Source organism: Nerophis lumbriciformis, linkage group LG20 (assembly GCF_033978685.3).
Source record: "Nerophis lumbriciformis linkage group LG20, RoL_Nlum_v2.1, whole genome shotgun sequence".
Classification (NCBI taxonomy): domain Eukaryota; kingdom Metazoa; phylum Chordata; class Actinopteri; order Syngnathiformes; family Syngnathidae; genus Nerophis; species Nerophis lumbriciformis.
In genome coordinates, this window is record NC_084567.2 from 12,180,377 (window position 1) to 12,324,555 (window position 144,179).

General features: G+C 39.8%; 8 protein-coding genes across 14 annotated transcripts in view; 3 read left to right on the forward strand and 5 right to left on the reverse strand.

Moving 5' to 3' along the window:
- Positions 1-8,274: 8,274 nt before the first annotated feature.
- ptgesl (prostaglandin E synthase 2-like) lies at positions 8,275-18,382 on the forward strand. Its single transcript, XM_061980429.1, has 7 exons — positions 8,275-8,559; positions 13,720-13,908; positions 13,986-14,041; positions 17,099-17,251; positions 17,417-17,617; positions 17,697-17,814; positions 17,899-18,382. Exons 1-7 carry the CDS (start codon positions 8,275-8,277, stop codon positions 18,025-18,027), a joined length of 1,131 nt encoding a protein of 376 aa, XP_061836413.1. The 3' UTR covers positions 18,028-18,382.
- Positions 18,383-24,890: 6,508 nt separating this feature from the next.
- Positions 24,891-42,702, reverse strand: LOC133619425 (outer dense fiber protein 2-like). The gene is made up of 15 exons (XM_061980430.1): positions 42,429-42,702; positions 42,262-42,360; positions 42,076-42,194; positions 35,230-35,353; positions 35,038-35,169; positions 31,736-31,813; positions 31,480-31,668; positions 31,226-31,351; positions 30,932-31,041; positions 29,327-29,462; positions 27,790-27,900; positions 27,138-27,389; positions 26,978-27,078; positions 25,198-25,486; positions 24,891-25,134 (listed from the first exon to the last, which is right to left on the reverse strand). The coding sequence occupies exons 1-15, from the start codon at positions 42,525-42,527 to the stop codon at positions 24,985-24,987; spliced, it is 2,115 nt and encodes a 704-aa protein (XP_061836414.1). The 5' UTR covers positions 42,528-42,702; the 3' UTR covers positions 24,891-24,984.
- A 3,785-nt stretch (positions 42,703-46,487) lies between these two features.
- LOC133619427 (uncharacterized) lies at positions 46,488-47,384 on the forward strand. The gene is made up of 2 exons (XM_061980433.1): positions 46,488-46,893; positions 46,948-47,384. Exons 1-2 carry the CDS (start codon positions 46,524-46,526, stop codon positions 47,085-47,087), a joined length of 510 nt encoding a protein of 169 aa, XP_061836417.1. The 5' UTR covers positions 46,488-46,523; the 3' UTR covers positions 47,088-47,384.
- Positions 47,385-47,889: 505 nt separating this feature from the next.
- LOC133619426 (protein SET) lies at positions 47,890-57,541 on the reverse strand. 2 transcript variants are annotated; one of them, XM_061980431.2, is made up of 8 exons: positions 57,026-57,541; positions 56,109-56,166; positions 54,291-54,433; positions 51,645-51,748; positions 51,464-51,577; positions 51,230-51,400; positions 51,021-51,152; positions 47,890-48,654 (listed from the first exon to the last, which is right to left on the reverse strand). In XM_061980431.2, the coding sequence occupies exons 1-8, from the start codon at positions 57,096-57,098 to the stop codon at positions 48,631-48,633; spliced, it is 819 nt and encodes a 272-aa protein (XP_061836415.1). In that variant the 5' UTR covers positions 57,099-57,541; the 3' UTR covers positions 47,890-48,630. The 2 variants fall into 2 exon arrangements, with proteins under 2 accessions (XP_061836415.1, XP_061836416.1); XM_061980432.1 differs by lacking the exon at positions 57,026-57,541 and adding an exon at positions 56,319-56,554.
- Positions 57,542-66,093: 8,552 nt separating this feature from the next.
- LOC133619428 (serine/threonine-protein kinase N2-like) lies at positions 66,094-88,597 on the forward strand. Of its 5 annotated transcripts, XM_061980439.2 has the most exons (19): positions 66,094-66,240; positions 66,325-66,452; positions 73,917-74,059; positions 74,121-74,262; positions 74,322-74,423; positions 74,489-74,598; positions 76,940-77,086; positions 77,155-77,230; positions 77,298-77,445; positions 77,517-77,601; positions 82,464-82,504; positions 82,584-82,641; positions 82,741-83,009; positions 83,064-83,126; positions 83,190-83,266; positions 83,329-83,471; positions 83,532-83,639; positions 83,706-83,786; positions 87,906-88,597. In XM_061980439.2, the coding sequence occupies exons 2-19, from the start codon at positions 66,326-66,328 to the stop codon at positions 88,107-88,109; spliced, it is 2,124 nt and encodes a 707-aa protein (XP_061836423.1). In that variant the 5' UTR covers positions 66,094-66,240; position 66,325; the 3' UTR covers positions 88,110-88,597. The 5 variants fall into 5 exon arrangements, with proteins under 5 accessions (XP_061836423.1, XP_061836421.1, XP_061836422.1 ...); XM_061980437.2 differs by having other exon boundaries at positions 82,584-83,009; XM_061980438.2 differs by having other exon boundaries at positions 83,532-83,786.
- LOC133619429 (palmitoyltransferase ZDHHC12-B-like) lies at positions 83,596-104,745 on the reverse strand. Of its 2 annotated transcripts, none has more exons than XM_061980441.1 (6): positions 104,278-104,745; positions 100,681-100,814; positions 97,378-97,458; positions 91,436-91,602; positions 91,059-91,375; positions 83,596-83,739 (listed from the first exon to the last, which is right to left on the reverse strand). In XM_061980441.1, exons 1-5 carry the CDS (start codon positions 104,372-104,374, stop codon positions 91,060-91,062), a joined length of 795 nt encoding a protein of 264 aa, XP_061836425.1. In that variant the 5' UTR covers positions 104,375-104,745; the 3' UTR covers positions 83,596-83,739; position 91,059. The 2 variants fall into 2 exon arrangements, with proteins under 2 accessions (XP_061836425.1, XP_061836424.1); XM_061980440.1 differs by lacking the exon at positions 83,596-83,739 and adding an exon at positions 87,903-88,202.
- A 3,409-nt stretch (positions 104,746-108,154) lies between these two features.
- Positions 108,155-118,568, reverse strand: slc25a25a (solute carrier family 25 member 25a). Its single transcript, XM_061980449.2, has 10 exons — positions 118,105-118,568; positions 116,400-116,526; positions 115,039-115,126; positions 114,859-114,970; positions 113,589-113,747; positions 111,941-112,093; positions 111,761-111,868; positions 111,506-111,673; positions 108,991-109,135; positions 108,155-108,922 (listed from the first exon to the last, which is right to left on the reverse strand). The coding sequence occupies exons 1-10, from the start codon at positions 118,264-118,266 to the stop codon at positions 108,738-108,740; spliced, it is 1,407 nt and encodes a 468-aa protein (XP_061836433.1). The 5' UTR covers positions 118,267-118,568; the 3' UTR covers positions 108,155-108,737.
- Positions 118,569-129,965: 11,397 nt separating this feature from the next.
- The window catches only part of LOC133619435 (spermatid perinuclear RNA-binding protein-like), a 58,253-nt gene continuing 44,039 nt past the window's right edge, over positions 129,966-144,179 (reverse strand). Inside the window, exons 12-18 of the mRNA XM_061980451.1 lie at positions 142,188-142,396; positions 142,003-142,125; positions 140,290-140,424; positions 140,079-140,219; positions 136,856-136,979; positions 136,746-136,796; positions 129,966-132,675 (exon numbers count right to left, since the gene is read on the reverse strand). Coding sequence (XP_061836435.1) covers positions 132,587-132,675; positions 136,746-136,796; positions 136,856-136,979; positions 140,079-140,219; positions 140,290-140,424; positions 142,003-142,125; positions 142,188-142,396 — 872 coding nt within the window. The 3' untranslated portion in view covers positions 129,966-132,586. The remainder of the gene's footprint in view (positions 132,676-136,745; positions 136,797-136,855; positions 136,980-140,078; positions 140,220-140,289; positions 140,425-142,002; positions 142,126-142,187; positions 142,397-144,179) is intronic.

The window sequence follows — 144,179 nt, forward strand, 5'->3', positions numbered from 1 at the left end:
GCTTTTTGTATTATTAGGTCCATCAGTGCTAAATATTATAAACTTATCACTCTCCTCTGGCACTGTTCCACTAGCATTCAAAAAAGCGGTTATTCATCCTTTGCTCAAAAGACCTAACCTCGATCCTGACCTCATGGTAAACTACCGGCCGGTGTCCCACCTTCCGTTTATCTCGAAAATCCTCGAAAAAATTGTCGCACAGCAGCTAAATGAACACTTGGTGTCTAACAATCTCTGTGAACCTTTTCAATCCGGTTTCAGGGCAAATCACTCTACGGAGACAGCCCTCGCAAAAATGACTAATGATCTACTGCTAACGATGGATTCTGATGCGTCATCTATGTTGCTGCTTCTTGATCTTAGCGCTGCTTTCGATACCGTCGATCATAATATTTTATTAGAGCGTATCAAAACACGTATTGGCATGTCAGACTTAGCCTTGTCGTGGTTTAACTCCTATCTTACTGACAGGATGCAATGCGTCTCCCATAACAATGTGACCTCGGACTATGTTAAGGTAACGTGCGGAGTCCCCCAAGGTTCGGTTCTTGGCCCTGCACTCTTTAGTATTTACATGCTGCCGCTAGGCGACATCATACGCAAATACGGTGTTAGCTTTCATTGCTATGCTGATGACACCCAACTCTACATGCCCCTAAAGCTGACCAACACGCCGGATTGTAGTCAGCTGGAGGCGTGTCTTAATGAAATTAAACAATGGATGTCTGCTAACTTCTTGCAACTCAACACTAAGAAAACGGAAATGCTGATTATCGGTCCTGCTAAACACCGACATTTATTTGATAATACCACCTTAACATTTGACAACCAAACAATTACACAAAGCGACTCAGTAAAGAATCTGGGTATTATCTTCGACCCAACTCTCTCCTTTGAGTCACACATTAAGAGTGTTACTAAAACGGCCTTCTTTCATCTCCGTAATATCGCTAAAATTCGTTCCATTTTGTCCACTAGCGACGCTGAGATCATTATTCATGCGTTCGTTACGTCTCGTCTCGATTACTGTAACGTATTATTTTCGGGTCTCCCTATGTCTAGCATTAAAAAATTACAGTTGGTACAAAATGCGGCTGCTAGACTTTTGACAAGAACAAGAAAGTTTGATCATATTACGCCTATACTGGCTCACCTGCACTGGCTTCCTGTGCACTTAAGATGCGACTTTAAGGTTTTACTACTTACGTATAAAATACTACACGGTCTAGCTCCAGCCTATCTTACCGATTGTATTGTACCATATGTCCCGGCAAGAAATCTACGTTCAAAGAACTCCGGCTTATTAGTGATTCCCAGAGCCCAAAAAAAGTCTGCGGGCTGTAGAGCGTTTTCTATTCGGGCTCCAGCACTATGGAATGCCCTCCCGGTAACAATTAGAGATGCTACCTCAGTAGAAACATTTAAGTCCCATCTTAAAACTCATTTGTATACTCTAGCCTTTGAATAGCCCCCCCTTTTTTAGACCAGTTGATCTGCCGTTTCTTTTCTTTTCTCCTCTGCTGCCCCCTATCCCTTGTGGAGGGGAAGACACACAGATCCGGTGGCCATGGATGGGGTGCTGGCTGTCCGGGGTCGGGACCCGGGGTGGACCGCTCGCCTGTATATTGGTTGGGAACATCTCTGCGCTGCTGACCCGTCTCCGCTCGGGATGGTTTCCTGCTGACCCCACTGTGGACTGGACTCTTACTGTTATGCTGGATCCACTATGGACTGGACTCTCACAATATTATGTTAGACCCACTCGACATCCATTGCATTCGGTCTCCCTAGAGGGGGGGGGTTACCCACATATGCGGTCCTCTCCAAGGTTTCTCATAGTCATTCACATCGACGTCCCACTGGGGTGAGTTTTTCCTTGCCCTTATGTGGGCTATACCGAGGATGTCGTTGTGGCTTGTGCAGCCCTTTGAGACACTTGTGATTTAGGGCTATATAAATAAACATTGATTGATTGATTGATTGATTTTTGAGTGGGGGGAAAAAGGGTATTTAACAAGAAAAAACACTGGTTTATTTGAATTTCATTTTGAAATACCAAACATAGAAATTAAAAATACATTATTTTAATATATAATATTCAATAATAATAATATTTAAGAATAGTAATATTTGATCATGCATACTATTTTCTTTAGCTTTGTTTTAAATATTTATACTGTCATGCTTACATTTTTTTTTAAATAAAAAGTTGATTTCTGTATATATGTAACTAATATGTGAGCTATATTAATTGCAGTAAGGAAAATGGAAACTTTAGATTACTCTTATTTCAAGATGTATAACCTGGATTTTAGGACATCATATAGGCAAACAGATAGTGCTTGGTTAGAACAAATGTATTAAAAAAATGTCTTTATGTAATCTGTCATAATTGAATTGTTTGCATTTTTCTATGAAAAATTTGTTTTGTGGGTATTTTTTAAATTATAACTAATATGTGAGCTGAATTAATTACAAGGAAAATAACCTGCCAAAAAGAGAACACATTTTAGTTTATTGTTATTTCAATAGGTATGTTTAGCACATAATATGTATAACAAGCACGCAGAAAGTGTTTGGTAAAGGAAAAAGTAAAATACAAAACCCAAAACCAGTGAAGTTGTCACGTTGTGTAAATGGTAAATAAAAAGAGAATACAATGATTTGCAAATCCTTTTCAACTTATATTCAGTTGAATAGACTGCAAAGACAAGATATTTAATGTTCACACTGAGAAACTTTTTTTTTTTTGCAAATAATCATTAACTTAGAATTTAATGGCAGCAAAACATTGCAAAAAAAGTTGTCACAGGAGGATTTTTACGACTATGTTACATGGCCTCAGTAAACGTTTGGGAACTGAGGAGACACATTTTTGAAGTGGTATTATTTCCCATTCTTGCTTGATGTACAGCTTAAGTTGTTCAACCCTTCTGCTATTTTAGGCTTCATATTGCACCACACATTTTCAATGGGAGACAGGTCTGGACTACAGGCAGGCCAGTCTAGTACCCGCACTCTTTTACTATTAAGCCACGCTGTTCTAACATGTGACCTGGCATTGTCTTGCTGAAATAAGCAGGGGCGTCTATAACATTGCTTGGATGGCAACATATGATGCTCCAAAACCTGTATGTACCTTTCAGCATTAATGGTGCCTTCACAGATGTGTAAGTTACCCATGTCTTGGGCACTAATACACCCCCATACCATCACAGATGCTGACTTTTCAACTTTGCGCCTATAACAGTCCGGATGGTTCTTTTCCTCTTTGTTCCGGAGGACACGACGTCCACAGTTTCCAAAAACTATTTGAAATGTGGACTTTTTGTGAACACTTTTCCACTTTGCATCAGTCCATCTTAGATGAGCTCGGGCCCAGCGAAGCGTTTCTGGGTGTTGTTGATAAATGGCTTTGGCTTTGCATAGTAGAGTTTTAACTTGCACTTACAGATGTGGCGACCAACTGTAGTTACTGACAATGGTTTTCTGAAGTGTTCCTGAGCCCATGTGGTGATATCCTTCACACACTGATGTCGCTTTTTGATGCAGTACCGCCTGAAGGATCCAAGGTCACGGGCATTCAATGTTATGTGCAGTAATTTCTCCAGATTCTCTGAACCTTTTGATGATATTACAGACCGTAGATGGTGAAATCCCTAAATTCCTTGCAATAGCTGGTTGAGAAATGTTGTTCTTAAACTGTTGGACAATTTGCTCAGGCATTTGTTGACAAAGTGGTGACCCTCGTCCCATCCTTGGTTTGTGAATGACTGAGCATTTCATGGAAGCTGCTTTTACACCCAATCATGGCACCCACCTGTTCCCAATTAGCCTGCTCACCTGTGGGATGTTCCAAATAAGTGTTTGATGAGCATTCCTCAGCTTTCTCAGTCTTTTTTGCCACTTGTGCCAGCTTTTTTGAAACATGTTGCAGGCATCAAATTCCAAATGAGCTAATATTTGTAAAAATAATAATAACAAAGTTTATCAGTGCAAACGTTAAATATCTTGTCTTTGCAGTCTATTCAGTTGAATATAAGTTGAAAATGATTTGCAAATCATTGTATTCTGTTTTTATTTACCATTTACACAACGTGACAACTTCACTGCTTTTGGGGTTTCTATAATAAAATAATAATAAACATGTATATGTATGTATAGGGTTGACCTGGTACCAAATGTGTTTCAAATCTTTATTTGTTGTTACTATATAATATATTTAAAATAACTTATATTTAATATACTATATATAATGATATACATTATTATATATGTTCTGCCCTCACTATGTGTGTTGAGGTTATACAGTTTGGCAGACAGCTAACAAACAATCCAAGATGTTCTAATAAAGTTCCAAAGCAGATTAATCCATTTCGGCTCTTTATTGTTGTTGATCTTGCTTTGTCTTTTTTGTATCTTTACTTTTGTCTTGCACTGGACTTTTATGTAAAACTGAAATACACACAATGACAAATGTATAAGCTATGTGATTCAAATAACACACTGAAATGTAATACAAAATATGTAAATATTAGCTTTACACAAGCACTCTAATCAAACAAATACTGCTGAGTGTTGAAACTATTTCGATGGTGGAAATATACGACTGGCAGCCATTTTAAGTCCTCAAAACATCCATTAAAACAGTGCACAAAAATCGTTTTTCAATAAACATCTATCTTAGTATCAAATTGAACCACTTTCCACTTTAATAGTTAAACAACGCCAGCTCTTTTAAATCTTTTCAGCGGATTGTGTTACCTCTGCTTCATAAAGAGATGGAATGCTCCCATGGCTGTCATAGCTTCTTGTCAACAAACGGGGTATTGCTTGGATGGCAAGTTTGCCACTTCAATCATTGATTTGTTGTTCAGTATTCCCATCGTGTATGTGTCACAGTGTGATGGTGCCTCTTCCTGTTTGATATCAAGTTAAACAGTTTACTTAAAGACTTATCTTTTCCAAGGCTTGTAAGAGCTAACACAACTTGTCTACTTCTCAATTGTCTCATGAACTGAACTGACATCGTCAACCCGGAAGTGCCCAAACAAATGAAGTGTAGTATTTTCCTATCGCCACAAGGTGTCAGTATGAGTCTACAATCAAATGGGCATAACAATATATGATACAAAATTATAATATATAGTATATATATACACATCTATATCCAGGGTATCTGGTTGGGTGGCTGCAGGATTAGGTCTCTGATTTTTGCAGATGATGTGGTCCTGATGGCTTCATCTGGCCAAGATCTTCAGCTCTCACTGGATCGGTTCGCAGCTGAGTGTGAAGCGACTGGGATGGGAATCAGCACCTCCAAGTCAGAGTCCATGTTTCTCGCCCGGAAAAGGGTGGAGTGTCATCTCCGGGTTGGGGAGGAGAGCCTGCCCCAAGTGCAGGAGTTCAAGTACCTCGGAGTCTTGTTCACGAGTAAGGGAAGAGTGGATCGTGAGATCGACAAGCGGATCAGGAATGCGGACCCTGTATCGATCCGTTGTGGTGAAAAAGGAGCTCAGCCGGAAGGCAAAGCTCTCAATTTACCGGTCGAGCTACGTTCCCATTCTCACCTATGGTCATGAGCTTTGGGTTATGACCGAAAGGACAAGATCGCGGGTACAAGCGGCCGAAATGAGTTTCCTCCGCCGGGTGGCTGGTCTCTCCCTTAGAGATAGGGTGAGAAGCTCTGTCATCCGGAAGGAGCTCAAACTAAAGCCGCCGCTGCTCCTCCACATGGAGAGGAGCCAGATGAGGTGGTTCGGGCATCTGGTCAGGATGCCACCCGAACGCCTCCCTAGGGAGGTGTTTCGGGCACGTCCGACCAGTAGGAGGCCACGGGGAAGACCCAGGGAAGACTAATAATGGATTAGATTTTATATTGCGCTTTTCTATTATTAGATACTCAAAGCGCTCACAGAGAAGTGGGAACCCATTATTCATTCACACCTGGTGGTGGTAAGCTACATCTGTAGCCACAGCTGCCCTGGGTTAGACTGACGGAAGCGAGGCTGCCAGTTTGCGCCTACGGCCCCTCCGACCACCACCTATCATTCATTCATCATTCATTCACCAGTGTGAGCGGCACCGGGGGCAAGGGTGAAGTGTCCTGCCCAAGGACACAACGGCAGTGATTTGGATGTCAAGAGGCGGGGAGCGAACCTGCAACCCTCAGGTTTCTGGCACAGCCGCTCTACCCACTACGCCATACTTCCCCCGGACTATGTCTCCCGGCTGGCCTGGGAACGCCTCAGGATCCTCCGAGAAGAGCTGGACGAAGTGGATGGGGAGAGGAATGTCTGGGCTTTCCTGCTTAGGCTGCTTCCTTCTATAAAATTCGCTACACCTCCCTGATACCGAAGTACATGTCAAACTACTTCCTTAAATGACCGCCATAACCACAACACCAGGGGGAGCTCCACTAACCACGTTAAACCCAGATTCCGATCTAACAAAGGTCTCATTCTCTTTCTATGCCACATCAATGTGGAATTCACTCCCAACAGGTGTAAAAGAAAGGGCATCTCTATCCTCCTTCAAAACCACACTAAAAGAACACCTCCAGGCAACTTCAACCCTAAACTAGCACCCTCCCTCCCTCATCATACCTCCTCGGATTGTAAATAATCAAATGTAAACAATCAAATGTAGTCACTTTTTCTTATAATTTCTGATCTCTCTCTCCGTGTCCAATACTTGCAGTACATATCCTACCAAGTCAGACCTACACTGTTCCAATGTCCATTTCTCTGATGATGCAATTGTTGATGACTGAAGTGTTGATTCCAACCAAACTTAACACCCCCCCCCCCCCCCTCCATATCCCACACCCCGGATTGTAAATAATGTAAATAATTCAATTGATATACTGTGATGATAATCTTGTGTGATGACTGTGTTATGAAAATAGTATATATCTGTATCATGAATCAATTTAAGTGGACCCCGACTTAAACAAGTTGGAAAACTTATTCGGGTGTTACCATTTAGTGGTCAATTGTACGGAATATGTACTTCACTGTGCAATCTACAAATAAAAGTTTCAATCAAAAAATTCAATCAATCAAAAATTCCCCCGCGACCCGACCTCGAATAAGCGGAAGAAGATGGATGGATGGATGGAATGATACATCTATATTATTATTATGTTTAATTTTAGTACATAATTTTTATTACAAGCAAATTAGGGTAACGGAAAGTTATTTGCTTTTGCTTTGACTTGACAATATTATTAAAACATACTTGCCAACCCTCCCGAATTTTTCGGGAGACTCCCGAATTTCAGCGCTTCTCCCGAAAACCTCCCGGAACAAATATTCTCCCGAAAATCGCCCGATTTTCAGCAGGAGCAGGAGGGGGCGTGGCCTCCAGCTCCGGCATGCGGACCTGAGTGAGGACAGCCTTTTTTCACGACGGGAGGACAACAGGGTGACAAGAACTAAATCATCCAGACTAGAGATAAATTGTATAATTATGTTTGTCTTACCTAAAAATAAATATATTTATTAATTTAAAAAAAAGAAAAACTAAATATATTTTTACTATATTTTGCTAAAAACATCAAAATTAATTGTATTTTTATTTGTATTTTTTCTGACTCCTTATTACACCCAGGCATTAGAATTATACATTCAAATAAACATATTTGAAGTAATTAATTTTAAATTATCATAATAATTCATTTAAAATGACCATATTTAATTATTAAAATAATTGCTTGTTTATCAACAACTTTAGCATTTTATTCATCACATTTTGAAGCTCTCAGAAGCCAAGTTATGTTATATTCCTTAAGATTTATTTATGCAAGTTTGAAGTATCAATTATCTAAACACAGTTTTGTTTGCATATTTTCAGGATGTAGGTATATATATATATATATACATATATATATATATATATATATATATATATATATATATATATATATATATATATATATGTATATATATATATATATATATATATATATATATATATATATATATATATATATATATATATATATATAATTCCAACAAATAATATTTTCAGCTGCCTAACTTAAAATATTTTGTTTCACTTCTGATTAAACGCTAAATCAATAAACTGTGCTGTTTTCTTTCTATCTAAAATGTTCATCCATCCATCCATCCATTTCCTACCGAAAAATGTTCATGTTCACCTTAAACACAACCATTGAACATAAATGCGTAGCCCGTGACGTCATGAGTGGGCGGTGCTTATCCTGGCAGACCGCAGGCAGGGTGAAGTGTGCCGCGCGCAGACTCTTACGCAATGCATTGTGGGAATTTACGTAAAACCAAGATGGCGGCGGCCTGCGGCAGGTCTCTCCTTAAGGTCGGCCGGACAGTGCTGGACAGTCAGCCCGGCACCGTCACCTCCCTCTACCGGAGAGCCTATGGCACCGGGTGTCCCGGCGGGACGGGGGCCCGGTTCGGACTGCGCGTAGGCGGCAGCAGGGCTCTGGGCTGCGCCTTCCTGCTCGGCGGCGGCCTGGGTCTCTACCACACCGCCAAGTTCTACTGGGTCCAACAGCACCTGGCCCAGGACCACTGCAAAGTGAGCGGGAATGAAATATTAATGTCAACATTTATTATGTTTTGTGACTGTCTCAACTGGCACACTTCCATACTTACACACTTAAGTGCGCTTCACTTATGCTAACTAGGCAAGCTAATTAGCTTCCATGCTAACAGGAAATTATCCCCGAAAACGGCAATTAAATATGACTAAGGTGTATCTTACTAAATTAGACTAAAAAAAGCTAGCATGCTTCAAGTACTAAAATATGAGCAAACATTAGCATACATCAAGCACTAAAATATGACAGGTGCGTACTTGCCAACCTTGAGACCTCCGATTTCGGGAGGTGGTCGGGGGTTGGGGGCGTGGTTAAGAGGGGAGGAGTATATTTACAGCTAGAATTCACCAAGTCAAGTCAATTTCAGTGTTCATTTATTTACACATATACACACACATAATACTCATCTACTCATTGTTGAGTTAAGGGTTGAATTGTCCATCCTTGTTCTATTCTCTGTCACTATTTTTCTAACCATGCTGAACACCCTCTCTGATGATGCATTGCTGTGTGGCATGCACAAAAGTGCTTTCATCAAATGCACTAGAGTCTGGAATAGGGATGTCCCGATCCGATATTTGGATCGGATCGGCTGCCGATATTTGCCAAAAATTGCGTATCGGCAAGGCATGGGAAAATGCCGATCCAGATCCAGTTTAAAAAAAAACTCCGGTCCGCGTTTTCTAACGCACCGATTTAAATAATACATTCCACTTTTCTGCTGCTCCGTAATTTCCGTTCCGCATTTTCCAGCACACCTTCAACACATCCACAATTCTCACGCAGTTGCTTTTAGCTGCTGGCATTACACGACAGGCTCTTCTCACTCTTTTCTGTGTCTGTGCTTTTCACAGACAGCAGCGCACCTTCTTACACACGTCACATACTGTCACGTCATACGTCACATACTGTCACGTCATACGTCACATACTGTCACGTCGTACGTCACATACGTATACGTCCTCCCCGAGCAGAGAGGTAGCAGCATGGCTAACGTTAGCTGTGATGCTAGCGCAGCCGTGTGACCAACGTTCTCTCTAAGGTGCGCGCTTGTGCAATTGCGCACTGTTTAAGCGTCCTCTGCGCATAGCAAATCTATGCCACGCACAAAATCAAATAAAAAAATAAACGCATAACAATTTTCGACACACGGACACGACAGAGACAACAGTTTTCGTCATCATTGTTCAAATATTGTGACGTCTGTCGAGACGCTTATCTCCGTTCGGTGCCACACGCCCACACCATCAAAATGCAGAGGCAAAAAAATTCCACATCACCTTATGAAAAAATTAGTGATTTTTTTTAGTTGTGATTTCCTTCTCTGCATGAAAGTTTAAAAGTAGCATATATTAATGCAGTATGAAGAATATTTTTTTAATGTAGACATGCAAGCCTTGAAAGAACATTTTGAAAATCAAGACTACATTTCCTGCAAATGGGTGCATTTCTACCCTATATTTTAACTTTAGATTTATTCTCATATCAAACTCTTTTGGCTGTCTTTTTGACACTTACATCCGGCGCCCCCCTCCACACCCTGGATTATAAATAATGTAAATAATTCAATGTGATTATCTTGTGTGATGACTGTATTATGATGATAGTATATATGTGATAGTATATATCTGTATCATGAATCAATTTAAGTGGACCCCAACTTAAACAAGTTGATAAACTTATTGGGGTGTTACCATTTAGTGGTCAATTATACGGAATATGTACTTCACTGTGCAACCTACTAATAAAAGTCTCAATCAATCAATCAAAACACATAGAATCATCATACTGCTGTGATTATATGCATCAAGTGTTCATTCAAGGCTAAGGCAAAATATCGAGATATATATTGTGTATCGCAATATGGCCTTAAAATATCGCAATATTAAAAAAAGGCCATATCGCCCAGCCCTAGTTCAATGATGCCATTTCTGTTTGTCATGTATAATTTTGTCTATTTTGTGTTTATCCTTGAATAAACAGGTCAGTTTCTTGTTACCAACCATTGTGTATTATTCAAACTCCCCTAATTCAGCTGGCTAGTTGTTATCAAGAGTACTAAAACCCTTTTCAACTTGATTCTGACAACTAAGTAGGCTAAATAACTTTAAACTTTAATACATGCTCGGATAGGCCAGTATCGGTCAGTATCGGTATCGGATCGGAAATGCAAAAACAATATCGGTATCGGATCGGAAGTGCAAAAACCTGGATCGGGACATCCCTAGTCTGGAATCTTCCATCTCTCCCTAGCATGGCCCAAAACCGGTCAATCTTTGCTTCCTGAGGAAGATCTTCACTGCCAAGCACTTGGTAGTCCACTACTTCTTCCCGGAGGCTATCCAGGCAGGTCCAATCACAGCTGCGGTTTGGAACTTACAAGCGTATTTCTTCATTTTACGCCATGGCTGTATCTTCTTTGTTCTTCTGCTTCGTCTCCTTGTTGTGTGCGCAGTTGTGCACTCTTTAAAAGCCGTAGATGTTATTGTCACATATGCATGTACAGTAGATGGCAGTATTGTCCTATTTAAGAGTGTCACAACATTGCTGTTTACGTCAGACAAACAGACGAAACACATGTTGTTGTGTGTTGTTACCGCGCTGGGAGGACGTTAATGAAACTGCCCAACAATAAACCCACATAAGAAACCAAGAACTCGCCCTCGATCATTCTACAGTTATAACGTGATTGGGCAGGTACCCTGTTTATATTGTGGGAAAGCGGACGTGAAAACAGGCTGTCGACACATCACTCAGGTCCGCCTGAATTTCGGGAGATTTTCAGGAGAAATTTTGTCCCAGGAGGTTTTCGGGAGAGGCGCTGAATTTCGTGAGTCTCCCGGAAAATCCGGGAGAGTTGGCAAGTATGCTGAGGTGTATACTCATAGACTGCTTCTAAGGGTACGCAGCATCGAGCGCTACTGGCGCTGACGAGATGCGAGGCCGCCATCTTGGAGTGGTGATCCGCTCCACTCAGTGCAATTAATTTGGCAGGAGCAATGAACTGTCAGCGATCTTACCTCACTGAATACCACTGATTTTCACACTTTTTTTTGTCATACGCGTAGCTATGATAAAGGACACATGTTTTGGTGTGTTTTATTATTCATAGTTTGCTTAACAGTAATAGAATATTCTTTTATGCTATAAGTGACCAGACGTCCAAGATCAAAACTGGGAATATAATCCCAGAGAAGGGGGGGAAAAAACGGTCAGCTATTTTTAAATTGAAGAAACAATATGATTCAGTTATATATACATGCGTATATCCTACATAAACAATGTATGAATACATTAGATATCTATATATCTTAGGAACTGTATCTCTGTTGCTGCAGCAGCAGAGAGTTTATTCTGTCTTGACACTTTGTATTGATATATTGTACAACATGATAATGTTTACAGTGATTGTTTTATATGTATTTTTTTATGTATGTCGCTTTGGATAAAAGCGTCTGCCAAATACTTAAACATAAACATATATAAACACCTGAAAGTCTTTATATCAGCTAAAACCACCAATCTGTTTCGCTGGATTCAGAATAAAACCAAATTCTGTCTTACCCAACATTGTTAGTATTTGAATATTGTTACTTGAAGACTTATTCCTGGTTACAATTATACTGTTAAAGTATTGTCTTATACTTTGCCTAAAATGAGCATGCATCATAATCAGTGGCGGCTGGTGAATTTTGTTTTACATTTAGACTTGTATAACACTGTATAGCCACTGTCCATCTGATTGTCTAGTTAGCTAACATATATTACTTATTATTCTTTTCACAAAATACAACCAATAGTACGTTAATGTTAAATCTTACTTGTGAAAAGTAATCCCCCGATTCCTATTTTCAACAGTCCGCTCATTTGAGCAGGAAAATGCTGAACACCAGCCCGGCATCTTTGTTTTCTACCTGTCAACTGTCAGTTTAGCATCTTTGTTTTCTACCTGTCAACTGTCAGTTTAGCATCTTAGTTTTCTAACTGTCAGTTTAGCATCTTTGTTTTCTACCTGTCAACTGTCTTCACCACTTCAAGATGGCGGCCGAATTTCTCGCGTCACAGCAGCCAATGCTGCATCTATAAGATGTCTATGTGTATACTTACAAAATTAGCCTAAAAAAGCTAACATACCAACATTAGCATGCATCAAGCACCAAAATGTGACTGAGGTGTATACTTACAAAGTTAGCCTAAAAAAGCTAACATGCTAATGTTAGCATGCATCAAGTACAAAAATATGATGTGTATACTTATAAAGTTAGCCTTAAAAAGCTAGTATGCTTCAAGTACTAAAATATGAGCAAGGTGTATACTTAAAAAAAAAAAAAGCTTTAAAAAGCAAGCATGCTAGCGCTAAAATGCTTCAAGTGCTAAAAAAGACAGAGGGGTATACTTAGAAAAAATAGCTTTAAAAAGTTAGCATGCTAACTTTAGCATGCATCAAGTACCAAAATGACTGAGGTGCAAACTTACAAAGTTAGCCTAAAAAAGCTAGCATACTAATGTTAGCATTCATCAAGTACAAAAATATGACTGAGGTGTATACTTACAAAGTTAGCCTAAAAAAGCTAACATGCTAACGTTAGCATGCATCAAGTACAAAAATATGATGTGTATACTTACAAAGTTAGCCTAAAAAGGCTAGCATGGTTCAAGTACTAAAATATGAGCAAGGTGTATACTTAAAAAAAATAGCTTTAAAAAAAGCAAGCATGCTAACGCTAAAATGCTTCAAGTGCTAAAATAGGACAGAGGGGTATACTTAGAAAAAATTGCTTTAAAAAGTTAGCATGCTAACATTAGCATGCATCAAGTACCAAAATGACTGAGGTGCAAACTTACAAGTTAGCATAAAAAAGCTAGCATACTAATGTTAGCATGCATCAAGTACAAAAATATGACTGAGGTGTATACTTACAAAGTTAGCCTGAAAAAGCTAACATGCTAACGTTAGCATGCATTAAGTACAAAAATATGACGGAGGTGTATACTTACAAAATGAGCTTTAAAAAGCTAGCATGCATCAAGTACTAAAATATGAGTGAGGTGTATACTTACAAAATGCAATATTTCCTTGTAGGATTGTTACTGGTGGAGGTGCTGGTATTCTAATACAAACCTGGTTCCTGTTCCAGGTGTCAGACCGAGGCTTGAGGCTGACCCTGTACCAGTACAAGACCTGCCCCTTCTGCAGCAAAGTGCGAGCCTTCCTGGACTACCAAGGTCTGGCCTACGACATCGTGGAGGTCAACCCTGTCATGCGCCAGGAGATCAAGTGGTCCGCCTACAGAAAAGTGCCCATCCTGATGGTGGACGAGGACCTGGTAGGACGCCCGGAAGTCTTTCTTACAGTTCTGAGGACTTGACCTCGTGTTTTCTTTTCTTTCTTTTTAATCGGCAGCAACTGAACGATTCGACCGTCATCATCAGCTCCCTCAAGTCCTACTTAGTCAGCAAGTAAGTCAGCAAAAATAGCTCAAGAAAAACTAGCATGCTAAATAGCATGCTTACAGTTAATCAGTGAAATATCAACATTTATGAAACTGGGGTGTATACCTGTTAAATTAGCTTAAAAATCTAACATACTAATGTTAGCATGTTGATGGTAACATGTGTCAAGTACCAACATATATTACTCTGAGGTGTCTACTTGAAGATTTGGTTTAAAATTTTAGCATGCTAACTTAGTATGCATTAAGTACGAATATGTATACCTTTAAATTTGCCTTTAAAAAAAAAAAGAAAAGCTAGCATACCAATGTTGCAAGTACCAAAATATGACTGAGGTATATACTCACAAAATTAGCTTTAAAAAAGCTAGCATGCTAACGCTAACATGCATCAAGTATTAAAATGGGACTGAGGTGTATACTTAAATAAATAGCTTTACAAAGCTAGCATGCTAACATTAGCATGCATTAAGTACCAATGTGCGGCTGTGGTGTATACCTTTAAATTTGTATTTAAAAAAAAAAAAGGTAGCATACCAAGGGTCAAAATATGACTGAGGTGTATACTTACAAAGTTAGCTTTAAAAAAGCTAGCATGCTAACGCTAACATGCATCAAGTACTAAAATTATGACTGATGTATATATTTTTTAAAAAGTAGCATACTAACATTAGCATTTATCAAGTACCAAAATATGACTAAGGTGCATCTTTAAGAAACTAGCATGCTAACATTAGCATGCATTTAGTACCAATATATGACTGAGGTGTATACCTTTAAATTTGTCTTTAAAAAAAGCTAGCATACTAATGTTACACGTACCAAAATATGACTGAGGTATATACTTATAAAATTAGCTTTAAAAAAAAAAAGAAGCTTGCATGCTAACGCTAACATGCATAGAGTACTAAAATATGACTGAGGTGTATATTAAAAAAAAAAAAAAGTAGCATACTAACATTAGCATTTATCAAGTACCAAAATATGATTAAGGTGCATCTTTAAAAAACTAGCATGCTAACATTAGCATGCATTTAGTACCAATATACGGCTGAGGTGTATACCTTTAAATTTGTCTTTAAAAAAAGCTAGCATACTAATGTTACAAGTACCAAAATATGACTGAGGTATATACTTATAAAATTAGTTTTAAAAAAGCTTGCATGCTAACGCTAACATGCATCAAGTACTAAAATATGACTGATGTGTATATTTAAAAAAAAAAAAAAATTAGCATACTAACATTAGCATTTATCAAGTACCAAAATATGACTAAGGTGCATCTTTAATTAACTAGCATGCTAACATTAGCATGCATTTAGTACCAATATATGACTGAGGTGTATACCTTTTAAATTTGTCTTTAAAAAAGCTAGCATACTAATGTTACAAGTACCAAAATATGACTAAGGTGTATACTTATAAAATTAGCTTTAAAAAAAAAAAAAGCTTGCATGCTAACGCTAACATGCATCAAGTTTTAAAATATGACTGAGGTGTATATTTAAAAAAAGTAGCATACTAACATTAGCATTTATCAAGTACCAAAATATGACTAAGGTGCATCTAGCTATTTTACTTAATTGAAATTGCCTTTATGCTTCCAGTGCTTAGTGATACCTTTGTAAGTGCTAGCATGTTAACTGTTAGCATGTTAGAATTTTAGATATTTTACCCATGTCAAAATGCCTTGATTCTTCCAGTGCTTAGTGTTAACATGCCAGCACATACAAAGGTAGCACTAAGCACTGGAAGGTAGCACTAAGCACTGGAAGCATCAAGGCATTTTGACATGGGTAAAATATCTACAATTCTAGCATGCTAACAGTTAACATGCCAGCACTTACAAAGGTAACTGTTAGCATGCTAGAATTTTAGATATTTTACCCATGTCAAAATGCCTTGATGCTTCCAGTGCTTAGTGCTACCTTTGTATGTGCTGGCATGTTAACACTAAGCACTGGAAGCATCAAGGCATTTTGACATGGGTAAAATATCTAAAATTCTAACATGCTAACTGTTAACATGCTAGCACTTACAAAGGTATCACTAAGCACTGGAAGCATAAAGGCAATTTCAATTAAGTAAAATAGCTAAAATTCCAGCATGCTAACAAGTACCTTTTGTAAAATTCTAACAGTTAACATGCTAACTAGGGATGTCCGATAATGGCTTTTTGCAGATATTCCGATATTGTCCAACTCTTTAATTACAGATATCGATATCAACCAATATATACAGTCGTGGAATTAACACATTATTATGCCTGATCTGGACAACCAGGTATGGTGAAGAAAAGGTCCTTTTTTTTTTTTTAAATAAAATAAAATAAGATAAATAAATTACAAACATTTTCTTGAATAAAAAAGAAAGTAAAACAATATAAAAATGGTTACATAGAAACTAGTAATTAATGATAATGAGTAAAATTAACTGTTAGGTTAGTACTGTTAGTGGACCAGCAGCACGCACAATCATGTGTGCTTACGGACTGTATCCCTTGCAGACTGTATTGATATATAATGAGGGAGGGAGTTTTTTTGGGTTGGTGCACTAATTGTAAGTGTATCTTGTGTTTTTTATGTTGATTTAATAAAAAAAACAAAATAAAAAAACAAAAAACGATACCGATAATTTTCCGATATTACATTTTTAAAGCATTTATTGGCCGATAATATCGGCAGGTCGATATTATCGGACATCTCTAATGCTAACACATACAAAAGTAGCACTAAGCACTGGAAGCATCAAGATATTTTCACATAATAAAATAGCTAAAATCTTAACATGCTAGCACATTCGAAGGTAACACTAAGTACAGGAATGATCAATACATTTTCACATGCGTAAAATAGCTAAAATGCTAACAGTTAACATGCTAACACTGGCAGCAATGAGGGGCTGCATTGCTCCGTAATAAAGAGCCGTGTTCCGGACTAAAGGTGTGTTAGCAACATGGCTGCCATAGCGAGCTGCTTGCGTTTGCATTAGTAGCGCCATTTGCTACGTGGCAGAAAATGTTAGCCGCAAAAGGTTGTCTTTCAAAAACAATGCTAACTCGCAGGGAGAAGAAGATGTCCGACATCGTCGGCTGTTACCCCGAGATGAAGTCGGTGAACGAGCGCGGCAAGGCGGTGACGGAGTACAACAACAAGTACTGGCTCATGCTGAGCGAGGCCGACACCACGCTGGTCTACCCTGAGAAAGACATGCAGAAGTAAGTTTGCATCATCGAGGCCAGGGTTGTCAGTCAAGTTGCAGAGTAACACTCCCATCTAGTGGCCGGTTGTGTAACTGCACCACATTCAGCCAGAAATGAAATAAAGCTAGGCGTGTTAGCTGGCTAGCGTTGTGACCGCTGGTCCTGGTTGGGTGTGGTCAGGGAAGAGATGAAGTGGCGTCAGTGGGCCGACGACTGGCTGGTGCACCTCATCTCACCCAACGTGTACCGGACCACCGGCGAGGCGCTGGCGTCCTTCGACTACATCGTGCGCGAGGGCAAGTTCGGCTCCTTCGAAGGCTTCTTCGCCAAGTACGTGGGTGCGGCGGCCATGTTTGTCATCGCTAAGAGGCTGAAAAGTCGGTGAGTGCGCGCGAACGGTAGAAACGTCTCGGGTTCTGGCGGGTGTTTGGTCTCACGCCTTGTCGGCCGCGACGCACAGGCACAACCTGCAGGACGACGTGCGGCAGGACCTCTACAAGGCCGTCAACGACTGGGTGGCGGCCATCGGCAAGAAGAGGAAGTTCATGGGCGGCGATTGTCCCAACCTGGCCGACCTGGTGCGGAAACACCGCCACGCTAACGTTTGCGCTATACGCGGATATAAACCCAACACGTCTTCTCCGTCTCCCCCCCCCCGGCAGGCGGTGTTTGGCGTTCTCCGGGTGATGGAGGGCCTCCAGGCCTTTGACGACATGATGTCTAACACCAAGGTGAAGAACTGGTACCAGCGCATGGTGACGGCCACACGGGACCACCAAGGACCTCACTGAGGACAGAAGCAATCTGCTTCCGATAACGAACCATCTGCACTTTGAGGACATTAGGACTCAATACCGACCTCTACTGGCCTAAGGAGGAACTGCAGTGGCATGAAAGAATATTGTGACTTATTAGTGATGCGATTCTACTGCAATATTTAGCTTTGACGTTTCGGTACTGTAAAAAAAAAAAAAATTCAATTTCCGAGAACAAGTCCAGGAAACGTGTTGACTTGTCCGTGCTGAGCTGGTAAAGACGATACGTGTGATTACTTCCATTTTACATCGCACTGCCATCACCAGTACAAATGGACTCGGAATGCAAAGTGACTCTTGTGCACAGTTGTAAATAAAAATAAAGACAAGATCCTGTTTTGAGTTGTCATTTTTTTCTATATTGTGAAAATAAAACATCCATTTAAGTGCTCTTAAGAGTATTTGATCAAGTATTTAAAGGGGAACATTATCACAATTTCAGAAGGGTTAAAACCATTGAAAATCAGTTCCCAGTGGCTTATTTTATTTTTCAAAGTTTTTTTCAAAATTTTACCCATCACGCAATATCCCTAAAAAAAGCTTCAAAGTGCCTGATTTTAACCATCGTTATATACACCCGTCCATTTTCCTGGGACGTCACACAGCGATACCAACACAAACAAACATGGCGCATAGAACAGCAAGCTATAGCGACATTGGCTCGGAATCAGACTCGGATTTCAGCGGCTTAACCGATTCAACAGATTACGCATGTATTGAGACGGATGGTTGTAGTGTGGAGGCAGGTAGCGAAAACGAAATTGAAGAAGAAACTGAAGTTATTGAGCCATATCGGTTTGAACCGTATGCAAGCGAAACCGACGAAAACGACACGACAGCCAGCGACACGGGAGAAAGCGAGGACGAATTTGGCGATCGCCTTCTAACCAACGATTGGTATGTGTTTGTTTGGCATTAAAGGAAACTAACAACTATGAACTAGGTTTACAGCATATGAAATACATTTGGCAACAACATGCACTTTGAGAGTGCAGACAGCCCAGTTTTCATCAATTAATATATTCTGGAGACATACCCTCATCCGCTCTCTTTTCCTGAAAGCTGATCTGTCCAGTCCAGTTGGAAATGCATCTGCTTTGAGTGTCGCAGGATATCCACACATTCTTGCCATCTCTGTCGTAGCATAGCTTTCGTCGGTAAAGTGTGCGGAACAAACGTCCAATTTCTTGCCACTTTCGCATCTTTGGGCCACTGGTGCAACTTGAATCCGTCCCTGTTCGTGTTGTTACACCCTCCGACAACACACCGACGAGGCATGATGTCTCCAAGGTTTGGAAAACAGTCGAAAAAACGGAAAATAACAGAGCTGATTTGACTGGGTGTTTGTAATGTGTTTGAGAAAATGGCGGATTGCTTCCCGATGTGACATCACGTTTAATTCGCCAAAATTCACCCATTTAGAGTTCGGAAATCGGTTAAAAAAAAAAAAAAGGTATTTTTTCTGCAACATCAAGGTATATATTGATGCTTACATAGGTCTGGTGATAATGTTCCCCTTTAAGGCAGATATTTAACATGCTTTACAGGGAAATCATTTATTTTTAATGCTAGCGTACACTAGTCTTTCCATCATATTTTGCATGTAGCAATTATATAACTAAATAGTCTATTTTATTTATGAGCGGAAACCACTGCATTCAAATCAACGGGAGAGTCGTTGCTGTGGGAACCTAAGTCAACCTGAATTTTCTTGAGTGTATTTTTAACTCTTGAGTTTTAAAGTCCCACAATACAGCTGAGGACACTTGGGTGGGAGATGTTTATGAGCGGCAACCCCCACAATCTAACAAACATCAGGGTTGCCATGGAAACCTGAGTCAAATGGGACAAATGACAAACCCTCTTCTTCGGGAGATTATTGTTTAACTCTTGAGTTTTGGACTCCCACAATACAGCCTAGGACATTAGGGTGCAAAATGTTGAGCGGCAACCCCCACAATCTAAACATCAGAGGAGCCGTTGCCATGGAAATCTGAGTCAAACGGGAAAAATGAAAACCCTCCTCTTTTTGAGGAGGATACTTTTAACTCTTGAAGAGTTTTAGAATCCCACAATACAGCATAGGACACTAGGGTGTGTGGTGTTTATGAGCGGCAACCCCGCAATCTAATCAACAGAGGACTTGTTACTGTGGAAACTGAGTCAACCTTCCTCTTCTTGCGTGTATTTTTGAACTCAAAGAGTTTTAGAGTCCCACAACACAGCCTCGGACACTAGGGTGCGTGGTGTTTATGATCATCATCAGAGGAGTTGTTGCCGTAGTATACCTGAGTCAAACTGGACAAATGACAAACCCTTTTTTAACTCTCGAGGCGTTTTAGACTCCCACAATTCAGCCTAGGACACTAGGGTGCAAAATGTTTATGAGCGGCAACCCCCACAATCTAACCAACAGAAGAGTTGTTGCCGTGGAAACCTGAGTCAACCTTCCTCTTCTTGAGTGTATTTTTAACCCTCGAGGAGTTTTAGACTCCCAAAATACAGCCTAGGACACGAGGGTGCAAAATGTTGATGAGCGGCAACCCCCACAATCCATATATCAGAGATGCCGTTGCCATGGAGACCTGAGTCAAACGAGACAAATGAAAACCCTCCTCTTTTTGGGGAGGATACTTTTAACTCTTGAGAAGTTTTAGAATCCAACAATACAGCATAGGACACTTAGGTGTGAGATGTTTATGAGCGGCAACCCCCACAAGCTAATCAACAAAAGAGTTGTTGCCGTGGAAACCTGAGTCAACCTTCCTTATCTTGAGTGTATTTTTAACTCTTGGGGAGTTTTAGACTCCCACAATACAGCCTAGGACACGAGGGTGCAAAATGTTGATGAGCGGCAACCCCCACAATCCATACATAAGAGATGCCGTTGCCATGGAAACCTGAGTCAAACTGGACAAATGAAAACCCTCCTCTTTTTGAGGAGGATACTTTTAACTCTTGAGAAGTTTTAGAATCCAACAATACAGCATAGGACACTTAGGTGTGAGATGTTTATGAGCGGCAACCCCCACAATTTAACCAACATCAGAGGAGCTGTTGCCATGGAAACCCGAGTCAAATGGGACAAATGACAAACCCTCTTCCTCAGGACCTTATTTTTTAACTCTCGAGGAGTTTTAGAGTACCACAATACAGCCTAGGACATTAGGGTGCAAAATGTTGATGAGCGGCAAACCCCACAATCTAAATGTCAGAGGAGCCGTTGCCATAGAAACCTGAGTCAAACGGGACAAATAAAAACCCTCTTTTTGAGGAGGGTACTTTTAACTCTTGAGGGGTTTTAGAATCCCACAATACAGCCTAGGACACTTGGGTGTGAGATGTTTATGAGCGGCAACACCCACAATCTAATCAACATCATTGCTCAAAAAATAATAATGAATCAAAATCAATGTTGTTATGAATTATTGACATATTCAAGGCCACAATTACTTCACACCATACTTTGAAATATTTTTTGGGGAAAATATTGCATATTTTGTAGTTTTGCCATTAATAACAGGAGTTTCTTAAATAAAAAGGGCGTAAAACAACATCAAAAATGTTCATTGACCTGTAGATCTGCAATTGATCTACAGATTTCCATATTGAAAGCAAATATACATAAAAAAAATCTGTATGACTTTTTTTTTTAACACTTTAATAAGTGGAACCCTTTTGGATCCCTGATCATTTTAGTGTTTTTTTTTTTTTTTAAACTGTCATTGCTTGAAAAGATAATAATAAATTATTGACATAGTTAAGCTCCAATCATTGCACATCAAATATTACACTTTGAAATATGTTTTGGGGTGGGGGAATATTTTTGCCGTATTATCAGGGTTTTCTTTAACAAAAAAAACAATCAAAAATCTAAAATGATCATTGACAGATAGATCTGAAGTTGATCTACAAATTTCAGTGTTGAAAGTAAAAAAAAAAAAAAAATCTGAATGAACTATTTTTAACACTTTAATGAGTGGGACCCTTTTGGGTCCCTGAGAATTTTAGTGGGATTTTTTTTTAAACTCATTGTTAAAAAAATAATAATGAATGTTGTTATTAATTATTGACATATTTAAGGCTCCAATTACTTCACATCTAATATTCCACTTTAAACATTTTTTAGGGTGGAAATATTGCATATTCTGTATTTTTGCCATTAAAACAGGGTTTCTTTAACAAAAAGGGTTTAAAACAAACAATTTTTTTTTAAACTCATTGTTCAAAAAATAATAATGAATTAAATCAATGTTATGAATTATTGACATATTTAAGGCTCCAATCTAATCTCCACATCTAATATTCCACTTTGAACATTTTTTGGGGGGTAAATATTGCATATTTTGTATTTATGCCATTAAAAACAGGGGTTTCTTTAACAAAAAGGGTTTAAAACAAACAAAAAAAATATTTAAATTAACATTGACCAGTAGATCTGAAGTTAATCTACAGAGTTCAGTGTTGAAAGTAAAAAAAAAAAAAAATCTGAATGAACTAGTTTTAACACTTTAATGAGTCCCTGAGAATTGTAGTGAGATTTTTTTTAAACTGTTAGACTGTCATTGTTCAAAAAATAATAATGAATTAAAATCAATGTTGTTATGAATTATTGACATATTTAAGGCTCCAATTATTTCACATCTAACATTCCACTTTAAACATTTTTAGGGTGGAAATATTGCATATTCTGTATTTTTGCCATTAAAAACAGGAGTTTCCTTAACAAAAAGGGTTTAAAACAAACAATTTTTTTTTTAAACTCATTGTTCAAAAAATAATAATGAATTAAATCAATGTTATGAATTATTGACATATTTAAGGCTCCAAACTAATCTCCACATCTAATATTCCACTTTGAACATTTTTTGGGGGGGAAATATTGCATATTTTGTATTTATGCCATTAAAAACAGGGGTTTCTTTAACAAAAAGGGTTTAAAACAAACAAACAAAAATATTTAAATTACCATTGACCGGTAGATCTGAAGTTAATCTACAGAGTTCAGTGTTGAAAGTAAAAAAAAAAAAATCTGAATGAACTAGTTTTAACACTTTAATGAGTGGGACCCTTTTGGGTCCCTGAGAATTGTAGTGAGATTTTTTTTTAAACTGTTAGACTGTCATTGTTCAAAAAAAAAAAAAAGAATTAAAATCAATGTTGTTATGAATTATTGACATATTTAAGGCTCCAATTACTTCACATCTAATATTCCACTTTGAACATTTTTAGGGTGGAAATATTGCATATTTTGTGGTTTTCCCATAAAAAAAACAGGGTTTTCTTTAATAAAACGGGCAAAAAAAACCTTATAATCGATAGATAGCTCTAAAGTTGATCTAAAGATTTAAGCGTTGAAAGTAAATAATATTAATATATGACTTTTTTTTAACACTTTAATGAGTGGGACCCTTTTGGATCCCTGATCATTTTAGTGTTTATTTTTTTAACAGTCATTGCTTAAAAAGGTAATGAATCAAAATCAATGTTGTTACATATTTAAGGCTCCAATTACTTCACATCAAATATTCCGCTTTGAACATTTTTGGGGGGTGAGGAAATTTTGCATATTTTGTATTTTTGCCATAATATCAGGGTTTTCTTGAACAAAAAAACAATCATCTAAAATGATCATTGACAGATAGATCTGAAGTTGATCGACAGATTTCAGTGTTGAAAGTAAAAAAAAACAAAAAACTGAATGAGCTATTTTTAACACCTTATAATCAACAGATAGCTCTAAAGTTGATCTAGAGATTTAAGCGTTGAAAGTAAATAAAATTAAAATATATTTGTAACATTTTTATGACCCCGGGACCCTAAAGGTTAAAAAAAAAACTTTATAATGTATTGGTTTTAATTAATGACAAATATCAAAATGGCCGCCGCATACTATGAATAAATGTCGAGATGGGAATAAAACTCAATGTAATTAAGTAAAAGTACTAAAAGTATGTTGGTGTGTTCTTAACTATTTACTCTTATGCGCCCCCCCCCCCCCCCCCCCCCCCACCCATTCTCTTGGGTCCCTGAGAATTTTAGTGGGATTAAAAAAAAAAAACCTGTTAAACTGTCATTTTCTAAAAATCACTAATTAATTAAAATCAATGTTATTACTTCACATCTAATATTCCACTTTGAATATTTTTTGGGGTGGAAATAATGCATATTTTGTGTTTGCCATAAAAAAACAGGGTTTTCTTTAACAAAAAAACAATAAAAAATTACCATTGACGGACAGATCTGACGTTTATCTACACATTTCAGTGTGGAAAGTTTTAAAAAAATCTGAATGAAATATTTTTAACATTCTCACCCTTTTGGGTCCCTGAGAATTTTAGTGTTGTTTTTTTTTTTAAACTGTCATTGCTTAAAATGATAACGAAAAGGACAAAAAACCCTTATAATCGACAGCTAGCTCTAAAGTTAATCTAGAGATTTAAGTGTTGAAAGTAAATAATATTAATATTAATGGTTTTAAATAATGACAAATATAAAAAATGGCCGCCGCATGCTATGAATAAATGTCGAGATGGGAATAAAACTCAATGTAATTAAGTAAAAGTTATTTAATTATTTACTCTTACGCCCCCCCGGAAAAAAAAAATGTTGCGCCTACAAATAGTACAATTTGTCTATAAAATTGCTCTAAGTACACCTCTGCATAGTATCTGTTTTAAGGTTAAAGACAAGAACACAGCAGTTTTTCCTCATCATATTTTATAGCGGCATGTCCCCCGAGGGGGGCCCACCCCCACCCCACCCCACTATTTGAAAAGCCTTGTTACTCCGCCAAATGATCACCATCACTAATATTCATGCAACTTGTCAATAAAGCGTCAGGTTGAAATAGTTTTAGTGACTTTGAACACCTTGATGAGATCCATGATCATGACAAATATATGTGTGTTTTACTTTGAAGGAGGGTGCCTGTCAGCTGGACGACAGCAAGGACTCTCCAAAGACGTTCCCGTAGGAGGTCTTCAGGAAGTGCACGTAGTTCTGCAGACTGCGGTTGGTGGAGTCGGACTGTTCCAGGCGCTCCTTCAGGTTCTTCAGCTGGTTCTGGAAGCGTCGTTCCATCTGAAGGGCAAAGCAGGAAGTCAGGCGGTGACGTGACCCTCCCGCCCCCGGAGAAGACGCTACCTCCTCCTTGCTGCGATGAAGCTGACTCAGCTCCGCCTCGGCTCGGCCCAGCTGGCCCTGCAGGTCCAGAGCCTTGGACTGGGACAGCCTCTCCTTGACTAGGACTCTGTGCACGCTGTCGTCCGCCTGCTGCCGGGCGTCGTCCAGGGCCTGCTGGAGCTGCCGGCTCAGGATGCCGCACTCGCGCACCTTGACCTCCAGCTGCTGCTCCACGCCCAGCAGGCTGGCCTCCTTCAGGCTGAGGGCCTGACGCACCTGCTGGCTCTCCTGCTGCACCTCCTCCAGCTTCCTGCATGTCACATGACACCAGGAAGTACAGGTAGGTGACACCATTAGCAGTCATGTGACCTCAAGAGGGGAGGTAGTAGACAGTCACATGACCTACAGGTGAGGAAGGAAGGAGACAGTCACATGACCTACAGGTGAGGAAGGAAGGAAGGAAGGAGACAGTCACATGACCTACAGGTGAGGAAGGAAGGAAGGAAGGAGATAGTCACATGACCTACAGGTGAGGAAGGAAGGAAGGAAGGAGACAGTCACATGACCTACAGGTGAGGAAGGAAGGAATGAGACAGTCACTTGACCTACAGGTGAAGAAGGAAGGAGACAGTCACATGACCTACAGGTGAGGAAGGAAGGAAGGAAGGAGACAGTCACATGACCTACAGGTGAGGAAGGAAGGAGACAGTCACATGACCTACAAGTGAAGAAGGAAGGAGACAGTCACATGACCTACAAGTGAAGAAGGAAGGAGACAGTCACATGATCTACAGGTGAGGGAGGGAGGAAGGAAGGAGACAGTCACATGACCTACAGGTGAGGAAGGAAGGAAGGAAGGAGACAGTCACATGACCTACAGGTGAGGAAGGAAGGAATGAGACAGTCACATGACCTACAGGTGAAGAAGGAAGGAGACAGTCACATGACCTACAGGTGAGGAAGGAAGGAGACAGTCACATGACCTACAGGTGAGGAAGGAAGGAGACAGTCACATGACCTACAAGTGAAGAAGGAAGGAGACAGTCACATGACCTACAAGTGAAGAAGGAAGGAGACAGTCACATGATCTACAGGTGAGGGAGGGAGGAAGGAAGGAGACAGTCACATGACCTACAGGTGAGGAAGAAAGGAAAGAAGGAGACAGTCACATGACCTACAGGTGAGGAAGTAAGGAAGGAGACAGTCACATGACCTACAGGTGAAGAAGGAAGGAGACAGTCACATGACCTACAGGTGAGGAAGGAAGGAGACAGTCACATGACCTACAAGTGAAGAAGGAAGGAGACAGTCACATGACCTACAAGTGAAGAAGGAAGGAGACAGTCACATGATCTACAGGTGAGGGATGGAGGAAGGAAGGAGACAGTCACATGACCTACAGGTGAGGAAGAAAGGAAAGAAGGAGACAGTCACATGACCTACAGGTGAGGAAGTAAGGAAGGAGACAGTCACATGACCTACAGGTGAGGGAGGGAGGAAGGAAGGAGACAGTCACATGACCTACAGGTGAGGAAGGAAGGAGACAGTCACATGACCTACAGGTGAGGAAGTAAGGAGACAGTCACATAACCTACAGGTGAGGAAGGAAGTAAGGAGACAGTCACATGACCTACAGGTGAGGGAGGGAGGAAGGAAGGAGACAGTCACATGACCTACAGGTGAGGAAGGAAGGAGACAGTCACATGACCTACAGGTGAGGAAGGAAGGAGACAGTCACATGACCTACAGGTGAGGAAGGAAGGCATGAGATCAGGTGACAGGAAGTCAGGTGAGGTGTTACCTGTCCAAGGTGTGTATCTTGTCGTTGAGAAGGTTGTTGTCCTGCTGCAGAAGAAGGTTCCTACGCTGGAAGTTCTCCAGCTGACATCCTTGATGTTCCACCTGCCCAAAAACATCCAGTCAGCTAAAAAAAAAGACATCTCCTGGTCGGGAAGACGTACCTTGCTTCGCACTTCAGCAAGGGCGGAGTTATGCTCCTGGCTCCTCCTCTGGTGGGCGTCGGCCTCCTCCCGAGCTTCTCTCAGCTGCTGCTCGCTCCTCTTCAACCTTTCTGGAAACTTCTCCAGTTCTCTGAGACGAAGCATCATCTGCTGCTTGTCCTCTTCATGACACTTGATGTTCTCACACACCTCCTGCTGCACCTCATGTACCTTCACACACATCTCCTCTCTCTCTCTCTCTGCATGCTGCGCCTGACACACACACACACACACACAGGCGCACATACACACACAACCATGTATGTAACATCTGCTACTTTTTAAGTGTATACACATGTAAGTACAGTGTACTACATGTATACTAAGTGTGTGTGTGTACCACTTTTATATTATGTTAAAGTACCAATGATTGTCACACACAAACTAGGTGGGGCGAAATGTTTCTCTGTATTTGACCCATCACCCTTGATCACCCCCTGGGAGGTGAGGGGAGCAGTGGGCAGCAGCGGTGGCCGCACCCGGGAATCATTTTTGGTGATTTAACCAATGTGCGTGTACTACATGTATACTAAGTGTGTGTGTGTACTAAGTACACTATATAGTATACATGTGTGTGTGCGTGTACTAAGTACACACAGGTAGTAGTGTGTACCTTCTTCTTGTATTTGTCCAACATGGCTTCTTGTTTCCGTAGCAACGTCTTCACTTGAAAGTTTTCATCTTGAAACTTTTTGACTTTTTCCTCACAAGAAATAATCTCAGCCTGAAGGAGAACATTCATTGCAATCATTCTGGAATTAATACATGAGCAAAAATATAATATAATTATACTTATTACACACAATTAATAAATGATCAAAATATTATACAAAATTGATTGATTTTCAGAAATGTTATACAAAATTAATATAAGATATTAAATAGTACACAAAATTAATATACTATCATAAATATTATACAACATTAATATATTATCATATATATATACAAAATTAATATATTATCATAAATATACAAAATTAATATAATATACACAATTAACATATAAATATTATACAAAATTGATATATTATAAATATTACACACAATATAATACATATTACACAAAAGTAATATATTATCATAAGTATTATACAAAATTAATATATCATCATAAATATTATACACAATATATTATCATAAATATTAAACAAAATGTATATAATGTTATACAAAATTAATATATTATCATAAATATTATACACAATATATTATCATAAATATTATACACAATATATTATCATAAATATTAAACAAAATGTATATAATGTTATACAAAATGTATATAATATACAAAACTAATACATTATCATAAATATGATACAAAATTAAAGATTATTATGAATATACAGAATTAAAATGTTATAAATACATATAATTAATATATTGTCAGAAATAATTTTCAAAATTAATATATTATGTTATACAAAATATAATATAAATATGATATATAATTAATAATATTACCATAGATAGTAAATATAATTAATATATTATAATTAATATTATATGTAATTAATATATTATACCAAAACATATATAATTAATATATTATAAATATTATATAGAATAATATATTATCATAAATATACAGAATTAATTATTAAAAATGGTATACAGAACTAATATATCATAATTATAATACATAATTTTAAATTAATACAAATTATATATAGAATCAATATAATATTGTAAATATTATATAAAAAATAATTTATTATCATAAATAATATACAGAATTACTAAATCATCAAAAAATACTATATAGAATTAATATAATATAATTATACAGAATGAATAAAGGATCATAAATATTACTGAGAATTAATATATTATTATTATATGTAATGAAAATATATAATCATAAATATTGTACATAATTAGAAAATTATCATAAATAATATTATTGTAAAAAATAAATTAAAATATTTAAAATATTTATAATTCTTATATTATCATAAATATGATATGGAATGAATAATATATTACTACATAGTTCTATTATTCTATGGTCTTCTAAGACTTTGTGTCAGTGTGTGACATGTACAAGTACAAGCACAAGTACACAGTAGTAGTAACAAGTACAAGTACACAGTAGTAGTAAAAAGTACAAGTACACAGTAATAGTAACAAGTACACAGTAGTTGTACCTGCAGAGTCTGCTTGTCCAGCAGGATGGACGTCTTCTCGGCGCTCAGAGCATGAAGTTGATCCAGTAGCTCCTCCCTCTCTGCTCGACTTCTCTGGTCAGCGACGTGCAGCTGACTGCGACACTCACTCACCTGGCTGACAGGTGACACAGACACTCACTCACCTGGCTGACAGGTGACACAGACACTCACTCACCCGTCTGACAGGTGACACAGACACTCACTCACCCGGCTGACAGGTGACACAGACACTCACTCACCTGGCTGACAGGTGACACAGACACTCACTCACCTGGCTGACAGGTGACACAGACACTCACTCACCCGTCTGACAGGTGACACAGACACTCACTCACCCGGCTGACAGGTGACACAGACACTCACTCACCTGGCTGACAGGTGACACAGACACTCACTCACCTGGCTGACAGGTGACACAGACACTCACTCACCCGGCTGACAGGTGACACAGACACTCACTCACCCGGCTGACAGGTGACACAGACACTCACTCACCTGGCTGAGAGGTGACACAGACACTCACTCACCTGGCTGAAAGTCTAAAAGTCATATTTTGTTACATGGCGCTGTCTTTTTAGCATGCTATGTTGTTAGCATGCCAACAACATGTTGTTAGCATGCTACCATTTTAGCTAATTTTATAGCTGTACAACCAAAAAGTCATATATTTTGTCACATGATGCTATCTTTTTACCAGTTAACTTGTTAGCATGCAACCATTTTAGACAATTTTGTAGCTGAACAACAAAAAGTCATATCTTGTTACACGACGCTATCTTTTTAGCACGCTAACTTGTTAGCATGCTACCATTACAGCCAATTTTATAGCTATACAACTAAAAGTTATATATTTTGTCACATGATGCTATCATTTTACCAGCTAACTTTTTAACATGCTACCATTTTTGCCAATTTTTTTAGCTTTACAACTAAAAGTCATGTATTTTGTCACATGATGCTATCTTTTTACCAACTAACTTGTTAGCATGCAACCATTTAGACAATTTTGTAGCTGAACAACAAAAAGTAATATTTTGTTAACGCTATTTTTTTTAGCACGCTAACTTGTTAGCATGCTACCATTTCAGCCAATTTTATAGCTATACAACTATAAGTCATATAATGCTATCTTTTTACCAGCTAACTTTTTAGCATGCTACCATTTCCGCCAATTTGTTTTAGATATACAACTAAAAGTCATATATTTTGTTACATGATGCTATCTTTTTACCATGCTAACTTGTTAGCATGCTACCATTTCAGCCGATTTTATAGCTATACTACTAAAAGTCATATATTTTTTCACATGATGCTATCTCTTTAGCACGCTAACTTTTTAGCATTCTACCATTTTAGCCAATTTTTTAGCTACATACCTAAAAGCCATATGTTCTGTTACATGACGCTATCTTTTTAGCACGCTAACAAATTAGCATGCTACCATTTTAGCCCATTTTGTAAGTACACAACTGAAAGTCATACGTAACACGCTATCTGTTAGCATTTTACCATGCTAACGTCACCAGGCTCGCATATTTCAATCCCAACATTCATTCTACGAATTTCTCCCGATTGTCGACTCACGTCTTTAAGGCGGCGACCTCGTCATCGAGTTGGCTCCTCGCCGACGCCTCCTTGGCGTTTCGCAAACGCAGCTCGCTGCACGTGGACAGAGCCTGAGCCAGCTGGGATTCCTTCAAAATAAAAGACAGCGTGTTTGCGTGTGTGCTGGCTCGCTACCTTTTACCGAAAATATGCTATAAGCGGCTGAATATATGCTAAGCTAACATCTTGGCGTTACGGCTGCCAAAGCTAATTAGCATAACATCTGGTAAAAACATCAATTCATTTGGTTTTTGCCGTACTCTGGACTCTGACCTTGTCCTGCAGTCTGTCACTAAGCTGCCGGGACGCGTCCTCGGCCCGCTCGGCCCTCTGAGTCAGCAGAGTTAGCGCCGCCTGCTCCTCGTTTCCCCGCAGCTGCTGGAAGTTCTGCTGCATGCGCTGCTCCAGGAAAGGAGGAGTCAGCCTTTGCAAACATTGCCTAGACCAGAGACTCTCAAACCCACATGGACTCCCTCCAGTGGTGCGCCAAAGACTCAAACACAGTGTTACTGTTCAACCTCTGTCACCTGAAGCTGAGCGGCCAGGTGAGCTTTGTCCGCCTCACTGCGACTCAGCTGTGACTCCAAGTGGTCCCGAGTGGAGCCCAGGATCCTGGCCAGCTCCTCCGAGGTCCTGGCGTGCTCCTTCTCGAAGGCCAGCGAGTCGGCCAGCTGCGAGGCTTCTTGGTCTCTGCTGGCCATCTTGGACACCAGTCTCTGGCGGGGACAAAGACGCCGCGTGATGGCGCCCGTCAGACCTTGGACCGGGTCTCCAAAGACTCACCATGTTGTCGGCCTCGCAGTCGGCGAGTCTCGTCTTCAAGGCGCGGTTCTCCTCGAAAAGTCTCGTCGATTGTCGCTGCTGAAAAACCCCAAAACGCTATCTTGTTAGCTTGTTACCATGCTAACATTAGCGTGCTAACATTTTAGCCAATTTCGTAGCTATAAACCTAAAAGTCATATTTTCTTACATGCCGCTATCTTTTTACAATTCTAACTTATTAGCATGTTACTGTGCGAATGTTAGCTTGCTAACATTTTAGCCAATTTCGTAGCTATACGACAGTCATATATTGTTACATGTCGTGTGATACTACTTTTAGCACGCTAACATGTTAGCATGCGATCATTTTAGCCAATGTTGTAGCTAAACAACGAAAAGTCATCTTTTCTTACATGACGCTATCTTTTTAGAATGCTGACTTGTTAGCATTTTACCATGCTGACAGCTTGCTACCATTTTAGCCAATTTTGTAACTAAACATCTAAAAGTAATATTTTCTTACATGGCGCTAGCTTTTTAGAATGCTAACTTGTTAGCATGTTAACATAATAATGTTAACATGCTACCATATTAGCCAATTTTGTAACAATACAACTAAAAGTCATATTATGTTGCACAATACTATTTTTTAGCACGCTAACTTTCTAGCATGCTACCATTTTAACCAATTTTGTAGCTAAACAGCAGTCATATATTTTCCTAAATGACACTGTCTCTTTAGAATGCTAACTTCATTCTAACGTTAGCATGCTACCATTTTAGTCAATTTTGTAGCTGTACAACAAAGTCATATATTACGCTACACGATACTATTTATGGCACGCTAACATGTTAGCATGCTATCATTTTAGCCAATTTTGTAACTAAACATCTAAAAGTCATATTTTCTTATATGACGCTATCTTTTTAGAATGCTAACTTGTTAGCATGTTAACATGCTACCATATTAGCCAATTTTGTAACTAAACAACTAAAAGTCATATTTTGTTACATAATACTATTTTTAGCAAGCTAACTTAACATGCTAACATAAGCATGCTACCATTTTAACCAATTTTGTAGCCAAACAGCAGTCATATATTTTCCTAAATGACGCTGTCTCTTTAGAATGCTTACTTGTTAGCATGTTAACATTCTAACGTTAGCATGCTACCATTTTAGTCAATTTTGTAGCTGTACAACAAAGTCATATATTACGCTACACGATACTATTTTTTGGCACGTTAACATGTTAGCATGCGATCATTTTAGCCAATTTTGTAGCTAAACAACTAAAAGTCATATTTTCTTACATGACGCTATCTTTTTAGAATGCTGACGTTAGCTTGCTACCATTTTAGCCAATTTTTGTAACTAAACATCTAAAAGTCTTATATTCTTACATGACGCTATCTTTTTAGAATGCTAACTTGTTAGCATGTTAACATTATAATGTTAACATGCAACCATATTAGCCAATTTTGTAGAAATACAACTAAAAGTCATATCATGTTACACAATACTATATTTTAGCACGCTAACTTTCTAGCATGCTACCATTTTAACCAATTTTGTAGCTAAACAGCAGTCATATATTTTCCTAAATGACGCTGTCTCTTTAGAATGTTAACTTCATTCTAACATTAGCATGCTACCATTTTCGTCAATTTTGTAGCTGTACAACAAAGTAATATATTACGCTACACGATACTATTTTTTGGCACGCTAACATGTTAGCATGCTATCATTTTAGCCAATTTTGTAACTAAACAACTAAAAGTCATATTTTGTTACATAATACTATTTTTAGCAAGCTAACTTAACATGCTAACATAAGCATGCTACCAATTTAGCCAATCTGTAGCTATACAACTCATATTCATATATTATTCTTACATGACGCTAACTGTTTAGCATGCGACTATTTTAGCCAATTTTGTAGCTATAGAACTAAAAGTCAAGTATTTTGTTACATGGCGCTATATTTTTAGCACACTAACATGTTAACATTAGCATGCTATCATTTTAGCCGTTGTTGTAGCTATACAACTGAAAGTCATATATTTTGTTACATGACGCTATCTTTTTAGCATGCTACCATACAGAGGTGGGTAGAGTAGCCAGAATTTGTACTCAAGTAAGAGTACTGTTACTTTAGAGATTTAATACTCAAGTAAAAGTAAGGAGTAGTCACCCAAATATTTACTTGAGTAAAAGTAAAAAGTATGTTGTGAAAAAACTACTCAAGTACTGAGTAACTAATGAGTAACATACACACACATATCATATATATATATATATATACATACATTGATATATACAGTATATAATTTATATTTATTTATTTTACCGTTTTTGTTTACATGTTAAAGGTGTTTTAATGAATATACATGCATGTTTAACACATAGATTCCTTTCTTTCATGAAGACAAGAATATAAGTTGGTGTATTACCTGATTCTGATGACTTGCATTGATTGGAATCAGACAGTAGTGATGATAACGTCCACATTTTCGAATGGAAGAGAAAAAAAAATTCCTTTCTGTCCAATACCACATGAAAGTGGTTGATTTTTGGCATCTTATTTGTCCAGCTTCCATATTCGTTTTTATACACTTTACAAGAAATACATTGGCGGCAAACTCCGTAGCTTGCTAGCTTGTTTGCGCTGGCTTTCGGAGACTCTTATTTTGAAAGCGCAGGCGCGATGGAGCGGCACTTTTATTGTGAAGACAGGAACTGTGCAGTCAGTCTTTAGGCTTTTGACGGGAAGTACGGTTGAAATAAAAAAAAGGGTATTTTTTCCTTCACATTTTTGATTGATTGATTGGAACTTGTATTAGTAGATTGCACAGTACAGTACATATTCCGTACAATTGACCACTAAATGGTAAGACCCGAATAAGTTTTTCAACTTGTTTAAGTCAGGTCATGTGACCCCTGGCTCTGTTTGATTGGTCCAACGTCACCAGTGACTGCATCTGATTGGTGGAACGGAGTGAACGTCACCAGTGACTGTATTTGTTGAAACGCAGGCACTATGAAGGTCTGTCTGACAAACCAAAACAAACAAAGCGTGCATTAACAGATCGATAAAAATTAGTAGCGAGTAGCGAGCTGAATGTAGATAAAAGTAGCGCAGTAAAAGTAGCGTTTCTTCTCTATAAATATACTCAAGTAAAAGTAAAAGTATGTTGCATTAAAACTACTCTTAGAAGTACAATTTATCCCAAAAGTTACTCAAGTAGATGTAACGGAGTAAATGTAGCGCGTTACTACCCACCTCTGCTACCATACCACAAAAGCAAAAAATGGCGTCACACCTCAGTTTCTGTCCAATCCCGTATCAGTTCTCTCAGGCTGTGGTTGGTGTTGTCGAAGATCTCCATCTTCTCCAGCAGGAGGCGACGCTGGCGTCCCAGCGAGGTCATCTGCAGTCTGGACGGACGCTTGTCCTGCAACGCCAAGTGCTCTGAGTCCGGGTCCACATCGTCCCGGCGCAGCGAGAACCTTACCTGACCCAGGCGCTCCAGCGTCTCCTGCAGGGTGCGCAGCTGGTTGGCCACCGCCACGCCGTCCACCTCCGCCTCCACCAGCGCCCTCAGCAGGACGTCCGTGGAATGACCCGCCGTGTCCCCTCTGAAAGACCAGGACACCATCAGTCCTCAGGACGTCATGGGGACAGAAACGGTCTGTTCCAGGACCACTTTGGAACTCACATTTTATGTCCACACAAGCAGATTTTTTTAGTTATTCAAAATGACCACTTTGGGTCTCTTTGGGACCACTTTGGGACCCTAAATGTCAACTAAAATTGACGATTTTTTTCTAACAAGAAGAAGATAGTGGACCAGGAGTTGATGAGTTGATCCTTACAGACAAATGTCAACATAAACAGATTTTTTTTTAAATCAAAACGACCACTTTGGGTCTCTTTGGAACTACTTTGGGACCCTGAATGTCAACTAAAACTGTCACTTTTTAGTACCAAGAAGAACATGGTGGACCAAGAGTTGATGAGTCGCTCCTCACAGTCAAATGTTGACATGAACACATTTTTTAAATCAAAACAACCACTTTGGGTCTCTTTGGGACCACTTTGGGTCTCTTTAGGACCACTTTGGGACCCTGAATGTCAAGTAAAACTGACACTTTTTTAGTACCAAGAAGAACATGGTGGACCAGGAGTTGATGAGTTGGTCCTTACAGACAAATGTCGACACAAACAGATTTTTTAAATCAAAACGACCACTTTGGGTCTCTTTGGGACCACTTTGGGTCTCTTTGGAACCACTTTGGGTCTCTTTGGAACCACTTTGGGTCTCCTTGGGACCACTTTGGGTCTCTTTGGGACCACTTTGAGTCTCTTTGGGACCACTTTGGGACCCTAAATGTCAACTAAAATTGAAGATTTTTTTCTAACAAGAAGAAGATAGTGGACCAGGAGTTGATGAGTCGATCCTTACAGACAAATGTCGACATAAACAGATTTTTTTTTAAATCAAAACGACCACTTTGGGACCCTGAATGTCAACTAAAACTGATACTTTTTAGTACCAAGAAGAACATGGTGGACCAAGAGTTGATGAGTCGGTCCTCACAGACAAATGTTGACATATGCAGATTTTTTTTTGTTATTCAAAACAACCACTTTTGGGTCTCTTTAGGACCACTTTGGGTCTCTTTGGTACCACTTTGGGTCTCTTTGGGACCACTTTGGGACCCTGAATGTCAACTAAAACTGACACTTTTTAGTAACAAGAAGGACATGGTGGACCAGGAGTCGATGAGTTGGTCCTTACAGACAAATGTCGACACAAACAGATTTTTTAAATCAAAACGACCACTTTGGGTCTCTTTGGGACCACTTTGGGTCTCTTTGGAACCACTTTGGGTCTCTTTGGGACCACTTTGGGTCTCTTTGGGACCACTTTGGGTCTCTTTGGGACCACTTTGGGACCCTAAATGTCAACTAAAATTGACGATTTTTTTCTAACAAGAAGAAGATAGTGGACCAGGAGTTGATGAGTCGATCCTTACAGACAAATGTCGACATAAACAGATTTTTTTTTAAATCAAAACGACCACTTTGGGTCTCTTTAGAACCACTCTGGGATCCTGAATGTCAACTAAAACTGATACTTTTTAGTACCAAGAAGAACATGGTGGACCAAGAGTTGATGAGTCACTCCTCACAGACAAATGTTGACATATGCAGATTTTTTAAATCAAAACGACCACTTTTGGGTCTCTTTAGGACCACTTTGAGACCCTGAATGTCAACTAAAACTGACACTTTTTTTAGTACCAAGAAGAACATGGTGGACCAGGAGTTGATGAGTTGGTCCTTACAGACAAATGTCGACACAAACAGATTTTTTAAATCAAAACGACCACTTTGGGTCTCTTTGGGACCACTTTGGGTCTCTTTGGAACCACTTTGGGTCTCTTTGGGACCACTTTGGGTCTCTTTGGGACCACTTTGGGACCCTAAATATCAACTAAAATTGATTATTTTTTTCTAACAAGAAGAAGATAGTGGACCAGGAGTTGATGAGTTGATCCTTACAGACAAATGTCAACATAAACAGATTTTTTTTTAAATCAAAACGACCACTTTGTGTCTCTTTGGAACTACTTTGGGACCCTGAATGTCAACTAAAACTGACACTTTTTAGTACCAAGAAGAACATGGTGGACCAGGAGTTGATGAGTCGGTCCTCAGTCAAATGTTGACATGAACACATTTTTTAAATCAAAACGACCACTATGGGTCTCTTTCGGACCACTTTGGGTCTCTTTAGGACCACTTTGGGACCCTGAATGTCAACTAAATTTGACACTTTTTAGTAACAAGAAGAACATGGTGGACCAGGAGTTGATCCTTACAGACAAATGTCGACACAAACAGATTTTTTAAATTAAAACGACCACTTTGGGTCTCTTTAGAACCACTTTGGGACCCTGAATGTCAACTAAAACTGATACGTTTTAGTACCAAGAAGAACATGGTGGACCAAGAGTTGATGAGTCGGTCCTCACAGACAAATGTTGACATATGCAGATTTTTTTTTGTTATTCAAAACAACCACTTTTGGGTCTCTTTGGGACCACTTTGGGACCCTGAATGTCAACTAAAACTGGCGATTTTTAGTACCAAGAAGAACATGGTGGACCAGGAGTTGATGAGTCGGTCCTCACAAACAAATGTCGACATAAGCAGATTTTTTTTAGTTCTACAAAACGACCACTTTTGGGTCTCTTTGGGATCACTTTGGGACCCTGAATGTCAACTAAAACTGACACTTTGTAGTACCAAGAAGAACATGGTGGACCAGGAGTTGATATAAACATTTTTTTTTTTAATCAAAACGACCACTTTGGGTCTCTTTGGGACCACTTTGGGTCTCTTTGGGACCAATTTGGGTCTCTTTGGGACCACTAAAACTGACACTTTTCTAGTAACAAGAACGTGGTGGACCAAAAGCTGATGAGTCGCTCCTCAGACAAATGTCGACATAAGCAGATTTTTTTTTAGTTATTCAAAACCACCACTTTGGGGTCTCTTTAGAACCACTTTGGGTCTCTTTGGTACCACTTTGGGTCTCTTTGGGACCACTTTGGAACCCTGAATGTCAACTAAAACTGCCGATTTTTAGTAACAAGAAGAACATGGTGGACCAGGAGTTGATGAGTTGGTCCTTACAGACAAATGTCGACACAAACAGATTTTTTAAATCAAAACGACCACTTTGGGTCTCTTTGGGACCACTTTGGGTCTCTTTGGAACCACTTTGGGTCTCTTTAGGACCCCTTTGGGTCTCTTTGGGACCCCTTTGGGTCTCTTTGGGACCCCTTTGGGTCTCTTAGGGACCACTTTGGAACCCTGAATGTCAACTAAAACTGCCGATTTTTAGTAACAAGAAGAACATGGTGGACCAGGAGTTGATGAGTTGGTCCTTACAGACAAATGTCGACACAAACAGATTTTTTAAATCATAACGACCACTTTGGGTCTCTTTGGGACCACTTTGGGTCTCTTTGGAACCACTTTGGGTCTCTTTGGGACTACTTTGGGTCTCTTTGGGACCCCTTTGGGTCTCTTGGAGACCACTTTGGAACCCTGAATGTCAACTAAAACTGCCGATTTTTAGTAACAAGAAGAACATGGTGGACCAGGAGTTGATGAGTTGGTCCTTACAGACAAATGTCGACACAAACAGATTTTTTAAATCATAACGACCACTTTGGGTCTCTTTGGGACCACTTTGGGTCTCTTTGGAACCACTTTGAGTCTCTTTGGAACCACTTTGGGTCTCTTTGGGACCACTTTGGGTCTCTTTGGCACCACTTTGGGACCCTAAATGTCAACTAAAACTGACACTTTTTAGTAACAAGAAGAACATGGTGGACCAGGAGTTGATGAGTTGGTCCTTACAGACAATTGTCGACATAAGCAGATTTTTTTTAGTTATTCAAAACAACTACTTTTGGTCTCTTTGGGACCACTTTGGGACCCTGAATGTCAACTTAAACTGACACTTTATAGTAACAAGAAGAACATGGTGGACCACGAGTTGATCAGTCAATCCTTACAGACAAATGTCGACATAAATAGTATGGTTTTAATCAAAACAGGCCCTTTTGGTGTATTTGGGACCACTTTGGGTCTCTTTGGGACCCTGAATGTCAACTAAAACTGACACTTTTTAGTAACAAAAAGAAAATGGTGGACCAGGAGTTGATGAGTCGGTCCTTACAGACAAATGTTGACATATGCAGATTTTTTTAGCTCTACAAAACAACCACTTTTGGGTTTCTTTAGGACCACTTTGGGACCCTGAATGTCAACTAAAACTGACCATTTTTCAGTATCAAAAAGACATGGTGGACGAGGAGTTGATGAGTTGGTCCTTACAGACAAATATTGACACAAACATGTTTTTGAAATCAAAACGACCACTTTGGGTCTCTTTGGGACCACTTTGGGACCCTGACTGTCAACTTAAACTGACACTTTCTAGTAACAAGAAGAACATGGTGGACCAGGAGTTGATGAGTCGGTTCTCACAGACAAATGTTGACATAAGCAGGTTTTTTGTAGTTATTCAAAACAACCACTTTTGGGCTCTTTGGGACCACTTTGGGACCCTGAATGTCAACTGAAACAGACACTTTTTTAATAACAAGAACATGTTGGACCAGAAGTTGATGAGTCGGTCCTCACAGACAAATGTCGACATAAGCAGATTTTTTTTTTAGTTACCGTATTCAAAACAACCACTTTTGGGTCTCTTTAGGACCACTTTGGGTCTCTTTGGGACCACTTTGGGACCCTGAATGTCAACTAAAATTGGCGATTTTTTTCTAACAACAAGAAGAAGATAGTGGACCAGTAGTTGATGAGTCGATCCTTACAGACAAATGTCAACATAAACAGATTTTTTTTTAAATCAAAACGACCACTTTGGGTCTCTTTAGGACCACTTTGGGGTCTTTTTAGGACCACTTTGGGTCTCTTTGGAACCACTTTGGGACCCTGAATGTCAACTAAAATTGCCGATTTTTTTCTAACAAGAAGAAAATGGTGGACCAGGAGTTGATGAGTTGATCCTTACAGACAAATGTCGACATAAACAGATTTTTTTTTTTGTTCTACAAAACGACCACTTTTGGGTCTCTTTGGAACCCTGAATGTCAACTAAAACTGACACTTTTTAGTACCAAGAAGGACATGGTGGACTGGGAGTGGATGAGTCGATCCTCACAGACAAATGTTGACATGAACAGATTTTTTAAAAATCAAAACGACCACTTTGGTTCTCTTTAGGACCACTTTGGGTCTCTTTGGAACCACTTTGGGACCCTGAATGTCAACTAAAATTGGCGATTTTTTTCTAACAAGAAGAAAATGGTGGACCAGGAGTTGATGAGTTGATCCTTACAGACAAATGTCGACATAAACAGATTTTTTTTGTTCTACAAAACGACCACTTTTGGGTCTCTTTGGAACCCTGAATGTCAACTAAAACTGACATTTTTTAGTACCAAGAAGAACATGGTGGACCAGAAGATGATGAGTCGGTCCTCACAGACAAATGTCGACAGAAGCAGATTTTTTTTTAGTTATTCAAAACAACCACTTTTGGGTCTCTTTAGGACCACTTTGGGTCTCTTTAGGACCACTTTGGGTCTCTTTGGGACCACTTTGGGACCCTGAATGTCAACCAAAATTGGCGATTTTTTTCTAACAAGAAGAAGATAGTGGACCAGTAGTTGATGAGTCGATCCTTACAGACAAATGTCAACATAAACAGATTTTTTTTTAAATCAAAACAACCACTTTGGGTCTCTTTAGGACCACTTTGGGTCTCTTTGGAACCACTCTGGGACCCTGAATGTCAACTAAAATTGGCGATTTTTTTCTAACAAGAAGAAAATGGTGGACCAGGAGTTGATGAGTTGATCCTTACAGACAAATGTCAACATAAACAGATTTTTTTTAAATCAAAACGACCACTTTGGGTCTCTTTAGGACCACTTTGGGTCTCTTTGGAACCACTTTGGGACCCTGAATGTCAACTAAAATTGGCGATTTTTTTCTAACAAGAAGAAAATGGTGGACCAGGAGTTGATGAGTTGATCCTTACAGACAAATGTCGACATAAACAGATTTTTTTTGTTCTACAAAACGACCACTTTTGGGTCTCTTTGGAACCCTGAATGTCAACTAAAACTGACACTTTTTAGTACCAAGAAGAACATGGTGGACTGGGAGTGGATGAGTCGATCCTCACAGACAAATGTTGACATGAACAGATTTTTTTTTATCTAAACGACCACTTTGGGTCTTTTTAGGACCACTTTGGGTCTCTTTAGGACCACTTAGGGTCTCTTTTGGGACCCTAAATGTAAACTAAAACTGGCGCTGTTTTAGTAACAAGAAGAACATGGTGGACCAGGAGCTGGTGAGTTGGTCCTTACTGACAAATGTCGACACAGATTTTTTAAATCAAAACGACCACTTTGGGTCTTTTTAGGACCACTTTGGGTCTCTTTAGGACCACTTAGGGTCTCTTTTGGGACCCTAAATGTAAACTAAAACTGGCGCTGTTTTAGTAACAAGAAGAACATGGTGGACCAGGAGCTGGTGAGTTGGTCCTTACTGACAAATGTCGACACAGATTTTTTAAATCAAAACGACCACTTTGGGTCTCTTTAGGACCACTTTGGGTCTCTTTGGGACCCTGAATGTCAACTTAACCTGACACTTTTTAGTAACAAGAACATGAACACGATAGTTGTCATAAAAGTGCAAAAGGAAGCGAAGCAGAGATGTTAATAAGAGTAATGTTTCTGACCTTGTGAAACGCTGACCTTCCTGCTCCTTGAGAAGGTCGCTGAGGTTGACAGCGTCGGTCCGCTCCTCCTGATGCTCGCCGCCATGGCGGACGCCGTCAGACGTCCCTCGGCTGCTCCTCTGCACGCGACAAACACAAGTCAGCTTCGGGGGACAAGAGGACACGAAGGCGTTGTCGTCGGGACACCTGGTCTGGTCGCCATGACGATATTCCAGGAGGGATCCAAGGAGCGCGACCTCTTGACCTTCCGCGCTCGCCTTTCACCTGAGCATCTCTTGTCCTGTCCTACAATGTTGAGTACAAACTATTCATCATGCATATTTAGTCCACATGAAGGCAAAGATGAGACGTACCTGAGGGGTCCTGGACGGACTCCTCCTCACGTGGACATGGACCGGACTTGTCTCAGGGACGTGGACGTGAACAGGAGGAGGCGAGTGTCTCGTTATCATTCTTCCCCGACGTCAAACTGCACCTCATCGCGTGTTCAACATCAATCAAAAACCTCACAGGTGCTTTAAGAAAAAAGAAGAAAAAAAGTTTTCTGCGAGTTAAATCCTCGTTTTAAGCAAGAAGTGGAACAACTAAAAAAGAAACTCTTCCATTGACGGGGCGGGCGTTTGGAAATGACAATGGCGCCTTCTGATTGGTCGAGTGCCATGACATACGCGTGCTGTGATTGGTTAATTTCAAGACTGGAGCTCTGTGATTGGTGGAAGTACGTTTGGGCTCTGCGTTGCCAGTAGTTACAACAGTTGGGAAGGGATGAGGTTTAAGGAGACAATCGAGTCATTTAATGACAAGAAAAAACGCAATTACTTCCCTAATACTCGTTTTCTATTCCTATGCTGGGATATAAAAAAAAGTATTTTTTACATGTTACTTAACCAGTTGTATTTGTTGTTTCAAATATGGTCAAATAAAGCTTGAGTGATAATGTAAACACAACAATTATGTCATGTTTTGTGCGCGATTATAAACAAGGGGAAATAGTCGCAATGAAGCAACTTCCTGTTTTTAAACATCGCACTTCCGGGCAGTTAGCCGCCACAAGAAGACCCCATAAAGTTTACAGCCCCCTTGGCGCTGTTTTGTACTTATTTTGATTATTATTATTTCTCGATTGTTTGTAAATGTTGCAGTTTATAAAATAAAAAAATAAAATAAAAAAGAAGACCACATAAGTCCACTAATAATGACATGTGATAGTGTTCATACGAAAATTAAACTCTCAAACACGTTGGCTCAAGCGGTCAAATGTGTGATTAGTTGGAGAATATTTGCTACAACAAAAAATGTTTTGAAAGCCCAGTAAAAGAGGGGGGAATGGTCACGGTGGCACTACTTCCGATTATTAATTATAGCACTTCCGGGCTTGAGTTAGCATAACTAGCCTAGTTAGCCGCCAGAAAATGTCCACATAAGTCCACTAATAACGACACATGGGCATGTCCATACGACAATGAAACTCCGTTCAAATATGTGATTAGTTGGTGAATATTTGCTACAACAATTATGTTTTGTGTGCGCAGTATAAAAAAGGGGAAATGGTCGCGATGAAGCTACTTCCTTTTTTTAAACATCGCACTTCCGGGTAGTTAGCCGCCACAAGAAGACCACGTAGGTCCACTAATAAATGACAAGTGTGGATGTTCATACGAAAATAAAACTACCCACTCCCAAACACGTTGGCTCAAGTGGTCATATGTGTGATTAGTTGGTGAATATTTGCTACAACAATTATGTCATCTTATGTTTTGAATAGAGGGGGGAATAGTCACGGTGGTGCTACTTCCGGTTTTTAAATACAGCACTTCCGGTATATATTTTTTTCCATATTTTTTGGTATTGTTACGCTGTCTGTGTTTGCTTTTTTTTCTTTCCTTGATGTTGGAAGTGCCTTGACTTTTGTGTGAATTGTAGATACATGTTTGTTCAATAAAAAAAATACAAAATTCACATGCTACAGTATAAAAATTTAATAAAATTAAAATCAGTTCACAAAATTCAAATGCAAAAAATTCAGTTACAATAAATTCAGTGTAAAAAAAAAAGGTTTTGTGATAAAGACACAAATAAAATAAAACAAATGTTTAAATACAGCACTTCCGGTCTTGAGTTAGCCGCCAGAAAATGCCCACATAAGTCCACTAATAACGACACATGGGGATGTCCATGCGACAATGAAACTCCCCATTGTCAAACACGTTGGCTCAAGCGTTCAAATATGTGATTAGTTGGTGAATATTTGCTACAACAATTATGTCATGTTGTGTGCGCAGTAAAAGATGGCACGGTCACTTTGACGCCACTTCCGGTTGTGAGTTAGCATAGCTAGCCTCGTTAGCCATTGATTGATTGATTTAAACTTTTATTAGTAGATTGCACAGTACAGTACATATTCCGTATAATTGACCACTAAATGATAACACCCGAATAAGTTTTTCAACTTGTTTAAGTTGGGGTCCACGTTAATCAATTCATGGTAAAAACAAACAATTACATCCATCCATCCATCCATTTTCTACCGCTTATTCCCTTCGGGGTCGCGGGGGGCGCTGGAGCCTATCTCAGCTACAATCGGGCGGAAGGCGGGGTACACCCTGGACAAGTCGCCACCTCATCGCAGGGCCAATTACAGTAAAAATAAAATAAAATAAAAAGCAGTTCACAAAATTCAAACGCAAAACATTCAGTTACATAAATTGGTTTTGTAATAAAGACACAAATAATTGTTTTATTTTTTTAATACAGTACTTCCGGTCTTGAGTTAGCCGCCAGAAAATGCCCACATAAGTCCACTAATAACGACACATGGGGATGTCCATACGACAATGAAACTCCCCAAACACGTTGGCTCAAGCGTTCAAATATGTGATTAGTTGGTGAATATTTGTTTATGGATTATGTTGTGTGCGCAGTAAAAGAAGGAATGGTCACGGTGACGCCACTTTTGGTCCTGAGTTAGCATACATAGCCTAGATAGCCGCCAAAATAAGCCCACATAAATCCACCAATAACAATACGTGGAAATGTTTATGCGAAAATAAGTTCCCATTCCCAAACCGATTTCGGGAGGTGGGGTTAAGAGTTCAGTACTAAAAAAAAAAAAAAGAATGTGGCTTAAGTACAGTTTTTTAATTGAGCTGCTGCATTTTTTGGTTGGGTTATTTATTTATTTTGAGTAACTTCTATACATTTCTAAAAGGGTAGGAATGTAATAGAGTGATCTATGTTTGTCTGTTGCCATCTCCTGGTGAATGTTGGCTATAGCGTACTGGGGTTACTTTTTGGTTGGCCAACGATTTACGTGGTGTTGCGCACCTGAAGTCAAGTGTGTGAGTCTGTTCTGAAGTCTACAGTAAAGAGACGTACTTCATTCCCTCGCCTGTTTATTACCTCCAACTCAATATATTACAACAACATTGCTGGAGGGGGCGTGGCCTCCAGGTACGCCTGAATTTCGGGAGATTTTCGGGAGAAAATTTGTCCCGGGAGGTTTTCGGGAGAGGCGCTGAATTTCGGGAGTCTCCCGGAAAATCCGGGAGGGTTGTCAAGTATGAATTATGTCATCTTATATTTTGAATTGAGGGGGAATGGTGGCGCTACGTCCGGTTTTTAAATACAGCACTTCCGGTATATACAGTATATTTGTTCATATTATTTGCAATTGTTACTCCGTCTGTTTGCTTTTGTTTTATTTCCTTGATGTTGGAAGTGCCCTGACTTTTGTGTGAATTGTAGATGTATCTTTGTTGCTCAATTAAAAAATTAAAAAAATTCACATGCTACAGTAAAACAATTAAATTAAATAAAAATCAGTTCACAAAATTAAAACGCAAAACATTAATTTACATAAATTCAGCTTTTGTAATAAAGACACAAATGAAAAAGATATGTGATTAGTTGGTGAATATTCGCTACAACAATTATGTCATGTTGTGTGTGCGCAGTAAAAAAATGGAACGGTCACGGTGACGCCACTTCCGGTCTTGATTTTGCATAACTAGCCTAGTTAGCCGCCAGAAAATGCCCACTAATAACGACACATGGGGATGTCCATACGACAATGAAACTCCCCATTGTAAAACACGTTGGCTCAAGCGTTCAAATATGTGATTAGTTGGTGAATATTTGTTTATATATAAAAGGAACGGTCACTGTGACGCCACTTCCGGTCTTGAGTTAGCATAGGTAGCCTAGTTAGCCGCCAAAATAAGCCCACATAAATCCACCAATAATAACACGTGGAAATGTTTATGCGAAATCAAAAGTCCCTGTTGCCAAACACCTTGGTTCCAGTGTTCAAATAAGCGATTAGTTGGGGAATATTTGAAATAAATCGATGGTCGCGTTTGGCTAAATACAAAGATGCTAACCGCTAATACTAACAGCCAGGTGTGTGACGTCACTGAGGCCTCCGTACTCGCTAACACGCTAAAGGAGGAATGAAAGTCTTATGTTCGCTGCTGCTCCTCCATGCGCTCTACCGGGCGACCTGGGCGTGTGCGGCCGAGGCGGAGGGCACCAGCTCGGACACGCTGGTCCTGTGCAGGGCGTGCGGACACCAACTGGCGTCCGGCTCGGACATGGGCTCGGTGCCCAGCCGCCTGGCCCTGTCCGCCAGCAACCACACGCTGCCCGGGGGACGCAGCGTCCACGTGCAGGTGTTCCAGAACCCGCAGGGCCGCCGCTTCCACGTAGTCGTCTTCAAGAAGGCGGACGTGGTCAAGCGTGGGCCGGCGGACGAACGCTTCTCTTGGTTCCCGGGCTTCTCGTGGACGGTGGTCACGTGTCCCCAGTGTTCCACACACCTAGGTGGGTCATCACCGTTAATTAACTACGGTCAGGTTTCATTGTTTCTCCTTAAAGGTTGGGCCTTCCAGCCCACTTCCTGGCCCCAAACGACCTCGGCGTCGGAGCAGACCTTCCTGGCTCTGATAGTCCATCGCCTGCTGAGAGAAGACTTCGCCTCCAGCCTGCTGGTGACCCCCAAGTCCTTCACCGGCTGACATGTGCAGCAGTCCACGTCCACATATGTGTACACCTTACCTTTTATTATTGAAACTAAGCTTTGGGACCCTGAATGTCAACTAAAACTGGCACTTTTTTAGTAACAAGAACATGGTGGACTAGGAGTTGATGAGTCGGTCCTCACAAATGCCGACAGATTTTTTTAGTGTTTCAAAACAACCCGTTTGGGACCCTGAATGTCAACTAAAACTGGCACTTCTTTTTAGTAACAAGAACAACATGGTGGACCAGGACTTGATCAGTCGGTCTTCACAGACAAATGTCGACAGACTTTTTTTAAAAATCAAAACGACCAATTTGGGTCTCTTTAGGACCCCGAATGTCAACTAAAACTGGCGCTTTTCTAGTAACAAGAACATGGTGGACCAGGAGTTGAGTCAGTCCTCAGACTAAAGTTGACATAAGCAAATGTCTTTAGTTATTCAAAACAATCACTTTTGGGTCTCTTTGGGACCCCGAATGTCTAAAACTGGCACTTTTCTAGTAACAAGAACATGGTAGACCAGTTGAGTCAGTTCTCACAAATGTCAACATACGCAGATTTTTTGGGGTTATTCAAAACCACTTTTGGGTCTCTTTGGGACCCTGAATGTCAACTAAAACTGGTTTTTTTTTAGTAACAAGTACAACATAAGGGACCAGGACTTGAGTCAGTCCTCAGACAAATGTCGACATAAGCAGATTTTTTTTTAGTTATTCAAAACCACTGTCGGGTCTCTTTGGGACCACTTTGGGTCCTTCACCAGCTGACACGTGCAACATTCCACGTCCACACGCGTGTACACGTTACCTTTTATTATTGAAACAAAGCAAGTTTACACCTCAAACTTTAAACACTTTCTTTCCCCCCAGGAGAAAAAGGAAGGTGATTTAAATGACAAACTTTTCATGAAGCGAGTGGGGGCCAAAATTTACAAGCTTGGTTGTGGTTTTAGTTTTTTTTTTTTTTTTTTTACCCTTTTTGTTCTTTATTAAAAATGTCATTTCAAATTCAATGGATCTGTAAAACAATACAATGAAAACAAAAAAGTCCCACAGAAATGGCGTCAAAATAACCCCCAGGAGGAGCCCTACATGACAAAGGAATGAGCCGACACTTGTTAACCACGTGGGGGGAAAAGTTCTCTTCTTTTCACGGCATCCACGCCCCAAGTGAAAGAAAACTGGTGAGGTCTGCTAGTGCTAGGTCACTACAACATGGCTTTAGTCAACCAGGAGGATTTATTTGGGTGTCGCGCGTCTTCAAATTCTAGTTTTATTATCACTCATCAGGTGACCCTGGGATGGACTCACAATTGAGGGCTGAGTGCCGTGGGCCTTTAGACCAGTCAAAGAAAAAACAGATGTGGCACCCGCAAGTGAAGAAGGGGCTTCAGAGTGTCGGATGAAGCACGCATGGACTTAAAAAACAAAAAAAAAACAAAAAAGCTAAACCAAAAATAAAAATAAACCTTTGCTCCCGAACATGAGTTAACCAAATAGGGAATAGAAAGGTGAGGAGGGCGGGCTTCTTCATCGCTTTCAGTCGTCTTCTCCCTCGTCGTCCTGGAACACAAATTATTATTTTTAAGTACTTACTAAAAAGATGGATATATGTATAAAATATTTACAATTATTTACTGAAAAATGTGTGTGTATATGTAAGATATAAAATTATTTACTAAAAAATGTGTATAGGTGTGAAATATTTAAAAATATTTACTAAAAAAATGTCTGTACGTATGAATGAAATATTTAAACATTTACAAAAAAAATTTGTGTATATATGTAATATTTAAAAGTATTTACTACAAAAGTTGGAGAGAGGTATGAAATATGTTTTACTAAGAAATGTGTCTATATGTATGAAATTAAAGTTAGATAGATGTATGATATATTTTTAAGTATTTACCAAGAAATGTGTGTATATGTATGAAATATTTCAAAGCATTTACTAAAAAAGTTGGATAGAGGTATGAAATATTTAAGAAATGTGTTATGTATCAAATATTTAAAAGTATTTACTAAAAAAGTTGGATAGAGGTATGAAATATTAAAAAAAAATTACCAAAAAAATGTGCCTAAATGAAATATATATATATATAAAAAATACTAACAAAGTTGGATAGAGGTATGAAATTAAAAATATTTACTGAAAAATGTGTATATGTATCAAATATTTAAAAGTATTTACTAAAAAAAGTTGAATAGAGGTATGAAATACTTAAAAATATTTACTAAAAAAATGTGTGTAGATGTATGAATATTTAAAAATATTTACAAAAAAAGTGTATATGTATGAAATATTTAAAAATATTTACTAAAAAATGGTGTATATATGTATGAAGTGTTTAAAAATATTTACTATACAAGTTGGATGTATGTATGTAATATTTAAAAGTATTTGCTAAAAAATGTGCGTATATGTATGAAATATTAAAAAATATTTCGTAAGTGTATGTGTATGAAATATTTAGAAGTGCTTACTAAAAAATGTGCGTATATGTATGAAATATTTACAAAAAAAGTTGGCTAGAGGTATGAAATTAAAAGTATTTACTACAAAATGTGTGTATATGAAATATTTAAAAATATTTACTAAAAAAGTTGGATAGAGGTATGAAATTAAAAGTATTTACTACAAAATGTGTGTATATGAAATATTTAAAAATATTTACTAAAAAAGTTGGATAGAGGTATGAAATTAAAATAATTTACTAAAAAGTGTGTATATGTATCAAATATTTTAAAGTATTTACTAAAAAAAAGTTGGATAAGAGGTATGAAATTAAAAGTATTTACTACAAAATGTGCGTTTATAAAATATTTAAAAATATTTACTAAAAAAGTTGGATAGTGGTATGAAATGTGTGTATATGTACGAAGTATTTTAAGTATTTTGGAGCATTTAGTAAAAAAGGTGGATATATTTTTTTAATATTTAAAAGTAATGTGGGGTTTACTAAAAATATGGATATATGTATGAAATATTTAAAAGTATTTTGGGTCATTTACTAAAAAAGGTGGATATATTTTTTAAATATTTAAAAGTAATTTGGGGTTTACTAAAAAGATAGGATATATGCATGAAATATTAAAAAGTAGTTTGGGGTATTTACTAAAACGTGGATATACTGTAGTTAAAAATACAAGTTATTTGGTAAAAAGGTGGTCGTATGTAGTAAATATTGACAAGTATCTAATAAAGGATTTATCACCAAATGTAATGCAACTGCTCACATCCTACTGCATCTACAATTACAATTGTCTGCATAAACAACATTGTAGATCATCTCCAATAGTTGACATTTACTCTAGTGAGTTAGAATTTGGCTCACAGGACCGTTAAGTCTGAGAAGGTATATTTCTGTATTGGTAGCAGCAGCTGTCAGTTTTGGTGACGTCAGCAGAAGTTGCTTTGTTGAGCTGCCTTCAATGGCAGGGACAGCACGTGAAATTTCACCACATTCTTTTCTAAGGCCTCTAGACATCAAACGTATGCTTTTTAATTCTTTTTACAGCCATCATTTTTTTATAAAACCCTTTGATGGTGATACATGTTGGGCAGTAGTACTAAGCCTGTAGTAGAAAGGTGATACATGTTGGGCAGTAGTACTAAGACTGTAGTAGAAAGGTGATACATGTTGGGCAGTAGTACTAAGACTGTAGTAGAAAGGTGATACATGTTGGGCAGTAGTATAAGACTGTAGAAGAAAGGTGATACATGTTGGACAGTAGTACAAAGTCTGTAGTAGAAATGTGATACATGTTGCATAGTAGTACTAAGACTGTAGTAGAAAGGTGATACATGTTGGACAGTAGTACTAAGTCTGTAGTAGAAAGGTGATACATGTTGGGCAGTAGTACTAAGACTTCACCAACAGGCACCACCCCTGGTTGGAGATGAGTACTGCATTTCAATTATTCACTACCTCTCCATCTTCCCCGTCATCCTCTTCATCGTCCTCTCCATCCTCATCACCCTCCTCGTCGATGTCCTCCAGACCCTCCTCATCCTCTTCGTCCTCCTCGCCTTCGCCCTCTTCGTCGTCCATGTCGGGAACCTGCGGACGCCGTTCGGCTCGTTAGTACAGTCTCCCCACATGAAGGGTGAGGTGTACGGGAGAGAGGGAGGGCGTACCAGGTAGTACTGCAGGGGGTTGGGCCAGATGTCGTCCTTGATGACCTCGCCCAGCTCGTCGGCGCCGGCGTCAGCGTGGTCGGTGAACCAGGTGAAGAAGCTGTCGGGCTCTTCGTGTTGCCGCTTCCTCCCCGCTTTGTTCTGTGTCTGGCTGGAGCGCTTGGTCAGGTCCTGGGTGGCGAGGACACAAGCGTCAGAGCCCGTCTTAGGGCGGCAAAACAAGGCTGGACTTACCTTTCCTGACTTCCATTTGATTTCTGTCGACTTTGAAGACGGGTCTCCGCTCTCATTCAGGTGGAACTCTTTGGAAAGTACTTTGTTTTCGAAGTACGGGTTTTCATCAAAATACTGCAAGGACAGAAGGGCCATGAAGACTTGGTTTGGCGTGCGGACAAAACGGAGGAGGAATACTTACAAAATCTATTCTGTAACCCGACTTTATGTCTTCAAACTCTGTCACCTCCACTCGGCTCAGGTAGTGAAGCGCTTCTTCATCTTCCTCCCCCAGTAGGGCGGATACTGCACCAGGAACACACCTTCACTTTTCTAACTAATAGTCATATTTTCTTACATGACACCATCTTTTTAGAATGCTAACTTGTGAGCATGTTAACATGCTAAAGTTGGCATGCTACCATATTAGCCAATTGTGTAGCAATACAACTAAGTCATAAAAATATGTTACCGTATTTTCCGCACTATAAGCCGCACCTAAAAACCACAAATTTTCACAAAAGCTGACAGTGCGGCTTATAACCCGGTGCGCCTTATATATGGATTAATATAAATATTTATTTTCATAAAGTTTTGGTCTCGCAACTACGATAAACAGCCGCCATCTTTTTTCCCCGTAGAAGAGGAAGCGCTTCTTCTATGGTAAGCAACTGCCAAGGTAAGCACCCGCCCCCGTAGAAGAGGAAGCGCTTCTTCTACGGTAAGCAACCACCCGCCCCCGTAGAAGAAGCAGCGTGCGGGTATTACGTTTCATTTCCTTTGTGTGTTTACATCTGTAAAGACCACAAAATGGCTCCTACTAAGCGACACGCGTATAACGCAGAATTTAAACTTAAGGCAATAAGTCATGCCGAAGAACACGGAAATAACAAGTCAAGCACACAAATACAACACTCGCCGTCATTCCGGGTGGATTAACCAAAGAACTCCAACCGCTCGATATTGGTGTCAACAGGGCATTTAAAGCACGACTGCGAACGGCGTGGGAACAATGGATGACCGAAGGCGAACACACCTTCACTAAGACAGGGAGACAGCGCCGGACGACATACGCCAACATCTGCCAGTGGATCGTAAATGCCTGGGCGGATATTTCGGTCACAACTGTGGTCCGAGCTTTCCGGAAGGCAGGATTCACAGAAATGCTGGACAACAACAGCGACACTGACTCCGATGAGACGGAGCCGGCCATTTTGGATCCCGTATTCGCCCAACTTTTTAATTCGGACACCGAAGGAGAAGAATTCGAGGGATTTATGAATGAAGAATAACTTCAGAAAGTGAGTGTTATGTTTATTTTGTGTGTTGTGACATTAACGTTCGAGCAACATTAAGTTATTGATGTTGCTATTGCTCGGCACTATTTTGAATTTTACTATGTTTGTGATTGCACATTTGCACATTACCGTACATTTTGGGAGTGAACAGAGTTGTTAGAACGCTGGTTTTTAATATATTATTAAAGTTTGACTGACCTATCTGACTGTTTTTTTGACATTCCCTTTAGCGCAGTTAGATGCGGCTTATAACACGGGGCGGTTTATAGGTGGACAAAGTTTTGAAATATGCCGTTCATTGAAGGCGCGGCTTATAACCCAGGGCGGCTTATGGTGCGGAAAATACGGTACATACCATTTTTTAGCATGCTAACTTTCTAGCATGCTAATTTTGTAGCTAAACAGCAAAGTCATACATTTTCTTACATGACGCTGTCTCTTTAAAATGCTAACATTAGCGTGCTAACATTTTAGCCAATTTCCTAGCTATACATCAAAGTCACATTTGCTTACACCACGCTAACATGTTACCATGCCAACATTAGCTTGCAACAATTTTGTAGCTATACAACTGAGTCATACATTGTTACATGTCGTGTGATATTATTTTTAGCACGCTAACATGTTAGCATGCTATTATTTTAGCCAATTTTGTCATACATTGTTACTAAGTCGCTACCATTCTAACGTGAGCATGCTACCATATTAGCCAATTTTGTAGCAATTCAACGAAAAGCCACATTTTGTTTCATAATATTTTTTAGCACGCTAACTTTCTAGCATGCTACCATTTTAACCAATTTTGTAGCTAAACAGCAAAGTCATATTCTCTTACACGTCACTGTCCCTTTAAAATACTAACAAGTTAGCATGCTACCATTTTCGCCAATTTTGTAGCTATACAATTGAGTCATATTTTGTAACTAATCAGCAGTCATATTTTCTTACATGGACGCTGTCTCTTTATACTGCTAACTTTTTAGCCAATTTTGTAGCTACACATCTAAAAATATTTTTCTTACATGACTATCTTTTTAGAATGCTAACAAGTTAGCATGCTACCATTTTCGCCAATTTTGTAGCTATACAATTGAGTCATAGTTTGTAACTAATCAGCAGTCATATTTTCTTACATGGACGCTGTCTCTTTATACTGCTAACTTTTTAGCCAATTTCGTAGCTATACATCTAAAAGTCACATTTTCTTAAAGGACGCTATCCTTTTAGAATTGCTACAATCTTAGCCAATTTTGTAGCTATACAACAGTCATGTTACACGCCGTGTGATACTATTTTTAGCACGCTAACATGTTAGCATGCTATAATTTTAGCCAATTTTGCAACTAAACTATAAGTCATATTTACTTACACATCTTTTTAGAATGCTAATTTGTTAGCATGTTAACATTAGCATGCTACCATATTTAGCCAATTTTGTAGCTTAACAGCAAAGTCATATATTTTCTTATATGATGCTGTCTCTTTAGAATGCTAACTTGTTAGCAGATACCACTCTAAAACGTCACGCGCCCACACGACCCGGTCCTTACCTTGCGGATGGTTGACAAATGTGGTGACCCAAAAGTTGGGGATTTTGGCGATCAGTTCTGATCGCTTCTGAAAGAACGGCTGACGAAGTTTGTTGTATTTCTGTTCTACTTTCAGGATCTCCTCGCTGGCCTGCTCGTTCAACCTGAACACAAGATCGCACACCATGAGTCCTGCTCGCTCACCTTCAGTCTGAAAAACTCAAATGATCTCAAAACAAAATGGTCTTGCATTAATCCTGGTTGAAATTACATGATTTGTGCAAAATTAAGACTGAAATTCCATTAGAGAAATGGTACTAATAATGATATACTTTCTGTACAAAAAGAGTGCACTACTTGGTTGTGACCAGCAGAGGCACTGTTGATCCCATCTGTGGTGGTCATACTGGTCTTTCCATTGTATATGTTGTTCAAAAATATTTGAAAATGTACATAAACTATTGGCAGAGGGTTTAAATGGGAGCCAAAAGTAGTTTTTGTTGACATATTTTACACTCTTGAATTTATTTTGCTCAACAATTGTATGCAAATAAGGGGAAGGGGAAAACTAACTATTAAATATTAAACAATAGTACAAAAAACACTCACACCCCTGTACTCTAAAAACTTTGTCCGTCAAGCAGCGAATACTGAAAAGTCACCATTTTGGGAAGAAATGCCAGAAAAAGATGCACATCTAAAGACAAAACTTTAATATTGGCGACATATTATAAGTAATCAGTTTGAAGATGTCGGCTGTTTCTCATGACTCTGGTTTGTGCCATTTTCTAACATATGCACTGTCCCTTACAGTATGAAATAAAATTCGGCTTTGAACACCCCTACTCTAAAAAAAACTATTATATGTATATTTTTAATTCTGCATTTATATAAAACATATATATGTATGTATATATATATATATTGTCAATTACTTTGCTGTTTACAGTGTTGCTGGGATGGGATTGGTTTGGAATTGTTCCCTGAGACCCCCCCGCCACCCCGAAAGGGACAAGCGGTAGAAAATGGATGGATGGACACTACAGTATTATGTTTTTTGTGAGTAAAACACACACACACACACATATATATACAAACATACATATATATACACATACATACATATACATACACACACACACACACACACATATAAATATATATATACATACACTCACACATATATATATATACACACACACACATATATATATACACACACACATTTTTATATACACACACACACACACATATATATACATACACACACATATATATACATACATATATACATATATATATATATATATATATATATGGATACATATATATACACACACATACATATATATATACACACACACACACACACACACACACACACACACACATTAGACTACCATGAGTTTATGTAACGATATTTCGTTCTTATCTGTGCTGTAAAGTTCAAATTTGAATGACAATAAAAAGTCTATATATATATAAACCCATATATATAAAAACACATACATATATTAATATTTATATATACACACACAACGAATGTGATATTCACTGTATTTTATTTTATAAAAAGGGGTCCTGTTTAAGGACAAGATATTTTCTTAATTTGTGAAACCATTGAAATTAATAAAAAAAACTAATTGTTATGTCGATTCAGATTATAGTATTTGCTTAAAATATATTTCACATGTTTTATTTGGGTTTAAAAGAATAGGTAAAAACAATAATTGGTACTAAAGTGGATTACGACCCACCTCTACTATACAAAATGAGCGTCGATATATGCATCCTATCACATCAAATATAGTCACGTGTTTCTCAATAAAACAAAATTACCTGTCAATTTCATTTTGAACCTCATCAATGTGTTCGATTGCTTCTTGTTGCTCTTTCTCTGTGGGGGCAGAACAAAACAGTTGGATTTAATTCCCATTATTTCATCTTCTGGATGACAATAGAACGCTCCAGAATGAATGGAGGAGCGCTTGTTTTGCCCACAGTCTCCTCTCCAACGGATCTATAGTTAGTAAACGATGGGACATTTACGGTTAAAAGCGGCAGCTAGCAACATTTGTGTGGCGGTGATGGATGCTGCGGTGCTCCGAGCGGCCAATGGCAGCACTTGTGGCGGCTTAGGCTCCTTGTTTCCTGCCGAGGCCGCGTGGTTCAAATGTGGGGCAAAGCAGCGTGAGAAGCTCCGAAGCGAACCTGAATGGACTCCAAGTGCTCGCTAGACGCGTTATATAAGCACATAAACCGACTATTACTGCCCTGCCAGTGAGGGGGGATGAAAAAATATTTTTGCTTTAAAACACAACAAAAAAACGTCGTCAATGGCGTCGGGGAACGTTACAACAACAACACGGCCGGGCTACGCGCGAAAGCCTTTTGGTGTCTCTAAAACGTCACAAAGGGCCGCGGTGATGTTTTTGTAAGTTTGTGGGACTTTTGCGAGCCGAGCCGCACACAAAAAATGATGCTAATAACGCCAAGCTAACGGCGTGCAGATAAATGATGCTAATAACGCCAAGCTAACATGGCCGCCCGGCTAACAACTAGCTAACAAAGCTAGCTCGGCGTAAAACGCTCGAAGGTCGAACACAAAGCAAAGAAAGCGTCGCTAAAAGCGGAACAAAAACGAGCCGCGCGAGTATTGTGGAGAAAAGGGCACGTTCCGTTCCCGCCACTTTGTGTTGGAGAAGAACGTGAAAATGGCGCTGGACAGGACACGGGAGGGCCGCCATTCGCCTTACCGGAGGTCTCGTCCGCGCCGTCGTGGTTCGAGTTGAGCTCCTTTTTACTGACTTTCGCCGCCGAGGCCGACATGTTGTCTCGAAGCTGGGTGGACTTTCGGAGGCGTTCGCAGAGAGAAGCGAAGGAGCGTGTCTTGTTCTCCCGGTTGCAGGAGCGACGTCAAGTAGCAACGTGCTGCTGGAGGCTGGCTAGCTTGCTTGCTACTGCTGCTTCCGCCGCCGGAGGAGGAAGCGAAGGCGGCGATGGAGAGCTCCGCCTCTAGAAGTAGGTCTCCTCGCTCGACGCCAAAGTTGCCGCTTTCACCGCGTCTCTTCGCCCCAATGTCACCCGCGTTGACGCCGAAGCACACTGGGCATAAACCAGCGTCACCGGGCGAAGGCTGCGGGGCTTTTTAACGGCAAAAACGCCTTTTTTAGTTTTTTTTTCCCGTCGCGGAGCGGCGCCGACGAGCACTTGCGCACTTACAAAAAAAGATGCGGAACGTCAGACATTCTAATGCGGGACGACGCCACAAACTACAAATATCTATCATTATATCATCATGTTCGACATTTTAGTCCTTTATGGCGTCGCCATCTTTGATATGCTTATGGCGGGAAAAACGCGCCGAGCTTTCATGACAAGAGTGCGGTTTAAAAGACGCCATTGTTTGCGTCAATTTGACACAAATAATGATCATAACCACATTATAATTACATGTTTAAGTTTTTTAATTAATTTTCATTTGGCGGTGGCAGCGGCAGACATGACGTCTCCTCAAAGAGACACTTCATTAGGTACACCGGCACACTACAATACAACAGGGCCACACTGAAAAAATCAAGCATACGGGGCCATTTTTTCATATTATCTCTAAAACCAATAAAATATAAAGATTATATTCCCCTTTAGGGCTCCCTTCAGGAAATACCAACATGCTCTTTTTGTGGCTGTAAAGATAAAACATTAGCTGTAAAGCTAGCATAACACTTTAGCATGCTAATATAAAAGACGTTAGCATACTTCCAAGATGGCGCCAAGTATCAAAAATCATGATTTTTAGGTTTAAACATACAAAATTAGCTAAAAAAGCTAGCACTAAATGTTAGCATGCTACAAATATCTATCATTTGATCATCATGTTCAACATTTTGGTCCTTTATGGCGTCGCCATCGTCTCCCCGCTTTGATACGCTTTTGGCGGGAAACACGCGCCGACAAGACTCTTTCATGACAAGAGTGCGGTTTAAAAGACGCCATTGTTGGCGTCCATTTGACACAAATAATGATCATAACCACATTATAATAATATTTTTAAGTTTTTTAATTCATTTTCATTTGGCGGTGGCAGCGGCAGACATGACGTCTCCTCAAAGAGACACTTCATTAGGTACACCGGCACACTACAATACAACAGGGCCACACTGAAAAAAATCAAGCATGCGGGGGACATTTTTTCATATTATCGTTAAAACCAATAAAAAAATATATATATTATATTTCCCTTCAATTTGAGTCCCGTGACCGGATAAGAGGAAATACCAACATACTCTATTTGTGGGTGTAAAGATAAAACATTAGCTGTAAAGCGAGCATAACACAGTATATTTCCAAGATGGCGCCAAGTATCAAAAATCACGATTTTTAGGTTTAAACATACAAAATTAGCTAAAAAAGCTAGCATAAAACGTTAGCATGCTACATATATGTATCATTATATCATCATGTTTAACATTTTTGTCCTTTATGGCGTCGCCATCGTCTCCCCGCTTTGATACGCTTATGGCGGGAAACGCGCCGAGCTTTCATGACAAGAGTGCGGTTTAAAAGACGCCATTGTTGGCGTCCATTTGACACAAATAATGATCATAACCACATTATAATGACATTTTTAAGTTTTTTAATTAATTTTCATTTGGCGGTGGCAGCGGCAGACATGACGTCTCCTCAAAGAGACACTTCATTAGGTACACCGGCACACTACAATACAACAGGGCCACACTGAAAAAAATCAAGCATGCAGGGGCCATTTTTTCATATTATCTCTAAAACCAATAAAAAAAAAATATATTATATTTCCCTTCAATTTGAGTCCCGTGACCGGATAAGAGGAAATACCAACATACTCTATTTGTGGGTGTAAAGATAAAACATTAGCTGTAAAGCGAGCATAACACAGTATATTTCCAAGATGGCGCCAAGTATCAAAAATCACGATTTTTAGGTTTAAACATACTAAATTAGCTAAAAAAACTAGCATAAAACGTTAGCATGCTACATATATGTATCATTATATCATCATGTTTAACATTTTTGTCCTTTATGGCGTCGCCATCGTCTCCCCGCTTTGATACGCTTATGGCGGGAAACACGCGCCGAGTTTTCATGACAAGAGTGCAGTTTAAAAGACGCCATTGTTGGCGTCCATTTGACACAAATAATGATCACAACCACATTATAATGACATTTTTAAGTTTTTTAATTCATTTTCATTTGGCGGTGGCAACTGCAGACATGACGTCTGCTCAAAGAGACACTTCATTAGGTACACTGGCACAGTACAATATAGCAGGGGAGGGCCACACTGAACAAAACCAAACATGCGGGGGCCATTTTTTCAAATTATCTCTAAAACCAATCAAATATAAAGATTATGCGGGCTTATTCTAAAAATAGCGACAAAAACTTGACTATTTTTTAAAGAGCTTTATGTTATAGTTGCAGTACATGTTGTATCTGCTTTGTATACACAAAAAACAAACATACGTTTTGATACGTTCAGGGACAAATTCCATTCCCTGAGAATGTTGCCGGCGAGGGAGGGTGTGTGAACGTGTGGTCCTCGACAGCACCGAGTACAACAAACCACGTTTAGGGTTAAAGATACAAAATTAGCTATAAAACGTTAGCGTGCTAGCACGTGACCGGATAAGAGGAAATACCAAAATGCTCTATTTGTGGGTGTACAGATAAAACATTAGCTGTAAGGCTAGCATAAAACTTGAGCATGCTAATATAAAAGACATGAGCATACTTCCAAGATCGCACCAAGTATCAAAAATCATGACTTTTAGGTTTAAACATACAAAATTGGCTAAAATGCTATCATAATGTTAGCATGCTAGCAGGTGACCGGATAAAAGGAAATAGTAAATTGCACTATTTTCAAAGTTAAAAGTTAAAGTACCAATGATTGTCACACACACACTAGGTGTGGTGAAATTAACCTCTGCATTTGACCCATCCCCTGGTTCAGATGCGGAAAGTCAGACATTCTAATGCGGGACAACGCCACAAACTACAAATATGTAACATTATATCATCATGTTCAACATTTTTGTCCTTTATGGCGTCGCCATCGTCTCTCTCCGCTTTGATATGGCGGGAAAAACACGGCAAGCTTTCATGACAAGAGTGCGGTTTAAAAACGCCAATGGCGTACATTTGACACAAATAATTACCATAACAACATTATAATGACATTTTTAATGTCTTGCTCGGGTTTTTTAAATTAATTTTCATTTGGCGGTGGCAGCGGCAGACACTTCATTAGGTACACCGGCACAGTACAATACAGCAGGGGAGGGCCACATGTTTTATATCTCTAAAACAGTAGTTCTTAACCTTGTTGGAGGTACCGAACCCCACCAGATTCATATGCGCATTCACCGAACCCTTCTTTAGTGAAAAATAAAATGTTTTGGGTTTTTTTTCAAATTCAAGACAAAGTTATATGTTTTTGGTAACATTTAGTATGGGGAACATATTCTAAGTATCAAAGACTTAATTTAGAGTTTTTTGGACACTAGGGGAACATATTCTAAGTAACAAAGACTTAATTTAGAGTTATTTGGTTAGGGTTAGGCTTATAATAAGCCCATGCAGAATAGGGCATTAATAAGTACTTAATAATGACTAGTTAAGAGCCAATATGTTCCTAATTTGCATGCTAATAAGCAACTAATTAATGGTGAATATGTTCCCCATACTAAAGTGTTACCATGTTTTTTTTACTGGTGCATAAAATGAACCGTGTATGAACATCACCTTGTTCAAAGAACAAAACCAACACAGTGCATAAACTCACAACAAATTACACACCTGCAAATCAGTGTGACTTCTACTGTTGCCGTTTCTGTAATACGTCGATAGGGAGAAGTTTTTATTTACACGATGAGTCGGGTGTGTCTTGACCTTCGCCGAACCCCTGAGCCCGACTCACCGAACCCCTAGGGTTCCATCGAACCCCGGTTAAGAACCACTGCTCTAAAACCAATAAAATATAAAGATTATTTTCCCCTTTAGGGCTTCCTTCAACTTGGTTCCCGTGACCGCATAAGTGGAAATACCAAAATGCTCTATTTGTGGGTGTTAAGATAAAAGCATAACACTTTAGCATAGATAGAGAGTACTTTATTGATTTCTTTAGGCGAGTTCCCTCAGGAAAATTAAAATTCCAGCAGCAGAGTACAGAATTGAGATCAAATTTAAAAAGTAAATGTTGGTGGTATAAATGGAAACAAAATAGAAAAATATTACAATAACAATAAAAATAAAAAACAACAATGAGAATAAAAATATAACAATAAAATAAGAATATAACAAGAGAAACTAGGCAGTAGTGACCATGCTAATATAAGAGACGGTAGCATACTTCCAAGTTGGCGCCAATCATCAAAAATCCAGATTTTATTTTGGTTTAAACATACAAAATTAGCTAAAAAAGAAAAGCTAGCATAAACGTTAGCATGCTAGCTGGTGACCGGATAAGAGGAAATACCTAAATGCACTATTTGTAGGTGTAAAGATACAACATTAGCTTAACAGTTAGCATAAATGTCAGCATGCTAATCAATATATGAGACGTTAGAACATTTCCAACATGGCGCCAAGTATCAAAAATCATGATTTTTAGGTTTAAAAATGTAACAAATTAGTCTTATATTAATTAAAAAATATCAATTCAAATATCTGGATCAAATTGTCCATATTAGGTTTACTGTTTTATGCCCTTTTTGTTAAAACCCTTGTTTTTTTCTGGTTAAAAACACAAACTATGCAATACATCCCCTACAAAATATTTAAAGAGGGAACTTAAGTAGATCAATAATTCATAACAACGTTGATTTGATTTTAACTATTTTTTGGGAACTGACTGTCTTAAAAACATCTCACTAAAATTCCAAGGCACCCAAAAGGGCCACACTAATAAAAGTGTTCAAAAGAGGTTATACTTTTTATTTTATTTACATGCTTAAATTTCTAAATCAACTCCAAATCCATCCATTGATAATAAGTTTTTATTATTTGATTTTGTTTTTATTGTCAACAAATGCTGCCTTTATGGCAAAAACACAAAATATGCTATATTTCCCCCCTAAAAAAATTCCAAAAGTTGAATATTTGAATGTAAAGTATTTGGAGTCTTGAATACGTCAATAATTCATAACAACTTTGATTTTGAGCTATGACAGTTAAAAAAAAAAATCCACTAAAATTATTGGGGACCTAAAAGGGTGCCACTTATAAAAGTTTAATTCATACTTTTTTTTTTTCTTTCAACACCTCAAACTCAAAATGTATTAATTCATAACAACATTGATTTTAATTTAATTATTATTTTTTGAGCAATGACAGCTTTAAAATAAAATCTCAGTAAAATTCTTAGGGATCCAAAAGGGCCACGCTAATAAAAATGTTCAAAAAAGTTCATGCATTTTACTTCTTTTTATAAACTTTCAACGCTTAATTCTCAATCAACTTCAGATCTATTTGTCGATTTTAAGTTTGTTTTTTTATATTTTTTTGTGTTTAATACCCCTTTTTGTTAAAAGCTTTGTTTTTGATAGCTAAAAACACAAAATATGCAATATTTCCCTCCACAAATTATTCAAAGAGGAATATTTGATGTGAGACTCGGCGGGAACTTAAATAGATCAATAATTCATAACATTGATTTTATTTGGAATATTTTTTGAGAAATGACATGAAATAAAAAACATCTCACTAAAATCTAAGGGAACCAAAAAGGGCCACACTAATAAAAGTGTTCAAAAGAGGTCATACATTTGTTTTATTTACATGCTTAAATTTCTAGATCAACTCAAAATCCATCCATTGATTATAAGTTTTTATTATTTGTTTTTGTTATTCTTGTCAAAAATTGTTGCCTTGATGGCAAAAACACAAAATATGCTAATGTTCCCCCCTAAAAAAAAATCAAAAAATAGAATATATGAATGTGAAGTATTTGGAGCCTTGAATAGGTCAATAAATCATAACAACTTTGATTTTGAGCTTTGGCAGTTTAAAAAAAAAAAATCCACTAAAATTCTTGGGGACCCAAAAGGGTCTCACTTATAAAAGTGTTCAAAAGAGGTCATACATTTTTTTTAATTTACATGCTTAAATTTCTAGATCAACTTCAAATCCATCCATTGATTATACGTTTTTATTAGTCAAAAACGCTGCCTTGATGGCAAAAACGCAAAATATGCTATATTTCCCCCCTGAAAAAATTCCAAAAGTATTTATTAATATTTGAATGTGAAGTATTTGGAGCCTTGAATATGTCAATAATCCATAACAATTTTGATTTTGAGCTATGACAGTTAAAACCAAAAGGGTCCCACTTATAAAAGTTAAATTCATACAATTGTTTTACTTTCAACACCTCAATCTCAAAATTAATTAATCCATAATAACATTGATTTGAATATAATTATTATTTTTTGAGCAATGACAGCTTTAAAAAAAAAAAAATTCCACTAACATTCTTAGGGACCGAAAAGGGCCACACTAATAAAAATGTTCAAAAAAGGTCATACATTGTACTTCTTTTTTTTTTTAAACTTTCAACCCTTGAATCTCAATGAACTTCAGATCTATTTGTCGATTTTAAGTTTTGTTTTTTCTTAACGGGTTTTTGTGTATTATGCCATTTTTGTGATTGAAAAATTTATTTTTATAAGGCAAAACACAAAATATGCAATATTTTGCTCCCAAAAGATTACAGTGTGATATTTAATGTGAAGGTGTACACTTAAAATGATGTACAACATTAGCATGCTAACATTGATTTTGATTAATTATTATTTTTTGAGTAATGACAGTTTTAAAGAAAAAAACACTTTGTGTTAGTAGAGTCAACATTGCAACTTTTTATTGTTACATTTCACCTGTATGTCCACTTTTTATGTTTTGTAATAATATCTTTAGAATAAGATGCAGGCTTATTCTAAAAAATAGCGACAAAAACGTGACTATGTTTAATGAGCATTGTTATTTTACTATTTGAAAGATGATGCAAAATAACGTACACAAATATTACATAAAAATAGGTAACGATATTGACCATAACACACTTTTTTGTTTGCTATCGAAGTGAAAAAGGTACAAAAAAGCATATTTTGTAACGTGACCGATTAAGAGGAAATACCAAAATGTTCTATTTGTGGGTGTAAAGATAAACATTAGCTGTAAAGCTAGCATACAACTTTAGGATGCTAATATAAGAGACGTTAGCATACTTCCAAGATGGCGCCATTTATCAAAAATCATCGTTATTAGGTTTAAACAAACAAAATTAGCTAAAAAGCTAGCATAAGACGTTAGCATGCTAGCAGGTTACCGGATAAGAGGAAATACCTAAATGCACTATTTGTAGGTGTAAAGATACTACATTTGCCTAACAGTTAGCATAACATGTCAGCATGCTAATCAATATATGAGACGTTAGCATACTTCCAGCATGGCGCCAAGTATCAAATATCATGATTTTCAGGTTTAAACATACAAAATTAGCTAAAAAGCTACCAGAAAACGTTATCATACTAATGTTAGCATGCTAATATAAGAAAAGTCAAGATGGAGTCAAGTATGAAAATCCACTATTTGTAGGTGTAAAAATACAAAATTAGCGGAACAGCTAGCATAAAACGTTAGCATTATAACATAAGCCACGTCAAGATGGCGGCAAGTATGAAAATGCACTATTTGTAGGGGTAAAGATACAAAATTAGCTGAAAAAGCTCAATAAAACTTTAGCATACTAATATAAAAGACGTTAACATACTTCCAAGATGGCGCCAAGTATCAAAAATCATGATTTTTAGGTTTAAATATACACAATTAGCTAAAAAGCTAGCATAAAACATTAGCATGCTAGTAGGTGACCGGATAAAAGGAAATACCGAAATGCACTATTTGTAGGTGTAAAGATACAAAATTAGCTTCAAAGCTAGCATGAAATGCATGCAATTATTATATGAGACGCTAGCATACTTCCAAGATCGCGCAAAGTATCAAAAATCATGACTTTTAGGTTTAAACATACAAAATTAGCTAAGAAGCTATCATAAAATGTTAGCATGCTAGCAAGGTGACCGGATAAAAGGAAATAGTAAATTGCACTATTTTTAGGTGTAAAGATAGAAAACTAACTGAACAGCTAGCATAAAACTTTAGCATGCTAACATGAGAGACGTCAAGATGGCGCCAAGTATCAAAATTCATGATTTTTAGGTTCAAACATGCAAAATTTGCTAAAAAGCTAGTATAAAACATTAGCATGCTAATAGAAGAAACGTCAAAAAGTATTAAAATGCACTATCTGTATACCTAAAACATTAGCATGCTAACATAAAATACGTCAAGAAGTACATATCCAATAAATGCACTATGTGAAGGTGTACACGTAAAATGATGTACAACATTAGCATGCTAACATCCATCCATCCATCCATTTTCTACCACTTGTCCCTTTTGGGGTCGCGGGGGGTGCTGGAGCCTATCTCAGCTGCATTCGGGCGGAAGGCGGGGTACACCCTGGACAAGTTGCTACCTCAGAAGTACAAACGTTTGTACATATACAATAAATGCACTATGTGAGGGTGTACACGTAAAATGATGTCAAAGCAGCAGTAATGAAAACATCTTTTTACAGGTGTGTTGCGTGGTCTGGTGTACCTAATCAAGTGGCCAGTGAAGAGGATGAGGGAGGGCGTGTGAACATGTGCTCCTGCAGCGTCCAATGGCTGGGACTTGCATCTTCTTCATCATCATCATCATCATCTCCCCCCCCCCCCCTGCGGTGAAGGAGATTGGCTGGGAGTGTTGTGGTGTGGGACCAGGACGCGGCAGGCGGGAGGACACGCTGCGTGATGCTGTCCAGGATGTAGGAGGAGAGCGTCATCTTCAAGGACACACGTGGAGGAAGAAGAAGAAGAAAAAGAAGGTAGGACGTGTCCTTCTCACTTTGTCCACTTGGGAGTAGAAGAGGTGATGAAGATGAGGATGACGAAGGTGTCTCCGCGTGCAGGATGTTGTCCACGGCTCAGCAGATGCTGCAGGACAGTCGCTCCAAGATGGAGAACATCCGACTGCAGATCATCAAAGTGGCCCAGGCGGGGGGCGGCCAGGACCACGCCCACCGCGACCACGGTGGAGGTCAGTGACCACACACACATGTCCAACAGTGTCCTCACCGTAACGCCATGTGAAGATAAGAAATATTACAACTGAAGTCGGTACTTTTAAAATGTAAGATATCTACCAAGTTTCAAGCGCTAACAGTATCCTTCCAGCCTCGCGTGTTAGCATGCAAAGCAGCGTTTCATTAGTACATTAGAACTGGTATGACTTGTAATATCTACTTACAGTACTTAATTTTGTATCTATCTGTGACCTATTTAGCTCAAGATGCTAACAGTACAATTTTAGCATAGCGTATTAGCATGCAAAACAGCATATAGTTAGTACAACTAAAAGGTCCTGACTTGTTTGTATTGTTTGCCTACTTAGCTGTGTATATGTATATCTGTGACCTATTTAGCTCAAGATGCTAACAGTACTATTTTAGCATAACATGTTAGCATGCAAAACAGCATATAGTTAGTACAACTAAAAGGTCCTGACTTGTTTGTATTGTTTTCCTACTTAGCTGTGTATATATATATCTGTGACCTATTTAGCTCAAGATGCTAACAGTATCCTTCTAGCCTAGCGTGTTAGCATGCAAAGCAGTGTTTATTTAGTACATTTGAAATGGTATAACTTGTAATATCTACTTACAGTACTTAGTTTTGTATCTGTCTGTGACCTATTTCGCTCAAGATGCTAATCGTATCCTTTTAGCCAAGTGTGTTAGCATGCAAAACAGCATATAGTTAGTACAACTAAAAGGTCCTGACTTGTTTGCATAGTTTACCTACTTAGCTGTGTATATATCTGTCGGCTACCTAGCTCAAGGTGCTAACAGTATCTCAATAGCCTAGCGTGTTAGCATGTAAAGCAACGTTAGTATATTTGAAATGGTATGACTTGTAATATCTACCTACAGTACGCAGCTTTGTATCTGTCTGTGACCTATTTAGCTCAAGATGCTAACAGTATCCTTCTAGCCTAGCGTGTTAGCATGCAAAATGGCGTTTAATTAGAACATTTGAAATGTTATGACTTGTAATATCTACCAACAGTACATAGTTTTGTATCTATCTGTGACCTATTTATTTATTTATTTATTTTTTATCGTGCTCTGTGTTGTGTTGTGTTGTGTTTGCTCGTTTTTCTTGTGTTATCTTTTAACCTGCCTATTGTACAGCACTTTGGCTACCCCTTTGGTAAATTTTAAATGTGCTTTATAAATAAAGTTGATTTGATTTGATTTGATTTACTTAGCTCAAGATGCTAACAGTATCCTTCTAGCCTAGTGTGTTAGAATGCAAAGCAGCGTTTAATTACTACATTTTAACTGTTATGACTTGTAATATCTACCTACAGTACTTAGTTTTGTATCTATCTGTAAAGTGGCAGTGTTCATGGAGTCCAAGGGTATACTCATGGACATGGAAAATGTAGAAGCTTGCCACCCACTCCATAAGAAGAAGGATGGATCGGCACCAGTAATAATAATGAGGTTCGTCAATAGGAAATATAAAACTGCACTACTAAAACAAGGGAGGACTAACAGTGTTAAAGTTGTTTATACGGCCACCCTCAGTGTAACGTGTATCGCTGTTGATCAAGTATGCGTTGCATTCACGTGTCTGTGCGTACAGAAGCCGCACTTATCTTGTGTCTGGGCCGGCACGTTGTTAGAATGGATGAAAAGCGGACGTGACGACAGCTTGTAGAGGACGTTAAAGGCAGTTCCTTTAAGGCACGCCCACAAGACTGTGGTCCGGGTGGAATATGAGATATAATGACTGATGAACACCTTCGTTCGATAATGAAGGTTGCCTCAGCTCAAAGCCTGAGCCCCGACATTAATGAACTAGCATTCAAGAAAAGATGGCAGGTATCTGGCTTGGGCACATCAGATTAGATCAGTGTGTTGCAAACTGAGCAGTTTAAAGTCCTGAATGGTTGGTTTATTCATTGTTATTTTATTTTCAAATGTATTAGCCTGTGGAAAAAGTTAATGTTGATATTTACCTCAGAAGGCTGCAAATAGAAAAGAGGCATTCAATTTTTATTTAAATTGTATTTGATATGCCATTGATATTTTTTAATTATTATTATTATTATTTGAAACTCCATTTTGCATGTCACTATAAAGTTGTATAAGCCTTGCTTGTTCAATATTCAATGCTAAACTTGTTTGGGTCCCTATTAAAGGGTTTATTTGTTCAACCTTGGCCCGCGGCTTTGTTCTGTTTGAAATTTTGGCCCACTCTGTATTTGAGTTTGACACCACTGATGTAGATGATGCATATGGGAATTTTTTCAACACTTTTCTAACACTCTATAATAAACATTGTCCATGGAAAGAACTTAGAAAGAAGCAAAAGAAAAACAACCAATCATGGATGACAAAAGGACTGACAAATGCTTGTCACAAAAAAAACCACATATCGAATATTTATAACACAGAGATCTGTAGAAGCAGAAAATAAGTACAAGAAATAAAAAACAAGCTAATTAGTACACTACGAACATGTAGGAAGGAATACTACAGTCAATTATTAAACAAGAACAGAAACAACATGAGAGCAACATGGGGCATCTGTAAGCTACCTAGCTAAATTGCTAACAGTATCAATCTAGCCCAGCATGTTAGCATGTAAAGCAGCGGATAATTAGTACAGTTGAAAAGTTCTGACTTGTTTATATCTACCTACCTAGCTATGTATCTATCTGTAGGCTACCTAGCTAAGATGCTAACAGTATCATTATAGCCAAGCGTGTTAGCAAGTAAAGATGCGTATAATTAATACAGTTAAAAAGTTCTGACTTGTTTATGATATTCACATCCTTAGCTATGTGTCTATTTGTAGGCTACCTAACTAAGATGCTAACAGTATCAATCTAGCCTAGCGTGTTAGAATTTAAAGCAGTGAATAATTAGTACAGTTAAAAAGTTGTGACTTGCTTATGATATCTACCTACCTAGCTATGTATATCTGAAAGCTACCTAGCTAAAATGCTAACATTATCAATCTAGCCTAGCGTGTTACAATTTAAAGCAGTGTATAATTAGTACAGTTAAAAAGTTCTGACTTGTTTATGATATCTACCTACCTCGCTATGTATCTATCTGTAGGCCACCTAGCTAAAATGCTAACAGTATCAATCCAGCCTAGCGTGTTAGCATTTAAAGCAGTGTATAATTAGTAAAGTTAAAAAGTTCTGACTTGTTTATGATATCTACCTACCTCGCCTCTTTCTTTGATGCCTCAAAGAAAGAGGCTTCAAAAAAGTTCAGACAAGACAAGGACACAAGAAAGCAAGCAGGGAAGGAGGGAGCGGAGAAAAATGTGACCGCCCTCACCAAGAGGCAAGACAGAAAGCACAACAGAACAAATACCCAGAATCCTTTGCAGCACTAACTCTTCCGGGACGCTACAAGGTGTGTGTGTGTGTGTGTGTGTGTGTGTGTGTGTGTGTGGGAGGGTGGTTTGTGGGGGGTCGGAGGGGGCGGGGGGTTGATGGTAGCGGGGGTGTATTTTGTAGCGTCCCGGAAGAGTTAGTACTGCAAAGGGTTCTGGGTATTTGTTCTGTTGTGTTTATGTTGTGTTACGGTGCGGATGTTCTCCCGAAATGTGTTTGTCATTCTTGTTTGGTGTGGATTCACAGTGTGGCGTATATTTCTAACAGTGTTAAAGTTGTTTATACGGCCACCCTCAGTGTAACGTGTATCGCTGTTGATCAAGTATGCGTTGCATTCACGTGTCTGTGCGTACAGAAGCCGCACTTATCTTGTGTCTGGGCCGGCACGTTGTTAGAATGGATGAAAAGCGGACGTGACGTCAGCTCGTAGAGGACGTTAAAGGCAGTTCCTTTAAGGCACGCCCCCAAGACTGTGGTCCGGGTGGAATACGAGATATAATGACTGATGAACACCTTCGTTCGATAATGAAGGTTGCCTCAGCTCAAAGCCTGAGCCCCGACATTAATGAACTAGCATTCAAGAAAAGATGCCAGGTATCTGGCTTTGGCACATCAGATTAGATCAGTGTGTTGCAAACTGAGTAGTTTAAAGTCCTGAATGGTTGGTTTATTCATTGTTATTTTATTTTCAAATTTATTAGCCTGTGGAAAAAGTTAATGTTGATATTTACCTCAAAAGGCTGCAAATAGAAAAGAGGCATTACATTTTTATTTAAATTGTATTTGATATGCCATTGATATTTTTTAATTATTATTATTATTTGAAACTCGATTTTGCATGTCACTATAAAGTTATATAAGCCTTGCTTGTTCAATATTCAATGCAAAACTTGTTTGGGTCCCTATTAAAGGGTTTATTTGTTCAACCTTGGCCCGCGGCTTTGTTCAGTTTGAAATTTTGGCTCACTCTGTATTTGAGTTTGACACCCCTGATGTAGATGATGCATATGGGAATTTTTTCAACACTTTTCTAACACTCTATGTAGGGCTGGGCGATATATCGATATACGCGATATATCGCGGGTTTGTGTCTGTGCGATATAGAAAATGACTATATCGTGATATCGAGTATACGTTCTCACGCAGTTGCTTTTAGCTGCGGGCATTACACTACAGGCTCTCCTTGCTCTTTCATGTCTCTGCTTCACACAGACAGACAAAGCGCAGCTTCTTACACACGTCACATGCTGTCACGTCATACATCACATACGTATACGCCCTCCCCGAGCAGAGAGGTAGTAGCATGGCTAACGTTAGCTGTGATGCTAGCGGAGTGGTGATACGAGAGAAAGAAGGTGTCAATCTGGTAACAAATGAAGGAATAATTAATTCCCAAGAAAAACAGCAGGGGGTCCATCGTCTGGCGGTGGTTTGGCTTCAAGTGGGAATATGTTGAACAGACAACCGTAATTTGTAAAGTGTGGGGCAAAAGCGTTGCTATAAAAAGTAGCATTACTGCTGTAACAAACAGTTCAGGGTGTCCCAAGTTACCGGAGTGTGTTAGGTAAGGAGGAGAAGATTTGTCCCTCCAGAGTTGCCGTAGGGCTGTGACGTAGGGTGTGTGTGGTTGTGGAAGGAGGTGTGTGCTGTTGACATTAAAGAAGCGGTGGCTACCGAACCTGCTCTAATGTCTCCCGTTTATTATTTTATTAGATAAGTACACTGTATAGGTGAACCCAGGATACTCGGCTACACTGCTAATATGTAGCATCATTTGAAAAGTCACCCGCTAGACAATGAACAGTACTTACGCCGCACGTCAATATCTCCGTTTGGTGCCACACGTCCACACCATCAAAATGCCAAGGCAAACATTTCCAGATCAACACCGTATGAAAAAAATAGTGATTTTTTTAGTTGTGATTTCCTTCTCTGCATGACAGTTGAAAAGTAGCATATATTAATGCAGTATGAAGAAGAATGTTTTAATGTAGACACATAGAATCATCATACTGCTGTGATTATATGCATCAAGTGTTCATTCAAGGCTAAGGCAAAATATCGAGATATATATCGTGTATCGCGATATGGCCTTAAAATATTGCGATATTAAAAAAAGGCCATATCGCCCAGCCCTAATTTTATGATAAACATTGTCCATGGAAAGAACTTAGTAAGAAGCAAAAGAAAAACACCCAATCATGGATGACAAAAGGACTGACAAATGCTTTAAAACAAAAAAAAACACATATCGAATATTTATAACAGAGAGATCTGTAGAGGCAGAAAATAAGTACAAGAAATATAAAACAAGCTAATTAGTATACTACGAACATGTAGGAAGGAATACTACAGTCAATTATTAAACAAGAACAGAAACAACATGAGAGCAACATGGGGCATCTGTAAGCTACCTAGCTAAATTGCTAACAGTATCAATCTAGCCCACCATGTTAGCATGTAAAGCAGCGTATAATTAGTACAGTTGAAAAGTTCTGACTTATTTATATCTACCTACCTAGCTATGTATCTATCTGTAGGCTACCTAGCTAAGATGCTAAAAATATCATTCAAGCCCAGCGTGTTAGCAAGTAAAGCTTCGTATAATTAATACAGTTAAAAAGTTCTGACTTGTTTATGATATTCACATCCTTAGCTATTTGTCTATCTGTAGGCTACCTAACTAAGATGCTAACAGTATCAACTAGGCTAGCGTGTTAGAATTTAAAGCAGTGTATAATTAGTACAGTTAAAAAGTTGTGACTTGCTTATGATATCTACCTACTTAGCTATGTATATCTGAAAGCTACCTAGCTAAAATGCTAACATTATCAATCTAGCCTAGTGTGTTAGAATTTAAAGCAGTGTATAATTAGTACAGTTAAAAAGTTCTGACTTGTTAATGATATCTACCTACCTCGCTATGTATCTATCTGTAGGCCACCAAGCTAAAATGCTAACAGTATCAATCTAGCCTAACGTGTTAGCATTTAAAGCAGTGTATAATTAGTACAGTTAAAAAGTTCTGACTTGTTTATGATATCTCTTTATGATTCTCTTCCCCAGATCACACCACTCCTACCCACTTCTCCACAGTGGGCTGGCTCAGAGTGGAGGACAGAGTAAAACAACTTGCACTGAGCCTAGTCTATAAAATGTGCTACACCTCCCTGATACCGAAGTACATGTCAAACTACTTCCATAACGTAAATGACCGCCATAACCACAACACCAGGGGGAGCTCCACAAACCACGTTAAACCCAGATTCCGATCTAACAAAGGTCTTAACTCATTCTCTTTCTATGCCACATCAATGTGGAATGCACTCCCAACAGGTGTAAAAGAAAGTGCATCTCTACCCTCCTTCAAAACCGCACTAAAAGAACACCTCCAGGCAACTACAACTCTAGACTAACACCCTCCCCCCACCACATCCCACCTCACTATGTTCACTGCTCGCTGTACATATCCTACGAAGTCAGACCTACACTGTTTCAATGTCCATTTCTCAGATGATACAATTGTTGACTGAAGTGCTGATATCAACCAAACCTAGCCCAACCCCTTCCACATCCCACCCCCGGATTGTAAATAATGTAAATAATTCAATGTATATACTCTGATGATCAACTTGTGTGATGACTGTATTATGCTGATAGTATATATTTATATTTATACCATGAATTGATTATCGTGGACCCCGACTTAAACAAGTCGAAAAACTTATTCGGGTGTTACCATTTAGTGGTCTGTGTTGTTGTTGTTGTTGGGTACAAGTGTTGTAAATTAGCTTTGGCTACAAAGTTATCCAATGCATACATTGGATAACTGTTTCAGATATCTATGTTTCTGTATCTGTCCCTATTTCAAATAAACCTTTATATAAACGTTAACATGGCTATCTATCTACGTGTATCTATTAATCAACATACCGTATCTCTGATTGTAGACTAGCATGTTAGTAAATCCTAAGCAGTGTATTAGCATACATATTTAATTTTTGACTAGCGTGTTAGCATGCTAGCGCAAGATGCTACAGTGCTACAGACAAACGATGCGTTCAAGTGTCTCTCTGTCTTTAGGGACGTCTCAGCCGGCTGTCAGCCCGGAAGACGCCCGCCTGGCCGAGCTGCAGTACTACATGCAGAGAGAGCACGAGGCCTGGGAGCGGGCCAAGGACCTCCTCAGGCGGACCGAGGAGATGTCCTCGCCTGACCGCGCAGAGGTACGGTTTTGCCGCCCAAAACAGCAGTGCGTACCAAGTCCGTCCTCTTGACGCCATGCAGGCGGAGACCCGAGAGCGCGAGTCTTCCCAGAAGTTGAGTTTGCTGCGCGTCGCCATGGAGACGTGCCTGCACGACCGGAGGGTGGAGTCGGTCCACAAGCGCCCGGCGGCCATCTTGTCCAGCAGACCGCCATCATTAACGGGTAAGAAATTATTAAAAATGTTGATTTAAAGACTTTCATGAGCACGTTTGTTCCTTCAGGGAAGCTGGAAGTCCGACTCCTCGGATGTGAGGACCTCTTGTGTCCTCCGATTCACCTGGACCGGGTCCCCGAGGAGTCCCCGGCTGCTGCCACACCTTCAGGTAAGGTCCTCCTTCCCAAGGAGACGCTCTGACGTGCCAGACCCACATTTGTGTGGACCGAGCAGCCCAGACCAGCGCCGTGCTGAGGCTGGACGGCAGACCGGTGGACAGGACGCCATGGACCAGTGCGGCCAAGCTGACCTGGGATCAGACCTTCTGTCTCCGACTGGAGAGAGTGAGTCCACATCTGTCTGGTAATACCAATACTCTAACACAGGGGGGTCCAAAGTGCGGCCCGTCGCTAATTTTTTAACACAACCGTTAGCATTCTAATATTAGCAAGCTAGCTTTTTTGCTCATTTTGCATTTTGACACCTCAGCGTCAAATATTTTGTTACTTGATAAATGATACCTGTTAGCATGCTAATGTTAGTATGCTATCTTATTTTAGCTAAATTTGTAGGTTTGCACCTCAGTCATATGCTGGTACTTGATGCATGTTACAGTTAGCATTTTAGCATGCCAAAATTAGCATGCTAGCTTTTTAGCTATTTTAGCAGGTATACAATTCAGTTTCATATATTTTGATATTTCACTGTTAACTGTACACATATTATCGTTAGCATGTTAGCATAGTATTCTCAGCATGAGTTCACATATGTCCATTCAATACCAATACTCTGCAACAGGGGGGTCCCAAGTGCATCTCGAGGGACATTTACGGCTCGTCGCAAATTTTTTAACAACCCAACGGCACAACCATTACCATTCAGCTCATTTTGCTCATATTTTTTCTTACTTTACTATTGTGCTAACTGTTAGCATTTCAGTTTGGCTTTGGCTCTTTAGCATTCACATGACATTTCTACCGAAATTTTAAATTGACTCTACTAGTTAGTTAGTTAAAAATAATCTTAATAATTAAAATAATTTCCTTCATGTGGGATAATTAGTGTATCTTATATAATATAAAAAAGTATTTCAATACATATTAATATTATGAACTAAAACATGTTTTAATATTCTTTTTATTTATTATTTCATTAAAAAAAATCATTTTCATAATTAATTTTTTGTTTCTTTTTAACTTGTTGTTATAACACAAGTGTAACATTTATTTGCCAAGATAAATACTTTTACACTCTAATTTAAAATGTACACATTTAGTTCCAATATATAAAACATATTTAAGGAATGTCCCTAATGTGTTTTTATTTTCATCATACATTTAAAAGAAAATTAGTGTACTGCATTTTTCTTTTTTATTGATGACCTAAAAGGCAACACTTAAAAAACAGTAAATACATAATATGTCCAGGGATACCTTGAAAATTACTGCATACAGTATATTCATTATTTAAAGTACAGTATTACACGTTCAGTCGAGATGACGTCATATACCGTCAGTTCCTTTTGTGACCAGCAGGGAAAGCTGTTGAATGCAGACATTTTCCATATGTAACATTCTCACATTCTTTTAAATGTATTATTTTATATACACTATCTTAAGTAATTTTATGTATTTATTTTTAAAATAATGTCATCAAATTTAATTATTCATTACAAATTAGGCTAAGTCAATAAAATGTGTACAATATATGCGTATGTCAATACTTAATAATGTTACAGCATTGACAACTGTATTAAATGATCGTGGCAGTTCCTGTTGTGACCAGCAGGGGAAGCTGTTGCACATATGTTGAATGCAGACGTTGTCCATATGTAACATTAAATGTATTATTTATTTTATGTGTCTGATCTTACGTATTTTGATATATATTTTTTAAATAAATGTTATTAAATGTAATTATCCATTACTTATTAGTCTAAGTAAATATAAAAATATGTGTCCATATTTTAGAAACATCCTGTCAATATTTATTTACAAATATTAATACATTTACAGGACTGTATTTATAATTGAAACTATTAAGTCATTTATTGCCAGTTCTTTTTGCGACCAGCAGGGAGAGGTGTTGCATGCAGACATTCTATGAAATGTATTATTTTCATATATTTTATTTACATCACTTTAAATAATTTTATGTATTTACTTTTAAAATAATGTCATTACATTTAACTAGATGAGGCATTTCCTGAAGGAATTGCGCGTGAATGCTGCAATGCTGAAGTTGAACTGAAATGCTGACAGAATGTAGTATGAATGTAAGAATAGTTTGAATGTTGAAGGGTGTGAATTTCCAGGAAAACCGGAATTTGGTTTGGAACATGGAAAGATGTTAGTTTGAATGTCCAGGATGAGTGGAATATGTTGAAGGTGGAATGGTTTGAATCGTTTGAAAAATTTGCAAATGGTGGAAGTTTGAAAAATGGCCAATTCATTTTGAATGGCAAAAATGTCCCGGAAAACCTGGAATTCTGGGAATTGCTTTGGAACATTCACACAATTATTAATGACGAATTAGACTAAGTCAAAAATAATGTGTACAATACCTGCATATGCAGACTTCATAAGAAGTAACAAGTGTGTTAAATGATGGTGGCAGTTCCTGTAGTGACCAGCAGAGGGAGACATTGTCCACATGTAACGTGCGTCAAACCTTGCTCTGCTGCAGTCCCGGGAGCTGGAGGTGGACGTCTTCTGGCGGGACGAGGAGACCATGTGTGGTGTGGTCTTCCTGCGCCTGGAAGAGCTGCTGGACCACCAGACCTGGTCCTCGCATGCGTGGCGTCTGGAACCACGAGGTCTCCTCCACGTCCAGGTGACTTCTTCTGCTGGTGTCAATTATTATTATTGTTTATCATAACAACTATTGTTGACGATGTAAAGTGTCGCCTGGTGGACGTGCTGGTAGAACATCCGCCCAAACTCAGACGTCAGAGATGCATCTTCACCAAAGAGAGAGGTACACATTATGGGATGGAGTTTAGAGGAGTCAGTGTGCAGCTGATGTCAACATAAACATGTGTCAGGTAAGAAGTTTGTGCGTGCGGCTCAGATGAACATGAACTTCACCACCTGGGGTCACCTGATGATGAACGTCCTCCCTCGCTACACCTCCTTCAGCACACTCAGCTCCACCCTCGCCGCTGCCATCGCCGCCGAGCGCACGCCACCCAGGTGAGGAACCATCCTATCTGGCGACGATTGACGGAGAACACATCATGTGATCTTTTTTTCTCCTCGTGCAGTGAGAACAGAAGTCCTCCCTGCCAGGAGGAGGCGACACAGGGCGACCACCGGGCCTCAACCACAGTGTTGCTTCAAGGGCAGCTGGTGAGCACTTGTCTTCTCTCCAGGATTTTGTCTTCTTTGGTCCTTCTGTCCTTTCCTCATATTTTGTTCTTCATTTCCCATATTTTTTCCTCCTTTTCCAGTTATTTTCCTTCCTTCCCCGTATTTTGTACTTTTTTTCAAGTTTGTCCTTCTTTCCCCTTTATTTTGGCTCCTTCTTTCTCCGAATTTTGACCTTCTTTCCCCGAATTGTATCCTTCTTTCCCCGGACTTTGTCTTTCTTTTCCTGTATTTTGGCTCCTTCTTTCCCGTATTTTGTCGTTTCCCCCTTTATTGTCTTTCTGTGTATTTTGAACTTCTTTCTCCGTATTTTGTCTTTCTTTCTGTTTATTGTTCTTCTTTCCCTGTATTTTGTCCATTCCCCCCACCTTTTTTGTACTTCTTTCTCTGTATTTTGTCTTTCTTTCCCCATATTTTGTCCTTCTTTCTCCGTATTTTTGTACCTTTTTCTCTGTTTATTGTCCTTCTATCTCCGTATTTTGTCCTTCTCTCCCCGTATTTTGTCCTTCTTTCTCCGTATTTTGTCTCCTTCTATCCCCGTTTATTGTCTTTCTCTGTATTTTGAACTTCTTTCTCCGTATTTTTCTTTCTTTTTGTTTATTGTACTTCTTTCCCTGTATTTTGTCCATTTCCCCCCATTTTTTGTACTTCTTTCTCCGTATTTTGTCTTTCTTTCCCCGTATTTTGTCCTTCTTTCTCCGTATTTTGTCCTTTCCCCGTTTATTGTACTTCTTTCCCTGTTTATTGTCCTGCTATCTCCGTATTTTGTCCTTCTTTCCCCGTTTATTGTCTTTCTCTATATTTTGTACTTCTTTCTCCGTATTTTGTCTTTCTTTCCCCGTATTTTGTCCTTCTTTCTCCATATTTTGTCTCCTCCTTTCCCCGTATTTTGTCCTTTCCCCGTTTATGGTCCTTCTATCTCCGTATTTTGTCCTTCTTTCCCCGTTTGTCTTTCTCCGTATTTTGTCTTTCTTTCTGTTTATTGTCCTTCTTTCCCTGTATTTTGTCCATTTCCCCCCATTTTTTGTACTTCTTTCTCCGTATTTTGTCTCCTCCTTTCCCCGTATTTTGTCCTTCTTTTCCCGTATTTTGTCCTTTCCCCGTTTGTTGTAATTCTTTTCCTGTTTATTGTCCTTCTATCTCCGTATTTTGTCCTTCTTTCCCCGTTTGTCTTTCTCTGTATTTTGTCCTTCTTTCCCTGTATTTTGTCCATTTCCCCCCGTTTTTCTACTTCTTTCTCCGTATTTTGTCTTTCTTTGTCCGTATTTTGTCTTTCTTTCTCCGTATTTTGTCCTTCTTTCCCCGCAATTTGTTCTTCTTTCAGTAGTGTCCTTCTTTCCCCGTAATTTGTTCTTCTTTCAGTTTCTTGTCCTTCTTTCCCCATATTTTATCCCCCCCCCCCCCCGTATTTAAACCTTTTATGACAGATAAATCCTCGACCATATTGCCATGTTACCGTGCTAACGATAGCATTTTGTTGGTATAAACCTTAAAAAAACATGGATGGATTTCCTCACTTGGTGCCATCTTGCATGTTTGTTAAATGTTCCCATGTTAGCATACATTTTATGCTAGTACTTAAGCTAACTTTGACTATGTGAAAAATTAATGGACTTTGGTACTTGCTAGGTATAGTACTGCTAGCTTACAAACTTTTCCTATGTTAGTGTGCCAACGTTAACATGCTAATGTTAGCATGCTGACATGCTATGCTAGCGTTTTAGCTAATTGTGTTGTCAAAAACCGATGCATTCTGTATTTCATTACAAGGCACCATCCCTAATGTATGTTACCCGTACCAATGCAAATAAAGTGTTATGCTAGCATTAAAGCTTATTTTGAAGGTATGAGCCCAAAAAGTATGGATTTCGGTACTTCTGCTGACTTGTTTAACTCTTCTTGCTGAAGTTAGCATGCTAGCATTTAAGCTAATTTGGAATGTATAAACGTAAATACCATGGATTTCTTTACTCGCCGTACTTGCTATACGTTTTGTTTGCTAAGTCTTTAGGAGGAATTTTGCCAAAGTACAACCACTGTTCTTGGACTAAAAACGGCTGACAGAAACCAAAATGGCTGACTTCATGTTTGTTTTCAAACATGGGTTCTTGAGACGTTTATGATCTTCCTGTCACGATAGACGTCTCTGTCAATTTTCATGATGATCCGTAAAACTGGGGGGACGGGCTAATTTATTCTTTAGGATTTTCGCATACAGGACCTCGCGCGTTTGCGTTTGCGCAAAATCTGCCGAGTTAAGAGACATTGGGGCTAAGGTGGCCATAAGCAGTCATGTACCGTCCTATGCCTTGACACAAAATGAAAAATGTGGGCACAATAACATTATACATTAGCATGCTAACATGGAAACAGTTAGCATTCATGCAAGATGGCGCCAAGTAAGAAAAAATTATACGAAAGCTTGCTAACATTAGCATGTAAACAATTAGCATTCAAGCAAGATGGCGCCAAGTAAGAAAATTATATAAAACTATGCTAACATTGGCATGTAAACAGTTAGCACTCACGCAAGATGGCACCAAGTAGGACAATTATACTAAACTAATGAGATGAATGCTAGTATAAATGTTAGCATGCTAACATGGCTACAGTTAGCATTCACGCAAGATGGCGCCAAGTAAGACAATTATACGAAAGCATGCTAACGTTAGCATGTAAACATTTAGCATTCATGCAAGATTGCGCCAAGTAGGACAATTATACTAAACTAATGAGACAAATGCAAGTCTAAATGTTAGCATGCTAAAATGGAAACAGTTAGGATAGGCTCCAGCACCCCCTGCTACCCCGTAAGGGACAAGCGATAGAAAATGGATAGATGGATGGGCAAGATGGCGCCAAGTCAGAAAATTATACGAAAGCATGCTAACGTTAGCATGTGAACATGGAAACAGTTAGCATTCATGCAAAATGGCACCAAGTAGACATACGCAAGCATGCCAACGCTAGCATGCAAACAGTTGGCATTCACGCAAGATGGCGGACAATTATACTAAACTAATGAGACGAATGCTAGTATAAATGTTAGCATGCTGACACGGAAACAGTTAGCATTCACGCGCAGACAGCGCCAAGCAACAACATTTTACGAAAGCATGCTAGCGATCTCATCCACCCCCGGGGCCTTGCCACCAAGGGTGGCAAGGCCCCGGGGGTGGATGAGATCCGCCCGGAGTTCCTTAAGGCTCTGGATGTTGTGGGGCTGTCTTGGTTGACAAGACTCTGCAACATCGCGTGGACATCGGGGGCGGTACCTCTGGATTGGCAGACCGGGGTGGTGGTTCCTCTCTTTAAGAAGGGGAACTGGAGGGTGTGTTCCAACTATCGTGGGATCACACTCCTCAGCCTTCCCGGTAAGGTCTATTCAGGTGTACTGGAGAGGAGGCTACGCCGGATAGTAGAACCTCGGATTCAGGAGGAACAGTGTGGTTTTCGTCTTGATCGTGGAACTGTGGACCAGCTCTATACTCTCGGCAGGGTCCTTGAGGGTGCATGGGAGTTTCCCAACCAGTCTACATGTGCTTTGTGGACTTGGAGAAGGCATTCGACCGTGTACCCCGGGAAGTCCTGTGGGGAGTGCTCAGAGAGTATGGGGTAATGGACTGTCTTATTGTGGCAGTTCGCTCCCTGTATAATCAGTGTCAGAGCTTGGTCCGCATTGCCGGCAGTAAGTCGGACCTGTTTTCAGTGAGGGTTGGACTTCGCCAAGGCTGCCCTTTGTCACCGATTCTGTTCATAACCTTTATGGACAGAATTTCTAGGCGCAGTCAGGGCGTTGAGGGGATCTGGTTTGGTGGCTGCAGGATTAGGTCTCTGCTATTTGCAGATGATGTGGTCCTGATGGCTTCCTCTGGCCAAGATCTTCAGCTCTCACTGGATCGGTTCGCAGCCGAGTGTGAAGCGACTGGGATGGGAATCAGCACCTCCAAGTCCGAGTCCATGGTTCTCTCCCGGAAAAGGGTGGAGTGCCATCTCCGGGTTGGGGAGGAGATCTTGCCCCAAGTGGAGGAGTTCAAGTACCTCGGAGTCTTGTTCACGAGTGGGGGAAGAGTGGATCGTGAGATCGACAGGCGGATCGGTGCGGCGTCTTCAGTAATGCGGACGCTGTATCGATCCGTTGTGGTGAAGAAGGAGCTGAGCCGGAAGGCAAAGCTCTCGATTTACCGGTCGATCTACGTTCCCATCCTCACCTATGGTCATGAGCTTTGGGTCATGACCGAAAGGACAAGATCACGGTTACAAGCGGCCAAAATGAGTTTCCTCCGCCGAGTGGCGGGGCTCTCCCTTAGAGATAGAGTGAGAAGCTCTGTCATTCGGGGGGAACTCAAAGTAAAGCCGCTGCTCCTCCACATCGAGAGGAGCCAGATGAGGTGGTTTGGGCATCTGGTCAAGATGCCACCCGAACGCCTCCCTAGGAAGGTGTTTCGGGCACGTCCGACCGGTAGGAGGCCACGGGGAAGACCCAGGACATGCTGGGAAGACTATGTCTCCCGGCTGGCCTGGGAACACCTCAGGATCCCCCGGGAGGAGCTGGACGAAGTGGCTGGGGAGAGGGAAGTCTGGGCTTCCCCGCTTAAGCTGCTGCCCCCGCGACCAGACCTCGGATAAGCGGAAGAAGATGGATGGATGCTAGCGTTAGCATGTGAACATGTAAACAGTTAGCATTCACGCAAGATGGCGCCAAGTAAGAATTATACGAAAGCATGCTAACAGTTAGCATTCACGCAAGATGGTGCCAAGTAGGACAATTATACTAATGAGATGAATGCTAGCATAAAGGTTAGCATGCTAACAAGATGACGAGGAAGTGTTTGTGTCTGCAGTCGTCCTTCAGCAGGAGCGAAGACGACGAGTCTCCTGCCAAGTAAAGACCACCATGAGAAGACCAGGAGGTGACGTGTTCTCTGGGCTCCTTCTCACCTTCTTGTCTCCGTGTGGTCCAGGATGCGAGTGGAGGACCTGCGCTACGTGTCGGTGCTGGGCCGAGGCCACTTTGGGAAGGTAGCGGCCTCCCGTCTGTGGACGTGGTCTCAGCCCGCGGCGTCACCACGTCCTCTCTCGTCTTCTCCTGTCAGTCTCCCTTGGAAATGTTGTGTCCAGGTGCTGCTGGCCGAGTCCCGCAGGACCGGCGGACTCTACGCCGTCAAGGCCCTGAAGAAGAGTGACGTCGTGACGCGGGACGAGGTGGACAGCCTGATGAGCGAGAAGAGGATCTTCCAGATGATCACCGCCTGCGACCATCCCTTCCTGGTCCACCTCCACGCCTGCTTCCAGACCAGCGAGCACGTGTGCTTCGTCATGGACTACCTCCCCGGGGGAGACCTCATGATCCACATCCACAACCAGGCCTTCAGCCAGGAGCAGACCAGGTGAGTCCGGTGTCACCAAGCCGAGTCTGTCCTCTGATGCGGACTCTTCCCCAGGTTCTACTCGGCCTGCGTGCTGCTGGCCTTGGACTTCCTGCACGGCAACAGGATCATCTACAGGTGAGTCGGGCACGGGGACCGGGGCTCTCTAGCGCCACCTGACCCTCGGTCTTGTCCACGCAGAGACCTGAAGCTGGACAACCTGCTGATGGACGCCGACGGCTTCGTCAAAATGACCGACTTTGGCCTTTGTAAAGAAGGTGGTCCTGGCACAGAACTGGTCTTGGACGGACTCTGACTTCACCCCGTTGCTTCTCTGCAGGGATGTCTCACGGAGACCGGACGTCCACCTTCTGCGGGACGCCGGAGTTCCTGGCGCCGGAGGTTCTGACGGACGACGACTACACGCGGGCCGTGGACTGGTGGGGGATGGGCGTGCTGATCTACGAGATGCTGGTGGGCGAGGTGGGTAGTTTGCCACAAGGGGGCGTGGCTTCCTCTCTGACCCTCGCCGTCCTGCTCCAGTCTCCCTTCCTGGGCGAGGACGAGGAGGAGGTGTTCGACAGCATCGTCAACGACGACGTCCACTATCCCGCCTCGCTTCCTCCGGACGCCGTGGCCATCATGCAGAAGGTGGACGCCATCACGCCGCCTCAGGCCGAGGACGCACTCGCCAAAACTGTCTTTGTTTCCTCGCAGCTGCTGAAGAAGAACCCGCTGAAGAGGCTCGGTGCTGGAGAGAGAGACGCCAACGAGCTGAAGGGAGAGACTTTCTTTCAGGTAGACATGTTATTACATACCATCACCTTTTCCACTACAGCCCACTCAAATATTAACACTCCATCTCACTCTTGACTTTAACCTCTCACCTACTTCCAGCTTACAACCTTGTCAGATGATATGACTGCATGTCAGAGGTCATTATTTATGTAACACATAAATACACCTTGGACAACACAACAACCTCAAACCATATTTGACAACACAACAACTTAAAAATATATTTGACAAAACACTGACAACACAACAACTTAAATATTTGACAAAACACTAACAACACAACTTAAAAACATCTTTGACAAAACACTAACAACACAAAAATGAAAAACATATTTGACAACACAACAACTTTAAACAACACTTTTGACAACACAACAAGCTTAAAAAACATTTGACAACACAACATCTTTTAAAACACATTTGACAACACAACAACTTAAAACATCTTTGACAAAACATTTTGACAACACAACAACTTTACAAACATATTTTACAACACATCTTTGACAAAAAAAACCTTTAACACAATAACTTCAAAAATACCTTTAACAACACAACTTTAAAAATCACTTGACAACACAACTTTAAAAACATACCTTTGACAGCAACATTTAACACAACAACTTTTAAAAACATCTTTGACAACACATCAACTTAAAAAAAAACACAATAACAACTTTACAAAACATTTTACAACACATCATTAAAAACTTTTGACAACAATACCTTTAAAACACCTTTGACAACACAACAACTTCAAAAAACATTGTACATCAGATATTTGACTAAAAACTTTAACACAAACACTAAAAAACAACAACACACATTTGACAACACAACAACTTTAGAAAACACCTTTGACAACACAACTTTAAAAAACACATAACACACCTTTACAAAACATATTTTACAACACATCTGACACAAAAACCATTGACAACACAATAACTTAAAAACACCTTTGACTTTTAAAAGAGTTTACAACACATATTTGACAAAAGACTAACACGGCAACTTTAACACACATTTGACAACACAACAACTTTAGAAAACACAACTTTAATAAACATCTTTTCAAAAAACCTCTGACAACACAACTTTAAGAACGTGTTTGACAACACAACAACTTTAAAAAACATTTGACAACACAACAACTTAAAAACACTTTTGACAACACAACCATTTTAAAAAGACATGACAACACAACTTTAAAAAAACACTTAACACAACTTTACAAAACATATTTTACATGTCCGACCCAACAACTTTACAAAACATATTTTACATGTCCGACCCAAAAACCTTTGACAACACAATAACCTAAAAAACACCTTTGACAACACAACTGTAGCAATCACTTTTGACAACAAAACAACTTTTAAGAGTTCACAACACATATTTGACAAAAGGCTAACACGACAACTTTAACACACATTTGACAACATAACAACTTTAGAAAACACAACTTTAATAAACATCTTTTACAACACCTCAACTTAAAAAAAACCACTTAAAACAACTTCACAACACATCTTTGACAAAATACGTTTGACAATACACTAGCTTATAACACATTTAATAACACAACACCTTACTTTTTTTTTTTTACATCAGATCTTTGACTAAAAAACTTTAACACAACTTCATTTTAAACACATTGGACAACACACTTTAGAAAGCATCTTTGACAACACAACTTTAAAAAAAACACTTAACACAACTTTACAAAACATATTTTACAACACATCTGTGACAAAAAAACACAACATTTTAAAAAAACAAAACACCTTTGACAACACAACTGTAACAATCACTTTTGACAACACAACAACTTTTAAAACATTTTACAACACATTTTTGACAAAAGATTAACACAACTTAAACAACACATTTGACAGTACATCTTTAGAAAATATATTTGACAACACAACAACTTTAAAAACATATTTGACAACACAAAAACTTTAAGAAACATATTTGACAAAAAACCTATGACAACAAAACAAATTAAAAAAACACTTAACACAACTTAAAATTATTTGACAACCCAACAACTTAAAAAAAACACTTGACAACACAACAACTTAAAAAAAACATTTGACAACACAGCAACTTTAATAAACATCTTTCACAAAAAACCCATGACAACACAACAACTTAAAAAACACTTGACTACACAGTTTTAAAAAACACTTGACAACACAACTTTAAAAAGCACTTTTGACAACACAGCAACTTTTAAAAAAAACATACTTGACAACACAACTTTAATAAAAATCTTTGACAACACATCAACTTTAATAAAACTCTTTGACAAAAAAAGTATGACAACACAACAACTTAAAAAAACACTTGACTACACAACAACTTTTAAAACAATTTACATCACATCTTTGCCAAAAACATAAACAACACATTTGACAATACAACCACTTTAGAAAATATCTTTGACAACACAACTTTAAAAACGTCTTTGACAACACAACAACTTAAAAAAAACCCGTCTTTGACAGCAGAACTTTAAAAAACATACTAAACAACACAAAAACTTTAATAAACATATTTGACAAAAAAAAAAAAACCTATGACAACAACTTAAAACACTTAACTTAAAAAATTTATTTGACAACAACTTTAAAAAACACTTTTGACAACACATTTTTGAAAAAAAAAAACATTTTTGACAACACAACTTTAGTAAACATCTTTGACAAAAAACCCATGACAGCACAACAACTTTAAAAAACACTTTGGACAACAAAACAGCTAAAAAAAACATTTGACAACACAACAACTTTAAAAAACATCCATCCATCCATTTTCTACCGCTTATTCTCTTCGGGGTCGCGGGGGGCGCTGGAGCCTATCCCAGCTACAATCATATTTGACAAAAAACCTATGACAACACAACAACTTAAAAAAACACTTGACTACACAATTTTAAAAACACTTAAACACAACTTAAAACGTCTTTGACAACATAACACCTTTAAAAAATGTCTTTGACAACACAACAACTTTGAAAAAAACGTTTGACAACACAACTTAAAAAAACATCTTTAAAACACAACTTTAAAAAACACTTTTGACAACACAACAACTTAAAAAAAAACACATTGGACAACACAGACTGGTCAGAAGAAAATACTACATCAAAATAAATTGACACAATGATGTGCTAAAATAAAGTGAATGAAAAATGAATGGTTGCTAACTAAACTATCAATACAATTAAAGTGCAAATGTAAATACTGCTTTGCCACTTTAGTCATACTTTTGGCGCTTAAAGGGGCTGTTTGACACACAACTTTCTAATGGATTTTACACACGCTTGGTAACACAGTAAGACAAAAAATTACAGTTTTTTTTTTTAAATGTATTTGTATTGATGTCAACGACTCACAACTCATCTTCTATTCCATCCCATAATATTTGCTAATATGCTAACACGTAACATGCTACACGGTGTCCAACCAGTCATTTCTAAACAAGCTTTTTAGCCAAGTTTGCAGTTGTTCATCTCAGACTCATATAACCTGGTATGTGACACACATGCTAACTTTTTTTTAGCCAATTTAACAGCAGCACACCTCAGACTCATATAACTTGAAACTTGGCACATGCTAACTTTAGAATGCAAACATTCCTGAATGTTTTGTTAGTGGGTCAAGGCCTGTGGAAGGACGTGAGCTTTTATTCTGAATATTTCATCAATTTGGACGCATTTTTGAGGGCCTGGTCATGAAGCTCAGTGGCCTAGTGGTTAGAGTGTCCGCCCTGAGATCGGTAGGTTGTGAGTTCAAACCCCAGCCGAGTCATACCAAAGACTATAAAAATGGGAGCCATTACCTCCCTGCTTGGCACTCAGCATCAAGGGTTGGAATTGGGGGTTAAATCACCAAAAATGATTCCCGGGCGTGGCCACCGCTGCTGCTCACTGCTCCCCTCACCTTCCAGGGGGTGAACAAGGGGATGGGTCAAATGCAGAGGACACATTCCACCACACCTAGTGTGTGTGACAATCATTGGTTCTTTAACTTTAACTCAGCAATGCGTTGACGTTATGACGTCATCATCGCCAACCAGTGGCCTGAGCAGCTCGTCCTGCTGTGCCCACAGGAAGTGGAGTGGGAGGCGCTGCTGGCCAAGAAGGTGAAGCCTCCTTTCCTGCCGTCCATCAAAGAGTCGGCCGACGTCAGCAACTTCGACAGCGACTTCACCAGCTTGCAGCCCGTCTTGTCGCCGCCCTCCCGACCAGGCAGCCTGTCAGACGAGCAGCAAGGAGCCTTCGCCGACTTTGACTTCTGCGCTCTGCACGGCTGACCTGGGATGGATCCTCCCGCGTGCTTTGTGCTCACCTAATCAAGGAAGTGCTTCCTGCTTCGACAAGCTCCGCCCACGACTCCTGCATGGCGCCTGATGTAGCAGCGCAAACAAAATAAAGAAGAAGCCATCCAGCTAGAGTACATGTAGTGCGGGGGTGTACTAACTTTACCCCCTGGGGGCCATTTTAATTATTTGTCATTTTCTAAACCCACACTATATTTACATTTTTTTAACATTTCCAGGACCCGGAAGGGTCTCAGTCATAAGAAATGCTACAAATAAGTCATATATTGTTTATTTTTTGCAACTTTTAAATCTATAGATCAACATCAGATCTATCTATATCAAAATACTTTTTTTTTCTTTTCTCGGCTCTTTTGTTAAAGAAAACTATTTGTTTTATAGCAAAAACACAAAATACACAACAAGTTTATAAATGATAAATGTTTTCCCAAAAAATATTTTCAAAGTAATATTTTATGTGCAGTAATTGCAGCATTAAATATGTCAACAATTCATAACATTTATTTTGATTCATTATTTTTTGATCAATGACCTAAATCCAATTACAACTTGGGGATCCAAAAGGTTCCCACAAAAAACAACTCATTTTTAACACTTTTATAACTTTTATGTTTAAATCTCAAGATTAACTTAAGATCTGTCGCTTATACGTTTTTATTATTTTTTTTGTTTGTTTTTTTATCATAAAACACAAAATATGCAATATTGTCCCCCAAAATATTTACAAATGGAATATTTGATGTAAAACAATAGGAGCTTTAAATAGGTCAGTTTTTCACAACAACATTGATTTTAAATCAATATTATTTTAAAGCAATGACACTGTTTGAAAAAAATTCCACTAATATTCTTGGGGACCCAAAAGGGTCCCACTCATTAAGGTGCTAAAAATGACTCATACATACATACACTTTTTTTTACTTGTATGCTTAAATCTTTAGATAAATTTCAGATCTGTCAAGTATAAGTTTTTTTAAGGTTTTTTGGTTGTTTTATGCCATTTGTTTTTTTTATGGAAAACACAAAATCAGCAATATTATCAGTCATACAAATATAAAAAAATAAGTCATATTAATTTTTTTTTTCAACGCATAAATCTTTAGATCAACTTCAGATCGGTTTATATAAAGTTTTGTTGTTTTTTATGTTTTATTTATAAACATTTAAATATTTTGTCAATAAAATGTATATGGCAAAACACAAAATATGCAAACATTTACCCAGAAAAATGTTAAAAGAGGAATATTTGATGTGAAGTGATTGGAACATTAAATAGGTCAATAACTCATGACAACAATGATTTTGATTCATTATTTTTTAAGCAATGACCCAAAAGGGTCCCACTCATAAAGGTGTTAAAAAAACTAAAACATTATTTTTAACTTTTTTACTTTCACACTTAAATCTCTAGATCAACTTCAGATGTTTCCGTCTATTGTAAGTTTTAATATTTTTTTAATGTAATTTTTGTCATAGAAAAAACAAAAAATATATAATATTTTCCCTCCCGAAAATTTTCACAGTGTAATATTTGATGTCAAGTAATTGGAGCCTTGAATATGTCAATAATTCATAACAACATTTATTGTGATTTTTTTTTTTTTTTTTTTAAACAAGAGAAAAAACATCCTGCATTGCAACTTTTTATTGTTACATTTCACCCTTTTATTACACTTTTTATGTTATTTTTTTTAAGTACTATTTTTGGAATGAGCTGCGGGCCGCACTTTGGACACCCCTGATAATAAATATAATAATAAATGGTCCCCAAGTTGTTTATTTGTCACAGTCGTTGTCCACAGCAACCATGAATAAATATAAATATGTCTACGCCAATAAATACTGTACAGGGGAGGGGGCGTGTCCTCATGAAAAAGACTGTTACTAACGTATGAATGAATGAGAGCATTAATAACATTAAACATAATAATGCATTCATCTACTTCCTCTCTGCTCATTGGCTTCCTGATTTCTTGTTGGATTGATCTACTTCCTGTCTGATCTACATGTAAAGCGACTTTGGGTACTTAGAAAAGCGCTATATAAATCCCAGTTATTATTATTATTATTATTCAAAACATGAAAAAAGTGATCTTGAAGGCATGAACTTCCTGTTTATGATCTACTTCCTGTCGGATTCAAAACATGAAAAAAGTGATCTTGAAGGCATGAACTTCCTGTTTATGATCTAATTCCTGTCGGATTCAAAACATGAAAAAAAAAAAAAGATTTTGAGGGTATGAACTTCCTGTTTCTGATCTACTTCCTGTCTGATTCAAAACATGAAAAAAGTGATCTTGAGGGCATGAACTTCCTGTTTCTGATCTACTTAATGTCAGATTCAAAACATGAAAAAAAGTGATCTTGAAGGCATGAACTTCCTGTTTCTGATCTACTTCCTGTTTGATTCACAACATGAAAAAGTGATCTTTTCAGGCATGAACTTCCTGTTTCTCATCTACTTCCTGTCGGATTCAAAACATGAAAAAGTGATCTTTTAAGGCATGAATTTCCTGTTTCTGATCTACTTACTGTTGGATTCAAAACATGAAAAAACGTGATCTTGAAGGCATTAACTTCCTGTTTCTCATCTACTTCTTGTCTGATTCACAACATGAAAAACAATAGATTTTGATGGCATGAACTTCCTGTTTCTGATCTACTTCCTGTCGGATTCAAAACATGAAAAAAAGTGATCTTGAAGGCATGAACTTCCTGTTTCTGATCTACTTCCTGTCTGATTCAAAACATGAAAAAAATAGATTTTGAGGGTATGAACTTCCTGTTTGTGATCTACTTCCTGTCGGATTCAAAACATGAGAAAAAGTAATCCTGAGGGCATGAACTTCCTGTTTGTGATCTACTTCCTGTCTGGTTGATGTGCGGCGTCCAGGTGGTAATAGTCATTTTTAAAAAGGTTACCTCAGACGGGGTTCTGGGTGTTCCCGTGGTAGACCTGCTCCCACGCCACGGTGCCGCACGCGCAGAAGAAGTCCCTTAGGTTGCAGAGGACGCCGCGGTCGAAGGGGTTGTCCTGGTCCTGGCGCTCCCGCAGGTAGGCGATCCTGTGGCGGGACATGAACTCCCAGGTGGTGCAGTTGATGGACACCAGGTAGAGGTGGCAGCCCAGCAGCACCGCCACCACCGCCGAGAAGACGCCCGCCACGCACAGCGCCGCCAGCAGGAAGCCGTTGGCCCGCAACCAGGACTCCCACGTGGCGGCGGCCGAGATGCCCGACCTGGAAGAAGTCCTGGTTAGCTGCAGGCAGACTGGTAAGGTGAGGACAGGGCGCACGTACAAGGCCACCTGCAGCGCCCACAGCAGCGCCAGCAGCTGCACCAGCAGGTAGAGCAGGAACCAGCGATGGTTCCTCTCGCCCACGCAGTTCTCCATCCACGGACAGTGGTGGTCGAAGCGCCGCACGCAGCGTTTGCAGGTCTGGCAGTGCTTGGCTCTCATTGGCTGCTGCTCACACAAACACAAACATTCAACATAACAGTTGGCAACCAGAGCACACGCAGACAATACACTCCTCAACACTCAATATTTGGTGGTTGGTTTTGGTTTTTATACTTGTAAAGTGCTTTTCTACCTTCAAGGTACTCAAAGCGCTTTGACACTATTCCAACATTCACACACTGATGGAGGGAGCTGCCATGCAAGGCTTTAACCACGACCCATCAGGAGCAAGGGTGAAGTGTCTTGCTCAAGGACACAACGAACGTGGCAAGGTTGGTAAAAGGTGGGGATTGAACCAGGAACCCTCAGGTTGCTGGCACAGCCACTCTCCCAATTTCTCTTTTCTACACTACATATCATTGTAAGTATCCTCACTACTCAATATGTATTTCTCTTTTCTACACCAAATATGGAAAGCAAGGGTGTCCAAACTTTTTGACTTGGGGGCCGCATTGGGCTAAAAAAAAAATTGGCCAGGGGCCGAAAGCCACACGAACATGGAGAGTTTCAAAAAATACATATTTGGGGTTAAAACAATCTCCATCCACACAACTGTAGTTCCAAAAGTGTCTATGTCCACGCACGCACACACACCTGATGCCATGCACTTTTTGTCCAATCAGAAGACTGAAAAAAATCAATCCACTTTATTTGTATAGCACATTTAAACAAGTGCTGCACAACAATATTAAAAACAATATTCAAATATTGTCCTTAGTTCCACCAATGACTGAATAAAAACAAAATAAATATAAAAACAATACAAAAATAAATACGATTAAAGGGTAAAACCAATAAACAGATATCACAATGTAAAAACACAGAGGACCACACAGCTCACGTAGTGTTAAAAGCCAGAGAATAAAAGTGGGTCTTAAAGGCCTACTGAAATGCGATTTTCTTATTCAAACGGGGATAGCAGGTCCATTCTATGTGTCATACTTGATCATTTCGCGATATTGCCATAGTTTTGCTGAAAGGATTTAGTAGAGAACATCAACGATAAAGTTCGCAACTTTTGTTCGCTGATAAAAAAGCCTTGCCTGTACCGGAAGTAGCAGACAAGTAGCGTGACGTCACAGGTTGTGGAGCTCCTCACATCTGCACATTGTTTACAATCATGGCCACCAGCAGCGAGAGCGATTCGGACCGAGAAAGCGACGATTTCCCCATTAATTTGAGCGAGGATGAAAGATTCGTGGATGAGGAAAGTGAGAGTGAAGGACTAGAGGGCAGTGGGAGCGATTCAGATCGGGAAGACGCTGTGAGAGGCGGGTGGGACCTGATATTCAGCTGGGAATGACTAAAACAGTAAATAAACACAAGACATTTATATACTCTATTAGCCACAACACAACCAGGCTTATATTTAATATGCCACAAATGAATCCCGCATAACAAACACCTCCACCCTCCCGTCCATATAACCCGCCAATACAACTCAAACACCTGCACAACACACTCAATCCCACAGCCCAAAGTACCGTTCACCTCCCCAAAGTTCATGCAGCACATACATTTCCCCAAAGTCCCCAAAGTTACGTACGTGACATGCACCTAGCGGCACGCACGTACGGGCAAGCGATCAAATGTTTGGAAGCCGCAGCTGCATGCGTACTCACGGTACCGTGTCTGCGTATCCAACTTAAAGTCCTCCTGGTAAGAGTCTCTGTTGTCCCAGTTCTCCACAGGCCAATGGTAAAGCTTGACTGTCATCTTTCGGGAATGTAAACAATGAAACACCGGCTGTGTTTGTGTTGCTGCAGTCGGCCGAAATACACCGCTTCCCACCTACAGCTTTCTTCTTTGCTGTCTCCATTGTTCATTGAACAAATTGCAAAAGATTCACCAACACAGATGTCCAGAATACTGTGGAATTTTGCGATGAAAACAGACGACTTAATAGCTGGCCACCATGCTGTCCCAAAATGTCCTCTACAATCCGTGACGTCACGCGCTGATGTCATCATACCGAGACGTTTTCAGCAGGATATTTCGAGCAAAATTTAAAATTGCACTTTAGTAAGCTAACCCGGCCGTATTGGCATGTGTTGCAATGTTAAGATTTCATCATTGATATATAAACTATCAGACTGCGTGGTCGGTAGTAGTGGGTTTCAGTAGGCCTTTAAGAGGAAAAAAACCGAGAGGGCGTATACGTATGTGACGTGTGTAAGAAGGTGCGCTTGTTTATGTCTCTGTGAGAAGGAGAGGCTAGAAAGATTGAGAAGAGCCTGTAGTGTAATGCCTGCAGCTGAAAGCAACTGCGTGAGAACGTATGCTCCAATATCACGATATAGTCATTTTCTTCAAACCCCGTTTCCATATGAGTTGGGAAATTGTGTTAGATGTAAATATAAATGGAATACAATGATTTGCAAATCATTTCAACCCATATTCAGTTGAATATGCTACAAAGACAACATACTTGATGTTCAAACTGATACACTTTTTTTGTTGTTGCAAATAATCATTAACTTTAGAATTTGATGCCAGCAACACGTGACAAAGAAGTTGGGAAAGGTGGCAATAAATACTGATAAAGTTGAGGAATGCTCATCAAACACTTATTTGGAACATCCCACATGTGTACAGGCTAATTGGGAACAGGTGGGTGCCATGATTGGGTATAAAAGTAGATTCCATGAAATGCTCAGTCATTCACAAACAAGGATGGAGCAAGGGTCACCACTTTGTCAACAAATGTGTGAGCAAATTGTTGAACAGTTTAAGAAAAACCTTTCTCAACCAGCTATTGCAAGGAATTTAGGGATTTCACCATCTACGCTCCGTAATATCATCAAAGGGTTCAGAGAATCTGGAGAAATCACTGCACGTAAGCAGCTAAGCCCGTGACCTTCGATCCCTCAGGCTGTACTGCATCAACAAGCGACATCAGTGTGTAAAGGATATCACCACATGGGCTCAGGAATACTTCAGAAACCCACTGTCAGTAACTACAGTTGGTCGCTACACATGTAAGTGCAAGTTAAAACTCTCCTATGCAAGGCGAAAACCGTTTATCAACAACACCCAGAAACGCCGTCGGCTTCGCTGGGCCTGAGCTCATCTAAGATGGACTGATACAAAGTTTTTGAAAACTGTGGACGTCGTGTCCTCCGGACCAAAGAGGAAAAGAACCATCCGGATTGTTATAGGCGCAAAGTTGAAAAGCCAGCATCTGTGATGGTATGGGGGTGTATTAGTGCCCAAGACATGGGCAACTTACACATCTGTGAAGGCGCCATTAATGCTGAAAGGTACATACAGGTTTTGGAGCAACATATGTTGCCATCCAAGCAACGTTACCATGGACGCCCCTGCTTATTTCAGCAAGACAATGCCAAGCTACGTGTTACATCAACGTGGCTTCATAGTAAAAGAGTGCGGGTACTAGACTGGCCTGCCTGTAGTACAGACTTGTCTCCCATTGAAAATGTGTGGCGCATTATGAAGCCTAAAATACCACAACGAAGACCCCCGGACTGTTGAACAACTTAAGCTGTACATCAAGCAAGAATGGGAAAGAATTCCACCTGAGAATCTTAAAAAATGTGTCTCCTCAGTTCCCAAACGTTTACTGAGTGTTGTTAAAAGGAAAGGCCATGTAACACAGTGGTGAACATGCCTTTTCCCAACTACTTTGGCACATGTTACAGCCATGAAATTCTAAGTTAATTATTATTTGCAAAAAAAAATAAAGTTTATGAGTTTGAACATCAAATATCTTGTGTTTGTAGTGCAATCAATTGAATATGGGTTGAAAAGGATTTGCAAATCATTGTATTCCGTTTATATTTACGTCTAACACAATTTCCCAACTCATAAGGAAACGGGGTTTGTATATCGCAGAGACAAACCCGCGATATATCGAGTATATCGATATATCGCCCAGCCCTAATATACACATATATACTGTACACACATACATATATACATATATACACACATATACATATATATATATATATATATATATATATATATATATATATATATATATATATACACATATACATATATATATTATATATATATAATTGTGTTGTGTTTGCTCGGTACTCGTTTTATCTTTTAACCTGCTCATTGTACAGCACTTTGGCTACCCCTGTGGTAAATTTTAAATGTGCTTTATAAATAAAGTTGATTTGATTTGATTTGATATATACACACATACATATATACACATATACATATCATAAACATTGACACATACATACAGTCGAGGTTTCTGTGGTTTATCCGTTATACGCTTCAGTCATCCATTTTGTGTACCGCCGGCAGCCATTTTGTGCCCACTCGTATTGAGGTAGAGATCGAGGAAGCCGGTTTCATGCCACAAGCTTTTATTTGTGATGAGAACTGACTTTTCTGGAAAAATACGCCTCACAGCGGAGGAGAAGACTACCTCTCGCTTCCAAGAGCACACACACACACACACACACACACACACACACACACACACACACACACACACACACACACACACACACACACACACACACACACACACACACACACACACACACACACACACACACACACACACACACACACACACACACACACACACACACACACACACACACACACACACACACACACACATTACTTTTTCAAATGTTCAATATTGTAGCAATATGTTTGTGAAGGTTAAGGATTTTAGTGGTCTCTGATCGTTTGTGAGGGCACCAGGACACTTTAGCTTGTTAATGAAGAGAAAGTCACCTCCTTGCTATGTTTGTTTGTACTGTATAGCACTTTATATTGTGTTCAAAGTCTACAAACCTTCACTAAAATGTAGACTTTTGTCGAGGCCAGAACCAATTATTCATATTTTCATTGTTTGTTATGGAGAATTGTGCTTCCCTATACTAAGATTTCACTTTACAAACCCCTTTCAAGAACCAATTAAGTTTCCACTGGTTTTGCGTCAATTCTCAGCATCTTTAGCCGCTTTGTCGCTATATTCAGCGAGTGCAGGTGTATATTGAAAGTGAAAGAGGCGCATCTTGGTCATTCGTTTACTGGCTCTCTAAATACAGTAGAGCCTCGATTTATGAACTTAACTGGCTCTTGGACGGGATGCGTGAAGTGAAAAGTTTCTATAGTGAAGCCAATTTCGCCACAAGAAACAATGTAAACATGAATAATTGGTTCCGGCCTAGACAAAAGTCCATATTTTAGTAAAGGTTTGTACACTTTGAAGACAAAATAAAGTGCTATATACACACACACACTATTTCAAACAAAATAAAGTGCTATATATATACTCTATCTCAAACAAACATAACGAGGATATGACAACTTTCTATTTATTAACAAGCCTAAACAACAAGCTGCCGTCCTCTGTATGCGCTGCTCTGCCAACACACACACACACGGAGATCCCATTGGTGCCCTCACAAACGATCAGAAATCACAAAAATCCTTAACTTTCAGAACGATATTGCTACAATAATGAACTTAAGAAAAAGTAAAACCCACTTACATTAACGTCGACAAAAAAGAATCTGACAGGAAAGCAGCAGATGGAGGGAGAGAAGGAGCGGTAGTGCCTTTTCCTCCGCTGTGAAATAAGTCTGCTCTGGCATGTTTTCCAGAAAAGTTCGGTCTTATTACATTTAAAACTTGCTGTGGTACAAAGCCTGCTCCGTCAATTCTCCCATACTTGCGAGCGCCATAATGTACTCCTCGCTAATAGTCTTTTCTTTTTTTTTAACTCCACACCAATTCCCTCCTTCTTTCCACGCTGGTCGGTTCAGTTTTTGGGACTCATACCTGCAGCAGGCAGAAGCCACAACGTCGTAGACGAGCCGTGGAAGTCTGAGGCATCATAGACTCGGTCTCCAGGTCTGAAGCCTGCACAGGACACAGAGATGTTGTCCAATAGAATCAAAATCAATTTGGGAAATATTAACCCTGAATTAGTCATCTCAGGCTGGATTTTAATAAATAAATACAAATACAATAATTTAATTTTAAAAAGTAATACATTCTAAATGTAATATAATACAATTTCTTTGTTTAATATATATATTTCTTATATAAGCTGTCAATAAAAGTCGATCAAGGAACTGCGGCCTAGGGTGTCCTGGTGCCAAGTGCACATATGGACACCCTTATGTTTGAACATGGTGTTCTGTGACAAGCACAAAAGTCCAATAACAAAACACCACTCGGATTCAGATCCGGGCGGCCATTCTTCCCAATCACACCTCTCCAAGTTTCACTGTCGCTGCCAACATGAGCGTTGAAGTCCCCCAGTAGAACGAGGGAATCACCCGGGGAAGTACTCTCCAGTACTCCCTCGAGCGAATCCAAAAAGGGTGGGTACTCCGAGCTGCCGTTTGGCGCGTAAGCGCAAACAACAGTCAGGACCCGTCCCCCCACCCGAAGGCGGAGGGAAACTACCCTCTCGTCCACCGGGTTGAACTCCAACGTGCAGGCTATGAGCCGGGGGGAAACAAGAATTGCCACCCCAGCCCGTCGCCTCTCACTGCCGGCAACGCCAGAGTGGAAGAGAGTCCAGCCCCTCTCAAGAGAACTGTTTCCAGAGCCCTTGCTGTGCGTCGAAGTGAGTCCGACTATATCTAGCCGGAACTTCTCCACCTCACGCACTAGCGCAGGCTCCTTCCCCCCCAGCGAGGTGACATTCCACGTCCCAAGAGCCAGCTTATGTAGCCGAGGATCGGACCGCCAAGTGCCCTGCCTTCCGCCCAGCTCACACTGCACCCGACCACTATGGCCCCTGCTATGGGTGGTGAGCCCATTGGAGGGGGGACCCACGTTGCCTCTTCAGGCTGTGCCCGGCCGGGCCCCACGGGGACAGGCCCGGCCACCAGGCGCTCGCCACCGATGACCCGCGTCCGGGCGAGGGAAATCTGGATCCTTTGTTTGTGTTCTTCATAGAGGTCTTCCAGCTGCTCTTTGTCTGATCCCTCACCTAGGACCAGTTTGCCTTGGGAGACCCTACCAGGGGGCATAGAAGCCCCCGGACAACATAGCTCCTAGGATCATTGGGACACGCAAACTCCTCTACCACGTTAAGGTGGCAGCTCAGAGAGGAGTATTCATATATATTGATATATAATGTAGAAACCAGAATATTAATAACAGAAAGAAGGCCGTTGTTTGACCTAATCTTTTTGGGGAAACCATGTCGGGGTATTAGGTCATTCACAAGCCATTTAATTACTGATTTTGTAAGTTTGCGAATTGGTGCTGTCTGACAAAATTATGAAGCAGGGTGGGCAGTAAAAATGGCAGACAGAAAAGCGAGGAATCAAGATAAACCTGAATGAGTGTGTGCGAGTGAGTGTAATTCCTGAGGTGGGTGGGACTAAGAGTACAAAGTTAATAAAAAAGAGCGTTGACCAATGACCTCTCCTGGGTACTATTAAAATAAAATAGGTTACCGTATTTTTCGGACTATAAGTCGCAGTTTTTTTCATAGTTTGGCCGGGCTCCAGTGCAACTTATATATGTTTTTTTCCTTCTTTACTATGCATTTTCGGCGAGTGCGACTTATACTCCGAAAAATACGGTAATTGTAATTGGATAAAAAAAAAGTTTATTAAATAATTATTTTAACATTACGTGGGAGAGGTGACACAATAAAATATATGTCACCTTCAGATGGTTTTGTAAATTACACATCAACCCAACCAGGATTCGAACCCAGCACCCTTCAACTTGAGTCAACAGTCTTAACCACTGGGCTACCCTGGGTCTTGTGGAGTCAGTATTTTTTTTTGTACACAAATGTAATCGAGGACTCCTGGCTCAGTAAAGTATGATGAGGTTGAACAAAATACCATCAACCAGAGTGGGGTTCAGCAGTGTTAACCCCTGGTCTATCCTGGGTTTTGTGAAGATTAGATTGTGTTCCATACACACATGTAATCGAGGACTCCTAATAAGTAAAGTATGATAGAGGTTGAACAAATTACTGTCAAAATATTGTCTCAGCAACACCCAGGATAGCTCAATGGTTGACACTGCTGCTTCTCACCCGGTACTACTGGGTTCAGGTCCATAACCTGGAAGATGTTGTTTTTTTGTTTTGCCTCGATCATAGTTCACTGATGACATTTGTATATAAGCGAAAGGAGAGGAGACGAGGCCGTTGTTTGACCTAATCTTTTTGGGGAAACCATGTCGGGGTATTAGGTCATTCACAAGCCATTTAATTACTGATTTTGTAAGTTTGCGAATTGGTGTAATGGGACCCAGTATAGCTCAATAGTCAACACTGTGGGCTCCTAATACAGGGGTAGTGAGTTCAAACCCCATACATGGAATAGGTTTGGTTCGGAGAGGTTTAATTCGGAGAGGTTCGGAGACACAGATAGATATATATTAATATATAATGTAGAAACCAGAATATTAATAACAGAAAGAAACAACCTTTTTGTGTGAAAGAGTGTAAATGGGGGAGGGAGGTTTTTTGGGTTGGTGCACTAATTGTAATCTTGTGTTTTTTATGTTGATTTAATAAAAATAAAAATAAAAATACAAAAATAAAAACAATTTTTTTTTAAACGATACCAATAATAAGAAAAACGATACCGATAATTTCCGATATTAAATTTTAACGCATTTATTCGCCGATAATATCAGCAGGCTGATATTATCGGACATCTCTAATATACATATATACACACATATATATATACACACACACACATACGTATACATATACATACATACACATATACATATATAATGGATATATAATTCATATAATTGGATATTAAGAGTATCTGAAACTTGTTTACTTTCGTGACGACCTTCTTAAAGTTTTGCAATCAATCAGAAATATCACGCAGCTAAAAGCGCCAAACATGAACAAGTGTGGGGAGAGAGTTTTACATTTTTCCCATCATGCACTAAAATGGATTTAAATGGGTGTAACTTGGATTTGTTTTAATGGTGTTTTGTTATGTGTGACCATGTGTGTTGACTTTTATGTTAGTTGCTTTTTTTTTCCCTGCACCATGACTAGGGAAGGTTGTCTGGATTGTGTCATATAACACTGCAATAAATGATGTCTTTGGGTCTCTCTGGGTGGATGTCCCTCACCTTGACAGTGTCGGAGAGGACGAAGCCCGGGTCCATGAGAGACACAGCAAAGTACAAGAGCACTGAAAGCACCACCAGCAGGAAGAAAAGCACCGGAAGTAGCAGCTCTCCGCGTTCCTCACATTGGCGCAAATCTGCACACAAAATGACGCCATAGCAAAAGTTGTAATGATTTATAAGACCACAATGATTCATAATATATTAATTTACAAATTAAAACAATGTCGCGTCAACTAGGTAAGAAGCTACTTAACCAACAGACGAACACATGTCTATAACGCTAAATATATATTGTGGCGTACCCCAGGGATCAATCCTGGGAACACAACATTTGCAAAGTTACATAGGACTTAAAGTTAGTATTATTTGCAGACGACAAAACAGTGTTTTGTTCGGGAGAGAACACAAATAATAACAGAAGAAATGAACAAATTAAAAAGATAGTGTGATTAAAAACAGACTATCTTTGAATCTCAGTAAAACTAAAATAACATTATTTGGTAACAGTAGAAAAGAAAGTCAAACACAAATACAAATCCTATGTAACTTTACAAATGTTGTTTATATAAAGATTGAACAATTTTTGTCCCAGTATTGATCCCTGGGGTACGCCACAATATATATTTAGCGTTGTAGACGTGTGTTTGTCTGTTGGTTCGGTAGCTTCTTAACCAGTTTAAGCCCAAACGACTGATGCGATACCGTTCTAATAACCGGAGTAGACATTGAAAGAGTGAAATAAATCACATTTTTGGGTGTAATAATAGATGATAAAATGAACTGGTAATCTCATATAAAATATACAACATAAAGTGGCAAGAAATATTTCAATGATGAATAAAGCAAAATATGTTCTAGACCAAAAATCCCTCCATGTTCTCTGCTGCTCGCTAGTGTTACCATATCTGAGTTATTGTGCAGAAATATGGGGAAATAACTACAAATGTGCAATGTATTTACTAACCATGTTACAAAAAAGATCAATTAGACTGATACATAATGTTGGATGTAGAGAACTTTCAAACCCTTTATTTATTGAATCAAAAATAATGAAATTGAATGAGTTGGTGCATTTGCAAACAGCTGAAATTATACAGACAAACTATAACCTGCTACCCAAGAATGTGCAACAATTCTTCTCAACAAAATAGGAAAAATACACTACATTGCCAAAAGTATTTGGCCACCTGCCTTGACTCACATATGAACTTGAAGTGCCATCCCATTCCTAACCCATAGGGTTCAATATGATGTCAGTCCACCTTTGGCAGCTATTACAGCTTTAACTATTCTGGGAAGGCTGTCCACAAGGTTGCAGAGTGTGTTTAAAGGAATTTTCCACCATTCTTCCAAAAGCGTATTGGTGAGGTCACACAATGATGTTGGTCGAGAAGGCCTGGCTCTCAGTCTCCGTTCTAATTCATCCCAAAAGTGTTCTATCGGGTTCAGGTCAGGACTCTGTGCAGGCCAGTCAAGTTCATTCTCACCAGACTCTGTCATCCATGTCTTTATGGACCTTGTCATGGTGAAAGAGGAAGAGGCCCGCTCCAAACTGTTCCCACAATGTTGGGAGTATGGAATTGTCCAAAATATTTTGGTATCCTGGAGCATTCAAAGTTCATTTCACTGGAACTAAGGGGCCAAGCCCAGCTCCTGAAAAACAACCCCACACTATAATTCTGATCATTTGGATGGGTGGCCAAATACTTTTGGCAATATAGTGTATAACCTTAAGAGGAAAATCTCATTTAAAACATTTATATGCACGTACAACACTTAAAACCTTTAGTGCGGGGGTGTCGAACTTGTTTTCATGGAGGGCCACATCGCAGTCATAGCTGCCCTCAGAGGGCCACTTGTAACAGTGAATGTACGAATATAAAAGTATAATCGCCTCATTATATTATTGCCTATGCATTCGGTTATTAGATTTTTGTACGTACAAATTGATGGATAACTTGCTTTGAAATCGTAAGTCAAGGTGACAAGCAGATATTTAAGTATTTATTGTTATTTTTACAAACTATTATACGGTATATAATAATTAGGGGTGCTAAAAATGTTTATCACATTTGAATCCTGATTTTTTTTTTGTAATTTTCAAAAATCCAATTTATGAAATTTTTTTTTGACTTGGATTTTTCCCTGGCTTTGAGACTCCCCCGAAGGACAGTGTGGCGAAGACACAACAAACTCCCTTCTTGCCTCTCATGGACACACATCTGCTCAGTGGCCTAGTGGTTAGAGTGTCCGCCCTGAGATCGGTAGGTCATGAGTACCAGAGATTGGAATTGGGGGTTAAATCACCAAAAATGATTCCCGGCCACTGCTGCTGCTCACAGCTCCCCTCACCTCCCAGGTGGTCAAGGGTGATGGGTCAAATGCAGAGAATAATTTCACCACACCTAGTGTGTGTGTGTGTGACAATCATTGGTACTTGAACTTTAACCTGTTGTTGTTGACTTTGGACTAGCGACTGCACGGCCCCAAGGCCGCGGAATAGAGACACACAGCAGGCTTACACACACACATGCATCCACAAAAATATACGCTACACACACATAGACCACCCCCCACCCATCTAACGCCCTTGACACGAATCCCTTAGGGGTGATGGACGGATGGGCAGCGCCTGAAGAGCTGCAGCCTTCCACCATGGCCCCCACTCCCTCCCCTCTGTTGCAAGTCTTGAGATGTATGTTGTAATATGTACAGGTATGTGTGTGCTTTGCTATGGAGGTTTGTTCCCACTCCAGACTGGGCCCCTGGGTCTAGATTGAACTTTGCTTGTAACCCTGTACACTATTTGTTTGTAAACCTGTACACTATTTGTTTGTAACCCTGTACACTATTTGTTTGTAACCCTGTACACTGTTTGTTTGTAACCATGTATATTGTTTGTAACCCTGTACGCTGTTTATTTGTAACCATGTATATTGTTTGTTTGTAACCCTGTACACTGTTTGTTTGTTTGTAACCATGTACACTGTTTGTTTGTAACCCTGTACACTGTTTGTTTGTAACCCTGTACACTGTTTGTTTGTAACCCTGTACACTGTTTGTTTGTAATCATGTACACTGTTTGTTTGTAACCCTGTACACTGTTTGTTTGTAACCCTGTACACTGTTTGTTTGTAACCCTGTACACTAATTGTTTGTAAACCTGTAAACTGTTTGTTTGTAACCCTGTACACTGTTTGTTTGTAATCCTGTACACTGTTTGTTTGTAACCCTGTACACTGTTTGTTTGTAATCCTGTACACTGTTTGTTTGTAACCCTGTACACTGTTTGTTTGTAATCATGTACACTGTTTGTTTGTAACCCTGTACACTGTTTGTTTGTAACCCTGTACACTAATTGTTTGTAAACCTGTAAACTGTTTGTTTGTAACCCTGTACACTGTTTGTTTGTAATCATGTACACTGTTTGTTTGTCTCATCTTGAACGGCTTTGTGTTGAAAACAAAGTTTCGATATACCTGTGCAAAGACAATAAAGACCTACCTACCTACCAACCAAACATTGTATAATATTATTTTTTACATCATTTTACATTCATGTTGGTCTCAAAATAATCATTTATAAGCACTTACTTACCAGTGTTGTGCACGAAGAGAATGAGAGTTATAACCCAGGTCAGCAAGGTGTGTGCGGCCCGAACTAGGAATCCGGTCCGGAACACGTCCTGAACCATTTTATTCTTAAATATTTAAAACTATCCACACACTTTATCGTTCATTAATGAACTAGGTGTACATTTTCTTACTAATTAAAATAACTATCCGTGCACTATTTCATTCATTGCACGCGCGGCTAGCTAGCTTAGCTAGCAAGCTAACCCCGGGCCTGGCTTCCCGCTTTTCGACGACATAACTCCCGACGTTAAAGTAAAACAGGTTCATTAAAAACTGAACTGTGTCTCTTTGCTGTGTTAAATGTAACCTACGCACTCGGTTTACCGCACATTTACGAGCTTAACGCAGCATTTCGACGCATAGCGAGAGTCCCCTCACTTCCGTGTTGTTGTACGGGTGCCCGCGATGGACGTAGCGCGCATGCGCGTAACCCACAATACGGAACTATTGTTGCAATGAGACCGCATGGGAAAAAAAGACATTAAAAGAGCACAGAGCTCCGTTTGTCACTTCAGCGGCGCCGTTTCTACATACAGCTACAAGTGTATAACACCATGAAAAAACAACAAATGAGCAATAAATAATAGATATTGCGCACATTTGAATGATCACTTTTTGTACATTGCTATTATATGTGGTTTGTAAAACTTGGTCAGTAGAACAAACGTTTATTTATTTGCTTTATCAGTATCATGTTACTAAATACTACTCTTACTCTTGATTTTAATCGTACTCAATATTTACATCGAACCGCCTTACAGTTTAACAGCGTAAACCTCATTAAAGGATGTGAAAGCATGCGTTGACCACAAAAAATTATCAGGCTGATTACGAAAATAATCAAATTCACTGCAAAAAATTAAGAAAATTACGAATCCCCTAAAGGGACATGGGGGAAAATCATTTTTTAATAATTTTTATTTTATAAAAAATTTTTTTAGACATGTATATTTTCTCGTGCGCACGAGAAACTTTTTATAAAGTTACAAAAAAAAAAATACAATTCTAATTTTTTTTTAGGTTTTTTTTTTAGACATGTATCTTTTCTAGTGCGCACAAGAAACTTTTTATAACTTTCCGCCCGATTGTAGCTGAGATAGGCTCAAGCGCCCCCCGCAACCCCGAAGGGAATAAGCGGTAGAAAATGGATGGATGGATAAAAAATTAAAATAAAATTATAAAAAAATTTTGTATTTTTTTTAGACATGTATCTTTTCTCGTGCGCACGAGACACTTTTTATAAAGTTATAAAAAATAAACTAAAAAAAATTATAATTTTTGTTTTTGTTTTGTTTAGACATGTATCTTTTCTCATGCACACGAGCAAGTTTCTCATACGCACGAGATACATGTCTTAAATTTTTTTTTTTTTTTTTTAATTAAAAATTATAAAAATAAAAATTCCCCCATGTCCCTTTAGGGGCTCTGTAGAAAATACATTTGCATTCACATTTTAAGTAAATTAATAATATTGATGTTTCTTAACTGAACTGTCAAAAAAATGTAAGTGCAAATGCAGCTTCCCTGCAGTAGTCGTAATTTTTGCGCTTCAGAAACTTCTCTGTGACGTTAGCACCAGACTTCTGTTTGTTTGAAATTGTCATGACTGCCACCTGTGGTAGAAAAGTGTATTACTACTGAGTACCAGAAAGGTATATACTTTTGGTGGCCCAACAATGGGCCCTATGGTTAAGAAACACCGAGTTAAAGCATGCTCCTGAGTTAACGTTGCTGATCAATTTTTTTTTTTTTTTTGTTAGTATCTAATAGCTCAATTCCGACAAAAAAAAACAACATTCGTAGATATAAAGATTTACTTTTTTCTTAACTTCAGGCAAATTGATGCACTTTAAATATGTTCTAAAAAAAAGTTAAAGTTATTTTTCTTTAATGTTAATAAAAATACAATGGTTTGCGGAGGAGTACTTATAACATTTTAATGATACTATTTATTAGGGGTGCGAATCTTTGGGTGTCCCACGATTCGATTCAATATCGATTCTTGGGGTCACGATTCGATTCAAAATTGATTTTTTTTTCCCCATTCAACACAATTCTCGATTCAAAAACAATATTTTTCCGATTCAAAACGATTCTCTATTCATTCAATATATAGGATTTCAGCAGGATCTACCCCAGTCTGCTGACATGCAAGCAGAGTGGTAGATTTTTGTAAAAAGCTTTTATAATTGTAAAGGACAATATTTTATCAACTGACTGCAATAATGTAAATTTGTTTCAACTATTAAATGAACGAAAAATATGACTTATTTTACCTTTGTGAAAATATTGGACACAGTGTGTTGTCAAGCTTATGAGATGCGATGCAAGTGTAAGCCACTGTGACACTATTCTTTTTTTTAATTTTTAATTATAAATGTCGAATGATGTCAATGAGGGATCTTTAATCACTGCTATGTTGAAATTGTAACTAATATTGATACTGTTGTTGATAATATTCATTTTTGTTTCACTACTTTTGGATTGTTCTGTGTCGTGTTTGTGTCTCCTCTCAATTGCTCTGTTTATTGCAGAGTGTTGCTGGGTCGGGTTTGGTTTTGGAATTGGATTGCATTGTTATGGTATTGCTGTGTATTGTTTTGTTGGATTGATTAATAAAAAAATAAAAATAAATAATTTAAACAAATATGAAAAAAAAATATATCGATTTTTGAAAAATGAGAATCGATACTGAATCGCACAACGTCAGAATCGCGATTTGAATTCAAATCGATTTTTTCCCCACACCTCTACTATTTATAGCAGGGGTGTCAGACATTTTTAGCTCAAGGGCCGCATGGAGGAAGATCTATTCCCGAGTGGTAAAATCATGGCATGATAAATTAAAAATAAAGACAATTCCAGGTTGTTTTCCTTTGGCCAAAAAAAAAAAAAAAAGCACATTATGAAAACATACAAATCACAAATAGTCCTCCAGACAAAACACCTCAAGTTTGTTGAAAATTCTGAGGAAATTGGTGCAGTTTCAAAAACACAATGAGCTTAGACTTTGTCTCAGTGTATCTACAAAGCCAGGATTAAACTTGAAGTCGCAGTCTTTCTGGGATTGAACAAAACACATGTAAACTCTTCTAAGTATCAATCCAGAGCTAACTCAACATACCGTAAGAAACGGAGATAAAAAACTAATCAAACAGGTTAAGTTCACTTTTCTCGTGTTTGACAGACATTTTGGGGCAACGAGGGTGCAAAATGATGATGTGTTCAAAGCAGAACACAATACAGCAGGTTTTAAGTTTCATGCGGGTCTAGGAGGAGCCACAATCCCTTTACTGCGTACCTCTCGCTTGGCCCCGGTATAAAACGTTTGCTTGCCTAACAGAATTGCTACGGTGACATCCAGTGGACACAATTAAAACAGCAGTTTATATTTATTAACAAGCCTAAACAAGCTGCCGTCCTCTGTATGCGCTGCTTTGCCAACATGCACACAGAAGTCCCACTGGTGCCTTCACAAACGATCAGAAATCACAAAAATCCTTAACTTCCGCAATCATATTGCTACAATAACCACTTACATCAACGTCGGCAAAAGAGGTTCTGACAAGAAAGCAGCAGACCGAGGGAGAAGAAAAGGAGCGGTAGTGCCTTTTCCTCTGCTGTGAAATTAGTCTGCTCTGGCATATTTTTCCAGAAAAGTTCATTCTGATTACATTTAAAAATTGCTGTGGTACAAAGCCTGCCCGGTCAATTCTCCCATACTTGCGAGCGTCAAAGCCCGCAGGCCGTAGGTATGACAACCTGATTTATAGCTTCATCCTAGAGGGGGCGCAAGAGCAAAAGATTCGAAAAAAGTCACAACTAGCAGGACTCGAACAGACTGAGGATTTGCATTTATTTGCATGAAAATAAGTCATAAAATACTTTTCTTTACAAAAGAAGACTCTTTAACACCTAGTCTGCTGGGACATCATCCAGCAAAGATTAAAGTGCAACGTGTTGCTCGTTCCTTTTTCCAAACCATTGTTTCTCAACGTATGTGTGGGGGGGCAAAAAAAAAAAGTTAATTCTCCCGAGACTTCCACCACGATGTACCCTGAGGTGAACGCTCTTGGAGAACCACGTGAGTCAAGGCCACATTTGACATTTATCCCCTCCTCGATAAAAGCAATAAATACAGGAAGGAAATAAATAGTGGCGAGGGAGCAGTCACATGTGCAAAAAACACTTTAGCGTCCTTCCAAGGAGCGCCGACTTTTGGTCCCTGAGTTGCGTCACATTCGAACCGTAAGATATAGCAGCGCTCCCGCGTCCTCCATCTTGGCATTCCTGACCCCCCGCGTCCTTTCTCGCATTTCATCAGCTGACATTCACAGAATGAGATCCATCACGAGCCCCCGCAGGGGCCACGAGGCCCCTTTGGGATTCTCTGGCACGAAACCTGGCAGGGAGGGTCTGGTTTCAGCGCGAGGTGACCCCAAGGTGTGTCTTGATGCGCTCGTAGACCACGTAGCTGATGCTGACTGCCGGAATGACTTTAAGAAAGTTGGGGGCCAGGCCCCTGTAGAGGCCCAACGGGCCCTCGGTCTGCAGGATTTGCTTGAAGAGAGCCGTCATGGTCACCTGCTGGGCGTTGCCATAGGCCGCTGCGTGGGAGAAAAAGGGAGGAGGTCTTACTCTGCTCGTTCTCGCGCAAAAGACAAGAAGAACTCACCGTGTGCTTGCATGCGGGTTCGGACCAGGGCCAGCGGGTAACTGGCCAGCTGGCCGCAGGTGCTGGACACGGTGCCGCAGGCCAGCAGCACCAGGACGCCGGGGTCGGTGGCTCCGTACTGCTGCAGGTAGCGGTTTTTCAAGGTCTGAGGGGAGAAGACACACGGTCAAACCGTCATTAAGGATTTTAATCTGATGAACACTGTGAAATAACTCTGAGACTGGGCCACTGCAGGGGTGTCCAAACTAGGGCCCGCCGGGTGCCTCCAGCTTCACTTAATATTTTCCGCACTATAAGGCGCACCTAAAAACCTAAAATTTCCTCAAAAGCTGACAGTGCACCTTATATATGAACCAATATTGAGCCACAACAGGTCTCGCAACTACAGTAACTACGCAGACTTAATTTTCCCCTTCTACGGCTGCTTACCGTAGAAGAAGAAGCAGCGCTTAGTCTACGGGGGAAAATGAAGTTGGCGGCTGCTTACCGTAGTTGCGTGACCTAAACTTCATGTAAAGACCCAAAAATGGCTCCTATTAAGGGACACGCTTACGACGCAGAGTTTAAACTTAAGGCGATCAGTCACGCAGTAGAACACGGGACTAGAGCAGCAGCGAGAGAATTTAACACTAACTAATCAATGGTGCGGAAGTGGAGGAAGCAACATGATGACCTGCGCCAAGTAAAGAAGACTAAACAGAGTTTCAGAGGGAACAAAGCGAGATGGCTACAGTTGGAGGACAAACTCGAACAGTGAGTTGTTGAACAGAGAGCAGCAAGTAGAAGTGTCAGTACAATCACTATTTGTTTTGTTGACATTCTCTTTAGCGCAGCTCCATCTAATGGATGCATAACGTAACCCCAGCCTCTACTGTAGCGTCTATTCTATGCGCCTTATAATGCGGTGCGCCTTATATATGATCAAAGTTTTAAAATAGGCCATTCATTGAAGGTGCGCCTTATAATCCGCCTTATAGTGCGGAAAATACGGTACACCCGTTTCAATCCTTTACAATGCATGAAGGGCTACGTGCAAAACTCTCCATATTTGGCACATATATCCAATTACCGTATTTTCCGCACTATAAGGCGCACCTAAAAACCACAATTTTTCTCAAAAGCTGACAGTGCGCCTTATAACCCGGTGCGCTTTATTACGATTCATTTTCATAAAGTTTCGATCTCGCAACTTCGGTAAACAGCCGCCATCTTTTTTCCCGGTAGAACAGGAAGCGCTTCTTCTTCTACGCAAGCAACCGCCAAGGAAAGCACCCGCCCCCATAGAACAGGAAGCGCTTCTTCTTCTACTGTAAGCAACCACCCGCCCCCGGAAGAAGAAGAAAAAACGCGCGGATATCACCGTACGTTTCATTTCCTGTTTACATCTGTAAAGACCACAAAATGGCTCCTACTAAGCGACAAGGATCCGGTTCATAAAAAGACGCAATCTCTCCATCCGCACACGGATTACTACCGTATTTCACAGCAACTGATATTCCTGTGAACCGCACTGTGGAACGGGAGCACGTACGGTGAATATTCGCACCACAGGGAATGAGAAGTCATCCTTCACTGTGGTTCTAGCTTGCCATGCTAACTTCCACCCATGGTGATATTCAAAAGGAAGACCTTGCCAAAAGAGACCTTTCCAGCCGGCGTCATCATAAAAGCTAACTCGAAGGGATGGATGGATGAAGAAAAGATGAGCGAGTGGTTAAGGGAAGTTTACGCGAAGAGGCCGGGTGGCTTTTTTCACACAGCTCCGAAGGCGAACACACCTTCACTAAGACGGGCAGACAGCGCCGGACGACATACGCCAACATTTGCCAGTGGATCGTAAATGCCTGGGCAGATATTTCGGTCACAACTGTGGTCCGAGCTTTCCGGAAGGCAGGATTCACAGAACTGCTGGATAACAGTGACACTGACTCCGATGACTTCGACGAGACGGAACCGTCCATTTTGGATCTCACATTTGCCCAACTTTTCACTTCGGACACCGAAGGCGAAGGATTTACGAATGAAGAATAACTTCAGAAGGTGAGCGCTATGTTTATTTTGTGTGTTGTGACATTAACGTTCGAGCAACATTATGTTGCTATTGCTCTACACCATTTTGAATTTTACTATGTTTGTGATTGCACATTTGCGTACATTTTGGGACAGAGTTGTTAGAACGCTGGTTTTCAATATATTATTAAAGTTTGACTGAACTATCTGACTGTTTTTTTGACATTCCCTTTAGCGCAGCGTAGGCGCGGCTTATAATCCGGGGCGGCTTATTGGTGGACAAAGTTATGAAATATGTAATTCATTGAAGGTGCGGCTAATAATCCGGTGCGCCTTATAGTGCGGAAAATACGGTATATATATATATATATAACGCGCCAACTATGAGTTCCAACGCATCCGTTTTGACCCTCGGGCCGTTCCGTAGCGAGCGGTAACATGGCTGACTTCATTTGTTACCGGTGAGCCACAAGCGGGAGGTTTGAGAGGAAGAACAAGCGCTCACCTCGTAGACGGCCAGGTCGATGCCGGCGTAAGGGATGATGCCCAGCATGTTGGGAACGTATCCTTTGTAGAACGCCGACAGTCCCTCCCGCCTGAAGATCTGCTTTGCGCAGTCGGAGATGCCGGCGTACTGACCCGTGGTCCTCAGGGCCAGACGGGTCTTCAGCACCTGGTGTGAAACAAGAGCGGGTTTATAGGCGGCGAAGGCGCAGTGGAAGGGGGTTTTTGGGGGGGGAGGGATGGAGACGGCACTGACCTCCATGGGGTAGATGGAGCTCTGGGCGATGACGCCGGCCATAGAGCCGGCCACGAAGCGCTCCAGGATGCTGAGCGAGGTCTTGTCGCCGCCGATCAGACGCTTGATCTGCACGAAACAGGGAGGAACGTTAGCAGGGCGGCGTTCTCATGGCACGCGCGCCAAGCGGGCTTTACGTACCTGCTCGTAGGCCATGAACTTGAGGGCCGACTCGGGAGCGATTTTGATGACATTGACGCCGTTGCCTCGCCACAGTGACCGCACGCCGCCCTCCTTGATCATCTGCATCATGCCGCTCATGATACACATGTTGTTGGTTCTGGAGCCGTACACCTGAGACAGAAGAGGTTGGATGTGACCATGGCTGCATTCAGTTTTTGCTCATCCATCAGCTTGTTCCAATAATTGTTAAAACACTTCATAGCCTAATCAATATTTTAGTAAGCTCTTGTCTAATATATTCCTTGTCTGCACTTAAATGTAGAGTATATGTAGAATATATTTATATTATTTATAATTATTATTGTCTATTGTGAGTGAACTGTGGTGCTGAATTTCCCCCAGATCAATAAAGTACTTTCTATTCTATTCTTAGAACAATTTAAGTCCAGGTAACAGTCCACATGTGGTTTATGCTGTATTGCTTCTTGCCACTGCATTGACTTGTTTTTGGTCTTAAGATATGACATTTTTACAACCCCCAGCTCTTGGTTCTTCTTACACCACAACCCCCATCTTCCCAGAGCATAGGACAAAGACCGTTTCAATTCCAAAGATCAATCATTGATCTTGTATTTCTCTTTTGGTCAAAAAGGTTACTCGCCAAATGAGTTTCTTATGTGGTTGATGCTGTATTAGTGCCTTAAAATTGAACAAAAACATTGTGGTTTTTGCCATTATCACAATCCAATTATAGAATAGGATTTTTATTGTCGTTGCACTTTAGAACAACAACATTGCGTCAAGCTAGCGTCGTTAGCATTAGCTAATATGTGCGTCTGTTAGTATTTTTAACTTACAATGCCATTTTTTTTGTACGCTTTCAGTTTCACAAACTCCTCAGTAAATTCACCAAAACGTCACCATGGAGTTATGGAGTCTATTTAGCTGATTAGAGAGCTAGATTGCACAGCTAGCGGGTCCATGACCATGACCTGTGTTTCACAGACACTGTTTGGAAACAATTAAGGTAAAACATTTGTGTAAATAACTCATCTGACAATGTATATGTCTGCAACTTATAATATTTGGAAACATTATTTCCTTCCAAAATTTAGTGGGTGCGGCTAATATTTGGAAACATTTCCTTCTAAAAATTTAGTGGGTGTTGCCTACACACCGAAAAAATACGGTGGTCGCACTCAAAAAGATTAATCGGGGCCACAGAATATAAAATCAAATCAATCGAATTAGCCGATTGATTGCTGATGTGCAAAATGTGACAAACTACTAAACGCTGTCGTCATGGCAACAGAACTATGAGGCCAACGCCAGTCAGTTCATTTCACGACAAGATCACTGGCAAAGTTGAACACATGAGACAAATGGAGGCCACTGACACGGACAATGACGCAGGTCGCGACAAACGGTGTGTGTGTGTCCCTTGACTTTGACCGCTGGGCTCTTACACATTAACCTGCTCGCTGCTCACTTGAGCAATGTCTGACGTGTTCTGCATTAATTGTCGCCGTTATGAAAGACTCAGAGTTCAGTGGGACCAGGACGTTCTTATCACCCGAGGGAGGGCACATGATAGCGTTGGCCCAGATAAGACGCCCCACTTCTCAGGACTCTGGGTACGAGGCCATTCAGTCAACAACCTCCTCACCTGCATCATGACTTTGATCCGGTCCAGCGGGGCTGTGCACGTCCTGGACACGGCTCCGGCGCCGCCCCCCGCCACCAGGTGCCTCCACCACATCCCGCTCTGCTTCTCCTGCTTGGTGAACTCATCTGGAACCATCAGGTTCTCGCCCACGTCAAAAATCTGCACAGAAGACCCAACAATCTCATTAGTACCGTTATTTTGAGGTTTTTGTGGACTTTGATGCTGCATACATTTGTTTATGAATCTATGTTTTAATCTCATGAGGTGCCAATAAAGGTTTTAATTCAAATAAAGCAGGGGTGCCCATTATGTCGATGGCGAGCTAGCGGTCGATGGTGGAGGGTGTGTCAGTCGATCGCCAGCCAGGCATTAAAAGAAAAAAAGACCTAAAAATTAGCAATCTTCCCCAAGACATCACTTTCGTCACTTGATTGACATTCACGGCCCCCGAGGGTCTTGTGAGATGACGCTGGCTGCTGCCAGATCATTATTAAGAAAAAATGACCGACAGGAAGGCGTGAAACTATTTTTATTTCAACAGACTCTAGCGCCAAAACTCTAAAGACCGACTGCACAGTTCCTGTCTTCACAATTACAGCGCTGCTTCACCCTGCCTGCGCTAACAAAATAAGAGTCTCCGAAAGCTGGCGTGCACAAGCTAGCAAGCTACGGAGTTTGGAGGCAATGTATTTTTTTGTAAAGTGTATAAAAAGGAGTATGAAAGCTGGACAAATAAGATGGCAAAAAGCAACCACTTTCATGTGGTTTGACAGAAAGGAGGACTTTTTTGTCTCCTCCAATTGAAAATGTGGATGTTATCATCACTACTGTATATTCTTGTCTTCATGAAAGGAAGGAATGTTAAACATACTTGTATTATCATTAAAAACCTTTAACTTGTTAACAAAAACCACTCTTTCATTAATAAATATAAAATATATATGAATGAGGCAGATCCCCACCAATTGGCCAATTGAAAAGTAGCTTGCCTGCAGAAAAAGTGTGGCCACCCCTGTAATAAACCCATCTCATGTGCTTGTTGGCGCCCCCTGGGGAGTAACCCGTCAGGGGGCTATAATGCCATGGTCAGACTTTGACAAACTTACATAACCGGCACACATAATCCTGTCCTGACACCTCAGCTTATGCGCTGACGCACGCAGGATCCTTTTAGGGAAGGAGTCCAGCTCCTAACTGGCCTGATTATCTGCGACAGGAAGGTGAACTTTGGCTCCCAACAGGCCATGTGACAAAAGTCTGTTTGACTCACCGTGGAGTGTTTCCAGTACAAGATGATCTCAGGAATGCTCTCAGTCTCCTCCACCAGGCTGTACTTGCTCCATTCTTTGCTGCTAATGGTCATGATGCCGTTCTTGTCCATGCTGGTACAAAAAGTGACACATTCAGCCTTCTACTGCAAACTAAAGTCATAGTAATTCTATTTTGTTACCTCTTGAGGGCTTTTTCTGCCAGATGAGGTGATATGTGGACGCCAATGTCCTGCAGGGACTGGATGAACTCCTTGGTGTCCACTCGGCCTTTGGGAAAGGGCAGAGAAACCAGAGTTAGCATGACTGGTCGCATCGGGGCTGTGAATCTTTGGGCAACACGCGACTCGACTCCGAATCGATTCAAAATGAATACTTGTTTATCGGGTGCCAGCTCTACGAGTAACTACATTCTTCCATAAACAGCCCCGATAAATGTTTAAATTACACAAAAGAAAAATGGTTTTGTTTAATAGCCACCCAAACATTTGATTAATTCAAATAAGGCAACAAGATAAGTGCCTGAGTTTCTGGGCAGGACAAAAACAACAAAATGTGTTAATAATTTGTGAAACTGCTACCTAAACACGGTAGTGTAACTCCTCTCCTCTGAATGCAAGTGCTCCTACAACAGGAATACAAATTCTGGCAAGCCACAAGGTTATGAATAAAAAAACGTCCAGACAATGGACATTTATCCATGAAAATATGGAGATGCTGCCGCCAGGTTAGACATGTTTCTGTTCATCCGGTCTCGTCCTGACTGCACAAACCGGACAATCGAGCGTCATCTTTAATACGCAGGCAACTTGTCGCCGACTCTGACCCGCGGTCTGCCACTCAAATACGTCCGCGTGCAACACAACAGTTCCTATTGTTACGTGACGCAGAAGCAGCCCATAGTAAACCCCTTAAAAAAAAAAAGCTCTTTAAAATGTAAATGCTGCACAATATTACTTCATAAAACTGTAATTTGGAACACATGCTTTTCAAACAATATTTCTTTTTTAAGAGTTTAGTTTTTTTAAGACGTCAGCAAAACTAATGCAATGATTTTGAATGCAACTTGAAACAATTTTAAGGCCAATGTCCGACTGCAGAGTGGTTAAATACAGTCAAAAGCATACAATTGTCTGTAAAGACAAAATTGTGAGCATATGACAATGTTATTTACATCATAATATATATTTTCTTCATTAATGTGGTGGAAGGTTAATAATGTATTTATCCGAAATAGGTAAACAAAGAAAAAGAAAAATGCACTTCAATAAATATCTTGAAGTGCTTGTCTTTTTTGTTGCCAATTGAAAATATATGATAAGGTCTGAATTTTCTCAAAATCCATTCAATGAATTAAAAAAAAAAAAAAAAAAAAAAGCATTACTTGCTGAAATTGTGCTCTTTTAGATGGGCTACAAACTCATTTAAATTGACGAGTGTTTTGAGTTATGAGCTTGTAAGTTGAGGTACTACTGTATCTCATATTAATTACCGTATATTTTCGTACGCCGAGCAGGGACGATGCAGAAAAAAAAACCCTCACCTGCATTCTTCTTGTCCAGACTCTTGACCACCAGCTTCAAGTCCTTCTCATAATCTTGCAGGTAGTGCACAAACTCCTCAAAATCCAGCTGGCCGTCAGACTGGTCCGGCTCCCTGTTCAAGGTTTTCTGCAAGACATGAGTGACACATGATGGTAAAAAAGCTGCATTGTCTTATGGTTATGTAATGCCGTGGAGACGGAGTGCAGACTGCATTTCTGCGGCAAGACTTTTTGCATGCAAGCCAAAAAAATATCGGTTTGTCCTTTTAAAGTCAACGCAGGCCAGCGTGACCTAATTGCCAAGCGCCTGATCTACTTGACGTCCAGTTCTCCAGGGCGACCTGGTCTATCTTTGACCTCAAAGCCTCAGTGGCCTGCCAACACTTATAATCCCGTCTGAAATGAGGCCTCCCGGACTAAATCAAGACCAGGTCGCTGGCAGTTTTAGTCATTGGATACCTTACCTTGCACGCATGAAGCCTCCCAAAACTATAGTTTATTATTTAAATGCATGTAAAAAAAAAAAAAGAACATTTGTGTCGCAGTTAGCAGCCTTCTGCATTATTCAATCAATTGAATGCCATTTTTTTAAAAAGGAGTCAACTTGAACTTGAAGAGCCAATTCCTGAAGGAATTGCGTGTGAATGCTCCAATGCTGAAGTTGAACTGAAATCCTGGAGTATTTCTTTTAGCATTGTTGAAGTAGAGCACACAATTCCTGAACAGGCTGAATATTTTCTGTATATTGGGCAGTATTTTGTATTTGTATAGTGTTTTGTATATTGTACAGGATTGCTTATTATTTTTATTGGATAGTAGTCTGTTTACTTCAATTCTTAGTTTTATCAATTCTTAGTTTTATCTTTATTACCTCTTGTTTAATTAATTTTTATCTCACATTTGTTCCCACTACCACACCTTAAATTGGAGTCCTTAATCTCACTATATGCAAATATAATGACAATAAAGTCCATTTTATTCTATTCTAATATTTTCAAGATGGAACAGTTTGAATCAGATGAAAAATGTGGGAATTGGGGAACATTGAAGAATGTCCCATTCAAAAAAATTGGGAATTTCGGGAAAAGCGTAATTTTTTTTAATGGTAAAAAACTTAAATGGTCTGAATGAGTTGAAATGGTTGGTGTTGGAATTTTTCTAAAACGGTCGAGAAATGTTGAAGTACCGGTAGTCACATGTTGAATTGAGATTCGGTATTACGGAATTCCTGGAATTTGGGTAAAACCGGGAATCATTTCCAGTTCAAAAAACAACTTTGTTTTTTGCGACTGAAAAATGTGGAAGGAGTAGATTTAGAGCATTCACACAATTAGTGACGTCACAGTTGAGTCATAATGAGAAGTTCGGTGACTTATCTCTCAGGTTGTGTGAAAAAACGCCCAGATGTACTAAATGTTGCAATGAGGGCAATTATCTTGTTAGACTTTGCGTGTTTTCATTGCAAGAAAAGGCCACCACGTTCACGTCAAAAGTGAGCATTCGGGACGATTTCACGCTCTCGTGGCAACCGGTGGCCGGGAAGCAAGTGCGGCCTCGTCGTAAGGCTTCATGCTAAGCTAGGCTCGCGGTGCCGGCGACGGTAAACTACGCGGAATTGTAAATATAAAGCAGCAAAAATACACCAAAGTGTGCATTAAGTCCCGGTGAGGATGATAGAATGTAACTTAAATGGTTTTTTTCTTACCTTTCGCCATCTTTGGTATGTGGAGAACTCCTGGGACGGCAGGAAGACGCTCAGCTGGTTAAAGAGCGAATTGAGCTCGGAAGGGAGTCCGTTCGACTCGAAGTATTCCACTTCCACCGGGTCGGAGTTGGACACCGGCACGTAAAGGCACAGGGCGAGCATGTTCGGTTCCGAGGGGGGTCTCAAAAAAGTGGAATAAATATATAAATAGTGGAGGCGGCAGCTCTTACTGCCGGAAGAATGAAATGCCGGCTGTTCACCAGAAGCCGGCTTGTAAAGAATGTCTCAGGCCACGCCCCTTCCAGGAATACTGGCACGTCACTGGTTAGTTTCGCCACCTTTTTACTACTGGCCAATAGGAAAGCCCGCTCATTGACGGGAACGGCTTTGTCCCGCCTCACCCGCGCGTTTGGCGTGAACCAATCAGATGATCGCTGCCGTCCAACGTGTCGGGGATGAACCAATCAGACGCCTCCTTTCATTCAAACGCCGTCAGAGTGCGGCTGCTGGCGGTACAAGCCTCTAAAAAGTGAATACTAATGAACGCCTCAAACATCTTTAAAAAAATTACTTAAATGTGCTATTAAGCAGTTAACTACGTACATGTGTTATTAAACTGTTCATTCATTTCATGTAAAAGTACATTTAATTATTCAATCATGAATTATGTCAATACTGAATTACTTAATCATTTATTAATGTGATTATTTCGCTGTTGCTGTTAGCATTTTAGCATGCTAGCTTGTTTAGCTAATTCAACAGGTATATATGTCAGTGTCAAATATTTTGTTACTTGACAAATGACACCTGTTAACATGCCAACGATAATATGCTAGCTTTTTTTTTGTTGTTGCTAATTTGTAAGTATACACATTAGTCATATTTTGGTACTTGACACATGTTGCTGATAGCATTTTAGCATGCTAGCTTGTTTAGCTAATTCAAAACATATATAGCTCAGTGTCAAATATTTTGTTACTTGACGAATGACACCTGTTAGCATGCTAACGTCAATAAGCTAGCTTTTTTTTAAGCTAATTTGTAAGTATACACCTCAGTCATATTTTGGTACTTGACACATGTTGCTGTTGGCATTTTAGCATGCTAGCTCGTGTAGCTAATTCAACAGGTATATAGCTCAGTGTTAAATATTTTGTTACTTGACAAATGACACCTGTTAGCATGTTAACGTTAATATGCTAGATTTTTTTTTTTAACGCTAATTTGTAGGTACACACATTAGTCCTATTTTGGTACTTGACACATGTTGCTGTTAGCATTTTAGCATGCTAGCTTGTTTAGCTAATTCAAAACATATATAGTAGGGTGACCAGGTGTCCGGATTTAGGCCGGACAGTCCGGATTTTTAATGCCCTGTCCGGCGCCCAGCGCAGCTTCAAGCTGGACACGTATTTGTCCTCCTTTTTGAGGCACTAGGCTTGAAGAGCGGAGTTTTTTCATCTTTGCTGGGCTGCAGCGCGATAGCCAATCAAAGACCGTAAAAAATGCCCCCAACGCAGTAACGTATTAAATGATTGGCTAAGAGCTGTGTCGGATACAAATCTGCTTATCATTGGTTAAAAAAGTAAACAAGGGTCCATGCATGTGCTGTTGCGGCATGACATTGACAGAAAGTTAGCATCATGCCAAAACGCAAGACCTCGTTTAATTCTGAATGGATAAAAGAGAACGAATTTATAACGAAAAGCAGTCGAGACTCATTCCATGGCTTCTGCACACTTTGTCGATGTGATGTCGACGTAAGTAGTCAGGGGAAAGCTGCAATTGAACGGCATGCGGGTGCGCGGATAAACATAAAAGTAATAAACGTGCGGCAGGTACCTCTTCAATGAGGACATTTTTTTCGTGAAGTTTCGTCGCCCCTGGATGACAAGATAACCGCTGCGGAGCTGTGCAAGGTGTACCATGCTGTAAAGCAGTGGTTCTCAAATGGTACCCTGGGGGTATGCAATGTAATGTAAGTTCATAAACTGAACATCAAATCAAGTAGGCTATTCCATTCATTACCATAAAGCCAGAGTTTCCCCCATGCCATGATGGTTTGACCCTCACTAAATTGTCTGTCAAAAAGAAGTGTGAAAAGAAATGCAACAATGCAATATTCAGTGTTGACAGCTAGATTTTTTGTAGACATGTTCCATAAATATTGATGTTAAAGATTTCTTTTTTTGTGAAGAAATGTTTAGAATTAAGTTCCTGAATCCAGATGGATCTCTATTACAATCCCCAAAGAGGGCACTTTAAGTTGATGATTACTTCTATGTGTAGAAATCTTTATTTATAATTGAATCACTTGTTTATTTTTCAACAAGTTTTTAGTTATTTTATATATATTTTTCCAAATAGTTCAAGAAAGACCACTACAAATGAGAAATATTTTGCACTGTTATACAATTTAATAAATCAGAAACTGATGACATAGTGCTGTATTTTACTTCTTTATCTCTTTTTTTCAACCAAAAATGCTTTGCTCTGATTAGGGGGTACTTGAATTAGCTCAGTGTTAAATATTTTGTTACTTCACAAATGACACCTGTTAGCATGCTAACGTTAATATGCTAGATTTTTTTTTTAACGCTAATTTGTAGGTACACACATTAGTCCTATTTTGGTACTTGACACATGTTGCTGTTAGCATTTTAGCATATTAGATTGTTTAGCTAATTCAAAACGTATATAGCTCAGTGTCAAATATTTTGTTATTTGACGAATGACACCTGTTAGCATGCTAACGTTAATACAAATTAGCTTAAAAAAGCTAGGTTATTAACGTTAGCATGCTAACAGGTGTCATTCGTCAAGTAACAAAATATTTGACACTGAGAGATATATATATATATACCTGTTGAATTAGCTACACAAGCTAGCATGCTAAAATGCTAACAGCAGCATGTGTCAAGTACCAAAATATGACTGAGGTGTATATTTACAAATTAGCTTAAAAAAAAGATAGGTTAAGTATACACCTCAGTCATATTTTGGTACTTGACACATGTTGCTGTTAGCATTTCAGCATGCTAGCTTGTTTAGCTAATTCCACAGGTACATATCTCAGTGTCAAATATTTTGTTACTTGACTAATGACACCTGTTTGCATGCTAACGTCAATAAGGTAGCTTTTTTTTTTTTAAAGCTAATTTGTAAGTATACACCTCAGTCATATTTTGGTTATTACTTCACGATTAAATGATTTAATAATTATTAACTTAAGTTAAGATATGACTATGTATTTACTTAATTTGTCCCATTTGTCCCATCAACACCAACCAACAGAGAGGGGTTCTGACCACGGAGCGCACGCAGGACCCACCACTCACTGTAGAGGCAGCCGGCCCAGACAACATCCCTGGCCAGGCCCTCAGGGTCTGTTCATCAGAGCTGGCTGATGTACTTGCTGACATATACAACTTGTCACTAGCACAAGCTGTTGTGCCCACCTGCTTCAAGACCACCACCATCGTGCCTCTGCCAAAGAAAAACACTGTGACCTGTCTGAATGACTGTCGCCCTGTTGCACTCACCCCAATAGTGATGAAGTGCTTCGAGAGGATAGTCATGTCACACATCAAGAAGACCATCCCCGACACACTGGACCCTCTACAGTTTTCCTACCGGCAGAACCGGTCCACTGAGGATGCAGTCAACACCGTCATCCACACCACCCTCACCCACTTAGAGGGCAAGGACACCTATGCCAGGCTATTATTCATCGACTACAGCTCTGCTTTTAACACGGTCATCCCACAAAAATTCACTGCGAAACTCCTCTCTGTGACTGGGTCCTGAACTTTCTCACAAACCGGCCCCAGTCAGTCAGAGTCGGCAACCAGACATCAGGCCCAAAGGTTCTAAGCACAGGGACCCCCCAAGGCTGCGTGCTGAGCCCCCTATTGTACACCCTCTTAAAGGGGAACATTATTTTATGTAAGCGTCAATATATACCTTGATGTTGCAGAAAAAAGACCATATATTTTTTTAACCGATTTCCGAACTCTAAATGGGTGAATTTTGGCGAATTAAACGCCTTTCTATTATTCGCTCTCGGAGCGATGACGTCACAACGTGACGTCACAACGGGAAGCAATCCGCCATTTTCTCAAACCCCGAGTCAAATCAGCTCTGTTATTTTCCGTTTTTTTTGACTGTTTTCCGTACCTTGGAGACATCATGCCTCGTCGGTGTGTTGTCGGAGGGTGTAACAACACGAACAGGGACGGATTCAAGTTGCACCAGTGGCCCAAAGATGCGAAAGTGGCAAGAAATTGGACGTTTGTTCCGCACACTTTACCGATGAAAGCTACGCTACGACAGAGATGGCAAGAATGTGTGGATATCCTGCGACACTCAAAGCAGATGCATTTCCAACGATAAAGTCAAAGAAATCTGCCGCCAGACCCTCATTGAATCTGCCGGAGTGTGTGAGCAATTCAGGGACAAAGGACCTCGGTAGCACGGCAAGCAATGGCGGCAGTTTGTTCCCGCAGACGAGCGAGCTAAACCCCCCTGGATGTCTTGGCTCACACCGTCCCGAAGATGATCAAGAGAAGAATATCGACCCTAGCTTCCCTGGCCTGCTGACATGAGGGTATGTCTACAGAATATATTAATTGATGAAAATTGGGCTGTCTGCACTCTCAAAGTGCATGTTGTTGCCAAATGTATTTCATATGCTGTAAACCTAGTTCATAGTTGTTAGTTTCCTTTAATGCCAAACAAACACATAGAAATCGTGAAGCAATCCGCCATTTTCTCACTTTCGTCGGTGTGTTGTCGGAGGGTGTGACAACACGGACAGGGACGGATTCAAGTTGCACCAGTGGCCCAAAGATGCGAAAGTGGCAAGAAATTGGACGAAATTTGTTCAAAATACGAGGGTGTGGGGAAAGCCGACGAAATGGTCAGTCGTTTGTTCCGCACACTTTACCGACGAAAGCTATACTACGACAGAGATGGCAACCATCCCTTATGCCACCGAAGATGATCAAGAGAAGAATATCGACCCTAGCTTCCCTGGCCTGCTGACATCAACTCCAAAACTGGACAGATCAGCTTTCAGGAAAAGAGAGCGGATGAGGGTATGTCTACAGAATATATTAATTGATGAAAACTTTATTCATTACTCGCGGTTTTACGTAAATTATTATACATAAACTGTGTTTACCAATAATTTAGCTTAAAAACATTTATTTTTTTCAATCATTCGAGTACATTCGGGTAGTCTTGTGTAATGCAGTATTTTGTGTCTATTTAGGTATGGTTAACCTGAGTGCTAAAATCGTGGAAAAATATATGTTCTTAGCGCGCCTGAAATGGGCTGTCTGCACTCTCAAAGTGCATGTTGTTGCCAAATGTATTTCATATGCTGTAAACCAGAGGTGTGGACTCGAGTCACATGACTTGGACTCGAGTCAGACTCGAGTCATGAATTTGATGACTTTAGACTCGACTTGACAAAATGTAAAAAGACTTGCAACTCGACTTAGACTTTAACATCAATGACTTGTGACTTCACTTGGACTTGAGCCTTTTGAATTGACATGACTTGACATGACTTGCTACTTTCCCCAAAACCCAAAGATGAAAAAGTTATTCGGGAGCGCTCCGTATTTTTCATTGTGTACTTGTCTATCAGCGTTGCGTGTGTCAGCTGGTGTGGTCTCAGTACAACAGCCAATCAAATTAGATCTACTTTGTTTTCATCACACAGCATTCATCCAATCAAATTGCAGGACAACCAACGAAGAAGACATGTCCAAACCACACGCCAGTGAACAAAAAATGATACCTAAAATAATTTCGTTTGGGTATAAAAATTACGAGGTGGTCAACACAAAACGGTTTGCAGTATGCAACACATGCGGTTCGAAAATTACTGATGGAGAGGCAACAACTTCCAACTTCGTCCGGCATTTGAAGTTGCACAAAGAACGGTAAGTTTTGAATGTAAGATAACGTTTATTGGCTAAGTAACGTGACTTTTATTTGCTGTGTAGTTAAATCAGTGAGGCTGTAAACTCACTGCTAACGTTATAACGTTATTGCAAACATGGGAATCTGTTGCAGTTCACTACCTTATTCATACTTTTTGTTCAGTGATTTTTTTAAGCAGGATTACGTTAGTCAATATATCACACGTAACGTTAGACGGCGGTCAGCAGCACCGCGTATTTTAGCCACCTAAAAAAAGACAAAAATAGTAAAATAAAGGTCAGTTAAAATGTATACTATATTATGAATATGTGTACCGTTTTAGCTAGCTTTCTGACATACTGTTGGTTGTTTACCTCAGTGGTCCCCAACCACCGGGCCGCGGCCCGGTACTGGTCCGTGGATCGATTGGTATCGGGCCGCACAAGAAATATATATATATATTTTTTCTTTTTTTAATTAAATCAACATAAAAAACACAAGATACACTTACAAGTAGTGCACCAACCCAAAAAAACTCTCCCCCCCTTTTGTTCTGGGCATTGAACATGAAGACTCTTCCTTCACTGTTCCGAGTGGCCATGAGAGTCTTGGCAGTGCCTGCCTCCAGTGCTCCAGTGGAGCGAGTTTTCAGCCATGGTGGCATCATACTACGCCCCCATCGTGCACAAATGACTGACAGACTCTTGGCTAATTTGGTCTTTTGCAAATGCAATGCAGCATAGGGCCCTGACATATAATAAGTACAACTTTTTTGTTATGTTCACGTATATGTCATGTTTTTTCAATGTTAACACTTTTGTACAAATAAGTACATTTGCACTTTATTTTTCAATGTGTTTGTTCTGTAAAGGAATGAGTTAATGTTTAAAATGACTGGTTAATAGTGCTATTATAAAGTGCAATGTCAGCACAATTTTCTTTCCTGCAATTTAAAATGCACTTGTTTTAATAAATAAATACAGCGTTTGAAAAGCATACACAATCTGTGTTAATATATTAGTCTGTGGTTAAAAGGACTTGAAAGGACTCAAAACTCAAAATGCAGGACTTAGGACTTGACTTGAGACTTTCCAGTCTTGACTTTGGACTTGACTCGGGGCTTGCCTGTCTTGACTCGGGACTTGACTCGGACTTGAGGGCAAAGACTTGAGACTTACTTGTGACTTGCAAAACAATGACTTGGTCCCACCTCTGCTGTAAACCTAGTTCATAGTTGTTAGTTTCCTTTAATGCCAAACAAACACATACCAATCGTTGGTTAGAAGGCGATCGCCGAATTCGTCCTCGCTTTCTCCCGTGTCGCTGGCTGTCGTGACGTTTTCGTCGGTTTCGCTTGCATACGGTTCAAACCGATATGGCTCAATAGCTTCAGTTTCTTCTTCAATTTCGTTTTCGCTACCTGCCTCCACACTACAACCATCCGTTTCAATACATGCGTAATCTGTTGAATCGCTTAAACCGCTGAAATCCGAGTCTGAATCCGAGCTAATGTCGCTATACCTTGCTGTTTGTTTGTTTGTATTGGCATCACTATGTGACGTCACAGGAAAATGGACGGGTGTATATAACGATGGTTAAAATCAGGCACTTTGAAGCTTTTTTTAGGTATATTGCGTGATGGGTAAAATTTTGAAAAAAACTTCGAAAAATAAAATAAGCCACTGGGAACTGATTTTTAATGGTTTTAACCCTTCTGAAATTGTGATAATTTTACCCTTTAACACACGACTGTGTGGCCTCCCAGAACAACACCAGTATCATCAAGTTTGCAGATGATACTACGGTCGTCGGACTGATCACCGGGGGAGCTGAGGCAGCATACAGAAGGGAGGTAGCGGAACTGGTGGCCTGGTGTCAGGATAATAATCTCTCCTTGAACACAGACAAGATCAAGGAGATGATTATTGACCCACGGAGAAGGAGTGCACAGTACACACCTCTGTACATAGGGGGGACAGAGGTGGACAGGGTGAAAACCTCTAAAGGGGAACATTATCACAATTTCAGAAGGGTTAAAACCATTAAAAATCAGTTCCCAGTGGCTTATCTTATTTTTCGAAGTTTTTTTCAACATTTTACTCATCACGCAATATCCCTAAAAAAAGCTTCAAAGTACCTGATTTTAACCATCGTTATATACACCCGTCCATTTTCCTGTGACGTCACATAGTGATGCCAACACAAACAAACATGGCGCATAGAACAGCAAGCTATAGCGACATTAGCTCGGATTCAGACTCGGATTTCAGCGGCTTAAGCGATTCAACAGATTACGCATGTATTGAAACGGATGGTTGTAGTGTGGAGGCAGGTAGCGAAAACGAAATTGAAGAAGAAACTGAAGCTATTGAGCCATATCGGTTTGAACCGTATGCAAGCGAAACTGACGAAAACGACACGACAGCCAGCAACACGGGAGAAAGCGAGGACGAATTCGGCGATCGCCTTCTAACCAACGATTGGTATGTGTTTGTTTGGCATTAAAGGAAACTAACAACTATGAACTAGGTTTACAGCATATGAAATACATTTGGCAACAACATGCACTTTGAGAGTGCAGACAGCCCAATTTTCATCAATTAATATATTCTGTAGACATACCCTCATCCGCGCTCTTTTCCTGAAAGCTGATCTGTCCAGTTTTGGAGTTGATGTCAGCAGGCCAGGGAAGCTAGGGTCGATATTCTTCTCTTGATCATCTTTGATGGCATAAGGGACGGTGTGAGCCAAGACATCCAGGGGGTTTAGCTCGCTCGTCTGCGGAAACAAACAGCCGCCATTGCTTGCCTACTACCGAGGTCCTTTGTCCCTGAATTGCTCACACACTCCGGCAGATTCAATGGGGGTCTGGCGGCAGATTTCTTTGACTTTATCGTTGGAAATGCATCTGCTTTGAGTGTCGCAGGATATCCACACATTCTTGCCATCTCTGTCGTAGCATAGCTTTCGTCGGTAAAGTGTGCGGAACAAACGTCCAATTTCTTGCCACTTTCGCATCTTTGGGCCACTGGTGCAACTTGAATCCGTCCCTGTTCGTGTTGTTACACCCTCCGACAACACACCGACGAGGCATGATGTCTCCAAGGTACGGAAAACAGTAAAAAAAAAACGGAAAATAACAGAGCTGATTTGACTCGGGGTTTGAGAAAATGGCGGATTGCTTCCCGATGTGACGTCACGTTGTGACGTCATCGCTCCGAGAGCGAATAATAGAAAGGCGTTTAATTCGCCAAAATTCACCCATTTAGAGTTCGGAAATCGGTTAAAAAAATATATGGTCTTTTTTCTGCAACATCAAGGTATATATTGACGCTTACATAGGTCTGGTGATAATGTTCCCCTTTAAATTTCTCGGGACCCACATCAGCGAGGACCTCACCTGGGCTCACAACACCCAACAAACAATAAAGAAAGCCCAGCAGCGACTACACTTCCTAAGAAGGCTGAGAACATTTGGCATGCCACCCAAAATTCTCAGCAACTTCTATAGAAGTACGGTTGAGAGTGCCCTTACCAGCTCAATCACGGTCTGGTATGGGAACTGTACATATCAGGAGCAGCCTTCCCCTCACTACAGGACATGTACTCTACCAAGGAGAGCACACAACATCATAAAGGACAGTACACAGTCTATTCAGCCTCCTACCATCAGGCAGACGATACAGGAGCCTGAAATCCAGGACTACGAGACTGACAAACGGTTTCTACCTACAGGCCATCAGGCTTGTGAATGCTAACTTGTGAATGCTAGCTACCCCCCCGCCCCCTGTTTTACTTTTATCTTGTTGAACAAAGACAGCTACCATGACCACCACTGAACTGTGAACCATCACTGTAGAGACTTTTCACCTTTGATCACTAAAGACACTTTAACTGCTGCTGTGACCCAAGGTCACCTCTATATTTATACTGTCGACTGTCAATCAGAATGTGCAATAATGTTATGTTACTTACTGTGCCTTGTATATACATTTTAATTTTAATTTTAATTTTAGCTAAGTACTTGTTGAAGGGTGGACTAGCAAAGTACGATTTTGATTGTATGGCAAACTGTCTGTTTTAACTGTGCATATGACAATAAACAATCTTGAATCTTGAATTTGAGCCTCCATTGCATGAAAGACAACATGTTGTGTGATTGCTAAAAAGAAGGTCATTTTCAGCGTCATGTGTGTACTCCAGTGTAGCAGTTGCGTCACCTTTAACAACACAACAGTGTGTTTCTACGTCTACTTTGCACTTTGACCCCTGCAATTGGACAGGAAGGACCCAACAACATGTTTTGTTGCCGCTAAGTCCGTCACCAGACCGGACGTTCGCTCGTTAATGGACCACGCCGGTTTGTTTTTTACCACGTTATTGCGCAACCAAGTCAGGGAGCACAGTGTCTGGTCCTGTGTTTGGTACTTGACACATGTTGCTGTTAGCATTTTAACATGCTAATGTTAATATGCTAGCTTTTTTAATTTGTAGGTATACACATTAGTCATATTTTGATACTTGACACATGCTAACATTTTGAACAGTTTGTTTCAGGTAAACACCTCGGAGTAACATATTTTGGTACTTGACACATGTTTTTGTTCGCATTTTAGCATGCTAGCTTGTTTAGATAGTTTAACAGGTATATATCTCAGTGTCAAATATTTTGTTACTTGACGAATGACACCTGTTAGCATGCTAACGTTAATATGCTTTTTTTTTTTTTTAAAGCTAATTTGTAGGTATACACATTAGTCATATTTTGGTATTTGACACACGTAGATGTTAGCATTTTAGCATGCTAGCTTGTTTAGCTAATTTAACAGGTATATATCTCAGTGTCAAATATTTTGTTACTTGACGAATGACACCTGTTAGCATGCTAACGTTAATATGCTTTTTTTTTTTTTTTAAAGCTAATTTGTAGGTATACACATTAGTCATATTTTGGTATTTGACACACGTAGATGTTAGCATTTTAGCATGCTAGCTTGTTTAGCTAATTTAACAGGTATATATCTCAGTGTCAAATATTTTGTTACTTGACGAATGACACCTGTTAGCATGCTAACGTTAATATACTAGCTTTTTTTTTAAAGCTAATTTGTTGGTATACACATTAGTCATATTTTGGTATTTTACACATGTTGCTGTTAGCATTTTAGCATGCTACCTTGTTTAGCTATTATAACAGGCATATATATCTCAGTGTCAAATATTTCGTTACTTGACTAATGACACTTATTAGCATGCTAATATTAATAAGCTAGCTTTTTTTTAAGCTAATTTGTAAGTATACACCTCAGTCATATTTTGGTACTTGACGCATGCTAACATTTTAAACAGTTTGTTGCAGGTACACACTTTGGAGTAACATATTTTGGTACTTGACACTTGTTGCTGCTAGCATTTTAGCATGCTAGCTTGTTTAGCTAATTCAACAGGTATATATCTCAGTGTCAAATATTTTGTTATTTGACGAATGACACCTGTTAGCATGCTAACGTTTATATGCTAGTTTTTTTTAAAGCTAATTTGTAGGTATACACATCAGTCATATTTTGGTACTTAACAGGTGTTGCTGTTAGAATTTTAGCATGCTAGCTTGTTTAGCTAATTTAACAGGTATATATCTCAGTGTCAAATATTTTGTTACTTGATGAATGACACCTGTTAGCATGCTAACATTAATAAGATAGCTTTTTTTAAGCTAATTTGTAGGTATACTCCTCAGTCATATTTTGGTACTTGATACATGTTGTTGTTAGCATTTTAGCAGGCTAGCTTGTTTAGATAATTTAACAGGTATATATCTCAGTGTCAAATATTTTGTTACTTGACGAATGACACCTGTTAGCATGCTAACATTAATAAGCTAGCTGTTTTTTTTTTAAGCTAATTTATAGGTATACACCTCAGTCATATTTTGGTACTTGACGCATGCTAACATTTTAAACAGTTTGTTTCAGGTACACACCTCAGAGTAACATATTTTGGTACTTGACACATGCTGCTGTTAGCATTTTAGCATGCTAGCTTGTTTAGCTAATTTAACAGGTATATTTTGGTACTTGACGCGTGCTAACATTAAAAAAAAATAGTTTCAGGGACATACCTAAGAGAATGATATTAAGTATAAGTAAATATATAAATATAAGTAGACTTATTAAAAGTGAAAGCCAATTCTGTAACTGGATTTACTTATAAGCCCCGTTTGGTGTGACCTTATTGTTATTATTATGTCTCTTGCTGAACTTGAATTTTCTTTCATTATAAACGTGATATTTGCAGACGTTACACAAAAACAAAAAGCCCAGAATAAAAATGATATTTAGTCAATTTTTATTCCACAAACATGAAGGCATGAACCGCGGCCACTAGGGGGCACAGGTGGGCCGCATGTAGATTCGCTATGACGTGGCGGATGTTCTACTCGCCCAAGGGTTATAAAAAACAGCAACACTTATAAAATGTACAATGTATCCACGATAAAAGGTCAATATTTCACTGCACTAGATCAGGGGTGTCCAAAAGTGCGGCCGGGGGGCCATTTGCTAACTTTCACAATCGTTAGCACGCTAATATTAGCATCTTAGCATATTAAACAAAGGTTTCCAGTACACAACTCAGCGTCAAATATTTTGTTTCTTGACGAATGATAGCTATTAGCAGGCTGGCCTTTTTTCCAGGTAATTTTATAGGCATACACCTCAGTCATATTTAGATTTTTGATGCATGCTAATGTTAGTATGCTAGCATTTTCAACACATTTTTCAATTGCACATCTTTGAGTAATATATTTTGGTACTTGACGCATTTTACAGTTAGCATTTTAGCATGCAAGCTTTTCTAGCGAATTCAACATCTTTTTTAATTTTGCAGATTTAGTCTCAGTCATATTTTGGTACTTGATGCATGCTAAATTTAGCATGCTAGCATTTTTTTTCCAGAGTGAAATATTTTGTTACTTGACGAATGATGCCGGTTAGCATGCTAGCTTTTTAAAAAAACAAACTAATTTGTAGGTTTATTTTGGTACTTTATACATGCTAACATTTTAAACTATCTATTCAGGTGCACGGTAATATATGTTGGTACTTGACGCATGTTACAGTTAGCATGCTAGCTTTCTTGGCTAATTTAACAGCGTCAAATATTTTGTTACTTGACGAATAATACCTGTTAGCATGCTAACGTTACTATGCTTGCTTTTTTTTTCTTTAACCCTAATTTGTAGGTATACACATTAGTCATATGTTGGTACTTGACACATGCTGCTGTTAGCATTTTAGCATGCTAGCTTGTTTAGCTAATTCAACAGGTATATAGCTCAGTGTCAAATATTTCGTTACTTGACTAATGACACCTGTTAGCATGCTAACGTTAATAACCTAGCTTTTGTTAAGCTAATTTGTAAGGTATACACCTCAGTCATATTTTGGTACTTGATACATGATAACATTATAAACACATTTTTCAGGTACACACCTCAATGTCCTAGATTTTTGCTTCACTAATGCCAACTGTTAGCATGTTAACATTAGCATGCTACCTTTTTAGACTAATTAAACAGGTACACACCTCATTGTCATATATTTTGGTATTTCAATAATGCCATCTGTAAGCATGTTAGTATTAGCATGCTACATTTTTAAGCTAACTCAACAGATATACACAATGCCATATATTTTGGTGTTTCGCTAATTATAACTGTAAGCATGCTAGCTTCTTTTCAAGCTAATTAAACAGGTACGCACCTCAATGTCCTAAATGTTGGTGTTTCACTAAAGCTAACTGTAAGCATGTTAACATTAGCATGTTACCTTTTTTAAGCTATTTTAACAGATACACACCTCAATGTCATATATTTTGGTGTTTCGCCAATTATAACTGTAAGCATGCCAATATTAGCATGCTAACTTTTCAAGTCAATTTAACAGGTACACACCTCAATGTCCTAGATTTTGGGGTTTCGCTCATGCTAACTGTTAACATACTAGCTTTTTAAGCTAATTTAACAGGTATACACCACAATATCCTATATTTTGGTGTTTCACTAATGCTAACTGTATTCATGCTATTATTAGCATAGTACTGTTAGCATGCTAGTATTTTTTTAGATAATTTAGCTCATATTTTTTGCTACTTGACGCTATCTGGCCAGCTTGCTAACTCTTAGCATTTCGGTTCCGCTTTAGCTCTTCAGCATTCACAAACTTTTGACCAAAAATTGCATTTTTCTAACCCTTTGTAAGACACACATCTATATTTTGTACTGAGTTTGGAGGTGAAAACTAGCAAAATGGCCTCGCATCTTTCGATTGGTGAGTTTGTGGCCCTTAGTGGAAGAAGTTTGGGCCCCCCTGCACTAGACGAGTCCACATGACAGTTTTCTAAACACGCTAACAGTAACAATATTTACTCACATGTTGGAAGTATTGCTTTAATTGGAAAAAGTTACCACACGGTCATGTGACAGAAAGGGGGCGTCGTCCTCCTTATTGCTTTTGGTATTTCAACCCCTTCGTCTCCGTGGCGACAGAGTCTGTCAGAAAAGGTCCTGAGGGCCCAGGTGGATGATGATGGGCGGGGCCAAAGTCTGCGGCTGGTAGAAGGCGCCGTCCAGGTACAGACGGCCTGCACACACACACGGGGGACACTGTGACCATGACGACCACGCAGGCTGACAAAAATAATGACAGTTTCCACGGTAACAGTAGGGTGGGCTGGACATTATTATTGGAAATGCTGACTGTGCGTTTTATGACGTCCTCACTTTGTTTTCTTGCTGCACGTTTACGTTGAAAATAAGCACAAAGAAAGCATGACTAAAAAAATTATAATAATCAAAATAACCCAAAATAAAATAGAACAAAATACAATGAAAACAAAACCAAATGTAATTATATTTTACAATAGAGGATCGATAAGAAGGCTTATGGATAAAAACCATCACACAGAATAAAAACAAATAAAACAAATAAAAAATAAAATGAAGATTAAAAAAAGTAAAAATAAAATAAAACGTTACAATAGAGGATCAAAGAGAAGGCTTATGGATAAAAACCATGACACAAAATAAAAAATCAATACTAAAATAAAATAAACAAATGAAAAAAAAAAAGTACGGTAAATCAAACCAAACAATGTACAAATGAAAAAAAAGTAAATAAAATAAATATATCGATCGATAAGAAGGCTTAAGGATAAAAAACATAACACAATAAAAATAAACAAAAATACTAAAATTAAAAAAAAAAAGTAAATAAAATAAAGTAAAAATAAAATAAATAAATTAAAAATAAAATACAAATTAAATAAAACATTACAAAAAAAAATAAATAAACAAAAATATAATAAAACAAAATACAATAAAAAAAAATTACAACGGAGGGTCGAAAAGAAGGCTTAATGTTTCAAATAAAATTAAATAAAGTAAAAACTAAATAAAATATATAACAAAACATTACAATGGAAGATCAAAAAGAAGGCTTATGGATGAAACACAAAATACAATAAAAATAACTAAAAATACGAAGAAAAAAAAAGGTAAATAAAAATGAAATAAAGTAAAAATAAAAGATGTACCGGTAAATAAAAAAATATACAAATAAAATAAAACATTACAAAAATAAAAAAACAAAAACAAAAATACAATAAAATAAAATATTACAATGGCTGCAGCATCGCGTGGACATCGGGGGCAGTGCCTCTGGATTGGCAGACCGGGGTGGTGGTTCCTCTCTTTAAAAAGGGGAACCGGAGGGTGTGTTCTAACTATCGTGGGATCACACTCCTCAGCCTTCCCGGTAAGGTCTATTCAGGTGTACTGGAGAAGAGGCTACGCCGGATAGTCGAACCTCGGATTCAGGAGGAACAGTGTGGTTTTCGTCCTGGTCGTGGAACTGTGGACCAGCTCTATACTCTCGGCAGGGTCCTTGAGGGTGCATGGGAGTTTGCCCAACCAGTCTACATGTGCTTTGTGGACTTGGAGAAGGCATTCGACCGTGTCCCTCGGGAAGTCCTGTGGGGAGTGCTCAGAGAGTATGGGGTTTCGGACTGTCTGATTGTGGCGGTCCGCTCCCTGTATGATCAGTGTCAGAGCTTGGTTCGCATTGCCGGCAGTAAGTCGGACACGTTTCCGGTGAGGGTTGGACTCCGCCAAGGCTGCCCTTTGTCACCGATTCTGTTCATAACTTTTATGGACAGAATTTCTAGGCGCAGTCAAGGCGTTGAGGGGATCCGGTTTGGTGGCTGCAGGATTAGGTCTCTGCTTTTTGCAGATGATTTGGTCCTGATGGCTTCATCTGGCCAGGATCTTCAGCTCTCACTGGATCGGTTCGCAGCTGAGTGTGAAGCGACTGGGATGAGAATCAGCACCTCCAAGTCCGAGTCCATGGTTCTCGCCCGGAAAAGGGTGGAGTGCCATCTCCGGGTTGGGGAGGAGATCTTGCCCCAAGTGGAGGAGTTCAAGTACCTCGGAGTCTTGTTCACGAGTGAGGGAAGAGTGGATCGTGAGATCGACAGGCGGATCGGTGCGGCGTCTTCAGTAATGCGGACGCTGTATCGATCCGTTGTGGTGAAGAAGGAGCTGAGCCGGAAGGCAAAGCTCTCAATTTACCGGTCGATCTACGTTCCCATCCTCACCTATGGTCATGAGCTTTGGGTTATGACCGAAAGGACAAGATCACGGGTACAAGCGGCCGAAATGAGTTTCCTCCGCCGGGTGGCGGGGCTCTCCCTTAGAGATAGGGTGAGAAGCTCTGTCATCCGGGGGGAGCTCAAAGTAAAGCCGCTGCTCCTCCGCATCGAGAGGAGCCAGATGAGGTGGTTCGGGCATCTGGTCAGGATGCCACCCGAGCGCCTCCCTAAGGAGGTGTTTAGGGCATGTCCGACCGGTAGGAGGCCACGAGGAAGACCCAGGACACGTTGGGAAGACTATGTCTCCCGGCTGGCCTGGGAACGCCTCGGGATCCCCCGGGAGGAGCTGGACGAAGTGGCTGGGGAGAGGGAAGTCTGGGCTTCCCTGCTTAGGCTGCTGCCCCCGCGACCCGACCTCGGATAAGCGGAAGAAGATGGATGGATGGATGGACAATGGAAGATGGAAAATAAGACTTTTTGGATGAAAAACATCACACACACTTCTTGGTTTGTGTGTGGCTGTGAACACTTCCTGTGAGGTGAGGAGGGGGTCAAAGATCCTAGTGGGGGTACAGGTCAAAAGTGGCAGAGGGGGTACAGGTCAAAAGTGGCAGAGGGGGTACAGGTCAAAAGTCTTAGTGGGGGTACAGGTCAAAGGTGGCAGAGGGGGTACAGGTCAAAGGTCCTAGTGGGTGTACAGGTCAAAGGTGGCAGAGGGGGTACAGGTCAAAGGTCCTAGTGGGTGTACAGGTCAAAGGGGGCAGAGAGAGTACAGGTCAAAGGGCCGAGTGAGGGTACAGGTCAAAGGTGGTAGTGGTGGTACAGGTCGTACAGGTCAAAGGTGGTAGTGGGGGTACAGGTCAAAGGTAGTAGTGGGGGTACAGGTCAAATGTCCTAGTGGGGGTACAGTTCAAAGGTGGTAGTGGGGGTACAGGTCAAAGGTGATAGTGGGGGTACAGGTCAAAGGTGGTAGCGGGGGTACAGGTCAAAGGTGGTAGTGGAGGTCAAAGGGGGTTGTGGGGGTACAGGTCAAAGGTGGCAGCGGGGCTACAGGTCAAAGGTGATAGTGAGGGTTAAAGGGGGTTGTGGGGGTACTGGTTAAAGGTGATAGTGGGGGTCAAAGGTGGCAGCGGGGGTACAGGTCAAAGGTGATAGTGAGGGTCAAAGGGGGTTGTGGGGGTACAGGTCAAAGGTGGCAGCGGGGGTACAGGTCAAAGGTGATAGTGGGGGTACAGGTCAAAGGTGGTAGTGGGGGTTAAAGGAGGTTGTGGGGGTACAGGTCAAAGGTGGCAGCGGGGGTACAGGTCAAAGGTGATAGTGAGGGTTAAAGGGGGTTGTGGGGGTACTGGTTAAAGGTGATAGTGGGGGTCAAAGGTGGCAGCGGGGGTACAGGTCAAAGGTGATAGTGAGGGTCAAAGGGGGTTGTGGGGGTACAGGTCAAAGGTGGCAGCGGGGGTACAGGTCAAAGGTGATAGTGGGGGTACAGGTCAAAGGTGGTAGTGGGGGTTAAAGGAGGTTGTGGGGGTACAGGTCAAAGGTGGCAGCGGGGGTACAGGTCAAAGGTGATAGTGAGGGTTAAAGGGGGTTGTGGGGGTACTGGTTAAAGGTGATAGTGGGGGTCAAAGGTGGCAGCGGGGGTACAGGTCAAAGGTGATAGTGAGGGTCAAAGGGGGTTGTGGGGGTACAGGTCAAAGGTGGCAGCGGGGGTACAGGTCAAAGGTGATAGTGGGGGTACAGGTCAAAGGTGGTAGTGGGGGTTAAAGGGGGTTGTGGGGGTACAGGTCAAAGGTGGTAGTGGGGGTCAAAGGGAGTTGTGGGGGTACAGGTCAAAGGTGATAGTGGGGGTACAAGTCAAAGGTGGCAGCGGGGGTACAGGTCAAAGGTGATAGTGGGGGCACAGGTCAAAGGTGGCAGCGGGGTACAGGTCAATGGTAATAGTGGGGGTCAAAGGGGGTTGTGGGGGTACAGGTCAAAGGTGATAGTGGGGGTCAAAGGTGGCAGCGGGGGTACAGGTCAAAGGTGATAGTGGGGGTAAGTGTGTGTGCATGTGTGCAGTAGTACAGCACCGTATCCTGGGAGGGGTCCGGCGGGGCTGAAGCCAAATGGAGCACCGAAGCCTAGGAGAAGAACAGGTGTGTTAGCACGTAGCGCCCGCTGCTACCAAGACGGCGCCCACCTGAGGGGACGTATGCGTGGGGGGGCGGCGTGCTGGCAAAGGGCGCTGTGGGAATGAGGGACACCTGCAAAGGCCCAGCGGTGAGCGGCGGGAGCGTCAGCACCGAGGTCATAGGTCGCTTTGGCTGCGGCAAACATCAAAGTAAAACATACTTTAGTCTTTTAATGGCACAATCTAATGCTAATATTAGCATGCTAACTCATTTTGTTACTTGACCAATGAAACCTGTTAGCCTGCTGACGTTAGCATGCTAGCTTTTTTTAAGCCAATTTTGTAGGTCTACAGCACAGTCGTATCTTGGTATTTTAGGCATGCTAATGTTAGCATGCTAACGTTTTAAACACATTTTCTAGGCACACCCCTCAGAGTAATATATTTTGTTACTTGACACATGTTACAGTTAGCATGCTAGCATTTTAAACACTTTTTCAGGTACACACCTCAGAGTAATATATTTTGTTACTTGACGCATGTTACAGTTAGCATATTAACATGCTAACGTTAACATGCTAGCATTTTAAACACATTTTCCAGGTACACACCTCAGAGTAATATATTTTGTTACTTGACTCATGTTAGTTAGCATATTATCATGCTAACATTAGCATGCTAGATCTTTTTAATGTAATTTAGCAGGTATACACCTCAGTGTTATATTTTGATATTTCACTAACGCTAACTATAAGCATTTTATTGTTAGCATAGTACTGTTAGCATCCTGGCTTTTTTTTTTTTTTTTAAATCATATTTTGTTACTTGACACGATCTTGCCATTGTGCTAACTGTTAGCATCTCAGTTCTGCTTTGGCTTTTCGGCATTTACGCGACATTTCTCCCGAAATTACATTTTCTAGTTCTTAAAAAAAAAAAGAAGAAGAAGAAATGTACTGGTTTTAACGATTTGTCAGTCAGTGGAAAAAGTGTGTATGCTAGCATGTTAGCATAATACATATGTTAGCATGTATTTTATATGTTGACATTGTAACATGCTAGCATGATGCATATGCTAGCTTGTTAGCATAATACATATCTCAGCATGTATTTTATATGTTGACATCGTAGCATGCTAGCATGATGCATATGCTAGCTTGTTAGCATAATACATATCTCAGCATGTATTTTATATGTTGACATCGTAGCATGCTAGCATGATGTGTATGCTAGCTTGTTAGCATAATACATATCTCAGCATGTATTTTATATGTTGACATCGTAGCATGCTAGCATGATGTGTATGCTAGCTTGTTAGCATAAGTCATATCCCAGCATGTATTTTATATGTTGACATTGTAGCATGCTAGCATGATGCGTACGCTAACTTGTTAGCACAATACATATCTCAGCATGTACTGTATTTTATATGTTGACATCGTAGCATGCTAGCATGATGTGTATGCTAGCTTGTTAGCATAATTCATATCCCAGCATGTTTTTTATATGTTGACATTGTAGCATGCTAGCATGATGCGTTTGCTAGCTTGTTAGCATAATACATATCTTAGCATGTAGTTTTAATGTTGACAATATAGATTGCTAGCATTACGCGTATGCTAGCTTGTTAGCATAATACACATCTTAGCATGTATTTTTAATGTTGACAATATAGCATGCTGGCATGATGCGTATGCTAGCTTGTTAGCACAATACATATGTTAACATGTATTTTGTGTTGAAATTGTAGCACACTAGCATGATGCGTATGCTAGCTTGTTAGCATAATACATATCTGAGCATGTATTTTATATGTTGACATCATAGCATGCTAGCATGATGCGTATGCTAGCTTGTTAGCATAATACATATCTTAGCATGTATTTTTAATGTTGACAATATAGCATGCTAGCATGACGCGTATGCTAGCTTGTTAACATAATACATATCTCAGCATGTATTTTTTAAGTTGACAATATATCATGCTAACATGACGCGTATACAAGCTTATTAGCATAATACATATCTCAGCATGTATTTTTAATGTTGACAATATAGCATGCTGGCATGACGCGTATGCTAGCTTGTTAGCATAATACATATGTTAACATGTATTTTATGTTGAAATTTTAGCACACTAGCATGATGCGTATGCTAGCTTGTTAACATAATACGTATCTCAGCATGTATTTTATATGTTGATATTGTAGCATGCTAGCATGATGCGTATGCTAGCGTGTTAGCATAACACATATCTCAGCATGTATTTTTAAAGTTGACAATATAGCATGCTCGCATGACGTGTATTCAAGCTTATTATCATTATACATATCTTAGCATGTATTTGTAATGTTGACAACATAGCATGCTGGCATGACGCGTATGCTAGCTAGTTAGCATAATACATATGTTAACATGTATTTTATGTTGAAATTTTAGCACACTAGCATGATGCGCATGCTAGCTTGTTAACATAATACATATCTCAGCATGTATTTTATATGTTGATATCGTAGCATGCTAGCATGACGCGTATGCTAGCTTGTTAGCATAACACATATCTCAGCATGTATTTTTAAAGTTGACAATATAGCATGCTAGCATGACGCGTATGCTAGCTTGTTAGCATAATACATATCTCAGCATGTATTTTATGTTGAAAAATCATGTAAAAACAATAAACAAAAACACAAAATTGACAATAATAATTGGCGTCAATCAAATATGTTCCAGAAAATGTTTAAAGTGGGCAAAAAAAAAGGTACAAAAAAGATGAATATGTCCATTGGGAAAGATGATCTCCTACAGCAGTAAAGCCAATTCAAAACTGCTGAGCCGCTTCGACATGAATTGAAAAAGTGGCTAAAACACGATAAATGAACCAAAACTATGACAAACAAATGTTTTTTTAAGACATTAGGTGTCGAGGGAAAATGTTCGGCTACAATATAAACTTTAAATAGTGCGGTCGTTTTCTAAAAACGTCTGTAAATCTGTCAGGATGGCAGCCTTGGAAGCGACGCTAAATTGCCAATTGTCTCTATGAGATGTTGAATTAGCACGGCCGCCAGCGAGAGCGCCCAGCAGAGGGCGCACTAGCATGACTTTTGTGTTCCATTGTGGCCTCCATGTTGTCTCTTCACTGGCCACCAGGGGGCGTTCTTTGACTGCTGAATGGTTGTAACTGTCTTTTATGGACCATGTATGACGTCATCATCATCATAATAATAATAATAATATACAATTTTGGATTAGCTTTATATTGAAGGTGTCATGGCGGCTGCTGACTCACCGGCGGGATCACTCTCTTCTTCTTGGCGCCCGCACACTTGGACCCGGCAAACAGGCTGCTGATGGCGGCCATGGCGGCGCCGGCTTTGGCCGCCTTCTTGTTGGGACCCGTGCCGCGGAACACCTGCTGATCCACCTCCACCTGGCGAGACATGACCACAAGGCCGTGTCACATGATCACACGGCTGGGCCGAGGCGTGAAGCGTCGCTACCTCGATGATGAAGCGCTTGTCGTAGCTGCCGCCGCTCTCGGAGACCAGCTTGTACTTGAGGCCGCGGCGTTTTTCGTTCAGCTCCATCACAGGGTTTTTCCCTCTCGCCGTCAGCATGGGACCTGGAGCTCTGGACTGGATCAGATAAATCCAAAAAACTGAAGGACGCACCTCTTAAAATCTAGTAGCATGATGTGTATGCTAGCATGTTAGCATAATACATATCTTAGCATGTATTTTATATGTTGACATTGTAGCATGCTAGCATGATGCATATTCTAGCTTGTTAGCATAATACAAATGTTAACATGTATGTTATATTTGGACATTGTAGCATGCTAGCACGATGCGTATGCTAGCATGTTAGCATAATACATATCTTAGCATGTATTTATGTGTTGACATTGTAGCATGCTAGCACAATGAGTATGCTAGCTTGTTAGCATAATACAAATGTTAACATGTATTTTATATGTTGACATTGTAGCATGCTAGCACGATGCGTATGCTAGCATGTTAGCATAATACACATCTCAGCATGTATTTATGTGTTGACATTGTAGCATGCTAGCACAATGCGTATGCTATCATGTTAGCATAATACATATCTCAACATGTATTTATATGTTGACATTGTAGCATGCTAGCACAATGCGTAAGCTAACAAAATTCACATCTCAGCATGTATTTTATATGTTGACATTGTAGCATGCTAGTACGATGCGTATGCTAGCATGTTAGCATAATACATATCTTAACATGTATTTATATGTTGACATTGTAGCATGCTAGCACAATGCGTATGCTAACATAACACACATCTCAGCATGTATTTTATATGTTGACATTGTAGCATGCTAGCACGATGCGTATGCTAGCATGTTAGCATAATACATATCTTAACATGTATTTATATGTTGACATTGTAGCATGCTAGCACAATGCGTATACTAGCATAATACACATCTCAGCATGTATTTTATATTGACATTGTAGCATGCTAGCACGATGTGTATGCTAGCATGTTAGCATAATACATACCTTAGCATGTATTTATGTGTTGACATTGTAGCATGCTAGCATGATGCGTATGCTAGCTTCTTAGCATAATACATATCTTAGCATGTATTTTATATGTTGACATTGTAGCATGCTAGCTTGATGCGTATGCTACCTCGTTAGCAGAATACAAATGTTAACATGTATTTTATATGGTGACATTGTAGCATGCTAGCACGATGCGTATGCTAGCATAATACATATATTAGCATGTATTTATGTGTTGACATTGTAGCATGCTAGCACGATGCGTATGCTAGCATTTTAGCATAATACATATCTTAACATGTATTTATGTGTTGACATTGTAGCATGCTAGCATGTCGTGTATGCTAGCATGTTAGCATAATACAAATGTTAACATGTATTTTATATGTTGACATTGTAGCATGCTAGCATGTTAGCATAATACACATCTTAGCATGTATTTATATGTTGACATTGAAGCATGCTAGCATGACGTGTATGCTAGCATGTTAGCATAATACAAATGTTAACATGTATTTTATATGTTGACATTGTAGCATGCTAGAATGTTAGCATAATACATATCTCAGCATGTATTTTATATGTTGACGTTGTAGCATGCTAGCATGATGCGTATGCTAGCATGCTCCTAGTCAGAATGTAGCTGCTCTCTGGTGTGTTCCTCACTTCCTGTGAGTCGGTGGAGGACGTGATGGACATCCTGTCGTTCTTTCCTTCGCCGTCAGACTTCTCGTCGGCACTGAGCGAGTCGGCCTCGCCGCTTGGCACGTAGCCCAGAGCCTGCAGCGCCTGAAGAGAAGGTCCAGACGTCACCGGTACAGGGCGCAGCAAAATAAAAGGCCAAGACTCACCTTGAGGGCCACCTGCAGCTTGGCGCTCCTCTTGGAGGTCCCGCTGGCCCGGTAGACGTGTCCCTGGACCTGCACGGCCATGGTGAAGACGGGCGCGTGGACCGGGCCGGACTGGGACAGCAGGCGGTACTGGAGGCCCGGCTGGACCTGGTTCAGGCGCATGAGGGCGTTCATGGGGTGGTTGGGGTCCGCCATCCTCCAGTCCAGCACTGAGGACCACAACACCGTCACCTCGGACCACCCGGACCAGTGTGAGTGTTGATGTGTTCGTGTTTGTGTGTACATGTGTGTGTGTACGTGTGTACATGTGTGTGTGTACATGTTTGTGTGTGTACATGTGTGTGTGTGTATGTGTGTACATGTGTGTGTGTACGTGTTTGTGTGTGTACATGTGTGTGTGTGTATGTGTGTACATGTGTGTGTGTACGTGTTTGTGTGTGTATGTGTGTACATGTGTGTGTGTACGTGTGTACATGTGTGTGTACGTGTGTACATGTGTGTGTGTGTACATGTGTGTGTACGTGTTTGTGTGTACGTGTGTACATGTGTGTGTACGTGTGTACATGTGTGTGTGTACGTGTGTACGTGTGTACATGTGTGTGTGTACGTGTGTGTACATGTGTACATGTGTGTGTGTGTACATGTGTGTGTGTGTGTACATGTGTACATGTGTACATGTGTGTGTACGTGTGTACATGTGTGTGTGTACGTGTGTGTACACGTGTACATGTGTGTGTGTGTACATGTGTGTGTGTGTGTACATGTGTACATGTGTGTGTGTGTACATGTGTGTGTGTATGTGTGTGTGTACATGTGTGTGTACGTGTTTGTGTGTACATGTGTGTGTACGTGTTTGTGTGTATGTTTGTACATGTGTGTGTGTGTACGTGTGTACATGTGTGTGTGTACGTGTTTGTGTGTATGCGTGTACATGTGTGTGTACGTGTGTACATGTGTGTGTGTACGTGTGTGTGTACATGTGTGTGTGTATGTGCACATGTGTGTGTACGTGTTTGTGTGTATGTGTGTACATGTGTGTGTGTACGTGTTTGTGTATACATGTGTGTGTACGTGTTTGTGTGTATGTGTGTACATGTGTGTGTGTACGTGTGTACATGTGTGTGTGTACGTGTGTGCATGTGTACGTGTTAGTGTGTCAGTGTGTACATGTGTGTGTGTGTACGCGTGTACATGTGTGTGTGTGTGTGTGTGTGTATGTGTACGCGTGTGTGTCTAATTGCCCTTTAGCAGACGAGCGTTGCCGGGGGCGACCGTCTCAATTAAGGTGACAATTAGCAGAGCGTCTGTTTGGTCATGTGACTAAAAGTCACGTGACTTGTTTACACTTCCATCTTCCAACAAGCTTCTAAAACGTCACTACTAATTAACACTTCACGATTAAAACATCTAGTCAATAAATAAATAAATAAATAAATAAATACATCTTTAATGAGTTAAATACGTGCCTCATTAATTAATTAAATACGTGTTAATTAATTAAATACATGTGTTATTAAATGGGTCATACATTTATTTAATGTAAAAATACATTTAATTATTTAATCACAATTATGTCAATATTTAATCAAATAAAACACATTTTAAAATATATATATATATTTTTTTAAATAAAATACTTAATCATTTATTCGTGTAATTATTATTATTAATTTAAGTAATTACATAAAGATGTATTTATTCTATTTGTCCCATCTAACCCTTCATATTTAATTTAATGTATTAATTAAATGTGTCAACTTTATTTACCTTAAGGACTTACTTAAATATTTGTTTAATTTGTCCCATTTGACTCTCTGTAATCAAGTACATAAGAATCAAATAAATCTTTACATAATTACATGTCATTAATCAATTACATTTAATCAAATATTTAATTAATTTAATTATATTACTCTTACAAGTATTACATAGTAGTGCAGTTGCACTTCCAGGACGCTAGATGGCAGCAGCGTGTATACTGTGGTGTGTTGT

Coding starts and splice junctions, on each gene's coding strand:
- ptgesl (XM_061980429.1), top strand. CDS start 8,275: ATGCATTGTGGGAATTTACGTAAAACCAAGATGGCGGCGGCCTGCGGC. Junction 13,909..13,985: donor TGATGGTGGACGAGGACCTG/GTAGGACGCCCG, acceptor TTTAATCGGCAG/CAACTGAACGATTCGACCGT. Junction 17,618..17,696: donor GCTAAGAGGCTGAAAAGTCG/GTGAGTGCGCGC, acceptor CGCGACGCACAG/GCACAACCTGCAGGACGACG.
- LOC133619425 (XM_061980430.1), bottom strand. CDS start 42,527: ATGATAACGAGACACTCGCCTCCTCCTGTTCACGTCCACGTCCCTGAG. Junction 31,669..31,735: donor ACTGCGAGGCCGACAACATG/GTGAGTCTTTGG, acceptor TGTCCCCGCCAG/AGACTGGTGTCCAAGATGGC. Junction 27,390..27,789: donor TGGACAAATACAAGAAGAAG/GTACACACTACT, acceptor TGTGTGTGTCAG/GCGCAGCATGCAGAGAGAGA.
- LOC133619427 (XM_061980433.1), top strand. CDS start 46,524: ATGAAAGTCTTATGTTCGCTGCTGCTCCTCCATGCGCTCTACCGGGCG. Junction 46,894..46,947: donor CCAGTGTTCCACACACCTAG/GTGGGTCATCAC, acceptor TTCTCCTTAAAG/GTTGGGCCTTCCAGCCCACT.
- LOC133619426 (XM_061980431.2), bottom strand. CDS start 57,098: ATGTCGGCCTCGGCGGCGAAAGTCAGTAAAAAGGAGCTCAACTCGAAC. Junction 51,749..54,290: donor ATTTGTCAACCATCCGCAAG/GTAAGGACCGGG, acceptor TTCCTGGTGCAG/TATCCGCCCTACTGGGGGAG. Junction 48,655..51,020: donor ATGACGGGGAAGATGGAGAG/GTAGTGAATAAT, acceptor TTTGTGTTCCAG/GACGACGAGGGAGAAGACGA.
- LOC133619428 (XM_061980435.2), top strand. CDS start 66,326: ATGTTGTCCACGGCTCAGCAGATGCTGCAGGACAGTCGCTCCAAGATG. Junction 74,060..74,120: donor CCTCGCCTGACCGCGCAGAG/GTACGGTTTTGC, acceptor GACGCCATGCAG/GCGGAGACCCGAGAGCGCGA. Junction 77,231..77,297: donor CATCTTCACCAAAGAGAGAG/GTACACATTATG, acceptor AACATGTGTCAG/GTAAGAAGTTTGTGCGTGCG.
- LOC133619429 (XM_061980441.1), bottom strand. CDS start 104,374: ATGGTTCAGGACGTGTTCCGGACCGGATTCCTAGTTCGGGCCGCACAC. Junction 97,459..100,680: donor TCCTCTCCGACACTGTCAAG/GTGAGGGACATC, acceptor TGTCCTGTGCAG/GCTTCAGACCTGGAGACCGA. Junction 91,376..91,435: donor TGGGCGCTGCAGGTGGCCTT/GTACGTGCGCCC, acceptor GACTTCTTCCAG/GTCGGGCATCTCGGCCGCCG.
- slc25a25a (XM_061980449.2), bottom strand. CDS start 118,266: ATGCTCGCCCTGTGCCTTTACGTGCCGGTGTCCAACTCCGACCCGGTG. Junction 115,127..116,399: donor TCTGGACAAGAAGAATGCAG/GTGAGGGTTTTT, acceptor CCTTTCCCAAAG/GCCGAGTGGACACCAAGGAG. Junction 111,674..111,760: donor GCTCCATCTACCCCATGGAG/GTCAGTGCCGTC, acceptor GTTTCACACCAG/GTGCTGAAGACCCGTCTGGC.